Source organism: Manis javanica, chromosome 2 (assembly GCF_040802235.1).
Source record: "Manis javanica isolate MJ-LG chromosome 2, MJ_LKY, whole genome shotgun sequence".
Classification (NCBI taxonomy): Eukaryota; Metazoa; Chordata; class Mammalia; order Pholidota; family Manidae; genus Manis; species Manis javanica.
The window spans coordinates 12,330,334-12,451,211 of NC_133157.1; the positions used below are offsets into that span (position 1 = coordinate 12,330,334).

A 120,878-nucleotide genomic window follows, 5' to 3' on the forward strand; every position below is an offset into this window, starting at 1 on the left:
TAGCCTGTGTCCACATCTTCCACATACCCAGCATGTGTCACTCAAGTACGTGTTCCCCTTTCTGCCCCGCACAGGCAGCCTGGGAGGCCCAAGTCGGCCCCTCTGGGTGGGTCTGGGGGAGTTGGGGGTCAGAAAGAGGGCCTGGACCCCCATTGCAGGAGAGAGAAGGTGGCCCCTAGCTTCACAGCTGGCGGCCAGGAAATTATAGTCGACACCAAACCAAAGCGGCCCCTTCGCAGGCCAGGTAATCAGGCCTCTCCCGGATTCAGCCTGACAGCTTAAATGTTCTAATTCCGTTGCCAGGGGCCCAGCTCCCCGACTCCGGCCGGGCCCAAGCCTCAGCCCTCTGTGGTAATTAGACCCACGTTTTCATTACCTTGAGATTAGACAGGTTCCTTCTGGCCAGGAGGTACACCCCCAGCTGCACGGGAACCATCCCCCACATGAATGCATCTACCTGATTATGGAGTTTATTTTATAGCAATTGCTTCAGAGTGCTGGAGGCCCCTTTACCCCACCCCCTGCTCCCCAGGCCCCAGAGGCCTCTACAACCCTGGACAAGTGGTTTCTGCCTTATGTACTGAAGCCACCTCCCTCAGGCCCTGCAATCCTAGAGCCCACCCCCAAATAGCCCCCTGCATAGACTGGGTTCCTTTAAAAAAAAAACACTTTAGGAATTTGGAGAGAGAGGACGAAAGAGAGTGAACAGCATTTCAAGAATCTTCTCCTGGGTGTAAATGTGGGTAGGATCTTCCTTTCCAAAACTGTGTTACATTTATTCATTCAACAAACATGTATTCAGTCCCTGATTGAATGGCAACGCCATTGATGGGGATGGGTGAGGACGTTCATTCATTCCACACCAACTGCACGTCAGAGAATAATGTGTGTGTGGCCGCTGCCTTCCCAGGAATCAAGTCTATCAGGAGAGCCTGGCAGTTTTCCTAGTGCATGAGTTATGCTTAGGTGGGGGCTGTGAGTCAAGAAAGCAGTTTGGGGAAGGGAGCATCTCAGGCCAAAGACAGAGCAAGTGCAGACAACCAGCCTGCAGACAGCAAGCCTGGTGAGTCTGCAGAGCAAAACAAAGATTAATAAGGCTGAAGTTTCAGGTGTGCAGGGCAAAGGGAAGACCTGAGGAATTGTGGGCACTTCCCCCTGAGGACCTGGGAGACACTGGAGGGCTTTGAGTAGGGGGGATCCATCGCATAACATTTGCATTTTAAGCACCACGTGCCACATGGCTCTTAAGGTCCTGTAAGTAGTAACTCATCCACATGTCATCCTCCTAACGCCAGTACTTCAAGCCCACATCCCAAAACCTTAAAAGCTTCAGCAACCAAAAGGTTTGGTGCCAAATTATTTGGGGCTGAAACTGGTCTTCATTTCATTACCTGGTTTGAATATTCATATGTTTCATTGAAGAAACTAGGAATGAGTTTGATTTTAAGAACTATCCCAGGCCCCACCAGGAAGTTGGAGAGCATATGGGATATGTTCTGTGTTGGAATTTAGAATCAGAAAATCTCTGAAACCATCTGAATTCACAGGTTGTAGATAAGGGACTCTGAGCTTATATGAAACCCTTGTTTGCCAGAAGAGGGAACTGTGGAGAGCTAGGTGAAGTGATTTGCTCCAAATCACACAGCCAGATAGAATCAGGCAGGCTGGCTTCAGATTCTGACCACAGCACCACACATTCTGCTTTTTGGCTTTTGATGCTCTGGAATGGGAGTCTGGACCCCAAGGGCAAGGGGATCCTGGGGAAGGGAGAAAAAGCCAACATTGCTCAGCACTTGCTCTGAACCTGGCCCTGTACTAGCTCTGGTGGCCCCTGACCTTCAGCTGCACCTAGCTTATGGGCATTGTTAGCCCCATTTCACAGGTGGGAAAGTAAAGGGGAGTCAGAAAAGTCAGTCATCTTAGCCAACAATAGGGCAGCAGAGCTGAGAACAGGGCGCAGGTCTGTAGTCACCAGAATCCTGCCCTTTCCGTGTTTATGGGGACTGTCAGAAAGACAAAACAAGCTGGGCCAGGAGGGGCAAGGAAATGAACCCCCATAAAAAAGCAGATTCAGGTCAAGAGCCCCAGCCTCATGCTGTCAAGCAGCAGAGCCATGGCACTCCAGTGTCACCCCAGATGACAGTCCCCAGCCCACCTTCCCCTCGACCAGGGCTGCCTCAGCTTCACTTCTGGGCTGTTTCCACCTGCATGCCAAGCCCCTTCCAGGAAACCTTCCCCAATTCAACTGAGCCAAGCTTCTATCTTGATATTAGGGCCCTGTGATCTTGCCTCTATTTTCCTTCACTAATCAAAAGTGTTTTTCAGCCATTTATTCACACGGCCTTACCTGCCAGGAGATTGGGGGCAGGAGGGTTTCCTCCCTTTGGAAGGGGACTGAGGACTGGCTTTGGAGCCAGAACAGACCAGGCTTCAGATCAGGGCTGGGACAATTATTAACTGTGTGACCCAGGAAAACCACTTCACTTCCCAGGTCTCCAGCTCCACGTCTGTAAAGTGGGACTAATAAGGGCATCATCTCTCTCCCAGGCTGTTGTGAAGATGAGATGAGATCATGCTCCGAAAGATCTGCACAGGGCCTGTACTCCTGGTACACCTACTCTTTCTGCCTGGTGCATTGCAGACACACAGTAAGTTTCTTATCCTGTGATCATTCCTTTCCTTGCTACAAGGAATGCTCAATCTAAAACAAAAATGAAAACAAAACAGAACAATAAACAGCCCTGAGCCTGGCCCTGAGCCTGTCAGGGCTCTCTTGCCTCATCTCCTAAGTCTTCCCTCTGGATTTTGCATTTGTACAGAGCTCTCACGGCTCCCTGCGCCTTCTCCAGTATTTCGTACTGCCATGCCCTTGCCTGTGCCATTCTTTCTCCATGCTATCCAGCCCCTATTTCTCATTCACTTTGTCATCACAAATGCTTTATTGCGTGTCTGCTTTGTGCCCAGCTCCGTACCAGGTACTTTCACGTGAGCTATCTTGCTCAGTCCTCGTGCCAGCCTTGTAAGGCGGGAGTGCTATCTGCATTTTACAGAGGTGGACACTGGACTCTGGCTGAGTTGCTTGCCTGAGATGACTCAGTCAGCAAGCGGCTCGGACCTGCCAGCCTCTGGAGCCCCACTCTTTCCTCTCTACCCTGCATGTGCCAGGGCATAGGATTGAAGAAAAGGTGAGTCACAGGCACTCTGTGCCTGCATGAAAGAGGTGTGTAGGGAAAGGAGAGCAGGCGGTGAAGTGGGTGGGAACTGTATTTTGTCCGGGCTGGGAAGCGGTTCATTCTCCCAGGAGGAGCTGGAGGGAGGGTGGGCAGGAGGGGAGATTCCGTGGCAGGTGCCCACCACAGACAGCAGCAGGTTTCAGCCCGGCTTGAGGACAGTGGCCTATGGGATGATCCCACTCAGCTTGACGAGTCAATGGGAGCTCCCTTCAACCCTGCCCAGCCCCGTTTCCCAAGCTGTTGGGAGAATATGTCTGTAATGAAAGAGAGATGGCTGCTTTCCTGGTGTCCTTGACTGGGACAGAAAATGAATGGCCCAGTGCTGGCCACTGCAGGAAGGCTCTTCAGAGCTCAGAAACCAACCCGTGCTCCAACCTCCTCCTTCCAGAGGCCACAGCTCTAAGGGGAGCAGCCTTGCAGTCTCAGATTGGCAATCCCAGACAGCAGCCAGCTGTGCGCAAAGGGGCAGATGTGGCCTGGCAAAGAGAGTAGGCAGTCAGGCACAGGGAGATGGAGAGAGGCCTGGGGAAGAGCAAGGCTCAGAGACAGAGAACGGAGAGGAAGGGACACAGAGACAGACACAGACTCAAGGGCAGAGACAGGGAGAGACGGGGGACAGAAATGCGCCCAGAGATGCACATAGAAAGAGGAGCCTGGGGAAGCCGAGCAGCAGCAGCAGGCAGCCACACAGCACTGAGGGGTGCGTCCATTCAGCTGGGAAGAAGGACCTTCTTACTGTGCTCAGGACAGAGTGATAAGGGAATGGTCCCCAGGGCAGCCAGAGTGCATGGGTAGGCCCTGGCTTCAAAGCTGTGTAGCTCTTTGTCCAACTTTCTTCTCTCTGGATCTCAGTGGTCCCACTAGCAATGTGGGAGCAACATGAGGCATCTCTGTTTCAGTTCTGATTCCTGGACTCATTAACCCCAATCTAGTGAGCTGATGGCAGTGACAGGCAGGGTCCTAAGCCTGGGGCTGTGGCAGTACAGATGCGTCTCATTCGTACCTATGGCGGTGGCTTTGGCTCTGTCCACTTCAGAGTTTCATTGTGCCCCTGATGACGATGGTAGCTTGGGTCCCACCCCAGATGGGTCCCTGACTGCTTGTGATCCACATCTCTCCCTAGGTCCCTGATTCTACACATCTCTGTCATGTCTGTGCTACATGGGGAGGTTTTATAAATGACTGACCTGAAAGAAGTGAAGTTTGGATGCGTAGACCCTGTCTGGCAGCCCCTAGGGTCCCTGTCCCCGTCCTCCCATCCCCGCTGCCTACCCCTGTGAGGTGCACAGCTGTCAGCCCTGGGTCCTCTGACCACACACAGCTGACTCCCCACATTACCCGCCACCCCATGTCTGCTGCTGTGTCCAGGCCTGCACTACAAACCATGTCAGCCACTGGGAGCATCTGCAAGACAGCCCTGAGTGGGAGGCAGGAGGCTGCCTCCTGGGAGGAGAAGCTGCAGGAACTGAGAAAACTCAGGCCTAGGAAAGGTGACTCAGCAGAGCACCATCTCCACGGCTGACCTCTGGGGTGCCCCAGGGCCAAGGGAGCAGAGGTTGCTGTGTGCCCAGGGCACAGGGGCAGGGGTCGGGAGGGCTCAGGTCAGGGCCTGGGCAGCAAGGAGCAGAGCGGGAGGCTTGCTGCAGGGAGGGGCTCCTCACACCCTCACACTCCTTACCTCCCAGGTAAAGGGGGGACTTAAGAGCCTTCTGAGGCTCAATTCTGAGAATATCCTGCCCCTCAACCGAAAAAGATGGTGAGCAACCAAGGAGGCGATGCAAGGGCAGCTGCCCGGACTCCAAACTTCCCATCTGCCTTGGGCTGGCTTTTGACTTCTGCTGATGGCCCTCATGGCCGTAGCTCAAACCTTCCAGAAGAAAGAACGATGATGATCATGATGGAAATAGTAGGAACAACAGCATTCACGGGGCCAGAGCTCACATTCAGCAGGAACCTACTGCTCAGGCTCTACCAGTTGTTAAAGTACTGAAAGGCGTTTAAACGCATTAAAATAGCCACTGTCCCCAGCAGCCGGAGCACCGCTATACCGCCCAGCTGCCAGGACTGTGCCTCTGCACCCCCTTCCCTGCCCTGGGAGCCTGCCCGACTCTGAGCATTCACCTGCAGGAACGCCATCCCGAACTGGAGGTGCCTCCTGAGTGGCACCCCTCCTCCAAGGCCCCTCTCCCAAGCTGAGCCCTCAGGCTCACTCCCTCCCCAGGCTGGTGCAAGTGCCCGCCTCCACCCGGCCCCTCTCCGCTGCTTCAAACCCAGCTCATTTGCATGTGGATCGAGCCTGCCACCATGGGTGCTGGGGTCAATTGAAACTCAAGAAAAGAGAAGAAATTTATGCAAAACTGTTGATTGCATTTGTATGTAATGAAATCATCCAATATTCATCTGACTATAGAATCTAATCTGAGAAGAGAACTGAAGGACATGAGTGTCACTGCAAAACCGTAATGAGCCACTGTAGTGATTAAAAAAGCTCTTGAGCCTTCTGAAAATCCAGGCAGAAATAGCGTCTAATCAACTCTGAATATAGGAGGCGAGATTGGGCTGGCGCGTTGCGCACGGCCCGCCAAGGCACTGGGGGTGCGCGGTAAACCCTGGCGGCCGCGGTCTGTGGGTGCCAATCGCCCGGCCACAATCATGTGCATCCTTCGCGCACAAAGCAATCGCTGCCTCTCGCCGCGCAGAAAGAGCCCAATCACGGCTGCTGTGAAGAGCGGCTTCGGGCTTTCACGCCTGCCTCGAAAGCCTCACCAAAGGCCTCTTCTGGGTTCCCTGCTGCCTCCCACAGTGGGCCATAGGGAGGGCTTGGGGATCTGAGGCTGTCATACCTGGAGGGCCCAGCCAGCCCCAGGGCGGGAGGGGGTCTGTGTACCTCAGGAGCCCTGGCTTTTCACTGAAATGTCACCTCCTCCATGATGCATTCCTGACACCCCATCTAAATCGGCACTCCTCACCACAGACAGGCGCGCATACACACACACAGTGCTCTGACTTATGCCAGTTTCGTTTTCATTCACAGCACTTAGTTATGCCCCACATTGTGTTATTTCTTTATCTGTTTAGTGTCTGTGTCTTCCAAGTAGACCAAGAGTTCCTTAAGGGCAGGGACTACCTTGCGGTTTGTGTACCACCGAGCAGTATGAACAAGCAGATACTTAGTAGATGCTCAGTAAATATTTGTTGAATGAATAAATCCATTTCAATGAGCAGCCAAATATACTTACTCAGTCAGCAGTGAGCCTGTGGTGGTGAGTAAGACAGGCCCTGTCCTCCTGGGGCTCAGTCTGGGCAGGAGTCAGACACTAAAGATATTGCATATAACCAAGTGGGACAGTGTGGTGCTGGGGGTGGTCCAGAGGCTGCAGGAGCAGCTGACAGAGGTCAGAGCCCAATCTGGGGAGATCAGGGAAGGCTTCCCAGAAGCAGTGACATTAGGTTGAGATCTACGGGATGCACTGGAATTAGCAAGGCAGGGGAGGGTCTGGAGTGCCCCAGGTAGAGGGAATGACAAGTGAAGTCCCTGAAGTGACAGGCGTGTGTGGGGACCTGAGAGATAAGAGCCAGAAGCAGATGGACCCAGAGCAAGGCAGAGCCTGGTGCGAGACGGGGTTGGAAAGATGGCTCTAGCCAAACCTTGCTGTTAAGACCAGTGGTAAGAATTCAGAACTTTTTCCTGGGGTGACAGGGAGCCTCTGAGGGGAGCAGCATGCTTTGCATTTTGAAAGGTTCACAGTGAGTAAGAGAGCCAGCTATGGAGGAACAAAGATAGTAGGAGATTAGGTTATCCAGGCAATGGGGAGCTCATAGGGGCTTTCAAGCGGGGCCATGTCATGGCAAAGGCTATTTTAAGATGATTAATCTGACAGCAAGAGATGGAGCAGAGGAAGAGAAACCAGTGGGAGGCAGTGGGAAGAGAAATCAGCCTGGCAGCCATTCATTCATTTATTCATTCAGCATTTAACAGACATCTCTGTGTATCACATTTTCTGCATATCTTCTCCACATTCTAATCTACAGTTTCCAATCTACTCTGGGATGAACTACCAAGTTACCTGTTACTAAAATGGATTGTCAAGCTGGAGTCAATAGATTCTGAGAATCCAAGGGGCTCTGTAGATGAGGCTGCTTTATTTGGCCTGGACTTCCTGACACTGAGGAGGCCTTATGAGTCATTGGCCCTTATTCCTCATCACTACCAAAAAGGAGCCAAATGACATGATCTCTGAGGTCCTTCCCTGCTCCCCAACTCTCCGGTTTATGTCCAGTGAAGGCATAATGACACTGCAAACCCAGTGGATTAAGAATCCCAAGGTGAAGTCAGCCCTCCTATGTGGGTGACCCCCCTGGGCAGCCAGGGGAGCCAGAAGCAGTCAGGAAACGTGGGTTCAAGTCCCAGCTCTGCCACTCACTCGTTAGGCTGTTAATGGATGAGTCCTTCCCTTTCTATGCCTCAGGATCTGCTTTTGTACAACAGATTTGCCTGTAAGTGGGGAAAACTATGTAACCCACCACCCAGACCCAAGATAGGCCTTCCACCTAACAGGTCAGACCTGAGTCCCAGTTCCAACATTAACTGCCATTCTGTGATGTTGAGCAAGTGGTTTAGCCCTTCTGAGTCATTATCTGTAAAGCAGGGGCTACTGTGGGAAATAAACCAGGTAATGGAGCTCAGAGGCAGAGCGCTGGGTACACACTCAGGAAATGGCAGCTGCTGCTGTGGGTGAGCACGCCTCTGCTTGCAGGGTGGGGGTCAGGACTGATGTGCTGCTTCCTTCCACCTCTACAAGGGCTTCGTTACACCAGCAACTGGGATTCCCTGGGGGCTGGTAGGGTTCAGGAGTTTTTTTAATGTGGGTGGAAGGAGCCAAATAAATGCCTCTCTGCCCACTGGGGGAGGACGGCTCTGCTTGGACTCCAGCTTGAGGCTTTGTTAGCCACGATGCCCCGGACCACCAGCTAACTAGGATGGGTGACTTCCCAGTCACGGCACACAAGCCCTCCTCCTTCCTCCCTGAACGTTTTTGAATAGCAGGTGCCCCCCTTCCTAGATCCTCATTCTAGAAGCTATGCTTGGAATTTCAGGAGCCCACTCCCTGTTGTGTTGGATCTAAGATGTGATCACAGCCTTGGTGGTCTGCCTCCTGCACTGGTGGGAGGAGAGATCTGGGTTCAGTCTCAGAGCCCCTGGGCACCACCTCTGTGCTGGCCTTTGCTGGGAGCCCCTGTCCAGCAGGGAAGACTGTCCATGAACATGACAAAGGAAAACATGAGCAGTGAAGTGCCTGGAGCCCTGATAATTGGGTACCAGGGAAAGGGGGACCACATCTGATTGGCAGATGGGGTAGTGGAAGGCTTCCTGCAGGAGGTGGTGTTGAGCTGGGTCTGGAGGATAGCTAGACTCTCCCTGGAAAATAACCTTAAAGTACAGGAAAAAAACCCAAACTGAAAACAAGGTAACAACCACTCCTACTTTCACAGCCCCATATTAATATTTTCTCTCATCTGTATCTGCATGAGTGACTTTGGGACATCCTTTAAGGCTCCTCCCACTCACCATGGCAATCACCATTATAAATTTGGTAAGTATTCCTTCACAACCTTCCTTTAAAATAATTTATAATGCAAAATAGTCAGGAATAATTAGAATTGCTTTGTGTCTGTCATTCTAACTTACATACGTGGGATCACACCGCATGTAGGGCTCTGCTTGCATTTTCCACTGCCCATCGTGTTTCTGGGGCACTGTTCTTATTGAAACAGACTCCCCGGTCCACCATTGACTCCTATGGCTGCAACATATTTATTTACCCCGGAATGGGTGGGGTTTCCATGGATGGAGAGAGTGACCCGGAGGCCATTCCAGGATGAGTGAGCTGCAGCAGCTATGGCGCCGACATGGGGACGGACTGGGGGCTGCAAGGCTCCAGGCGGGAGGGCACACAGGGCATGGGAGCGCGGAGGGAGGAGGCCCCAAGCCCCAGGCCAGGCTCCCCCTCTTGGAACCACAGCGGCCCTCCACAATAATTCCACTTAACCACTCCGCAAGGCCTCCCCAGGGAGGCCTCTGTTACTCTTTCCATTAATTGTCCCATTAATGACACACTGAAGTCAAGTACCCATTGTTCTCTCTGGCGTGGGGCAGCCTCCCTGGCCTCCTCCCCCAGGGGATTTGTAAAGGTCTTTCCTTCCCCGGCTTTCTTCTGCAGGCCTCCTTATCAGGCCCCCGCAGCCCGGCCCTCCGCCCACGCCCTTCTGCACGCGCACAGCCGCCCCGCCAGGCTCCCTCCCTCCACAGCCTGGCTCGTGTGCCTCACGCAGTCTCGGTCTACATGTGTGTGTTTCTTCACATTTTTCTTTTCCTTCTTTCTTTTTTTTCCCGTAAATGTCCCTGTGTGTTTCTCCCCCTGGACTTACGTCGCTTATTTCTCTCCCTGTGTCTCTTGTCTCAGTGTCTCTCTTCAGAATAACTGTCTCGGTCACCATCTGTTTCTGCCTCTGTGACCGTTTCCACCTCTCCTCGGGTCTCTCCCCATTCTGCCCCTCCCCGCCTCCCTCCCTCCGTGGCCCGGTGTGTACCTCTGTCTCCCCGTCTCCCTCTGTGTCTGTCTCTCTCTCCTCTCTCTGACTCGCCTCTCCTTAGCTGTCCCTCCTCCTCTGTGGGTCTCCGAACCCTCCTGATTGACGATTGTCCTGTTTGCAGCCCGTCTCACCGCCACCGCTTGCTCACCCACTGGGTCTCTGACACCCACACAGGTCAAAGCGCTTCCCTCCGCTGCTCCTCCCCATGGTTACAGCCCCAGATTCCCTTGGATGACAGTCTTGGGGACGTCAGCACTAGGAGTAGGCGCCAGGCCCCATAGTTCCCAGACTTGGGATTCAAGCATCTATTAAGTTAACATAAAATGGAAGGGACCAACAGAAAGATGCCAAATTTTTTATCTTTCTAAATGAGAATGTTTTTTTAGAATCACCACCTTCCTGTCATTTCAGAACAGAGTATTTTAACACCGAACACAAAAGTAGGGAGAGTAAGAGCTAGGAATATAAAATAGTCCTTTAAATTAATTTAATTTTATGAAAACATCTGCTACATTGATGCCCCCCACTGATGCCCACATGGGAATGGAGTGACTGTTACTGAAGGCAGAAAGGGCCAGTGAGGGTCACTGGCCCCTTCAGCACCTCCCAAGGCCCTTTTGCAGCCCCTTTGGTCTCTTAAAATAACACTGAGGCTGTCTCACTGAGGGGTCAGACACAGCCTCCTACATTTCAAGCCGTCCTCTGGCCTTGTGTGTCTTTGAACAAGTAATTTAACCTCCCCTATGCTTTGGTTTCCTCATTTGTAAAATCAGCAGAATAATCACAAGCTTCTAGAATTGCCTATTGCATAGCAAAGGTCCAGGACTTGTTAGCATTATTTATCAGCAAGGAGGGTGCAGTTCTGGCCGAACGAAGCTGGACCCTTCAGGGAAGAGTCGAAAGCACATGTGCCCTGTGCCATGGGGCAGGTCAGCAGTTGGTCTATGGAGGAGCCGCTGTGCTGGGAGACTTGGGGGCTTGGACCAGTGAGTCTGCTTTGGAGCACAGGTGGCCAAGGGTGGCATGGGACTAGGGAAGAGACCTTTCCTCTGCCTTTTTAGGGCCCCACCAAGCAGGCTCTAGCATCCCAAGCGCAGGAACCAGGACACAGACACTCCCAGTAGAACAAAGGCGAAACTCCATCAAGTGGCATTCATGGCCACAGACACCTGCGAGCAGGAGGGAGCCTGGCAGGAGACTGTGAACACCCTGGGGGCAGCAGCCTTTAGATGCCCAGAAAGTCCTGAGGCCAGCTTAGCAGATGCGGTTGGAGGTCTGAGCAAGCAGGTGAGTGCAGTTAGAGAATCTTTGGGTTACTGATGTAAATTGACTTCATTTGTACTCAAGGCCTGGAAGGCCTGCTACTGGTAGACAAGCAAGCACTGTGCTGGTCAAGGGATGCACCACTGAAAAGAGCAGGGAACATTCTTTCCAGGGACTCACCCAAGGCTTATCTGGTGATAGTGGGGTTCTGCCTCTGAGGTGGGGCCAGAGACACCAGTGAGGCCAGCCTGAACATTTGACATTCCGCTGCCTGGTCCACACCACTCAAGGGTATGCCCAGAAAGGAAGGTAGACCACTTCAAAGGTGGAACTGACAGGACTTGGTGACAGATGAGGGCATGAGGGAGAGGGAGGCACAGGCAGCTTCCAATGTCATGGCTCAGCAGCTGAGTGGATGGTGATGCCATTCCAAAGGAGGAAATGCAGGAGGGCGAGCAGGCCTGGGGGGCACATGTGTTCCAGGTGGGCCTTGCTGAGCTCGGGGTGCTTGAGGAGTATGCAAGGCAATAGGCACATGCAGGTCTAGGAATCAGAAGAAACGCCAAATAAAGAGATGAATGAGTCAGTGCAAGGTAGGCCATAGGATGGAGAAGAGCTCTGAAGGCTAGGCACATTTTGCCTGTTGGGTGGGGTGGGGATTTAAGAAAGCACATACCAGGCAAAGAAGATAGCTAAGAAAAGACACAGAGGCGGAAGAAAGCACAAAATTGCAGAAAAGGTAATGAATCCATTTAGCTTCAGCACCAGTTGCATTAAGGTAGCTGTGGAGATGTATCACAACTAAGGAACCGCATCAGGCCTGGGCCACAGAAGTTACTGAACGCCAGGGCGCAGTCTGCACATAATTCAGCAGGTGATGGGGAGCCAGTGAAGGTTTTTCAGCAGAAAAGTAACATGAGAAAGGCTATGTTCCAGGTTGTCTGACAGCACAGAATGGATTAACGCAAAGACCAGAAGAAAGGGGTGTAAGATACAGGGAGTACTGACTGATTTGTTCATCCCACTGTCAACTTCCTCTCTGCAAAAGCAGCCCTTCTCAATCTAGTCTCCAGGCCCTAAGCTGTTAAGAGTTTAGACACCAAATTACTTAGTGTTAATGTTGCATGTGAAAAAAGAGTGAATGGGTTTTACTAAACATTATCAGTATTATCAATAAATATAAGAGTTTAAGGCACCTATTAAAGAAAAGGAGTTTCATATATATACACAATGGAACATTAGTCAGCTTTAAAAAGGAAGGAAATTCTGACATCTACCAGAATATCGAAGAACCTCTAGGACACTAGGCTAAGTGGAAGAGGCCAGACACAAAACGACAAATACTGTATGATTCCACTTGATGAGATACTGAGGCAAATTCAGAGAGACAGGAAGTAGAATTGTGGTTGCCATGGGCTGGGGAGAAAGGGGAATATGAAGTTGTTTAGTGGGTAGAGTTTCAGTTCTGCAAGGATAAGATTTTGAAGATTGGTTGTATACAATGTGAATGTCCATAAACTACTGAACTGTGTACTTAAAAATGGTTAAGATGGCAAATTTTATGTCTATTTTACCACAGTTAAAAATAAAGTTAGTTTTAAAAAAGAGTTTCAGAATGGTTAACAGGACAAAATCCAGCTCTCAAAAAGAAACACACCTAAAACATAATGACTGGAAAAGCTAAAAAAAAGGAAAAGGAAAGATACACCAAGCAAATATCCACAAAAAAAGAAGGCAAGGGCTGTGAGCTTCATATCTGACCAGATGGAGTTCAGACTCCAAGTCCTGAATGAGATGAAGACAATATAAGAGTCAGGTTATATGCATTAAACAACACAGAGCAGTGTCATAAAGGAGAAATTGCAGGAAATGCAAAAAGGAAAAGAAATGCTAGTAACAGGAGACTGAAACATACCACTTCCAACCCAAGACTCATCAGAGGGTCAAAAAAATAAGCAAGAATACAGAAAATCTAAACAACATAATCCATTAACTATATTTCCTACATACATAACAAAATTTGTACCTCCATAATAGAGAATATGCCTTTTTGTGCACATTATGACAACTGACTATGTTAGGACAAAAGAAACCGCAAAGCTTGCTCAAATGTTTCACTGGGATAAAGGATGTAGAGGTGCTTTGAAAACTAAAAAGTACCAAGCCTGTACGAGTTTCTGATGCTATCAATACCATTACTGTTGTTACCATCATTATCCAACTGCTGAGTGGCGTTTCTGCTTACTCATTAGCTCTGACAAGTTCTAGAGGACTCTGCCGAACAGGTGAGACACGAAGATGTCATCTTTACTGTCTCCCTAAGAGCTGCCATCTCTTCACTGTTTACTGTGTGCCACCTACTGAGCCATTTTACACACAGTCCTTTATTAGAAACAGCTAATTATTTTATGAAAATGAGCTTTCTGCTTCTCTTCTATCACCTTTTGGGCCCGGAACAGCGCTAAGTGCATCTTGAGGAAGGGTTCACTGAAGACTTACCCACTGAAGCATACCAATTAAGGACCCACTTCAAAGTCAGATCCAGGTTTCAAACTTCACTCTGGCACTTAGAGCTGTATGGACTTAGCCACTAAGTTAGTCTCTGAACCTGTTTTCTCATCTAAGTATGGACAGGAGTGATACCCATACCAGCTAGGATTGTTGAGAAGTTTAAGTGTAGCAGCACATGTGAAGTGTCCAGCATGGTGCCTGGTTCCCAGTAGGATTCAGTAAGTGTTAGTCTGAGGTTGAGGAAGAAGAGAACTTACCAAAAACAGACAGTGTAGAGGTAATTTTCCCCAAAAGAAGAAAAAAAAAATCACCTTTAAAAAGAAACATCTTCCAATGCTTTTGAAATGAGTTTCAAAAGTATCATAGGGATAGTTGTAAGTTATACATCCATTCAATGGAATACTACATTACAATGAAAAAGAGTGAATTCTATCTATAGATGGTCATGGATGGATGGTCATGATGTGTTGCCAGTTTAAAAAAAGAAGAGCAAGCTTCAGAATATGAACAGAACAGTTCCCTTCTCTGCTTTTTAAAACTACATATGAGAGAAAGGTCTGGAAGGATATACGTCTAATCATTAAAGGAGAGTAAGCCTGGGGTACTTGTGAGAAGTTTCTCTTCTAACTTTTAATGTTCCAGTTTCTTTTGTAATTTCCAACACACACATGTGCATGAAGAAGAAAAAATAAACATAAAGGGAAGTTCTCGAATTCTCTTCAGCCTGTTTTTTCATGGGACTTTGAAAGCTGTTGAACCGAATAGAGGAGGTGGTTAATTTTTCTAGCAAGGGTAAGAATTTCCATACCCAGCTTTTCTTTTTGAAAGAGCTTGAAGGAGGACGAGAGGGAGAATGAATTGCTCCAGCATTACTCATTACTCAGCACATCCAAACAGGTAGTCTCATTCCATCCCTGCCACCACTGTAGCCGACACAAGAGTAACAGAGAAACTCTTTGATAAATGTCAACTGAAATAGAGCCATCAGCTGAAAGCCATTTGCTGAGCTGTCTGACTGCCCTGGGCTCGAGGTTTTCCTTTATTCATTTATCATGATATACGGCTTTGGCCAACATACACACAGGAGAAAAATTGTTGACATGTGGAACCCAAGTACAGAAAATCTTTCATTTTCCACCCCCTCCCCACCCAAGTCTGTTCACCAAATAAGTTTTTGTTTATTTAAAGACTACAGAGGATTTGGCTGTTAAGAACCAAATGCCTTTGGAGTGGAGTTACAACATAATTTATCATTTCCTCTGTTTATTAAAAAAACCCTGCATCTTTGAGAAGCACATTTGTAGTGAGTGGGGGATTTCGGCCACTCAGGAAGGACTGTTGCAAAGCCCCCACCATGTGGCTTATCCCAAAAAAGCCTGCTTGATTGTTATTTCTAGCCCTGTTCTCTCCCCAGCTGACTTCTGATCATGCGATGGCTACCCAGGGCTGGTGAGGGGGGTTTGACTGAGGACAGGTAAACGGGGCAGGAGACTCCATTAGCTTCTTTTATCTCTGACCTAATTTCGACCTTGAACACCAACCACCACACGGCCCACCACCGCTGGCTGTGCACTGTGCTCCACCGGTACAATCAGAGAGGTAAGTGCAACCCTCTCAGTGCAGGACAGAATCGGAAAGGAGTCAAACAGCAAAAGGAAGTTGGATGCTGCTTTGAAGGAACGCAGCGAGGCCCCGCTGCTGCCAACATGGGCTCCATTCTAAAGGCAGACATTTCGCAGAACGGGAATTAATTTCCTAGCTTCCACCAAAACATTACAGCTGGTGACTCAGGTCAGTGCACCAGGCACCCTCAAAGACAGAGTCACATCCTCCCCATTTGTGTTCCCGCATGTAGCACAGCACGGGACACACAGCTGGTGCTGACTGGGCGTTCACAAAGGCAGCAGGACGCAGCAGAGCACGTGCGTTAGATCAGGGCTCAGTTTGAATTCCAACTCTGCCACTTGCTAGCTGTTTAACCCTGGGCAAGAAACTTAACCTCCCTGAGCTCTTCCCTTTCTGGAAAATGAGGCTGACCATGAATAATGAAACCCACCCTATCACTTTATAACTTTGTTACTTTGGGCAAAGTTATCTCATATTGTCAAGTCTCAGTTTTGCTATTTGTAAACTGGGGATAATACACATTCCACAAGTTTACTGCAAAGATTAAAACTTTTGCCTACAACTGTATCTAGCTCATGATGGCTGTGTTATGAGTGAATGAGTAAGTTACTTAATTTTTAAAAAACTTGACCCAGTATCCAAAACGAGCCATGACAAACCACTTAGTCTGTCAACAACAGGCAGGCACTGGGGGTTCAGTGTATCCTTACCGAGTAAATGTTGAAAACAAAGGCAAGAGTGAAAAATGACAGGATGACAGTGTTAAGACTGGAAAGAAAGGAAAAGAAGCTAGCATTTGTTGAGTAGTTACTATGTACAATTCATTCACAACACACCTGAACGCCTACTATGTTCCAGGTATTGTATCAAGTTCTGAGCAAAATGAAGATATACTGATTATCAAAAAGAACAATTAAGAGTCATATAAAAGCAGTAAACAGAGCTATGAGAGCCTCTTACAGGGGTCCTAGGTTGAGGGAAATGGAAGAGTTCCCAGAACAAGTGATATGTAAGCCGTGAGCCCCAAAGGATGAACAGGACTGGACAGGTGAACAGTGGAAGAATGGTCCAGGCAGAGAAAAGAGCATATATGAAGACTGGCTCAGAGGCAGAAATATTGTTTTGGTTGCTTTACATAGAGGTCCTCAGAGAACATCAGTCCAGACTGACTCCATCCATTCCTTTGTGCTTGTTTTCTTTCCACTTTATTTAAATTTTACTGTTCGGGCCTCTAGTAAAGGTAACCAGCCACAGGTGAAGGCCTACATCATGCTAAACAGTTCAAAGTTGGAGACAGGGTGGATTGAAAAGAAAGCTCCCGAGATGAGATGTAGGCAGTGCTAAGCCTGCTGATCGTTCTGGTTACTTAGCAACGTCACAGTCAGGGCAACTGACCCAAGTAAAGGCCCTCAGTTAGCAATAGATGCTCTCTGAGGGCCACCTGTGGCAGAGCAGAATGGGGTGACCAGGGGACAGGAGAAAGAGAATGAGCAATTCTGGTGTCTCACTGGATGGCTGGGCCTCACAAGGACTGACAACTGCACCATGCCAGCCTTCCATGTGGACAGGGGGGAGAGCTGCCAATCTGCCACCCACAGGGTCCACCAGAAGCTGGCTCTGGAGTTCCGCTGGCCTGGGGGCCTCTCACCCAAGGAGTTCTTTGGTCTTCACTGCCAAGTGCCTGTCCAGCTCTGCAGCTGTATCGTCGGCCATTTGACTGATCTGCAGAAATACAAAATAAGACAGCCTGATAACTGGGGCTGGAGAAGGGGACAGATATTTCAGAACTATGAAAAAGTTATCTGGAAAATAATAATGGTGACCAAAGCTCAAATTGATTGAGTCCCAGACAGGAATGGTACTAAGAACTTTATATATACACTCTTACTGATTCCTAACAGCAAACCATTAAGATAAATACTATTACTACTCCCATTTCACAGATGAGGCCACTAAGGCAGTTAGATCACTTGCACAGGATATACCACTAGAAAGTAGAAATGACAAAATTTAATCCTGGCTAGTCTGATTCTACAGCCCCAAATTCTTAACTATTATTATAGAATATAGCAAAACCAGCCTTATCTGTAAGTCCCTTAATTAACCTCAGAATTTCCTACATGTCAGACGTGTTGCTATATAAAGCCCTCATACTAACTGACAAGGATACTAAGATCTCAATAGCTAAGCAGAGAAAAAAAATCTTGAAAAAAGATGAAGTACATCTGGTTAACAAACATGGGAAATTCAATAGACACAACAAATGCAAATTAAAACAAGGTATAATTCAGTTATCATGGTTAACAAAATTTGATATTGTAGCTTTTAATTACAATATTCAATGCCAGAAAGCTATGGTGAAATGGGTAAGCTCATATACCATCAATAGCAATTCAAACTGATGTGAACGTTCACACCATTCTTTAGCCCCAAATCTCTCAAGTGGGAAATTACCATGTGAATAAAACCTGGAAAATTTTTCTTAAGTTCTGTATGCAAAGATATTTATCTAGGCTTTATTTTTAATAATAAAAAATCAAAAAATCTGAAGTGGTAGAATGAGGAAGTAGATGAATACATATAACCATTAAAAATGCTTTAGATTGTCTATTTCTCATGGAAAGGATATAAATATGAATAACATTCTAGTATATATTTCTGAAATCTTGGAATGTTTTATAACAAGCACAGATTGCTTCTGTAATCAGAAAAAAGTGTTTCAAGATACTAGTTGTAATATGGAAAAAATGCTTATGTTACCCTGAACTAAAGAAAAAGTAGGATAAAAAATTGTGTATATATGTAAAAATTATCTTAAATGTGTAAAAAATGCATTTTTTTAAACTGGAAGGAAATCTGTCAAAATATTAATAGTGACTATCTTTTAGTGATGGGAAGATGGGTAATGTATCATTCATGTCTGTATCTGTCACACCCAGCATAAGACTTAGTGCATAGGAAGTGTATTTACTAAATGAATAATTATTAAAGTTTTCTGTGCTGTCCTAATTTTCCAAATTTTCTACAATAAACATGTACTCCCTCTAAGAATGAAAAACAGAATGCAGTATAATTAGTACATGTTGCAGTTTCCCTCCCATATCTAAAAGGGACCTAAGGCAGGAAGCCTTAGGCAGGAAGCTTTGAAGGGGGCAGCACAGAACTCAGAATCTGTATTCAGCAGCACAGTGGCTGTTTGACATCTTCATTTGCAGACCACAGACCTTGGCCAAGAACTGGGAACTAAATGCACTGGGAAGGGTAGAAACCAAAAAGGATTTGGAGCAATTGGTCCCAGGCAGGGAGACAGCCAGGCTCTGGCCATAGCAACAGCTGCGCATTCTTTAGCTGGGAAAGCCAAGCCTCTCAGGCTGCTGGGCACTGGGAAGAGCTACTGGGCTCAGAACGGCTGCTTGGTTCCTCCTGCTCAGCCTTCCACAAACTCCTGAGATGCTTCTTTGCCCCGACCCCCGAGCAGCTGCCTGCATGGGGGGGGTGGCATGGTACCCTGCAGTACTCCAGCACCTGCAGCCTAGCAACCCCCAGAGGCAGCCGTGAACAAGGGCTGTAAGCCGCCTCTGGAAAAACAGCTTTGAGGGTAGTTTAGGGACAAGGATGGGGACAGGGGAAGAAGAGTACCTAGGGTAACAATTGGATAATGTGGGTTCTGGATTAAATTCTCAGTGGGGTGACCAGGTGCAAGTCACTTCTCCAATCAGAATTTTGGCTTTCTCATCTATCAAAAGGGGATGCTCTCCCTTCCTCAGTGGGTTAAACAGTTCATGAATACGCAAGCACATTTTAACGGGTGTTTGGTATGCAAACATGGCTTGTGATATTCTGATTTTTACTATCATTTCCTGACTTCTCAAATTAATCAATTAGTGAAAATATTTACTAACTTTCTACCACATTATAGACACAAAGTGCCCTTGGGCAGTCTGCCTCCAAATTTGTCTTTTCCACCTTTATCAGGCTTCTTAAAATACTGATGATGACGATGACAAGGATACCGGCAAGGGCTCCCGCTTCCTGAGTATCCCTACACGCCGGACACTGAGCTACTAATTTGGCGTTCATTAGTTCACATAACCCTCAAAACATACGAAATCCTATTATCGCCTCTCTTTAATACATTATGAATATGTAGCTATTTCACCTGACAGTTGCACAGTAGTTCATACTATGCAGAAGTGTTTTGTTCTCTGTTAACTCACTCAAATCCAACAAACTCACATAATCTCTATAAGGAGGGTGGGACAGCTATTCCCATTTTACAGAGGAAAAAATCAAGGCATAAAATGTTAATCAATCTGCCCAAGGTCACATAAGAAGTCCGTGGGGTGATGGGGGCAGAGCTTGCCCACCTGACTGCCAGTTTGGTGCCTCCACGCCCCTTCAGGAGTCCACAGCACCTGGCCTCGTCTTTCCTCATTCCAGGCAGGCTGAGTGAGGGTCATCCAATAGTCCACTCCTGTCCATATTCAAAAATCAAGGCTGGGGAGAGGGATGGGATGGATAAATGGGGCAAACAATTATTGAGGACCTGCAACCATACTTGTAAGTATATTGTGCCATTTGGTCCTCTTACCAATCCCCAATCCTGAGAGAGAGACACTACTGCTCCCACTTTACAGATCAGGAAACAGGTTCAGAAGGTGAAGCCATCTGCTGAACTTAACAGCTGAAAAGTGAAAGAGCTAGGATTTGAATCAGGCCTGTGTGACTCCAAGCAAGAGCCCCTTCCTTATAATATGCTGCCTCATAAATATTATAGCATCACTACCAATATTATCACCATCGTCATCATTATATTTATTCCTTACAAGTTTGGAAAATGAAAGGCAGAGACAGGAGAGGAGGATGGCAGGGGCACACAGTGCACCCAAGGCAAGCCTGGGTAGCAGGTCGTCCTTCCTGGGGCCTGGCTCACACCGTCTCCCTCAGTCCAGTCTTGCAGCCCGCCTGCCCTGTCTGCTAGGAGCCCTTCCCTCCTTCAGCCCCACCAGCACCCAGCTTCGCTTCAGAGCAGCTCTGTTTCTCAGAAAAAGGCAGCAGTGAAAGGATCTTGGCTAGATTTACTGGTGTTTCTGCCAAGCTTTAACGTTCAGCAGGCCCATTTATAGCAAACTAAAGCAAAGGTGAAACAGCAGGCTGGCAGATGTCAGAGTCCCAAGTGGGAAGGCCCTTGGGCCTTCACAGAGCTGGCCTGGGTTTGGGGGTGGGGAGCTGGGGGGGCAGCATGGGGGTCAGACATGACTGCAGGAATAGAACCTAAAACTGAATCATTTCATTCTTATACACCAAAGGTGAAAGATCTTTATAATACAGTTTCTTAAAAAATTTGACCTCAAAAGAACTTTAGAAAATTTTCTAGAAAAATAAAAAAGAAAATCTCACAAAGAATAACATTAAAATTGTTCATAATCCCATTACCTGAAAGGACCATCATTAACAATCTGAAATGGATAAGCTGCCAATCTTTTAGGTACTTGAAACTTTTCATTATGAAAATAGAATCATTATAATACTGTTATGTAACCTACCTTAAAAATAAATTCCAAAATGAATTTACCATGTCTGTAAAATATTTTTATGACTCTCTATATATACATGATTAAATGTAAAAAAAATGTTTTCCAAATGTAAAAAAAAGTTTCCCAATGTCAAAAATTTATACAGTTTCCAGTTTTCTACTATTATACATAATACATCAACAGATATCTCTTTAGGTTAGATTCTTGAGAATTTATTTCTCAAGTTCCTGTCAGAAATGTATGGATTTTAGTATATACTGCCATACTATTCGCTAGAACAGTTGTATAGATTTATACAAAGAATAACTTAATCTTTTCTGTGGAGTGTGGAGGTAAAAGCAATACTTCCAAGATGAGCAACATTTTAGGCTCACATTAAAAATTCAAGGTTCAATATTATGGATTAGGAAAGGCAATAAAAAATAGACATATTCCTAAAATCCTGAGTAATTTAGGCAGTACATATGAAGAACCTTAAAAATATGCATTCTGTTTGTGCAGTAATTCCACATTTGGGACTCTATCTGAAGAAAATCCATCTCAACAAAGATTTAATATATAAAAATATTCACTTAATAATAAAAACAAAAAGGTTTAAACAAACTAAATGTCCAACAAAAAGGCTTAGGAAAGTGAAATTACAGTATAACCACAAAACAGACTATTTTGCAACCAGTAGAAAAGGCTGTTACAAAGAGTTTTTAAGACACAGGAAATGCTAATGGCTTTAACACTAAACAGAAAATAAAAAGCTGGATACAAAAATGTCTGCATACTACATGTTTGAAGTCGTTTTAAAAATTCTATCGTTTAAAAAAGGGCGGGGAGGGGTCAGGTGGAAGGGGAAATATTCCAAAATGTTAAAAGGAGTCGCCTCTGCAATGTGGAATTATGGTGTGGAATTTCTCCCCATTTTTAAAACAATCTTCTGAACTCTACATTTTTTACAATGAGCATACATTATTTTGATAATTAGGAACAAAGTAAACAAATAACTTTTTAAAAGCTGTTTGACAAAGCAACAATTAGCCCCCAACTTGCTTATTTAAAAAAACAAAAACAAAAAGCATACAACAAAACTCTACGTCAGGGCCTTCTGTTGGAGAAAAAGAACAAAATAAAGTGTACGCAGGGCTGCTTCCTGAATATTTTCTTACTCAAACTTTTAACCATATGATAGTAAGAAAATGAAATTATTAACAATAATGGTTAAGAACTAATATTTATGTGATAACATCTCAAATAATAAGGATTTTTGCACCGGATATGTTTTATAAATATAGCATTTTTTTCTTGCAGTAGTATGTATATGCTTACAAATAACTTGAAGGTCTATAAATGTTAACAATGGTCATCTTTGGATGATGAGATTTCAATTACTTTTTTCTTAGTTGTTGAAAAAATTTACACTAAACATGTACAGCTTAGTATCAGAAAAACTACTAAAGTTATTTTGATTTGGAAAACTAATAATCAACAGTAAAAAGCACTGAAAAAAAATCTAATTAGAAAAGGAGGGTGAAAGCCAGGTGCACTTGAGTAAAGGCATCCAGCAAGGTCTTTGTCAAGCAGGTTTTATCACAAGTGCTGGCTGGCTGATGGTTCTTCCTTTCTCAAGGAGTGTGGGCACTGGTCCCTGAGGCAGACGCCCAGACTTGCTGACTGAGGAGTGCCTGGCAGTTAGTTCCAAAGGCCCACAGGTTTACCGCCGGAAAGCAACAAAGTGTTGGCTGCAGAGACAGATGCCCTGGAAGACAGATGGACAAGGAGCTGGCCTGGCTGGGGCCATGGACAGACTCTTACAAGGCCTGATCAGTTCTCAGAATAGGCCTGCTGAGTCTATGAACCTCTTTTAGCTGATGCAGGGACAGAGGAAGGCACAAAGAAGGCAAGAGAGCTTTAAGGATCCAGGTGTCAGATGCTCTAATGGTGCTTCCAACACCCCTGGGCAACCCTTCAAAGGTAGGAATGACAAATCCCTTTTTACAGAAGATACAGACTCAAAGTTAGTCAAGTAACTTCCCCAAGATTACAGGACATAAGTGCAGAATAACTTCAGTGACTCTTGTGCCATTACAAGGATACACTTAAGGCTTCTGGGTTATTACCTTCCACATCTGTTTTTGCAGAATTCACTGGCGGGCTTTGTAAAAATGCACATTCCTAGACTGACTGACTGAATCAGAAAATGGAGAAGCAGAGCCCAAGCATCCATCTAAAACTCCCCCATGGGTGACTTTAGGGCCGGTCTAAGGCTGGCATTCCAACTGCTTGTCCAGGAGAAGGAGAGCAGGTAGTCAACCTACGGCCTCCTCCAGATGTTCCCTAAAGACTCTCCTTGCCTCCTGCTTTTCCCTCTTTACTCCCCATCCTGCCCATGCTCCTGTTGTCTTCCTAAAATAATACTTTTATTGTGGACAAGGAGGCTTTGGTCAAGTCCTTTATATTACACTAAGCATAAGTTCTATCTCTTAAATACTGAGAAATTCACCTTCTTATCTTTATTCTACTAGTACCACTCAGGCTCAGGCCACTGTCATTTCCTGGTTGGTTTTCTGCAACAGCCTCCTGGTCCCCTAGTCTCTAGTCTTGACCCCTATAATCTGTTTTCTACCCAGCCACCGTAGTCATCTTTCATAAACACAGATGTGATCTCCCACTGTGGGGAAAGACTCTTTCACAGGAGTTCCTGTATTTTTATACATTCTTCAAGCAATTATGATGCTGTGGTAGATTAGACTGTTCAACAAATAATCACTCCCTGCCCCAGGCCTCCAGGAACATATGTATTTTCCTGCCCTAGTAATAGAGGGCTTGGCCCACGTGATTTACTTGGCCAATGGGATGTGACAAGAGTAGGTGCTTAAAATGTACTTGAGTGATTGGGCTTATGTGCTTAGCATCTACTACTGCCATGAAAAGATGCCCGGGGAAGCTCACTGACTCCAAAAGACTGAGAGATATGTAAAGCAGACTTGAACCCAAATCCAAGATCTGGAACCAAGCCCGCTGGGCCCAATCTAAAACAGCTACATCCCAGCTGACCTACAGAAATGAGAATGTAAAAAATGCTTGATATTATAAATCACTGTTTTTTTTTGGAAATCACTGAGTTTTGAGGCAGTTTATTATGCAGCAGTGCTGTGGCCACAGATGACTGATCAAGATGCACAGCCAATACGGACATGTTGAAGTTCAAGCTCCTCAACCTGGCTCCCCAGACCTATGAACAGGCCACTCTGTGTTCTCCATTCTTTCCTAGCCTCAGCCCAGTCAAGCCACAACTGCCTACCGAAACAATGTTCTTTACATCATCACACCGCTGCACATGTCCTGCCTCTTCCACTTGCCTCTCACCTCCTTACTCAGTAGCTCCTTTAGGGTTTGTTCAAGTGCCACCACTCAGTACACTGAGAACATTGTAAGTCCTCACTTCTCAGCACCCAGAAAACTAAGCACAGAAGAGCGCTAGGGTATGTACAGTCTGCCTGGGTTGGGATCCCATTTCTCCCATTTACCAGCAGTAGGACTCTGGGCAGGTTATTTAGCTTCTTTGAACCTCAGTCTTCTAACTACCTACTTCATAGCTGTGCAGTGATGAGGACAAATGGAGTGACGAAAAGTGCTCACCAGAGAGCCTGGAACGTATCACTAGGTCAGTGCCAGCTTCCCCTCTTTCACGTTCCCAGGCCAGGCACAGAGCGAGGCCCAGCACAGAGACTCAGTCAATGCCAATCGCATCAGTGAACTGAAGGGGGTTCTCCTCTAGTTTTCCTCACTACAGACATGAACAAGTGATTTCCTGCGTCAGGCACATAAACAATACATATGTTGCAACAGCACCTGTTTTTCTATGAGCCGAATGGTGTCCTCTGAGGCCGTATCCTTTGATTTCTTCAGCTTATTCATTGCGTTGGTACGAACCTTCCGTAAGGTCTCTTTGGCCTTGTTGGTGTTCTGTTTGGCCAGTTTCACCAGCATTTCCCTGTGCTCCCTGGTTACTCTGATAAAAGACAAAGGAACATTCACACAACCATCCTATACATTAATGGTCAGCTAGGAGTCACCACTCTGTCCACTCTGTCCACCACTCCATGAGACAGGGAGTCTAAGCAGACCTGGGGCCAAATCCTGGCCATGCCACTTACTAGTTGAGTAACTGACCTCCTCTCCTCGGAGTTCCCATCTGTACAATGGGGACTGTCAGCACCTGTCTTAAGGGAGTGATGTGAAGATTATGAGATGACATATGTAAATTGTTTAGCAGTGACTCTGGCACATTTTAAGTGCTCAATAAAAGGAAGCAATTATGAGTGGTAACTCCACCCCTTTCTCCCCCTAAAGAAAGTGATGCAAATGGGTGATGGTACTACAGAAATATAGAAATAGCATCATTTCTAATAAATCTCTAAATCACCCAAATAGAAGCAAACTTCAGAATCTTGATTATTTATCAAATTATCTGTGAATCAAGATACAACATAAGTCCCAGCAAAACATGTGAGAACCACTGCACCAGTTAAACTCCACAAGAAGCCACAAGGGTGTCCAGCACATTATAAATGCCTAAGAAATGTCACTTATTAACATCCTCATCATAACAACAATGAGCACATTGAGGACCTACTACAAACCACTGGGATAGGTACTTTATAAGCAGATCATTACAACAACTATGTGAGGCAGTATTATTATTCCTTTTTTACATTAATCATCGTAACAACCAGCTACCAATGCCAGTCGGTGTTGGGTCCTGAGATTACTACTGACAGGCCTTTGGCCCCACAGGGAGCTTAGCTAGAGAGAGAGACCAGAGAAGAGATATTTACAATGGAGGGTGGGGAATGCTGCAGTCAGGGAAGAGGGGAAGGTCAGGTGCCAGAGGGGCACAAAAGCAGCTCGGCGAGCTCCCCAGTAACTGTCTGGGTTTGGGGATGGGCCACAAGGGGAGACTTTCCTGAACGAAGAGTATCTAAGTGTGGCAGTCATTAGATCTGTCCTAGTACTCTGGTTCTTATTCCTCCCAGTAGGAAGGCATCTCCCTATCTCCTCTGAAGTTTGGTGGGCCTGTAAAACTTGCTTCGGCCAGTGAAATGTGAGCAGACATGATGGGTGCCATCCCAGGGCAGAAGCTTTAAGAGCAGCGTGGGCTTCACCACATTGTCTACTGCCCACAGTACAGGGATGGAGCTTCCATCAGCACCGGTCCCGGAGCAACTATGACGAGCAGCGCCCATGGTGCAGCATGCGCAAGAAACAAAATTCTGTTAAACGCCATGGAGATTTGGGGGGTGCTTGTTACTACAGTGTAGCCCATCCTATCCTGTGATACACCTCGCTGGGATCTGCAGAATGAGTTCAAGTTGCCAGTACTGCATGGCATGGGGAGATTTCCAGGAGGAAGGAGGAGCATGTATAAAGGCTTAAGCTGCAAAGAGACCATGTTTCACTTAAGGAATTGACCAGAGCATGATAACAAGAGTGACAAGAAAAAACATTTGAAAGCCATATTGTGAAGGGTCTTGTAATATCATGATCCCCATGTTACAGATAATGAAAATGAGGCTCAAGAATTTTGGAGTCTCATACAAAGTCAAATCCAGGCTGGTCTGTCTCAAAAGCCAAAGGTCTTAGTACAATGAAATTCCTCTGCTCCCTGGGTCCTGAAATGGGCATCACTGGCATATATAGTTCCTGACCCACAAACCAATGTAGTTTCTGCTTGGTAAGGACAATCCCAAGTTCTGGGTATATGTTAAAGATGTTAAAGGGTTAGTGGCATCTGTCTTTCTTCCCTGATAGAATGAGAAAAAAACACTAAAGAATTTTGAGAAAAGATTAGCTCTGAAGACAAAGTGGACAGCTGTTACAAATAAATCCTTCTGGATTCAGCTATTTGAAGATATTCTCCAGATGAAAATGATCCTGACTGCTACATTATGAAGTCCCTCTAGGCCAGGGGAGTACTTTAACTATGTTACCTTACTAATGCTCACAACTCTTCAAACTAGTTTCCGGTACCCCCATTTTCCAATGAGGAACTCAAGGTACACAGATATTAAGTAACTTGCTCGTGGGCTCTGAGTGACAGAACTGGTTTCAAATCTGGGTCTTTCTGCCTTTCTGTATTCTTTCTACCACTCATTGCTGCCTACCCCTTATAATCTATTTCAAATAAATTATGTACTGCTCCCATTACTTCTGCTCCCAGGCAGAAAGCTTTTCAAAGTCAGTAATACAAATCTTGGGACTGCAAAGGACAAAACCACCATGTCAGAAGTTTAGGGATTTGGATCAGATCTCGTTACTTTTATGGTTTTTAATTCATTGAACAAAAATCATACTGACATGTTTAGGTCTCTTTTTTGTTCTGCCAAAGCATATGTCAGTGTAAGGAAGGAACAGGAAAATTAAAACTTGATCCACTGATTCAAAAAACTTAATCCTTATGAAATACTAGAAGGGTCAGAAAATAAATGAATCTTAAGTCTGTAAGCAACCGCTTAAGCTTCTCTAAAAAGAAGTATTTCAATCATATTCCGTATGTAACTTGCAAAAGGTATGCCACCGTTTAGACAATCTTGAAGAAAATTAAACATTTTATCTGACTTCTTTTCACTACATTGTTACTCTTTAATTTTACATGAAGAAAAAACCCATACATTTTATAAAATGTAAATTGGGACTCAAAAAATCTTAAGAGTAACAGGCTATATGAAGAAAATACAATCATAATGTACGTAATTTGTCCTTAATAAGATATATTATTTTGTATTTATTAATGTAAATGTGACATTAGTTTCAACACCAGACAGTCTCCACACATAACAGTACCGGGTTATTGATAATGACAAACTATTTTGGTTTTGGGATGCAAATACCGAGGCAGTTCTCTAAGGAAATGGGGAAAGGAGTGCAGTGGGGAGGGGAAGGAGGGGAGAAGGGAGAGGCTGGCCTAGGAAGAGCTGAGAGGAAGAATATGCGTGCTGTTCTAGAAGCTGAACTGAAAGGCACCCAAAATTCAAGATCAGAAGCAGTTAGTGTGATGAAAAGGCACCGTGGTTCTGAAGTAGGACAGACCTGTTTCTTTCCCATACCCATCATTCAGAGGCTGACCACACACAGGCAAGCTACTTAATCTCTCTGAGCCTCGGTTTCCTCATCTCCAAAATAAAGATAATAAAAACACCTTACAGGGTGACTGGGAGAAGCAGACACAACATATTATCAAGTACCGATAAAGAAAGCAGCATATAGTAGCCTAGAATAAATGATACTGTTTATGAATGTTTTAATCAAACACACTTAATTACTTCCTCCTGAAACAATGAGGGCACATCTGTTTCAGAAAAGAAACACACTGTATTATGGAAATATTTTAATTCCTTTCCAAACCAGTGATTAATACATCCGATCATCTCCATCTCGCATTCGTGGAGTTCTGTGAGTACGTGCTAGTTTGTATTCCAGGCTTCTGGACTCGGCCGTCTGGTTCTGAGCACCAGCTTTGCACTTGGCGTGCATTCACTCATCAAGCACTGGCTGAGGCCCCCACGGGCAGCGACAGACCCTGGGCCAGGCTGAGGCGCTCCAGAGAGGGGCAGGCCAGGTCCAACTTCTCCAGAGGCTCAGTCCAGGAGTGGAGACAAACTCATTAGCCACCACTTAGAAAGAGTAAGACTGCTGCTCAGACACAGAGATGGACCTTCTGCAGGAGGAGCACACAGAAGGCACAACTCTTTCTGCCTCAAGAGTTGAAAAATGCCTTAGAAACATTTAGTCAGCTGCAGAAGAAAGGAAAGCAGCATAGTGGGAGAGAGAATGGCAGGAGGGCAGGAGGCTGAAAAGGGTACACTGGGGTCAAATTTGTTCTGCAGACCTGGATTGTTCAAATTTTTCTCTAGCCAGAAAACCCTGGCTTCAAAGAAAACCAAGGCAGAGGCCCCACTTCTAAAACACATAAAAAGAGATCTGTTCCAGGTAGTGGGGGAAAGGGCACCTCAGGAGGGAGGCACACAATCCCAGGCCTGTGAAGCTTTGCCCCACCCCAACTGTCCTCCACTTCTGGGCCTAGCCCTCACTGGCAGAGTGACCGTAAGCAAGTCATTAAAACTCTGAGTCTTGGTCTTCTCATCTGAAATAGAAATTAAAAATAAACAAGCAAAACCCCCTAGCACTTATCTACCCTGTAGAACTCTTAAGAGGATTAGATGAGATAGTGTGTGGAAATACACAGTACAAAGCCTGGTAGAGAATAAACCATCAAAAAATGTAAGCTGCTTTTGCTGCTTCTGTCATTTATGTTTTGGCAACCATTGAGGAATCCTCGAATAACAAAGAGTTTATTCATGGAAGTTTTTATCAGCAGAGAAATGACAGGGCAAACAATTTGGGCTTCAGCAAGATGACTTTTTGAGATCTGACCAATAATTGAACATCTCATGTACATTTTAAAATCCAGGGCAGTAGGGGAATGGGCAAAAATAAGTGAAGGGGATAATGAGGTATAAATTTCCCATTATAAAATAAATAAATTATGAGGATGAAAAGCACAGCATAGGGAACATAATCAATAATATTGTAATAACTTTGTATAGTGACAGATGGTAACTATACTTACTGTGGTGAGCATTTGGTAATGTATATAATTATCACACCACTACGCCTGAAACTAACACAATATTTTATGTCAGCTATTCAGCTATATGTCAACTATGTCAGCAACTTCAATTAAAAAAAAATCCAAATGCTCCTAGCATGTAGCCCTGAAATTTTCTCTTTTCAGTATTCATTTGTTCATGCAATTTAGAGTTTCATTCAACAGCTATTTACTGGGCACCTATTATGTGCCAGCAACTAAGCCAGACATGAGGAATACAGGCGTTTACAGTCTGGCAAGGAAGGCAGTCATTAAACACATGCACAATCAATCAGTAAGGTACTGTTGTAATAAGCACAATAAAGACATACAGAGTCAATGAAAATAATTAGTGGGGAGAAGGGAATCTGGTCAAGGTCTCCTTGTGGACTCTAGGAACAAAATGGAGATATTTAAGCTAAGACTAATAAGGGTGGGGGGGCTAAGGGAGATCACTCCCGGCAGAGGGCGTGGCCTGTGTAAAGTAAATTGTTGAGGGTGGGGAGGAGGGGACTGCTTTTGAGGGACTGAAAAAGGTAGTCTGGCTGGAGTACAGAGAGCAGAGGAGAAAGACTGACTCACAAAGGCAAGACTATGTATGTAGGCCCTTCAGAGTTACATTGAGTCTCAGTAGATCCATCAAAGGATAAACAGACACAAAGATGTGATATATACACAGTCAGCCTTAATAAGGAAGGACATTCTGGCACATGCTACGATGTGGATAGACCTTGAGAACATTATGAGAAGTCAAAGAAGCCAGATTCAAAAGGACAAATACTGTGTGATTCCCCTTATGTGAGACTCCTTGAGTTGTGATATTCAGAGACAGAAAGTGGGAGAGCAATTACTGGGAGCCTGGGGGACTGAAGAACAGGACACTGAAGTTTAATGGGCATAGAGTTTCAGCTTTGTAAATGAAGAGTTCTGGAGACTGGCTGCATAGTAATGTTAAGTGTACTTAGTATCACTGAACCATACATTTGAAAATGACTAAAATGGTAAATTTTTTACATATATCTTACCATAGTAAAAAAAGTTAGGGAAAAAAAAGGTCCTAGTAGATGTTCCTCAGGGCAACATGGAATTCCACAGACATTTGAGTGAGGCCAAGGAGATTGTGATCAGTTGCATTTTGTATAGACAACAACGTATAAATCAGATCTAAGCACATGGCAAAAGTCTGTCCAGAAGCCCCTAAGCAGGCAGATAGGAAGCTCTGGACTCACCCACAAGCAGCTTCTTAGCTGGGTAATGAAGACAGCAGCCTTTTCCGCTGGGGTCAGAGAGCCTCCTAGCATAAGGCAGGGGTTTTGGCTGAGCCGGCAGGGTCACACTTTGTCTGTACATACTCCACCAGGCAGGTCTTCCAGTAACATCCTGGACGGGGGCTTTCCTGCAAAATTCCTTGAGCATGTTCCCATGAACAATAAGCAGAGGGCATGCCCTGCTGGTAACTCACAAAGCAGAGAATCCCACTGACAGAAATGATACTTCCTATTGTTTCAGTGAAAATGGGACACACATACAGAGCTGTTCACCAGGTGTGTACCAGAGGAAGCTATGCTCATTGTGGGCAAATACATTGGAACTCAGTTATAACGTGTTAACATTCAATTCTGGAAGGATCATCAATCACTTAGGGGGCTTTATAAGGTGGAGAGGACACTCTTTAAAGCCAACAAGACATAAGCTGGAATTCCAGCTATGCCACTTGTTAGCTTCAGGACTATGAGTATGCTACTCAACTTCTCTAAACTCAGTTTCCTTGTGTATAAAATGGGAGTAAGAATATTACTAAGAGGGTGGAAGCAAGTGTTGAGTGAAACGATGGTGGCAAGGGCTTGGCACACCACCAGTGTGTATGTGCTACAGAAGCACAATACTGGGTGGTTGCCTTCTTACCACAGAATCCCAGGACTCACAGATATGTCACTTGGAGCTTGGGCTACTGAGTGGATGGTAACAGAGGGGGAAAGATTGGGAACAAAGGACAGCAGGCAGAGGGGGCCATGGGGGACCTGAGTTCTTCTCCAGCAGCCTCAAGGGACAGGTTGAGGGAGATGAAAGCTGCACTTCCAGGGAACGGCCTATCAGAACACATCTCTGACAGCCCCACTGAGGGAAACCCTGCCACCTCCTCACCAGGCTTCTGGGAGATGTCCCCCTACCAAGTACAATGACCTTCCATCAGAAGCAGACACATGCCTTGCTTTGTTGTTTGCTGGTGGCCGCTGCCCAATGCCTTGGGGCCAGTGGCCCTAAAGGAAATGTTTTTGTTTGTGTAGCCCAGCCAGACTTCCTATGCTTCTAAGTACACAATTTCCCCCTGCCCTTCTTCCTCACACCCCTCCATCCCCATCAGCTTACCAGCCTACCTTACATATACTGATGTCTCATAAAGACACCAGGTGTCCTTTTAGCCCAAAGAAAAGCACACACGTGCTCTGGAAGGACTTCTACCCCTAGCAGTAACTTAAGGGGACACAAAAGCCCACCTGCTTTCAAAGGACTGTCCTGTGGTAGAGGGCCGGCTAACCCTGGCATACCATCCTGAAATAGAGCCCAGCATGATAGAAGGAGGTTAAGGTCAGGGGTCACATCTCCACATTCTCAGCTGAGTGACCTTGATTAAGTCACTCTTCTTCAGTGTCACCGGAAGGATGGAAACCCAAGTGAAGGGATAAGTGGAGGTAACTCCTGCCTCAGCTCTAAGGTACAGGAGAAAGAGTACAGGTTTGGTGGTCAAGGCAGACTTGCTTCCAATCCCATCCCTGCCACTTACAAGCTGGGTAACTGTGGACAATTAACTCTTCCTCTATGTATCCTAAAGTCTATTAAGCAAAGCATTTAGGGGAATAGTCTCTGAAGCCAGACTGCCAGGGTTTGAGGCCCAGATCTATCACTTCTTAGCTATATGGCCCTGGGCAAGGACTTTTACCTCTTTGCCTCAGTTTTACCATCTGTCAAATGTGTACAATACTAATAACTGGATAGGGCTATTGTGAGGATTAATCGAGTTAATAAATGTGTGGTACATACTTGATGAACATTATCTGCTACTATTTCTTCAAGTGTCAAATGAGGCAGGGTTATAAAAATGTTACCTTTCTTCTGCAGAGAGTGTTAGGAGCAACTGGGAGAGGACAGAGAACTCTGCATACACAGGTGCTGACCCTTTAAGAGCTATCAGTGAGATCAGTAATAAAAGCAACGGTGATGTCTCCTGGGAGAGCACAGCATAGCGGCCACAAACACAGGCTCAGAGAAAGATGGCCTGGTTTTCCACTTAACTGTGTGACATTGGGCACAAAGAACCCCATTCCCCTGTGACTCAGTATTTTCATCTGTGAAAGAGGTGTAATAACATACATACCTCAAAATATTGTTATCAATATATTAGTTAATATACAAATTACACCTGGCACACCAGTGGCCACACAGTGAGCGCTCACATTCAGGTAATCCATAAACACTGATTGCACTACTGCATACTTATTACACACCCAAGGCCCTGTTCCAGGGGTTCGGGATACAGCACTGAACAAAACCAACAAAGCTCCTCTGTCCACATACTAGCAAAGGAGAGAGAGAAAACAAATAAGCCTATAAAATGACACAGAAGTGTTATGCGGAAAATAAAGCAAGATAGGGAGATAAGGAGGGACCTTATTATCACCACACTAAGGCCTATTTACATTTGCCTAGAAACCTAACTCCAGTGTTACCTGCTCCCTTCAATGATAACGATAACTAACATTTGCAGAGCTCTTTCCACATGCCAGGTTCTAGCTGATGCACTCTCAACGCAGCAGCTCAGTGAATCTTCATACAACACTCCTATGACATTAGTGGTATTATTATAGATTTTACAGATTAGAAAAAGGAGGCTCAGACAGTAATCTGCCCAGGGCCACACAATAAATTCTGGTAGATCTGGGATTTGAGCCCAGTGCAACCTAACCCTTGAATTCCAGACAGCCCTGTTGGCCCTTGAGAAATCTAAGCAGTTAGTCTTCCTAGTGGTAGTGATAAAAACAGTAACACTCTTACATTGAGGCCTGCTTAGGTATACGGTTCACTGCTACTCCTCCAGCTCCCTACAGGTCTAAGTGCAGGGGGGAGAAAGGAGAAAGAGAATCTACAGAGGACTGCAATGGCATAGCGATACGACCTGCAGCAGTCAGTGGCCAGGCTCGGTAGCCAGGTGCAGGAACAACGGGTGGAGAACAGAGGTAGGGCAGGGAGACGGGGAGTCTGTCCTTCTGGGTCTAGCTTTTGCATAAGTATTGGTGGCAACTCTTCCTCAGCCCATGCTCCACTCTTGATTACTGCTTGTATTTTCTTGGGTTGCAACTAGAAGATACACGCTGGGAAAGAGCCCCCATTCCACACATGCAGGGTCCTTAAATAGGAGGAAGCACTCCTAAACAGCCACGGGCTAGGTGGGAAGCAACACTGGAGAAGAAAAGGCATCCTAAAACTAAAGGCATGGGGGCTCACTCGGGCCTGGAAGATAAAAAGAAACAATGTCCGGGAACTCATCCAGCAGAACGAACTGTCCTGCAAAAGCAGCCACGGAAGCAGGCATTGGGAATGAACGGACTGGAAAAGCACCTGTAGTTGCTCAAATGCTGTTGTGGCTGCCCCAGCCCAAACTAGGTCATTAGGCATTCTTTGATTTTTTTTTTCCAAAGCCTATATGCGTGGGTTGTTTAAGAAAAGGGTATTTCCCGGAATATGCACATTATACACACTACCCCTGGTACAAGATCCACAAGGCAATATAGCATCTGGACAATGAGGCCACAGGGTTGGAAGGATAAAGGTTCCAGGGTCAGCAGCCCAAAGAGCAATGTGACAGTGTGGCAAGAACAGAGGCCTTGGGAAGCAGACAGATTTGATATGAATAATGACTCCTCTGCTTAGTAATCTGTGACCCTGAGCGATGCAATTACTTAAATTTCCTGATGTCCAGTTTCCTCATCTACATTAACCTGTCTCAAAAGGATATTTCTCTGCAGCTACAAAAACCATGAAATTACCATGAAAAATGCACACAAGATATGGTTAAGCAAAAAAAAAGTAAGTTGTGGTACTGCAAATATTTAACTTCATTTATGCAAACTAAATATGTGTGTGTACATTATGTTTGTATATACTAAACTTACCAGCAGCTACTTCTGGGAAGAATACATAGAAAACAGTCAAAGAAATTTTCTTTTAATTTTTCTGTAGGATTTCTATTTTTTCAATAGATGTGTATTATTTTTACAATTAAAAAAAAAGAGATGAAAATCTTGTATCTGATAAGAGTCTAGTATCCAGGACATATAAAGAACTGCTACAACTCAACAAAAGGACAAACAACCCAATTAAAAAATTGGCAAAGGATTTGAATAGACATTTTTTCTAAAGATACACAAGTGGTAAACAGGCACATGAAAAGATGCTTAATATCATTAATCATTAGGGAAATGCAAATCAAAACTATATGAGATATCACTTTATATCTACTAGGATGGTAATAATAATAATAATAATAATAGTAACTAAAATAACAAGCAAGGAGATTATTGGCAAGGAGATAGAGACATCAAAACCCTTACATATTACTGGTGGGAATGTAAATTGTATGGTCCCTGTGGAAAAGATCCTCAAAAAGTTAAATGTTAAATGCAGAGTTACCATATGACCTGGCAACTCCACTCTTAAGTATATACCCAAGAGAATTAAAGACATGTTTATACAAAGACTTGTGCAATAATGTTCATAGCAGCATTATTTATAATAGCCAAAAAGTAGAAACCCAAATGTTTATCAACCTATTAATGGATAAATAAAAAGTGATATATCCACATGATAAAATATTATTTGGCAATAAAAGAGAATAAAGTACTGATACTGATACATGCTACAATGTGGATGAACCTTGAAAACATGCTAAGTGAAAAAGGCCAGTCACAAAAGACCACATGCTGTGTAATTCCATTTACATGAAATGTTCAGAACAGGGAAATCTAGAGAGACAGGAAGCAGATAAGTGGTTGCTTAAAGCAATTCCAGTGGGGAGTCTGGGGGTAAAATGGGGAGTAACTGTTAGTGCAGACAGAGTATCTTCTTGGGATATAGGAAAAACTACTGACCTGTACACTTAAATGAGTGAATTAGATCTCCATAAAACTGTTAGAAAATGTCTTACACCTCTCTGGCTCTCATCACTGCCAAGTAGTTGTCTCCTAGATGGACGGCTGATACGGGCAGCAGTCCACTGCTTCCTCCCCTGCCGAATGGCAGTGATGACACTGCTCCCTGGTAACAGTTAACAGTCACCATGCAGAAAAGGTCACAGGAATTCTAATAACAATGGCTAACTCGGTAAGGACAATTTAAAAAACACCATTAATTCTCATTTATTGAATTTCTTTCCTTTCTTCCACGGTGTCAGACTTGCATCATGGTCCAAAAGCACTCCCTGTCTACTATGGCTCCCTCTCCCCTTTATCCGTCACACGAGTTTCCCCCAATAAATCTTCACAGACGAAATCATTGCTATTATCCCATTTTACAGATGAGGAATCAGAGACTCAATTGAAATAACTAGCCTAAGGTCACCTAACTCTTTTTATTGGTTTTCTTTTTAGTTTTCTGACTGTAGCCTGAACTCATCCCCTATCAATTCTGGCTCTCCCCGGCTATCGAGCAGCTACCCTCCTTGTTTAGCTCAGCCTGGGGACCACCCTACCCGGTCTTCCCCAGCTTGCCCTCCCTGGAAGAACCTGGGCATCCTCCATGAGAAACTGTACATCAGTATGTAGTGGGAAGAAAACACTTGAGGAAGGATTCAGGCTAGAACTATAGCTCAGGGCTTTTTGCCCTTACTGGTGAAACTCCCCAGTTCGATCCGCACTAGAATTCTCCTCCATACTGTCACCTTGGACAGTCTGGGGGATGGAGCCTAGTCTGTCATCCCCCAACGATGCCTGGAGGAAAATCAGGAGCTGACCATGGCAATCATCCAACCATTCTAAAGCCTTGGGGAGCAGTTCAGTAGGCTAAGGTGTCATGAAAAGCTGGGACCCTCAGCCTGTTACCAGAAACACAAAGCAAATCTCACACCACAGGCAGAACCAGTCATCAGATTTTCTTATTTGGGATATACCTTCTAGGAGGTCTTGTTCACTGTAATTCATATTCAAAGAATAAACCAAGTGCTCATTAACAATCAAACTACAGTGTTCCTGAGCAACTTAAATTCCACGATAATTACAACATAATGACTCAACTCCTCCCACCCCTAAAAATGGAGGGAAAAAAAAGTACATGGGGTTGGGGGGAGGAGGTAGTGAGGAAGGGAGGGAAAGAGAGCATTAAGGACTAAAAGAGCAATCAGCAAACAAAAATGAAATACCATTGGTTTTACTCCAAATCAACAAAGGAATGTTTCCAAGAATTCCTTAAGGAGGAGAATTAGACAATAATACTGTAAGATAAAATAATTAAAATTTATTTCACTAGGAGCATCTATATCCCATTACTCCTGAAAAACCATAGAAATTATTCCCATTTTATAGATAAGTAAGCTGTTGCTTCAAAAAATAAAGCAACCTGCTCAAGGTCACTGCAGCGGGCACATTCCCCAGGCTGCTGCCCCCTAGTGACCATACACAGCAGTGAGACTCCTTTAACAGGAAATCTTGCCCAGGAACGCCCAGAAGCCTGGGCCACTTTATCCGAGGTGCACTGCAGTGTCTCCTTCTACCCAACCCTCCTTGTTACCTCTCTGCACCGGCAGCAGACATGCACCCTGTCTCTTTCACAGGCATTTCCTCCAAGAAATCTCTTGCAGATCTAATTCTGTCCTGGGGTCTGCTTCTTGGAGGACCCAAGCTATATACCCAGAGAGGGACAGAACAGAGATTCCAACCTAGGTCTGTCTAGCCCCAAGGCCCTTGTGCTTTCTTTATACCTAGAGAATAACTGATCAACAAATCTGATTGCTAAATTCAGTGATCGATTCTCAGACCTTCTCTTCCTTGACCTATCAGCAATATCCAGTGTAGCTCCCTCCACTTTAAACCCCTCCAACCTGGTTTCTAGGACCTCCACCCTCCTAGTTCTCTGGCCCCTTAGTCTCAGTCTCTTTTGCTGGTTCCTCTTCATTGTTCTGACCCATAAACCTTGAAGAGGAGCGTTCAGGGCTCAGTTCCCAAACTCCTTCTCCTTATTGTCTATATTTACTGTCTAAAATAATTTCATCTAATTTCATGGCCTTCTCTACATAATCATGCCTCCCAGATTTCTCTCTCTAGACCACATCTGTCCTCTGAACTTTAAACATATATAAGTTTATATCTGTATCTATTTATAAGTTTATGTCTATATTACATCTCTATAAGACCACAGCTACTTGACCTCTCCACCTGGATGTCAGTAGTATCTCAAAATACATATGGATAAAACCTGCTCTTCCTCATGCCTGACCTGTCCTCCTACACTCTGCCCTATTCTCAGTAAATGGCAACTCCATCTTTCCAGTTGCTCAAGCCAAAAACCTTGGACTCATCTTTGTGTCCTCTCTAAATCCACAACCAATCTGTCAGCAAATCCTGGCAACTTTTCCTTTAAGACATATTCAGAACCCAACCACTCCTTACCAACTTCTACGATTCCCACACTAGTCCAGGCCATCATCATGCCTGGATTACTGCAATAGCCCCTAACAGATGCCCCACCTTGCACTTGCCTTCCTACACCTAAGATAGCAGCCAGAATCTTACTGCACTGATGGACAGTGACTGCAACGGGGTGTTGGGGGGACTTGATGATATGGGCGAATGTAGTAACCACATTGTTTTTCATGTGAAACCTTCCTAAGAGTGTATATCAATGATACCTTAATAAAAAATAAAAGATAGCAGCCAGAATGATCCTTTCAAAACCTAAATTAGATCATGTCATTTCCTAGCTCAAAACCCTCCAATGACTTCCCATTTCATTCCAAGTAGAAGCCAAAATCCTTATGATGGTCTATAAGGCTATGATGGTTCATTTTGTGTGTCGATTTGACTGGACCATACAGAGTGCCCAGATATTTGATCAAACATTATTCTGGGTGTTTCTAGATGAGTTTAACATTTAAATCAAATTAAATGTTATTAAGCAAATTGCCCTTCTTAATATGAGTGGCCCTCGTTTAATCAGTTGAAGGCCTACATAGAACCAACAGGCTGACCCATCCCTGAAGAAGAGGGACTCCTCCTGCCTGCCTGCCTGCCTGCCTTCATATTGGGACACTGTTTTTTTCTTGCCTTTAGACTCGAATGGAAACATTTTTTCTTCCTGAGGCTCAAGTCACCTGTCCTCTGGACTGGGATTAGGATCACACCATCAGTTCTCTCGGGCCTCCAATAAGTCAGCAACACACACACACACACATACACACAGCCTGTCGGTGCCCCCGCCCCCCCCCCCACACACCCTGTTGGTTCCATTTCTTCAGAGAACCCTAATACAAAGACCTTACATGATCTCAGCCTCCCTATGTCACTCTGACCTCACCTCCTATTTCTCCTCCCTCCATTGCTCTGCTATAGCCACTTGAGCACTCTTGCTACTCCTTGAACACCCCAGGCAGACACCCATCTCAGGGCCTTTGTACTTGCTGCTTCCTCCACCTTAGTGCTGGATATAGGCAGAGTTCTCTCATGTCCTCAGTCTCTGCTCAAGTATCACCTTCCCCTGGAAGCCTTCAGTGGACACACTACTTAAAATGACACCACCCTCTCTACCCCCTTCCATGACATCCTTTATTTCTTTCCAATGCCTTGTTTTCCTCCACAGCAAGAAAAATATGATCACCTGACACACATTCTGAATATATGTGTTACCATCCATCTCCCAAGCAGAAGTTCCATAAGGGCAGAGTCCTTGGTTTGTTCACTGCTATATCCTCCTCCATGTCTAAAAATATGCCTGACACATAGTAGGCGCTCCATAACTATCTGTTGAATATATTTATGAATGTCCTACAATTCACATTTCAGCATAAAAATTTTATATCCTCATAAAAGCAGTTAAATGACTATCTGGGGGCAAAGGGGAACTTGGGGTGACTAAATAGTTCTATATTTTGATTGAGGTAGTGGTTACAGGGACACACATTTGTCAAAATTCATCATTACACACACTTAAAATGGGTTCCTTTTTTTGTATGAAAGTTACACTCAATAAAGTTGATTTAAGAAAAAACAAACACCCTGCATTCCAGACTGCCCCTCACACCAAAAAATGGCACACAAAAAATTCCCTTTCAGATTATACACCTTGATTTGAGCTTTGTGTATTATGTTTCACATAGTTTGGATTGATAAATAGTTAAATTTTAAAATACCAATTGCTGCCCCCTTTTATAAAAACACACAACAAAACCAAAATGTGCTCTAAGAAGTCCACAGATGCAAGGATGGACTTTGAAGTAAAAAAGACCCATACTTAAATTCTGCACAACTCAATTTTAGTAGCTAACTGAACTTGAGCAAGTTATTTAACCTCTCTTAGGCTTACTCAGCTCATGTATAAAAAATAGGGAGTAGTAAAATGAGTTAAGTAATATAGCATAAGGCCTCACATACAGTTTACACTGAGTACAAAACTCACTTTGCTTTGTATTATGATTGCCATGCCGTGAGCCATTCACATATCAGTAGGGTTTCCTAGGAGATTCATGTCAAGTTTGGGTCTGCAGACCATTGAAGGAGTCGCTTGGCTGTGTTGAGGATGGTATTCTGGCCCTGAAATGCCCACATCTCTAGAAGCTCGGCAGTGTGCAGCACACCATTGCCAACAAGCACCGAGACAAGCAAACAGCAATAGCTATACTACAGACCCCCAAGTTCTGGCCCCTTATTCCCCAATTACAGTGCCTCCCCCGACCAACATTCCATCCCAGTGGAACAGGATAAAAAGCTTAGGAGATCACTATTACACTGTTAGTAAAAGGGAAAATTTGTAAATAACCAATATATTCAAGAATTGGGAACTAGTTAATGCTATATATAAAATGCAAGCACTATAATTTCTTTGAAAAGAATTCTCATCAGGAAGAGCAATGACATTATTTAGTTTTTTAAAAAGTACAGAACGGCATGTATAATATAATCCCATATCACAACAAGAAAAATGGATGAGGAAATGTACACATGCTTGAATTTGCAGAGAAAAAAATGTGAAAAATCAAGGTGCTAAAAGTGGCTCCCTACAGAGAATGGGATGGAGGTATTTTAATTCCTTATTTAGTTCTACTAAAAATAAAACCCATGCAGACATTGATGAAAAATAATGAAAGAGGAGGATTATCAAGAAATGCTGCAGCCTCAGTGGGGAATGAGTCAATTATATATGCTTTCATCTCTTTGGTGAATTCATTCCTTACAGGTTTACTTAAAGCCAGACATGAACTCAGGGTTCTCAAACCAAAGCAGCCTCATTCTGCTCTGTGTGGCTATCTCATCAGTATTTGGTAAACGATGGGTGCGGGAGTGTTCATTTGTTGGTTGGTTGGTTTGGGAGCCAACATATGAAGATGTGAGTGGTGGGGCAGAAATATGGCCTGATCAAGAGCAACTCTGGTTCAAAATGTCCAAGGTCCTTGATCTAGAAGCGAAAGACTACTATTCCAGTGAGACACGCTATCAGGAGACAAGAACAGGGACAAAGCCAGTGAAAAAGACCCGCACTCTAACTCTGCTTCTGCCACTTAACAGCTGTGAGACATTGGACATGAACTTCCGTGAGCTTCAGGTGTCCACTCAGTCAAATGGGCATCAGAACAGTCTCCTGACCTCATGTTGTGAGAAACTATAAAGCATTCAGCACAGCACCTCTTGGCACTATCCCTGTAGCACTGATGGTTAATAAACAGTACCCAAAATTTGATTATATAAATAGGAAAGAAAAGGAGAAGGAACCATTTCAGCAAATCTTGATTAACAGAAATACTCAGAGTCCATCCAGCTGATTGACTTCTCTAAATGAAAAAACACTGGCCAGAGAGGAAAACAAAAGCTATACACACTGTCAGTGGGGATGGATATGACACAGAGCCGCTGAGGCAGGACGGCGCTTCACTGCCAGTCCTGAGGCAGCCCCACACACAGCACGGCCACACAGCTGGTTTCTCCAAGGCTGTGAGGAGAGGCAACAGGGACCACGCGGGCTCCAAGTCTGACCTGTCACCGAGGTAGGATTTATCTCCCATGTGCTTCCCAAAAGGATCAGCGGCAGATATAGTAAGAGTCACATACTCAGCAGACTCATTTAAGTAAGACTGTAAGAATCAGAGGAGTGTAATGAGGCTGAGGTACTAGCTCAGATCTGCTGCCACTGAAAATAAAACTTAGCTCTGGGCACCCAGAGTTAAGGCAAGAAAGCAGACTTGCAGAGGAAGAATCATAACCAATCAGAGGTAAATTTTCCTAGAACTAAACTTAAAATTTTATAATCGGAAACTGTTCCTAGGAATTTATGCTTCTGATACCCTCCCACCTCCCAAACTTCTAACATAAGCTTTAGTTTGTTACTTCCCTTCCCACAGCTTTGCCAATTACCAGCCGTGTGACCCAGAACCAATGCCTCACCTCTCTGAATCTGTTTCTTCATCAAAAGGGAATGATGCTCCTACCTATTTATGACAGGGAATGAAGGACCATGTGGCAGCACTGACGAGGTGCTCGCTAAACATCAAATGCTTTGTGTACATTATCTCACTGAAAATGCCCAATAACCACACAAGGCAAGTCCTGTAAGTATTTTACAGATGAGTTCTTTGAGATTCAGAAAGGTGGAGGCAGTTGCCATTATCACACAGCAAAAAAGTGAAGAGCTAGAACTCAATTTCATGCCTTTGTGATACCAAGGCACACATTTAAGATCATACTTCATTTTCCCTGTATATGTCAAGCACCTAACAGTTCCTGGCACATAGTAGGTACTCAACATATTAGATCCCTTCCTTACTCCTTCCTTTTCTCCTTAAGTAAAATTACATATATCAAAAAAATAAAAAGTACTGAAAAAATATTAGTACTTTATATTTATACAGCTTCTTTCCTCTAAGGAGATCACAACTTAACCTATTTTCTCTACTAATCCCACCAAATCTCTACCTATTATTATAAAGTATTTCACTTATTTTACAAATAAGGAACTAGAAAGCAGCAAGCTGCTTGGGTGATGTGTCCAGAGTCATGTGCCATAACCAATAAAAACCTTGGTCCTCTTCACATCTAAATCAACCTTTATCCTTTCACATGACACAGCCTCCATAATGAGTAACAGATCATTCATTTTTTATCTGGAAAACTACCAAACGCACAGTTCAGTAAGGGGCCTCATGACCTTCCCACCTTGTCAAAAGGAAGAAAGTACATAAAAAATTAGGTTTGTAGGAGCAGACGGTTTTGGTCTGTCAACTTTCTCTTGGATTATGCCCATTAACCAACATAAAATAATTTAAAATATAATGAAACAGATCCCCAAGTCTTTGGAAATTTAAGTTAAACTCACTGATCCTTCAAACTTATATACAATGCACAAGGGCAATCATTAACTCCTGTAGGGCTGTGCACATTATGTCAACTAAGCCTTTGAAAGAAAAATATGATACATATTCAGGCCACTCCAAGAACAATCCAAGTTAACAATGAGCATTTAGCAGCATAAATTGATAGCATCACAGAATTCTGGAGCTCCAGAAGGGATGCGGCAGGCCATTGAGAACAACTCCCTCATCTGGTACATGAGAAACTGAGGCTCGGGCAGGCTAAGGGGCTTTTCCAACATTGCACAGACAGCTGGGAGAGCAGAAACTAAAAAATAAACCTACTGACAACTACGCATTCCAGTTACAAGTCTTGCCTCTAATGTCCGTAAGTACACATAGTACTTTCCAAAATTACCATCTACATGGACAGTAGAGGAGAAGGAGCCTGTACTCTTGTAACAAAAAAACTCAGGATTCAAATCCTGACTGCCTCTTTTAGACACATGAACTTGGGCAAGTCCCTTAATTTCTCTGAACTTCATTTTTTTTCACTTATAAACTGTGGGTAATAGTAAATTCCACAAGTAAGATGCAGATAACATAAACAAGGGGCTTGGCACAGCCTGTGAGCTCCATGAAGGCACATCCCCAGCAGTCAGTGCAGAGCCTGGCACATGATACATATACAGAAAATTTGCTGAGTAAATCAATGAACTAACCAAGCAAACTAGTACTGGCCTTGAACCAAGCAAACTTCCTATAACCAAGCAAACTATAACTGGCCTAGGTTATTATATTGCTCCCAATTCATGTGATTTTAAAGCAGTGTTAATTCTGGCTTAAAGAGCAACAATAGAATAAGATGGCCATTTTCTGGCTATAAAGCAGAAAAAAGTTCAGTGAGGAAAGTTCCTGGACTTATTCTTGTTGCTAGCATGACTACACATTAGGCTCTGGAATCAACTAAAACTGGCTTTAGGTCCCAGCTTCAGCATAAGCTGTGTGACCACAGATATATTACTTTACCTCTCTGAGCCTAAATTTCTATACATGGAAAAAATCTACATCACAGGGATTATATGACAAATGAGACAATATATGTAAAGGAATATATAGGAATATACACATGTGGCACAAAAAGACTGTCAACTGGTGTTACACTTCATTTCCCTTCTAGTTACTTGGAAGCTTTACTCAGTCATTTCACTGAGGTCTCTGCTCAAATGTCATTCATTTCCTTCCTGAACCTTCCTATCTACAAGAAAACCCCCTTATCCTGCTTATTGTTCTTCATAGTCCTTATCATCACTTGACATTACATCATGTATTTATCTGTTTTCTGTTTACTGTGCCTACTTAACTACAGTGTAAACCCAGGAGGACAGGGGCTTTTTGTTGCTTGTTTTGATTACTGCTGTATCTCAACAGCTTAGGAAGGTGCCTGACACATAGTCAGGGCTTCATAAATATTTGTTGCATGACTGAGTGAATTAATTGAGCACTTACTTGAGACTTGCTATATGTGAGACACTATAGGCATATGGCCTTAAAGATAATTAGAGATGAGATTATGGAAGGAGAAACTAATTCTGCATGGAATCTACAAAGATTGTTTCTCTCCCAGACTACTGCAGCTGCCTCCCAACTATTCTCCTTGTGTCTACTTTATCCCCCTACATTCCATTTGTTAATCAGTACGCCACAAAGTCAACATCAGATAAGGTCACTCCTTTGCTTAAATTCCTCCAATGACTTCCCTTTATTATTAGAATAAAGCCCAAACTCCTCACTATGGCCTACAGAGCCTAAACCGCCACCTTCTACCCACCAGTCCAACCCGCTCCCACCACTCTCTCTCCGTCCCTCCCTGAGGTTTGTACATAACAGCTTTCTCTTTCTCAAACATGCCAAGGTCTTGTCATTTCTTTTCTTTTCTAATTTAAAAATAAACATTCATTTTTATTCATTTAAAACTCTAAGTTTTATGTATTTATATAATTAACAATATTCCATTTTTATGCCTAAAACTTCAACAAGCAAGGAAAAATGCAAAAAATAACTCTTCAAGGAACATGGGTTAGAGATTACAACTGCTGAGGTCTTTTGTAACTCAGGGCCTTTGTGCTGGCTGTTCACTCTGCCTTGAAAGCTCTTCCCCTAGGCCGGCTCTTTCTCCTTCAACTCAGCAAAACTGTTTTACCTCCTTAAAGAGTCCTCCTGGGCTAAAGCTGTCCCTGCCACCACCACCCTTATCAAGTCACTCTCTAATGGATCTCCATTGCCTTTTCTTTCCTTGTATCATTTTACTATCTGGAATGACTTTCTCTATTGAAGGGTCTATCTTCCCCACCAATAGTAAACTACACGAGGGCAAGGACTTTTGTCAGGTTTACTGCTGCGCCCCTCACTCCAAGAAGGCACTCAAATATTTCTGAATCAGTAAACTGTATCTCAAAAGATGATGGAGATTGCCAGGATATGAGGTGCAGGTAAAATATGGTATCAGCCCAGCAGTATCATGGTGGGGTTGGTTTCATTCCAAAGACAACTGCCCCACTGCATCAAAATATGTGGATTTCAGTCAAACTTACTTGGGAATGGGTACCCGAATTAGTGTCCCTTCCACTTCTGGGTTCAGATTCATTCCACTTTCTCTTATAGCCTTGATAGCTGCAGCTGTACACTGAAAACCAGATCAAAAGGTAAACAGAATTAGTAAATAATTATTACCAGATGCAAGTCTTCTGTCGATAACTGGCAACCCATCTTGGCAGAACATGGAAACATTTAGTTCTGTTACCAGTAAGATCAGGAGTTACATTGGTGTAGAGTGCTTTGATCAAGCTGAACAGCAAACTATGTCCACTCCTCATACCAGTGTACTGCAGGAGGGAAAAAAGCAAAGAGAAGGAAAAAATAAAAAGAAAACAGCTCTGCTTCTTTGAAAAGATTTCAATGGTTTGAGGCAACACAGATCAAAACCACAACAAATCCTCAAGGGAGTGGGGCTGGTCTGTGCGAAAACTAGTGTAAAGACAGATGAAAGATTTTATACTTAAAAATTCCAGTTGACATTTTACACTCAAAATATACCAGTGCCGATTTAGAATGAGTAAATAAATTTAACTCATTCACATCTACACTCACACCAGCCTCCTCATGTTTCAGAATGAGCAACCAATCTCCACTGGTGTGTGCTCCAGCAACGGCAGATTGGTATACTAGTGAAAAGCACGGGCTTTGGAGTCAGAAAGAGCTCCATTCAAATCCCAGCTCTGCTAACTGTGTGACCCTGGGCCACAAACTTAAGCCTCCGGGTCCTAATCTGAGACCACGTGGTAACTATACTTCAGAGAGGATTAAATGAGACAACATGAGCAATGAATCTTGCACCATGCCTGGCACACAGTAACACCAGACAAAGGGCATTATTATATACTCTACTGTATGAAGGTAAGAATGCACAAAACTTTCATATAAGGCTGAGTAGATGTCATCACTTAGCTGATGCACTATTGTCCTGCCTGACCTCCTCCAGGGTCTTCTCTGACACATCTTGCTCTCAAATGTGCCAGGTGACACAGCGATACACTCTTTTCCCAGAGGACGTCGCCTCACCCCATTCTAACTACATTATACTACAACTGTAACGTAAGTACACCCAGCATGCAACTCTAAAAGATAAAAGAAAGCCATGTGGGACAGAGATATGGCATGGGCACAACAATGTGGAATTCTTGAAAATAAGGCCTCTGACATTTTCAAAAGAACTTTAGGTTTGACCAGAACCACAACACTTGAATTCACAGGGCCAATTCTCAGCCTTGAGTTCCTCCCTAGACTTTCTGGCTTAAATGAATGGGGTTACTGGTACACCTAGTTTACTTTTCCAGGTTTACTTTTTTTTTTTGACGGGAGTGCTGAAAAAGCTCATCCATTTCATTTTGAAATGACTTTCATTCTACAGGGATGTGAGGTGTTATCATAAGGTCAAAAAAACAAACCAGAATTCCACATGTAGACAAATCATCCCTTTTGGAAGCTGTACACAGAAAAAACAGTGTGGCCATTGCTTAAAATAGTAACTTCCTAAAATGGTTCCACTGACTATGACCACAGAGTATGGAGCTGGAAAGCATCTCTGACATAACCAAGTACTGTCCCTTGCTTATGTATGCAGGGACCTGTTGGATAAGGTCACATCCCTAGGCACAGATACAGTCTTCCTTGAGAGCCAAGAGCAATAAAGTGAGGACCTTACCCATCATGCCTCTGGTTACCGGCCAAGAGAGGAGGAGCTTCTGGACTCCTCCACTCTCCATATTATGATGTTACTTGGTATTTCTTCCAGATCCCCTACCTCAATGTATGTAGTAGTTGTGGCACAGGGAACCTGATTTTTTTTTAAAATAGAGTAAAAAATAATTTGGAATTAGGTCTACTGCATAAAGGGGATGGCCAAGGTAAATGAAACCTCCAGGTACAGAAATTAAGGTTTCCCCTGCAAGACAGCTACCATCTTGAGAAAATGAAACCCAGACTTCTCAAGTTAACGATATAGGCAGAATCTTAACTCGGAAGGAGTGGCCTGGTCTCAATCTCCCAATCCTCCTCTTCTAAAGCTGCTCACTGAACTACTGACAAGTCAGCTGTTAACATTTTACCACCACCACCTCCTTTTCACCACCTGACCCAAATGTTTCCACACAACCTTCCCCTATAGGCACCAGAGCACCCGCTGCTGCTCCTCGGCTGGGTAAGAACTATGTCTCAATATCTGCATCTTCCCAGTACAAGGCTTGTACCAGGTACATGGTAAGTGCTCAGTAAAAGTTTATTGAATGAATATAGTAATGAATTGGCTCAGATCTGTTAGGAAAAACTCATCTCCTTCCTTTGATTTCATGAATATAATCCCCACAAAATTTTAATTTAAATCCCCTTATTTTATACTTTACTGGTTCTGTGTCTTGCATATGCAGAAAAACCATGAATCAAGAGAGGTTTCACTTGCAAAGAAACCTACTAAAAGAGACAGTTCTTCAGTATTTGAAATATGCATATTTCAGTTTGATATGGTAGGAAGAGACACTTAGGGAATTACAGTCATTTTCCCAACATGATTTCTGAACTATTTGTGGTTCAGACAAAAAGGCATATATTTCTATCACATTTCCATCTCTTAGGCCTTACCCCCTCACTGAAGAGATGCTCACCAGTACCCCAAGGCAAACAAACTGTTCTCAAATGGCAACAATGACTGACTAGTTATGGCTGCTTGGCGTACTATGTTGAGAAAGACAGACTTCATGTGGGGTCAGGCAGGCAAGAATGCTATGGTCAATTAACTGCTCTCACTATTCTTAAACTAATCCTTATGGTAAAGGACAAAAGATGATAAACTTTTGTAGATAGATGAACATGACCTTGCCAATTTGGGTTCAAGTCAACTTTATTGGTGCCATTTCAATTACTGGCCTTCTGCTTGCTTTATATCCCAATGGGCCCCTAGAATATCAGGTCTGTGAAAGCACAGAATTTGTCTGTCTTTACCATCATGAATTCTCAGTACCTCAGACAGAACCTAGTAACTTGCAGGGACTCAAAAAATACTTGTTGAATTAATGAGTAAATGGTGAAAGGAGCACAGGCTTTAGTGTCAAACAGCCCTATGTTCAAATCTTGGCTCTATCACAACAGTATGAACGTGGGGAAGATAGTTTACTTCTTTGAGTCTCAGTGTCCTCATCTATATACTGGAATAAATAATGCTTTTAGAGAGTACCTGTGCTGACCACCTGAAACAAAACTTGAGAACATAGTGTCCAGTAACACAGTAGACACTCAATTCACATTAGTTTTCTTCCTTCTACAAGAGCAGTAATGGAGCCTGCAGAATTTTTTTTTCATTTGCCTTGTTCAAATAATCTGTGCTTTTTCACTTGTTTCTTTTCTTTCCCATCATTAACTCTAGCTGCAGGCAAGTTTATGAAAGGCAGCAACTGCATGTATCATTTATCAAGCAGGACACATGTTAAACAAATGCAACAGTTTTCTGTCTTCAATGCATTTGAAAAGATTATGCATGTAAATCTGCATTGTGTCACTACAGCATGACACAGAAATGCTCAGGTTTGTAAAGAAAGCTAACCGCATGTGAAACAGAAAGGAATTACATAAACACAGAGAGGATTAGCTCAGCATTTTGAAGCTATGAACCTGGGTACTCTATGGACAGCTTCTAAACTGGAGGAAGGAAATGTTTAGTTAGAATGATTTGTTTAGTATATATACCAGATGAGATAAAGGAATTCAAAAGACAATGTAACTCACACTTCCTCACTCTGTCCTTGTAAAGAACCTGTCTACTGAGATGACTGTAAAGGTTTTTTTCCAAAACCCACAGAATTTCAACTTGTAGAAATGGCCAAGATGCACTGGTTGAAAAATGAATATACACTCCAACTTCCTAAGAAAAAATTAAGTGGTTACTACCTTCTTCTGCCTCATAAGATGCTCTGGTGGCCAATCAGGTGCTTCTTCTGTGAATGCCATTTGCTATTTAATAACAGAAGTGGTTGGCTCTAAAAAGAAATCTGCCTGATGAGGTCTTCAAGCTGTGTAATTAGGAGGCTATTCCCCACTTGGCCCGCAGTGCCTATGGGATTAGATAAACAAGGTGGAGAAGCCTCAGCAGTTCAGAGGGAGCCAGAAAGAGAAGAAGATGAGACAGTTCCCTTTCACCCATTTCTCTGCTCCTCAGTAACACCAAGAATGAGTGCCTTCCTTCCATCAACATAATGACAAGTATGCATCCATTTGAGGAAAATCTACTGAGTTCCCAGTCACCAAGTACTGTGTTAGGTGCAGGACACAATGAATAGGTTAGATATGATTTCTACATTCCAAGCTTACGATCTAGTGAAAGTGAAATGGAAAATAGAATATGTAAATAAATGTGAACTATTAATGATAAGTGGAATGAAGAAAAAGAATTGTGTGTACAAGAGAGGTTAATGTGGAGGAATAATTTAGATTGAGTAGTTAGGGGAGGCTTCCCTGAAAAGAGCTATGTAAGTTGTAATCTAAAATACAAGTAGCAATTAGCCAAGCAAGGGTGTCCCAGGCAAAGGGAAGAGCATATGCAAAGACCCTGAGAAGGCAAAGGGTAAGTGGGTCTGAGGAACTGAAAGAGCAGTGTGCAAGGATGGCGATGCACAGGACTGGAGAGACTAGGAGACAGGCATGGCCAGACCATGCAAAGCCTTTTAGGCCACAACAATCTTTTTCTTAAAGGTTACTTGAAGCCACTGATCAGCTTAAAGCATGTGCATAACATAATCCCCTACATATTTTTAAAGTTCATTCTAACTCCAGTATGGAGAGTGGAATTAGGGAGTGGTAATAGCCTCCCCAAGTGTGCCTGGCACATCAGCTACAAGAGCCCTCTGATTTGAAAGCTTGTTCATAGCAAGGGCTTTCCCTTACTCACAGCTCTAACCCAGTTTGTTAAATCCAGGTTCAACTTTGATCTATGTCTTTGGGGTTTAAGTACCAAAAAAGACAATCAGAACAGGGGGAAACTTCAGATTCCTTTACCTCACAGCAACAGATCAGCCAACTGGCAGTAGAGACAGGACCAGATTCCAGGCCCTCTAGGACTCTCAATCAGGTCAATTCTTACTGGACAAACCAGGAAAAACCCATTTATCTTCTTCAACTAGACTTAAAATCATAGCCCCAAGGTTGCAATGATTTAATGCAACCCACCTTCCAGCCTTGGTGCTTTGTGCGATATTCTAGAGTGGTCAGTCCAGTTTGAATGGAAGGCGAATTTCTGGAAGGTCTGCTCCAAATACTAAAGCAGATCACAAACTGGTGGCCCACAGGCCAAATATGACCCATTAATATATTTTGTCTCATAGTCTTTAAAAAAAGTGTATTAGTCGCCAATATTTAACAAAGATCTTTCATAAAAATTTGGGTTACTGGCTTCTTTCGGAAATAAACATCTTCCTATCTAGTAACGTGGACTGCCAGGCCTACATTTCTGCCTGGCAACAACCAGAAGTTGCTGGGTACAAGCTGCTCCCTTCAGAGGGCACAATCTCTCCAGTTTCCCACAGCCCCCTCCACGCTGGCTCAGTGCCAATCCCTACAGCAACACTATTGTTTTTCTTATGTTTTTCTTAGACAGGGCCCGTTTCAGTATTCAATTACTTGCCTGGCCTCTACTGTGTTTAAAGTTAACTGAAAAGGAATTTAGAAACAGGAAGAGTGCTTTCCTTATCCTTAAGTTTCCTTTATTACGCCTTCGCTCTTGTTTCATCCAGAGATAGAGAGAATACTTCCCCCTGACTTGATCTAGCCTCCATTTCAAAAGAAACCATGGGGAAGGACCCTCTGGCAAGGCCACCTTACCTCTGGGAAGCTGGCCATATTCACCAGTATCAGCTGTGGTGACTTCATGGAGATCTGGCCAATCTGGTTTAAAGCAAGCTTCCCATCAGCAGTTACCACAGTGATATGATCAAATGATCCTAAAAGAAAAATAATGGGTCTTAGAATTAGGAAGGACTTTAGTAGCCCCATAACTAAGTTCCTATCTGATTCAGATCCAACCAATATTTAGGGATCCCTTATCAATGTGGAAGACCGTTGAAGGGGCTTTCTAGGAGCAGCAGGATCATGTGATGGAAAAAGCTTTGAAATGTTGACAGAACTAGGTTGGAATTCCTTACCAGCAACCAGGGTGGCCAGCCATCCTGGTTTGTCTGGGCCTGAGAGGTTTCTGTGACCTAGGGTTTTTAGAGCTGAAACTGGAAAGAACTGGTCACCCCTCCAGCAACTTGGCCATTTACTTGAAAACATCAACCATGTTACTTTTCTTTCTCTGTCTTGGTTTCCAACTCAGTCAAAAAATAACTAGCTTACAGGATTAAAGTGATGATTATAGCTAAGTATAAACCAAATATATAATAAGCGCCAACAAAATAAGCATAAAAAAGTACCTCTTATTAATGCTTTTAGTTATTACAACTACTCTGTCACACTGTATTACTATCTTCACTTTACATATGAGAAAAGGAGTTGGGGAGGTTGAAGAAGCCAAGATCACAGAGCTAATAAAAGGGAAAACAATCAAGAACCAAGCCCCAAATTCAGATGTGCTTACTTCTGATTCCAATCAAGGGTCTTTCCCTTATACCAGTGAAACTCAAATTTAGCTGTGCATCATAATCTCCAGGGAGCATTCAATTTTGATTCCTGGGCTCCATCCCAAGAGATCTCCATTCGGTAGGGGTTCAAGGAAACTGTGATCTTAGAGGAGCCTGTAGTTTTTTTTAAGATCACCACACGAATCTGATATGCAGCCAGGTTTGGAACCACTGCCTTATCCCACCTTGAGTTTAGAATTCGGCTCCCCTTTAAGAAAAAAAATGAAGACACAACAACTATAACATTTAATTGCCATCTGGGATCCGAAGTTCATCCATATCTAAATTCTGGAAAACTCTAGACAAAATTTTCAGAAACCCAAGAAGGCAAGCAAATAAAGCCATAGTTACAGATGGAAAAGGGGCATTATTCAAACTTCCTGGCTGTGCATACAAATAAGAAGTAGAAGAAAAATCTTATCATTCACAGTAGGAACCACTCATGGATGGCTCATTCTGAGACACAAAGAGAAAGTGGGAGGAGGAAGGTAGTTTAAAGAAATTGGGAGTTATCCCAGCAAACTGTTGCTAGAATAATGCAGTACCACACTGTGGCCCAAAGATCTGACGTGCAGTATTCAAACAAATTCAATGTCATCACAAGACAGAAGATAGTTGACACCACTGGCTTCCATCTGAAAAAGCCTGGAGGTATAACAATAAAAGTAGCCTCCATGATTCTGAAGGATTTGACCTGGGCTCAAACACCAACTCTGCCACCTCCTGATTGTGTGACCCTGGGCAGACTCCTTCAACCTTTTGGGTGACTGTTTCCTGATCTCTAAATGGGGTATAAAAATTGTACTTATCTCACAGGGTTGTTATGAGTATTAAATCAGAATTTATGAAAAGCCCTTATAACTGAGTCCTGGTATATACCAATGCCCAATAAATGTTAACTTATTAATTCTTGATTTTTTTGTTTTAACCAAACTAACCTACTTAAAATTTCTCTAATACAGTCTGTTCTTGCCTCAGGAATTTCAGCATGTATTTTTCCTTCCGAGAATCCCCTTGTCTGCTCAGCTACCTCCTGTTGATTCTTTAACACTCAGCTGCAACAGCATCTTGTCTCAGAAATCTGCTCTGACCTCCTCGGCTGGATTACAAACCACCTTTTGAGCTCCTGAGAATCCTACACACACCTCCATAATAATGACAATGATAACCAACATTTGCTGAACACTTTCACGAGCAAGAAACTGTGTTAATGCATCCTGTAGTTCATTCGCTTTCATTATCACAGGAACTCTCTGAGATAGTTTCACTATTTTCAGCTGAAGAAACTGAGGCACAGAAAGGAACTTGCCCAAAGTCACAACAGCTCTTAATAGATCCCGAATTCAAACCCAGGTCTGACCAATTCTAAAGCCATGGTCTTCAGCACTCAATTATGCTGTATGATTCTACACACGTTGGTTTACCGGGCTGTCCCTTCACATAAATTAAGCTCTAGGCTCTTGGAAGGCAGGGACAAGGTCTTTTCTCTCTGTTATCTACAACACCTATTCATCAGCAAAGAATACGTGCTCCATAATGTTCTGATGAATAAATTAGTGTACATATGGATGGATGAACGGGAGAGCAAAAACAAACAGATGAATAAACCCAAATTACACAACTACTAAAAGCAATCAACTGTCTTGGAGATAGAAAATGTGGGTAGACAGAAGGAGGTGCAAGAGGAAAAGTGGCTGCTGATTCAGATAGTAATGAGAGATGATGTAGAAGAATCTGGTGCAAAAAAAAAAGGCTGGCTAAGCTCAGCCTGTTTCACCCAGTCTCTTCTTCACCCCAAGTTCTACACAGAACAGTACACAAACATAACCTTGAGGAGAAAGAGGTAAAGAGGAAATACCAATGGGAGGCCTTCTGGAAATGGATCTTAACTCAGCCTTCCTCAATTGCCATTAAGATCCTTTGGTGCAGAAGTCCCAACATGGGCTTTTCAGTACGCAGCTGTGGTGGTGCCCATTCCCTAAATCCATATCAACATAATGCATCAAATCTTTTCCCCTCAATCTGTCCCCAGTGAGAATCTCCCTCAGCCTCCTGCCTGCCCCTCATTTTCTCAAGGTTAACATTTAACAAATTATACTCCCAACCTCCTTCCAGGCCCATCATCTTTTAAGTTCAACAAGAGTGGAGCTTGCTGGCTAATTTTAAGTATTACATTTCTCCCTGAGCTCCTCTCAAACTGCTCTCTGGTTTCGGCTGCAGAATGTTAACAGGCCAGAAAGCACAGGGGAGACAAAGCACTTTATCAGTTTCATACCTAAAATAATAAGCAAGTTTAAAATAAACAGTTGGGAGAGATTGAATGGCATGCTCTGCTGTCAGCAAAGGCAGAAATGCCCTAGTCCAAAGGTTGACAAATGACGGAACAGTCCTCTGGTTTCACACTGGATCTCATCTCTGAACTCAGTATGTTTCTGCTGGTGTTTATAAATGGAGCTGTCTGTTTTTCACTTGGTTTTCTTATGAATTAAATTCATGAAATATTTTAGTTTCTTGAGAACTATCCTAACAAAAATGTGAGTGGGAACAGCTCAAGCTTCCACAGACACCTTTAGAGGAGGTCCCAGGTTTGACTCTGGGATGATGACAACTTCCAAAAGGCCAATTTAACAGCAATTGGATTTTTCCTGCTTGCCTGCACCATTAGCTGACAACTCACTTCTTCCATCACATCTGCAAACAGTTCCCCTCGACAGTTCTGACATTTCCCACTTAGAAAAGCCATTTTCAGGAAGTTATTAACCCAAACAGATCTTCCTGGTCAAACTCAGGGGTACAGAAATGCCTCAGGTGAGTAGGTTTGCAGCCACTTGGTTCCCAGTAAGGGATAAGAATGGCCAAAGAGGACAAAGTGGAATATCAGAATAAAGATGTCAGTTACTATAAAACTAAATACCTAGATGTGCTTATAGTAGAGTCATAATAAAACTCCCATTTTTTGAGAGTGTAATTCCATGAGAGTTAAGACCATGTGTATTTTTGCTCATCACTGTATACTAGCACAATGCATAGTTCACAGTAGACAAATATTTGCTGAATGCATAAATAAATACAGTGTCAACTATGTACCAAACGATTACATGTTACCTCATTTATTTTAATACTCACCCCAAAGCTATAAGATAGGAATTAGACAAGGAAACTGAGGTCCAGAAAAGTAACTACCCATGGTTATCAGTTGTAAAGTGACAAAGCTGGGCCTAAAACCTAGCTCTGCCAAGCCATGCTATTTGCACTACACCTTCTCCAAAACACCAGTTCAGTCACTAACCTGGTGAGGTCCTTATATTGACAGTCTTATTGAGATTATCCTTTAGTGCTTCCATCACAGACTTCATTTCTTCATCTACCTCTTCCAAGCTGATTATGTCTTCAACCAAGGCAGTGTTAAGATTCACTCTGGTTTGTGACTGTGCTTTCCCTTTGGCTAGAACATCAACATTAAATGAATAAAAGAACAGCAGCATAAACAGAGACAATAAATAATTAGTGAAGAAGTACCTACTGTGTGCAGGGCAAAATGCCAACTGTCATAAAATTATAGAACATCATCACTGCCCTAAAAAAGAGCCTACGTTTACTGAGTGTCAACTAGGTGCCCAGCATTGGAAACCTCCACAGACTCCAGTGAAGGCATTTACAATGAGGCACCCTCGGTGAAAATCCTGGCTGCGATGTATACCAGGTGTATGGCCTTGGGCAAGCTACTCTACTTTTCTAAGTATCAGGTTCTTTACCTATAAAACAGGGATATCTGGTTTGCTACAAGGATATATGTAATTCGAATACCTAAAAGAACACTGTATGGCAGGCAGTCCATAAGTGAATCAATTTTTTATATTTCAGAAAAATAAACAGTAGACAAGAAAGGTAAAGTGACTTGCCTCATGTCACAAGGTCAGAAAACAGTACAGCCAACATTTGGTCCTAAATCTGCTTAATTTTAAACCCATGAACTTTCCATTAGATTGTCCTCATAAAATCTAATTGGAAATGTAGGAAATATATTAATTTGTTTTAAATGAAATAGTATACAGCCATGAGACAGAAAGACCTACAATTACCCAGAATTTAAATGACTCTGACAAATGCAATGTAGAGAAGAGGCTAGGCACAAGCAAACAGACTGTACAGTACAAAAGCCAGATACAAGAATATATACTGAACAGTATGACAGAAAAAACTAAGCCAAGCCATTAGAAATCAGAATAATAGTTATGTACAAGAAGTAAAAGGTAGTTAAGTTAATAAAAGGAAGACTAAAGGGGAACTTTTGATGTGTTGAAAATGTTCTAGTTGTTTATCAGGGTACTGATTACATGTTCTCACTTTTTAAAATTATCAAGCATTTTCTGCTTATAGCTTTATGTTTCAATGGTGCTTTTTTATTTCTATAAAAAAGTAAAAAATAAATTAAGGGTAAACATCAAAACAGTAAGAAATAGAATATGTAACTTCCAAAGCAGCAGACATGAAAAAATAAAGAAACTTGATTAATCCAATAGAAAGGAGGAAAGAAGAAAAAGAAACAAAGAAAACTATGATAAAGTAAAAATTAAAACTTTAAGAGGTACAAATAAATACTCAATAATCACAATAAATATAAACTGACCAAAAGATCAGTCAAAGGGAACAATTCTCGGTAAGATATTTAAAAATCTAGTCATAAACAATATATCCAAGAGGTTCTACAAAAACACACCAGAGCAAGTTTAATGTATAAGAATGGAAATATTATAACCCTCGCAAGGATTAACCAAAAGGCTAGTGTAGTTTTATTAATATCAAACAAAATAAGAGTTTAAGGCAGAAAGCATTATTAGAAATAATGAGGACCACTTCATAATGATAATAAAAACAATTTACCAAAAAGATATTACAATTCTGAGCTTAAATATACCCAGTAGCATGACCTCAGAATTAACAGAATTAAAAGGAGAAACTGATGACTATACAAGCATATTAGGACATTTTAATATACCTTATTTGATAATTGATAAATTGCACAAATAAAAGAAAAATAGAAAATTTGATCAACACAATTAGCCGACTTGACCTAATGATTATATAAGCATCATGCACCCTAGAAAAGAATATACTTTCTTCTCAAGCACACTTGGACCTTTATACATAATGACCATGTTCTATTCCATAAAGCAAATCTCAGTAAATATTAAGGAATCTATATCATATAGAACACCTTCTCTGATCACAGTGGGATTAAGCTAACTTTCCAGAAAAGATACGTTTGAAGAAAAAACATGTAATGGGAATTTCAAATGATGATAGAAATACTATATATATCAAAAACTTGCAGAAGGTACCTAAAGTTTTATTTGGACAGAAATTTACAGCCTTAAATGCTTTTAAGAAAAGGACATGGTTGAAAAGTAATGAACTAATTGTCCAACTCAAAGGATAGAAAAAGAATAAGGACATAGGAGAAAGTATAAAATAAAGAGCAGAAATCAATAAAATCAAAAAAGTGGAGATCAAATTTAAAAGCTCATTTTTAAAAGGCTTATAAAACTGATGAACTATTGTCAAGAATAATTGAGAAAAAAGAAAGTAGACAAATAAATAGTAAGAAAGAAAAAAGGAAAACAGTTATTAAAACAGTAGAGATTTTAATAATCTTAAAAGACTCTTATGGACAACTTTATGCCAACAACTTTGAAAGCTTTGAAAAAAATAAAAAATTTCCTAAAAACAACTAACTTAAACTAACTCAGAAGAAAGAGGAAAAAGAGGAAATTTAAGCAGCCTCATAATCACTAAAGAATTGAACCTATAATTTGAATTCTACCCACATACAATGCACACACACAAATACCAGGTCCAGATGACTTTATAAGCAAATTCTACCAATCATGCAAGGAGCTGATAATCCTGATCTTATAAACACCACCCATTAAGAGGGCGAGAGAGAGAGATGAACTCCTTAACTTAACTTTATGAGACTACTAGGCTTGATATCAAAACCAGACAAGGATAATACTACATTACGTTTTGCAATATCAAAAAGTTACATTAAGGTTAATCTCACACACAAATATAGACTAAAAAATCCTAAATTAATATTAACAAACCAGATCCAGCAATGTATATACTTATTATGTATTAAGCAATGTATATACAGATATATCAAGAGCAGATAGGGCTTATACCAAGAATGCAAAAGTGGTTTATCAGAAAAAACTATTGATGTTGAGTGGTCACGTTAACAAATTAAAATAAAAAAATGATTATTTCAATAAATGCAGTAACATTTGATTAAAATTTAATACCCATTCAAAACAAAACCTCTCAGCACAATAGGGATAGAAGATATTTTCTTAAAAGAGAAAACTACTGAAAAATAAAGCAGACATAATTCTTGATGTTAACATATGAGAAGTGTTCCCCACAAAGTCAGAAGCATAACAAGGACACCTGCTATCATCAATCACACTTATTCAACTTCCATGAGAGTTCCTAGCCATGAAGGAAGGAAGGAAGGAGGGAAGAAGGGGGGAAAAAGGAAAAAAGGTATACAGATTGGAAAGGGAAAAACAATGCTATCATTATTTACAGGTGTTATAATTATCTACCTAGAAAATACAAAAGAATATACAAACAATAGATCTAATAAAAGAATTCAGCAGAGTCCAAGATACAAAATCAATGTGTAATAATAAAAAATGTTCCTGTTCACCAGCAACCACAAAGAATACACACTTTTTAAAAAGGTATAAATTTAAAACAACAAACCTTCTAAAGATACAGTAAAATATATTCATAACCTTAAGGTGGGGAAAAATTTCTTAAATAAGAAAAAAAATCAGGACTTCCATAAAGGATATGATTAATAAATTGGACTACAGGATATGACTGACTAAAGGATAAATTGGATTACATTAAAATTAAGAACTTCTGTTCATCAAAAAACACTCATTAAAGAATGAAAAGGCAAGCATATTAACAATTCATATATAAGACTTAAGTCCTGTCTATAGAATATATTAAAACTCCTACAAAGCAGTTTTTTTAATGGGCAAGAAGATATCTAAATAGCAAATAAATGAAGAAGTGCTGACCATCATTATTCATCAAGGAAATACAAATGAAAACCACAAAGAGGTATTACTGCATACCCATCAGAATGGCTAGAATTAAAAAGACTGACTATACAGTGATTTTATTACATCTTTCTACATTGATAGGTAGTAACCACAGTAGAGGAGGTGAGGATTTGATAATGTGGGTAACTGTTGGACTACTGTGTTGTACATCTGAAACCAACATAAGATTGTGTATCAACTATATTTCAATAAAAAAAAAGATTGAGTATACCAAGTGTTCATGAGTATGTGGTATAAACAGAAAGCTAACATATCTGGTGGGAGTGTAAACTGGCATGACTGTTTTGGAGAACTGTATGTATTGAAGTTGAATATATGGATACCCAAACACTCAGTAAATCCCTCTCTGTATATACTCAACAAAACCGCGGGCCGGGACACATATGGGCACCAAAATACATGTACAGGAACGTTCACAGCAGCATTATTTCAGCTCAAAACTGGAAGCAACCCAAATGTCCACACATAAATTGTGGCATATGTCTTCACCAGAATACCATAAAGAAATAAAAATGCACAAACAACTACTACATGCAACAGCATGAACAAATCTCACAACTAGATTGTTATCAAAAGAAGTCAGGCACAAAAGAAGCTATACTAGTTCAAAAATTGCAAAACTAATCTTTGGTGTTAAAGTCAATATAATGGTTACCCTTTGAAGGGTGATAACTGAAAGGGACAAGAGGGAAGCTTCTGGAATACAATTCATGTTCTGTATCTTGAGCTGGGTGACGGTCACATGTTATGTGTTATGTTCAGTTTGTGAAAATTCACTGAACTGTATGTACACTTAGAATTTATGTAGGTACTTTCCTTTATGTATGTTATAACTCAAAAAATTTACTTTAAAAAATATATGAAAAGTGACAAAAATGATGACACACCAGAAATAAACCTGACTAAAGAACTGTGCAAGATCTTCATGGCAAAAACCTGGTAATATGATTATAAATTTCATACAGAAGAGCAAAAGGCAAGAAGCAAAAGTGTGTGTGTGTTAATAGAAATATTTGCACCCCTAGATTCAAGACTTTATGACAGTGATTCAGGCAGAAGGGAATTTACTGCAGGGAGAGATAAACACTTCAACAAAATCAAGAGCTCAGAAGCAAAATCACACATACAAAGAAACTTGACATATGACAGAGGAGACAGAACAAATCTGGGATTAAAGAATGAGCTAATTAATAAGTGGTGTTCACACAGCTTATTACCCATATAAAAAAAGAAACTTAAAATTAGATTCCCTACCTCACATCATATTCAGAAATAAATTCCACATGGATTAAAAAAGCAAATACGAAAAGTAAAAACCTTTAAAATATTTAGAAGAAAATTCAGAAGAAAAGTTTTATGACCTAGGGATAGGTAAGGATTTCCCATATAAGACACAAAAGAGCACAAATGATAAAGGACTGAAAAATATGACTACGTTGAAACTTATGTTCAACCAAAGATACCGTTAAGTAGGAAGCAGGTACCTGTAACACAATCAACAAAGGATTAACATTCCTAGTATAGAAAGAATCCAATAAATCTAAAAGAAAAAGTCAACTGACCTTTTTAGAGGTAATCAAAGAAGACAAAAACTGAACAGCCAATTAAATATGAAAAGATGCTGCTTACATGCTGTCGCTAATGGCTAGTGTACTAGAAGACTGCAATGCTGTGGGCATTAGGAGCCCCCATTTCCAGTTCTGCTAACTAACCAGGTATGACCATGAGCAAACCTCAGTTTCTTTACTTGCAAAATGGTGAGATCTGTGTTTCACAAGGTAACTAAGAATTTCTTCACTGGATAATTGTAATTCCTTCAAGAGATAACTATAAGGATCAAATTATGAAGTGAATGTGAATTTTTTAAAAAATGTAATGCAATATATAGATCTACAGTTGTTACTATTATCACTATTAACAGAATATAAATCTTCTTAGTATTAATGCTCTTTCAGCAACCTGCTAATTTTCCTTTTAATAGAAAAGGGATGTTCTGCATGAAACCATAAAAAGAAAGTCAGTAGAAAAAACATTTAGCAGCATATTTCTAGCACCATCCTTAGGAATGGACTCCCTGCCTCACCACCACAAATAGCAGGTCTGTTTAACTCATTAAGCCACTCAACAAAATTTTCTGTTACTCATTCAGTCACTCAACAAAATTTTTTGATACATACTATGTGTTAGGCCTGTTAGGTGCTAAACAAGAAAGACACGGACCCTATCCTCATGGAAGTCATATAACAATAAATCCTACAGTTAATTAATTAATGAGTGCTGTGCTAAGTACGTCAAAGGTAAAATAACAGTGCACAGGAGTGCATGTAACAAGGGACCTGACCAGTCTAAGAGGTCAGAGAAGGCCTCCCTGAGGAAACGACATTTAAGCTGAGACCTGCGGTGTATCAAAGTCTCATTCTTGGATGACACAAACCATTAAGATCATCCATCTAACTCCATGGCTCTAATACCTCCTCATCCAACAACCTGGTTTCAATTTTGCTTCCAACATAGATCTTGCTGGATCTATGAGGAGAAAATACGTTGATTCCTGCCACAAGCATTCTGGTTTACTTGGCACTTACAGCTCTAATTCTAAATCTAAAAGAAGGAAATTAAGCATTTTCTGAGCCATAGTAACACATGAGACAGCATGGTAATGAGAAAAACACACTCCAGGTTTTAAAACCACCTCTGTCACTGTGATCTTTTAAGCTAATCAAGTGAACAATCTGAAACACCATTTCCTCATGTGGCAAGGGAAGAAATTCAGTACCTCTCTGAGTTCTCTTCCAGCGATGATGACTCAAGGGCTAAAGTGAAGAAAGAAGTGAGAAGGTCATGTCTTTACCTTTGGCTTTCTTGGTAGCAAAATGACGGACTGGTACAGCTGGATAGGCCATGTACTGCCCACGGCCATTCTGTCTCCCACTCTCTGCCCTCAGCGTAACTTCTGAAATAGGTCTGGTCAAGGCAGCAAGGGAGTTGCAAAAGGCAGGGTGGACCAAGCGGAAGCACCTTAAACCCAAGGCCATGACTGAAGACAATCCTTGTGAACATCCACTAAAGAGAATAAGACAAAAAGGAGATCTACATAAGACGGACTCTATTACAACTTCAGAACATAATTTGTACCAATTAACAAGTAATTCCTACAAACTGACCTATGTGCTAGACAATTTAAATACATTATTTCTAATCCTCCTTCAAAAGCAGTACAAAGAAATGTGATTAGCCCCATTTTACAGGATGAAGAAACTGGGGCTCACAGAGATTTAAGTAACTTGCCCACAGTCTGTAGGACTCCAAATTGCCGTGCTCTTTCCACTGCACCAAATGCCTTTGGTACACAGGGAACACAGAGTTAAGTAAATATGCACCAGCCAAAATCTTTAACAATGCTAATTAAAACCTTATATGAGAAAAGGCATAAAATCTTGATGAAGTTATACTATAAAGAAGGGGCAGAGCAATGGAAGAGGACTTGAAACCATTTCAACCAAGTAAGAAAACCATTTCAACAGGCATAAAATGACTGGAAAATTCACAAGACAGCATTTAATTAAAATTTTCTTTGGTTCCTCATACACTGATTACCAATTAGAATGCACTTTAATGTGAGTTTGAAGCATGGTTGAGGTTTGAGGTCTTCCATGTTATAGAACTAAAGCTCTGGAAAATGCCACCCTCCTCTGTGTTAATAGTTTACACACTATACTTCTGAAATCTTTGACCATGGAAAGATGCTACTAGAACCTAAAGTTACCTCTGGGATAGAATGCAGTCCTAGCTTACTGACAAATGCAGCATTAACAGCTTCTGCCAGAAATCTGGCTATCACTCAGTTGAAATTAAGAACAACTAGCATCAAATACCTGGAAGTTACTACCTTTGAAAATCAACCCCATACCTCATTTCTAAAAAAATCTCATCCTAAAATGTTGATGCAGTATAATAGGCTGACTAAGAGCATGGGCTTTCCAGTCAGGAAGACTTGGAATCCAATCCCAGCTCCTTCACTGACTAAATGCCACTGAGTATCTCTGTACCTTGATTTTCTCAACTGTAAAATGGGGATACTTGTATTTCTTAGGGTTGGGAAAATCAATGAGTTTATGCAAGTAAAATACTTGGCATAACATCTAGCACACAGCTGGAGCCTCCAAATGGGGCTCCACTTATAGCTATCACCTTTCCTTCTAAAGACTTTCAGTAAAGTGCCAGGATCAGACACAGTAAAGAACTCTTGCATGTCATTACTGATGTACAAGATAGCCTAGAGTCAGTCACATCAATTTTGAGCAATTAAATTCACTCCACCTTTCCGGGCATCACTTTCCTTATCTGCAAAATGAGAAAATCCTCATCTTAACATAAAATGAGATAGTGAATGCATATAAAACAACTAGCACAGGTCCAGGAATACAGTACCTGCTTCACACTGCTGGCTATCACTATCATTATTTCTTGAAAGAAAAGCAAATTTCTCTTGATGGAATTTTTAATAGTAAGTGATGCTAGATGCCAGAAATCAGCGTCTCAAGTCAGTAAAAACAGATCTGGATTTTTAAAAAATGAAGTAATAGTTTTTCCTCTTTTTAAATTATTATCAATAGCTATTATTAATTGAGATCAAGCCTGGGACTGCTTGCTTTATCCATATTACTTTATTTAATCTTATCAATAATGCCACAAAGAAAATACAATAATCTCTATTTTACAGATACAGAAACTGAGGCTCAATGAGGCTGTCACTGTCCAAGGCCATGGAGTTAATAGCTCTGCCCTGTTTCAGCAAAACTGTTCATGAAAGTTTGGCTCTAAGTGAGGTTTCTATATCTAGGCTTTTCTAATATAGCTAATGCTTAACCCACACTTCAGTCCAAATATGGCTGTAGAATAATGTGTGGTTTACTTTTTTTTTAATCTACAGGGCCTCAATCTGGCTGCTCCATTCAAGACAGGTTTCCTGGTGTTCCTGTTGCAGTTCATAATACCAATCCACAAAGCAACAGGAAATCAAAATGGGTTAGAAATAAACAACCTTTGACAGAAAACGCAGCACCCAAAAGCAGACCCAGTACACGTGAACAGGAAGACAACTCTATAAATAAACCACATTGCTGAAATGTTTAAAGCATAGATTTTAATTGCAAGTAAGTCAGGAAATTGCAAAGTGGAATTTCAATAAAAGCAGTTGCTTGGACCCTTTACCTTAAGGACATGCATATTAATACTCAGTTCAGCAGAGAAGTCAAGAAAAGGAACTGTGATGGAAGCCCAAGTATTATCCAACAAAATTAATCTGTACTCAAAACAAAAACGTGTCAGGAAGTATTTGAGCTTTGGATGCAGACTTGAACTGGAATCTCAATTCCCACACTAGCTGTGTAACCTTGGGAAGATCACTTAGCCTCTCTGAGCTAGTTTCCACCACATCTTTATCATGGTGTTATTAATGAGCCTTTAAAAAGATAATTATAAAAATAATAATGAAACAATTACTAACACTTATAGAAATAACGATGTGCCAAAAATAATTCTAAGAGCTATACTGCATACATTAAGTTATTTGAGCCTCGTGATACAACTGTGAGACAAAGTACCATCATTATATCCATTTTACAGACGAAGAAACAAAAATGCAGATAATTTGCCCAAGATTTGATTTTAGGCAATCTAGCTCCACAGTCTGTGCTCTTAACACTATATTAACTGTACTGTGCACATAAAACACAGTACAATTACTGGCATTGTTATTCAAATTTTTTAAAAACTACTTGAAGCACACATTCTTTTTCCAAAGTAGAGTTTCTCAAAACTTGTATTTCTCTGCTTTTCATAGAAGGTGCATTTTAATTTTGGAAAAAACTAGATGAGGAACACAAAGTCCTAGCTTATCTACTGTCCCAGCAATCCCTCCCAATCCAGCTGCATATTAGCTTATAATATATACATTTTCATAAATGTGGATGTACACACACACAGGCCCTTGGATATAAAATACTTGAGCACATTTGATTCTCACAATAAACGCTGGAATTAGCACCCACATTTTACAAATAAGCAAACTGATCTTTCATTTCCTTGGGTACTCCTGCTCCAGGGTCTTCAAAAATACTGTTGAATCTACTTGGAATCATCTTCCCCCATCTTCTTAGTGAACTGTCTCCCATTTTTCTGTCAGATTTCAGCTTAAGCATCACTTCCTCAGAGGACGCCTTCCTTGGCCATCTCTTCTAGCCCCAACTAGGTCAAATGGCCTGTAGCCCACTTTCTTAACACCCTGTACCTTTTTCATAGCAGTGACTTTAACAATATCAGTTAATATGTGTGTAGCTATCCAATCATTGTTCAGTTCCCTTCATAAGACTATAAGCAGTACAAGGACTGGTCTGTTGTTGTCTGGTTCACTGTAGTGCCCAGAACACACCAAATAAAGGTGATGAACACACGAATGAAAGTCCAAAATGATTAAATCCTTACCCAAGGTCACAATGCTGGCACCAGAATTGGAATCTAAGCCTCAGACAGAAGGCCCTGGGCTCTATTGCCCAACACTGCTTCCATAATCCCTTGGCTGGCCAGATTTTCACTTATAGATAGTAGGGCATGTTCTTCTCTTAATTCAGTGCCATGTAAATCATGTCCCTGGAATAGCCAGAGGATGAGACACTTTAACAGGTGTGGTTTTCACCTGAGAGCCAGGTCTGGATTCCAATATCCTCTCACATCATTCCCTACCTTCACCCTCTTTAGATTTGCAACCACTCTGTACTCAAAAGGCATTTGTGGCAGCTCTGCCACTGACTTGTGACTTGTTATCAAGTCATTTCTCCTACGTAGGTTGTGTACCTCAACTATAAAATGAAGGGTCAGACCAGGTTTTCATTCTTTCCAACTATAAAGCTCCCCAAGATTCTGGGAAATGCAATAGAGTGTGGTGAAAGGAAAAAAGGCACCAGACTTAAAGATGGGAAAGTCCTGGTTCCAGCACTTCCCAGGTACGCGACCTTGGACAGATTAAACTCTCTGGACCTCAATCTCACCTGTAAAATGTCAGAGCTACCAGGATGACCTAATGAGATAAGGTCTGCAGAAATAAAGAGGGTTTTGGTAAACAGTGAACTAATGAAACGGCAACTGTTCGCCACTGGGCGGCACAAAGTAATGGTCGGAGCTGAAGCTTTGGAATTTAAGTTCCATCACCTTACTAGCCGCGTGACCCTGGTAGCAATTTCCCTGAGCTTCCATTTCTTCATCATGGGGGAAAATAACACCTACTCCAGAGTCGAACTGTTCTGAAAAGTAAATATTCCTGCCAGGTACTGGGCTAACAGCGCCTACTATTCAGTAAGCCCCACGCCCTCCCCTAAATTCCTAGCTGATGAGCGAGGCCCTTAAAACCTTGTGAGACCTTCCCAGATGGGACTGGTCTCACCCCCGGCCTTAAAGGTCAAGCCGGACTCAAACGGAACGGGTCGGAGGACAGTGGTCAGACTCCCCAAGGTCCCCCAGAGGTCCTCGAGTAGAGGTCTCTGGCACCCGGAGCCCACGCGCGCCTCCAGGCCACGCCAAGGCCACTCACCAGCTAACGCCCAGGTTACTGGGAAAAGATTCGTGCGACCGCATCGACGGCGGCGGCGCAGGCGTCATGACGTTACGGGGCGGTGCTGCGGCGCACGGGTAGCGCGTCACCGGCGGCCTGGGAGCAGGCGGTGTTGGGGTGGTGGCGTCTGCAGCGCCGTGGGGTCGGGGAGTTGCGACCTGCTGTGGGGGCATGAGCCGAGGGGACGACGCCGAGCCCACGAGGTGAGTCCGGCCGCGACGTGCCCTGCACGTCGGCGCCCCGCGAGGGGGTGAGAGGATGCTGCCCTAGCTCGACTGTGTCTCCGGCCCCGCCCCGGATTGTCCCGCCGCTAGCCCGGAAATAGCAATCCAGGAATGACCCCCTCGCATCTGGGAATTCGCGGCCCGGAATCGGGAAGCCGGGGGTCCAGGCTTGACCCTGCCGTTACCGTTAGCTTTAAGGAACAAAGTGCCTTTGCTTCTCTGGATATTAGTTTTCCGAAACGACTATTCATGGCTTCCAAGGTGGCTGCAGATCAGCTGGGAGGATAGACGTAGAAAGCGTTTTGTAAACTCTTAATCTGAGGGGTTGTCGCCATTGCAAACCCAAAGGATTTTGATAGTCTCGTGCCATATTGATCCTTAAACATACCGTTCCTCAAAAAGCCCTGTTTTGAGCTGTCACAGATACTGTCTCATTTAAGCCTCACAGCGATGCATGAGACAGGAATGATTGTGCCCATTCTAGGAAGGAAGAAGAAACTGAAGCTTCAAGTGGATAAGTGCCTTACTTCATTCATTCATTCATTCAGTAAACACTGAGCACATAAGCCATAAGCCAGGCAGTGTACTGAGTGCTGGAGATAGAATCCTGATCAAGATAGTCAAGGCCCTGCCCTCTAGGAGCTTACACTGTAATGAGTGAAACAGTAAGATAAGATACTAAATAACATTGAATTAACATTGTATGGAAAGAAAAGGTGGCTGTGGTAGAGACCAGCAAAGAGTTCTGCACTATGAAATAAAGCTTTCTGGAGGAGAGGACTGTTAAGAGGGGGATCATGACTTGCTTAAGCTACACAGTAACTGCATGCAAAAGCTAGGATTTGAATACAGATCTTTTGTCCCCATATCCCACACTCTTGCCACTGAAACATGGTACCCTCCTGTGATATTAAGTAGCTATTGATGTTACTGCTGTCTTTAGACATGAGAAAACCAGGAGTTCCCATCATTCCAGTCTGTTTCAAATGCCATCTTCTTTAGAGAGGCCTTCCCTTTCCACTAATTCTAAAGTAGTACAACCCCAGTCTCCAGGCCAAAACACCTTGCCCAATTGTGTTTGTAGCACTTGTCACTGATTATATCTTGTTTGTTTATTTTGCTTTTGTTTTGACCCCCCCTTCTTCCACTTCCAAATATAAGCATCCTGAAGGTAGAGACCTTGCTTGTTCACTTTTCTGTCCCCAGTACCTAGATGATTCCTAGAAAATGGAAGCTCTAGTAATTTTTGTTGTTATTTGAATGAACGATTAATCTGTAGAAAAGGAGGGAAGGAAAGAGGGGAGAAGACTCAGTGTTTCTCCTCCTCTGTTTCCACTCTCAGGATTCTGTTTATGTCTGTTTCTCCTCTTTCTCAGGAGGTAAGAGCAAGGACTATGGCTTATTCATTTCTCTGTTTTCAGCATATAGTCCCTAGTTTGGCAGTTATTAGTTGCTTGTCATCCATTGCTGGACAGATTGAACACTCAAGTTGGAAAGGAAGATGAATACAGTTGTGTGCAGGGGGATATAAACATGTTCACCAAACAATTAGCTAGGATCTACCGTGTGCCAGACTTTATAGGCTGTGTTGAGATGGTGGCCTAAAATTTCCTGTACTTTTTCATGAGGAAGGGATGTGCTGCTGCTATTAAGACTCTTTTCTAGTGGTTTCTAAGACTTATTTTGGGTCACAGTTTTTGAACTGGGGTATCATGTAATAACAGAGACTTGGGCCTCCTGCCCAGTCAGCCTCTGGCTTCAGAAGAGGAAAACTTCTAGTTTCTACACACAGACCAATGCCCCTTTCACCTTAAATGGAGGCTTTTATGCGCACTGCCAGAGGTGCTGTCCCCAGGGAACTGGTGCTGGGGCCCTGGGTGTGAAGTAACTCAGGCTATGAAGGACATCCCAGGTCATGCCTTGAATAAATGTTGAGTTGAATATAAAGTTTCATGTTCACACAGTATTGCTCCTTTCCTGCCTGAATGTTCACATTTCCTGTAGTATTTCATAAAGATTGATGGAAGGAGAAACCAAAACTCTTCCCCTGGAGAACGCATCCATCCTTTCAGAGGGTTCCCTACAAGAAGGGCACCGGTTATGGATTGGCAACCTGGACCCCAAGATCACAGAGTAAGTCTAAGCCATCTTAATTCATTACCTACAGAATTGAGATGTTTCCAGTGATGTGTTCACAAGAGTTTTTTTAAAGGATGTAGGATATATTTTGTCCCTTTTATTATGTTTTAATTGTGTTTGAAGGGTATGTGATGTTATTAAATTGTTACCTTGACATTTTTCTTAAGTTTGAACTCTTCTGCAAGGCCACAGACATGGGTATCCTTTAAACTCATATACTTCTCTTTTCCACTTGCCAAAGATGTTCTCCTGTTTTCAACTATTTGAAACCTTGTACCAGGGACTGTAGGAAATTATTTTCTGTAATCAGACTTGGGCATACTGTGGTCCTATAAAAGAAGGAACAAGCAGAATATTCAGTACCTTCACAAACAGTAAGGGGATGGGTAAAATAGGTGAAGAGGGAAAGAATTAGTGAGAATGTTTGTTATCCACTATGGGCAATGGTTAACATGAGTGTATGCACATGTCAGAATTCATCAAGCTGTATGCTAAAATATGTGCATTGTATGTACCTCAATATAAAAAAACAATAATAATAATAAAAGTGAAAAAACAGAGAGGTTACCACTTGACTATAATTCATGTTAAGCCACCGTGGAACTGTAGGTCAGAGCTGGAAGGGGTCTTAGAGATTGATCACCGCAGTCCCTGTAGTTTTCATTCATTCATTAAATGATTAGAGTGCCCACTGTCTACCAAGTGTCATGCTAAGCACTGTTCAAACTTTTTAAATCTGAGGAACCTTGTCATAAGATCGTCAAAACCTATATATAAAATAAAAACTCAGAAGTGTTCTATTTAAAGTGATTCATGGGGCACCCAGAGCCTTTTGGCAATCAATTACGGGGCTTCACACATGAAAACTTACATGATCCAGCTCTCTTATCCTACAGTAGAGGAAACTGAGGCCTAAGAGGCAGAAATTAGCTTGCCCATGGTCGTGAAATCTGACTAATTGAATTGTCCTGACTCCCCACTTTTTCTATTATGGCCACTGTAGTGGAAAGCAGTTTTTTAGCAGTGAATTAAGAGGTTTTTCCTTTTCCCAGGTGTTTATTAGGAGCAGGGTGAGTATTTGTGGCAGGATAATAAGGAGTGAGCAGAGTGGGCTCTACAGATCAGTGCTTGACAAGCATGGAGTGTATCATCAGTCCTAGAAATTAACTCTCTTTGGAATAGTGTTAAAGGTAAAAGTAGAGGAGGCAAGGGAAGCCTTGTTTGAGTCTGGGATGAGAGGAGCTGTGTATACGGGCTGGGATTACAAGAGAGGAAAGAGACGTAAACTAATGGATTCCCATCATGACAGAAAGTTCAGTTCCTTAACCTGCTCAAGCTCAGATCAGGTAAATATAGATACCTTTGGGTCCCTCTAGATAGGATGGTGGTATTTAAGATGTGTTGCCCCTATGTTCAGTCACCTTGGTCATGGGGGCCCTGGAATATAGGCTGTGCCTTTGTTTTAGCTGTCTTTACTCATGGGTTTGGGGTTAAATGTGAGAGTCTGCCCAACCTTTCACTAATGTCTGTTGATCATTGTTTTGGATGCACTTCACTGTAATGAAACCCTTGTTTTAATTGTGTCCTGCTGCTTGACAGAAGGTTCAAGTGGGCTTCTGCCACCTCAGCTTGTCATAAGTGGGAGCGTCTGAATGTTTTCTTCAGTTAGAGCATTAATAGGAACATTGAATCAAAATTTTCCCGCTGGTGTATATGCTCTTTTTACATCAGGCCAGAGGCGGGCATCAAGTACTAACCAGCCAATCAGGGCCTTGCTGGCTCTACCTGTGACCTACCACTGTATAACTAGAGATCATTTGTACTGTTTTTTCTTTTATGGATTCCTTATCTTAAAACATTTTCTCCACCAAACAACCTGATCTATTAAATAATAAATTTTTTAAAGATACAATTGCTGATCATAGCTTATAGTTAGCATTAAATGCCTCATATTGCCTTTCATTTACTTAATTACAGCAAAGACACCTATCATTTCAGTAAGGTAGGTCTTATCTTGTGGAAATAAGTGATTTCCTTCCAAGTTTTTTCCAGTACATAAACATCTGGATCCTTTTCCCTCAAGGTAGGTAACAATGGGCCTAGACTAATGATTAAAATACATTCATTTCATTTCCAAACATTGTAGGATTACATGTTGTTACTTGTGTGAACATGTGGTACCCAGCTTGTAGTCCAGTCTCAGAAAGCATCCTTTAAATCCGAATCTCTCAACTTCTAGCGACTCTTGACAAAAGTCTGCAGACCACTCTCCAGCTTTCGTAATTAAGCTGACCCCCCCCACCCACATATTGCTGTTGGTTCCTACTGTTTCCCCCTTTAATGCACCTTTCTTTTCTCTCCAGTACATTTCCCTACTTTTTACCACCCCCCTTCCTGATGTGTCTCATAAACTGATTTGAATGCCTCTTGTATGCAATGCTCTCTCACCTCTTGTTAAAAGTCAGTTTATAGTAATTTACTGTTATGAATGATTACAAAGGTATGTAAAACAGCAGTACTTTTCCACTCAATTTTTCAGAGTTTATCTTGTAATTAATTCTAGTCATTCCATGTTGTGTCCTTTTTAGTTACTAGCCTTAGTCCTGCTCAAGTTATAGGAGGAAGCCCTTTTATCAGCCTCCTCTGCACAGAGTATGTATTGCTAACTGACAGTCTAGCATGCTGATATTGTTTCTTGTTTATTTATGTTCACTTTGTGGTTACAATAATGACCATTTTGTGGCTTTACTAGGTGCCAGGAATATCTATACCACCAAATATGAGGTCATAGAGATTTATATTTAAGGGAATGATGGCATACTCTTATTTACAGAGGTAGCAGATTCCAAACCCATGCTCTTTCTACTATATTCTGATTTCTCCCAAGTATGTTGTACCTCATATTTCTTACCTCTCAAGTAAGAATGTTCATCTGAGTGATCTGAAGGTTTCTTCTAGCTCTGTTGCATTAGTTCCTTTTATTTAAACTCATAATAACCTGAGGCAAGTGAAACAGATAATACTTCCCTGTTTTATAGGAAAAGAATTAAGTGAGTTCACTCCCTTTACTGAAGTAGTTAATGATAAGACTAATTTCTCACCACCTAATTTAGTGCTCTTTGCACAAATATTCTGAGTTCACATAATTGAGCAATCGTAAATTAAAGTATCTTATTCTAAACTGTAAAATGTTAGGACTTCTTTTACATTATTTTGGGACCCAATCCAACTGACAGGGTAAAAACAATACCTCTAAATAACATCAATAGTGCTTCTAACAGAGAAACTGAAAAAATTAATGTCCTTAGACGTTATCTATTTTCCACACTGTAGTTTCCTCTAAAAGGGTTAATACTGGCTTTCCTTTTCAAATATTAAATGTGCTCCTTTTCACATATTAAGTGAGCTGTTTAGGAAGCTGAACTAATAGCCAACGCATTATGCTTAGGGAGAAGTATGAGAGGAAACAAAACCAGTGAAAATTCTAAAAGAAGAAGCATTCTAAGTGGAGGGTGACTCACAGGTAAAGTATATATAAGTAGGTAAAATTGTTAACATGTGAACAGAAGAATATCAGGAAGACCTTTTTGACTGAAAGAGGAGTTGAATACTAAGTGATAATGAAAACAGTAGTTGGATAGAGAGAATACTATCAGATTAATACAGGGTCTTTAAGACTCACTCAGGCAAGAGGTTTGAATTTCTTGTAGAAGAGACTCAGTGTGGTGTTTCACAGGAGACTGACATCATGACGGTGGTGTTTCAGTGGGGAAATTAGACACCAGTACGTAGGGTGAATTGGAAGGGCACAGGTGGAAGGTGAACATTAGCTAGCAGAGACTGCCATAAACCAGACCTGCCGTTCATATCACCTAGACAGAGGCCATGAACTTGGAAACTAGTAGGTGAGTCTGAGAGATGGAGAAAGTGCCTGACAAGGAGTGGAGAGCTGAAGATGATCCTAACATTCCTTGCCCTAAGAAACGTAAAACGATCATGTCCGTGCCGACTGGTGGGCCAGCTGGAAGGGGGCAGCAGTTTATGGAGGGGAGGTGGTCAGTATTAAGTAAAGTTAAAAGCAGTTGGAGAACTGTCTGGGTGGAAATGTCCTGATGCAGACTTTCAGGGATAAATTAGAGTTCAAGGACAATGAAATGCATGAGCACGTGAGAACAATGTGCACCCCTGGTGAGACCCCAGTTTCTCTCTCAGCCAATTCCTTATTTTTCCTTTGTGGCCCATGCTTCTTTCTTTTAAGGCCTTGGTTTGTGTGAAACAGCCTTGACTGTTAGCTTAGCTGTTAAATTAGAAACACAGTAAGGCCATTTAATAACATACAAAACAGAACATAAGGGCTCACCACATAATTTTTATAGGCTTATAAAGAAACTTTTTCTCTAAAACAAATTGTGCACTGTAAACAATCTTTAAAGTCATTTCTTAGGCTTCCCATTATCTACAGCATCAGAGTACAGTCCCCTCACTAAACACGCCAACATCCTTCACAACCTAAGCCCTCATCCTCAGCTCTGCTGCCCACCCCCACTCACTTCCAATGGGTCAGACTCTTCACCTAGTGTTTATTAAGCACCACCTACCTGCACAGTTGGCCTCTGCATCTGGGCACTCGTGTACATACCTCTGCACAAGTATAGTGTTTTGTAATGTATTGATTACTTATCTTCTGTAAGCAGAATGTGAGGTCCTTGAAGGCAGGACCTAATTGTATTCATCTGGGAAGTCCAATGGCCTACTATAGTTCTTGACACCTACTAGGGGTTTCTTTAATGTTTGTATGGATTAATTCTGTCTGTGCCATTAGGCAGGAAGGACATTTTAAAGACCCATTGCAGAAAACAGTGATTAAGTTGCAGAAATATGTATGGGATGGGGATGCTTATTCTCTAGCTCCTGAAGGCTTGTGGGGCCCACATTTCATTAAGTGAAGCAAGGCTCTGATGAGTAGTGAGCGCTCTCCTACTTCAGCAGCAGATGAAAGTGCTTGCAGATGTGAAAGCAAGATTCTTCAGGCGGCTTTCACTATCAGAGCTTACAGTCCCCATCTCCAGGAAGCAAAATAGTAAACATTTCATTCCTTTTGTTGCGGTGTTCCGATAATTTCAAGAAATTATCAAACAAGAAAAGAAATCCTGGAGAAGTTGAAAGACACAGACCTAAGCAGATGTTCCTGGAATCTTAAGGTCACACTTCTCTGGCAGAATGTCTTTGTTAGCTTTTCAAAGAATAATCTGTCGGCAATTTTTTTTCCTGAGTAAATTAAAATTCATTTCCTAGGAAATGCCAATCGCCTTACCTTCCTGCTATTAAGCAGAATGGAGCTAATGAAAAGATGACCAGCCCAAAGTAGCACTTAGATAATGAAAAGATGACCAGCCCAAAGTAGCACTTAGATTGTTTTTTAAAAAATGGATTTGACCCACCATTCATGGCAACTGGCACAATATTAAGGTTTGAATGGGTATAGTAAGTGGAAGATGCAGCTGTGAATTAAAGACCCTTGGGAGACTTCTAGCCCATCTGTCTGTGCATTTGCGAGACTCGCCCTTGCTGTAAGCCTAAGTAAAATATCAAATAAAACCAGGAATTTTCACTTGAGGTATCTCCCTCTCCCCTGAAGAATCACCTCGTGCTTTCCCACCAGCAGTCAGGGTTTCCTGATGGTAGTTGAGAATTTGGAAACCAGGACTTGTTGTTTTCCCTTTCAGAACAGGTCTGAAGACCAGATTAACATCCACAGTATGCCTGGGAGCCTTGCATCCTGCCCGGGTACAGCCCTGCGTTATGTCTTCCTGGCTCCACTCTTGTCAGGCACCTGATCCAGGATAATGGGCTTGCTTGTTGGTGTGCATTAGTATCAAATTTAGTGTATATAGCTTATGATCCATTTCATATCTTTCTGCCTCCCAAAGGAGGTTCTTACTCAAGAATAAAATCTTGATGAGTTTCTGCTAGAAAACAATGTCAATATAAATGTGGCTATAACGACAGCTTTACTGACTCCCTGTGGGATAGAATTCCGAGTAATAACAGATTTAGCATGTGAGCTGATACCTTTTTAGTATCACAGGGACAGCATTGTTTAGAGAAAGCCTTGACTCCATCTGAATAGTGCAGAGGATGCCAGGAGGAAGGCCAGAGGAAAAGGAAGCAGGAGAGTTGTTGGTTCGTCTCACCCTTACATCAGATGACAGGAAGTCGGAACTGAGATTGGTCACAGCAACCTGTTCAAGCCACATCTGTTTGAATAACTTAAAAGCTCTACAGAAACCAAATAAGTTTTAGAGAAAGGAATCTGAGAAGAGGATAAGAGGCAGAGTGGCAAGCAAGAGCTTGGGGGGAACCTCCTGCCAGGAATAAATTTCTTCCTTGGCCATCTATATTCTTTATCTGGAGTCATGCTCCAGAGTACTAACTGTGTTACAGCCACTGAGGTTGGTTCGTTACCCACAACTGGATGATTTCTAAGACCTGCTACATCCCCCTGCCCTGCCTGAGACCAGCCTCCATCACATCGCCGTCCTCATGTTCAGTCCCATCAGGGACTGGAGGTCTCTAGCATCTGTGGAAGTGCCACGAGCTGTGGTTTTGGTTTTTGGCAGAGTTTCTCACAAGTGCAATTTGGGGCTAATGAATCAACTCTGAAACCTACCAGGGAAGCCTGCCAGGGTTGTTTTATTTGTGCGACTATGTATGTCTCTGTTACTTTTATTTTTGAGAGGGCGTGGGCTTCGGCTTTTGGAGCGTGGGTGTGTGTTGCTGATGGAGTTGTAGTTATTCACAAATACTGTTTCATTGCCAGGAAATTAAAAATAAACAAATCGACACTATTTTTGAGCTTTTCTCCAAAGAAAAAAACAAATGGTGCTTGTGGGCCAGACAGCTGTTTGTTAGGTGTGGTTTTTTTGTTTGGTGGTGTTGTGCTGGACAGATGCATAGCCATGACAATTCTAGTTCCCATTCCAAATAGATGCAAACAACTCTGTTTGCCAAATAAACGAATGCAGCAATTTGGAGGAAGGCAGGGGGCAGGGGCATAAGACTTTATCCCTGGGGTAAATTATCTCCTGCTTTTATCTCACACTTGAGGCCGAGTGGCCAGCAGAATTCCCAGGGCATGCTCATGGGCTGTTCTTTCTCTACAGATACCACCTCCTCAAGCTCCTCCAGAAGTTTGGCACCGTAAAGCAGTTTGACTTCCTCTTCCACAAGTCAGGTGCTTTGGAAGGACAGCCTCGAGGGTACTGTTTTGTTAACTTTGAAACTAAGCAGGTAATCAAGTGTCTCCCCTTCCATGGTGCTTACCACACTCTCCGAATTATTTGCATCTCTCTCCACTACTAGAACGGCAGGTCCTTGTGGGCAGGAGCCATGTCTGATTCATCTCTGTGTACCTAAAGGAGGGCCTCAGTAAACAAATGAATTCACGAACAGCTTTCAAAATCTACCCTCCCTCGGATTATGGTCTAAGGCAGCTCACCTAGTTTTCTGATCAGATGCTTTGGTGCCCACATGAAGCTTGTGGACATTCTCCTCCCTGTTCCATTTTGTTGTTCCATCAGAGCCTGGCCAACAAAGCCTCCTTTTCTTTCAGTAGCTTTACCCGTGGTGCAGAAGCCCTCCCTGTCTGTGGTGAGCCACCCACAAACTCTCTTTTATTTTGACTTCTTGAAAATGTACCCTTCTCAATGTCTCAGAATAAATGCATACAAATTTCAACATATATAGAGGAAGAGAATGGTTAGCTTAAATGGTGATATATACATGTATCTTCTTATATTAAAATTAGTCCTTGGAGTGGACATGCCTTTATAAAGAAATTGCATTTGATTGGTATTAAATATAGAGATGCCGCTTAGTACTCTATAGCTTTATTAGTCACATGTGAGAACATTGCCTGGTTTTTGTTTCACTTATAATAATATGAATGCTTTTTCTTATTACAGAAGTTACATGTTAATTATAGATGAAAATGTAAATAAGTGACTTCACTTATCAGCCTAGTCCCCAGAAATAATCACTATTAATATTTAGTTGTATATCTGTCCCATCTCTTCTTTCTTCACATTCCTGCACACATACACACACAAACACATGTACAGCTTACAACAGATGATTAAGATCTTACTAACCTGTTTACCACTCGAAGTATATTAAAATTTTTCTGTCATCAAATACACGTGAAGATAACATTTTGTATCATGATATTGTGGTTTCACCTGTGTAGATATATAAACATGTAAAACTATTTATTTATTTCATACTTACCCATTTTATTATATGTAACTTAGCTCTCAGTTTAAAAACTAATCAACATCATTTTTGATGACCACACAATATTCCATGATCTGCACCGGTAGGTTATTTGACTAATCCCCAATCATTAGCTATTTAGGTTGTCCGCAGTTATTCACAAGTGTGAACAGTGCACTGTGAATATCTAGTTCTAACTCTGTGTGTATTTACTACATTTATGGAAATGGAGTGGTGTCATCAAAGGTCACGCATATTTTTTGTTTTGTTTTTTTCATTGAGGTATGTACAGTACAGTGTGCAAATCTTAGTGTACAGCTCAATGCATTTAACATGTATGTGCGGTCACGTAACCACTGTCTAGAAAAATAATATCAAACATTCTCACTTTTTTTTCCCCTTCATCTGTTTTACCAGCCCTCCCCTGCCCCCAAAGTTTTCTTTAAATAATACAACTCCTAAATTGCCTTCAAGAAATGATGTTATCAGTATATTCTGAGCCAGTATTAGAGTGTTATTTGTCCTTACTAATGCTGGGACTTTTTTTTTTTCCTCTTTTGCAAATGTGATAGACAAAAAGTGATACATTGCTGTTCTGATTGGTCAAGTTTTTTTGAGGGAACTGAAAGAATGTCCTATATAGTTAGCATTTTTGAAAGCTTTACTCTTCCTTAATGATAGGGTGTGATAAGGATTCTTATAGACAGTTAAAATCAATGATCATGTTGATGATAGATGTTGGTTTAAAAATACCAGGCTTAAAGTCACAAAGGCTTGCTTCGCTTTCTGGTTCTTGTATGTATTTACTTTAAGCAAGTCTCTTAACTTCTTTTGGCCTCAGTTGTCATCTAAAAATGGGGACTAAAAATACCCTCCCTAACTTACAGGAAGTTGAGAGAACAGATGAGGGTATGGATGCAAACACAGCTGGCATTTAATAATATTGTTGAATACATGAACTTTGAAACAATGTACAGGGATAGGAAATTATATTTTAAAACATTTATCTCCTGCTGGCATCTTATTACTGCTGATGCTACAGAATCAACAGAGTGCCATGCAAATGCCAGTTCACTAAATGACACTTAGAAGGAGAATAAAGTGTCGCTTATCTATCCTTCCTGGTGCACAATAGTGAGGCAAGGATGTCAGTGACTATCTAATGCCTAACACACCGTGGGTACATTGTTGAATGTCTGCTGGCAAGCTCCAGAGGAATGAGAGACTCACCAGTAAAACCACCCTGGAATGCCTGCTGGTATTACGCTGCAGTCTCAGATAGACTCTCCTTGTTCCTTTTCCTGTTTCTTAGGGCTTCTTCAACCCCAGTAAACGTGGGTTACGCTTGGCTGAGTGCCTCACGGATACAAATGGAGCAGAGAAGGTTTGGCAGGATGGAAAAGTACGGCCAGGCTTCCTGGGAATGTCCTAGAGTGACTATTATCAAGCTTCAGGAATTCCTTTCAACCTTGTTGCTCCTATATCTGATGGGGAAAGAGTCAGGGAACTTTTGGCTCTGAAAACCAGGTGCATAGATGGGCTCACACAAATGCTTTGCTCACAGTCTCTTTGACTCCTGCCAGCTTTTTCCAGCCTAGTTTCCTTCACTCCCATATCCTTTGAGGCCATGACTGTTTCTCACTTGGGATCCAGAGAGTGAGCCCTAGACCAGGATATAGCTCCGGGGCTTTTCTTGGCATAGGGGGAGCACAGGGAGTTTCTCGGCTAGCAGGGACTCTCCTAACCAACAGAGGCGTGTAGAAAGGCAGCACCTGCGAACAGTTAGCTGGTGTTGGCTGAGTGCTTACCAAGCCCTCCACACCTTACATGGCCTCTTTGACTCCTCCGAACAACCAGCGAGGAACAGGTAGTTTTAATCCATATTTTACAGGTGAAAAAGCTAACATTCAGAGGGATTGAGTGACCTGCCAAACATTCCTCTGCCAGTAAGTGACAGAGCCATGATTTGAGTTGTTGTTTGACCGACTTTACAAAACGCATACTCTGTTTGTTATTCTGCCTTTTTTGTTTTTGTAAACGCTTTGCCAATTATTTATCAAAAGCAGTTTGATTATAAATGCAGCCATCAAAGCTAGTGAAGCCCTACGAGAGTACATGTAACTAGTTAGGCATTTGAATTTTTGACTAACGTTAGTCCCTTTCCTGGACAGGAAGCAGAACGAGCCATCCAGTGTCTCAATGGCAAGCTTGCTCTGTCTAAAAAGCTGGTGGTACGATGGGCACATGCTCAAGTAAAGGTAAGTGTCATGGGCTGGAGACACAGCACTGAGCCCACCCTAAGTGAGGTGCCTGAAAGACATTGCCAACTTACCCGCTTGCGTCCCAGCCTCCTCACATCTGGAACAGCCATACTATGGTCTCCTACTTGTATTTACCATGTGTGTTGCCAGCTTTTCTTTTGAGAAACATCTCAGGAGGGTTTAAGTTCCTTCATTGTTTCTCTCCACATACCCACACATTCTGTTTTTGATTGATTTTTCCATGTGGCTGATGTGTATGCTCAGACCTTTATTTATCTTTTTTTTGGTGGGGGTTGTTCTTTGGAGGAAAAATGTATTTATTTTTTAAATTAGTTGCTTTAGGCATTAGTAGACTCCTCAGCCTCTCAGTTCTGTGGTGAGTTTGAACACGTTTATTCTTAAAGCTTGAGAAATGGGTAATTTGTAGGAGTGCTCACAGCACTGGTATCTCATGACTCCAGAGATTTTGAGAGTTATTTGTGGGACTTTGCAATGTCTGTATTGTCTCCAAGGCCTGAGAAGTGGCAAAGTGCCTTGTTCATCTCTTAGTTTGTCTCTTGGTAGAATGTACTGGAAAAGCTAAGACCATTAAAAAAAAAAGAATGGCATCCTGTTATAGCCAGCACAGAAATGGTAAAGTATGTGGCCTGCAGCAGTCCAAAGAGATGATTCGTTTCCTTCTGCCGTGGGGTCTTGACAGATCTGCCTGCAAAAAGATTTGTGACAGTTAAATTGGAACTCCAATCTTTAGCTGATGGAGCATGGCTTTTGACCAGAGACTCTCTACCCAACAATCTTCCCGGTAGAGAGTCACAGAAATTAGACATTTGAATTCAGTGTCCCAGCTGAAAAAACAGTTCAGACACGTTGGATCCGAATGGGTATCTCAGCTGGCGACATAGCCTTCTCAATTTCTAGGATGCATTGTCTTAAAAACAGAAACAAAAAGGGGAATTACCAAATGCTTTTTTACTCAAAATCAAGTCTAATTTGCCAAACTGGCTGTCATTTTCTTGTTCTGCATCTCATCACAAAGATAGGGAAGATAAGTTGTTCTTCATTCCTGCCTTCCATTTGTGAGTCTCTATGCCTCGTGGTTCTCTTCCCTTTAAATCTTTTTAGCCAGAGGCTCCTGATTGCTTTTTAATATTATATTAACTTTTTACAAGAAGTATATAATTATCTGACAGCAAATTAAACTATTCTTTTACTGTAGATGTCTCCTGTATCAGTGGCTGAAAGTCTGTTACTACCTTTCTTCTCTACTCAGGCCTGTTAAGAGTTGACTGTTATGCTTGATACTTGCAAAAATCTAACAAAATTTTAAAGTATTTTGGATACAGTGAAGTAAGTATTGTGAGAGGTGGTATGTGACAGTTAAAATAAGAATGTAAGAGGGCAGTTCTGCTGTGTGATTGTACCATTTATGAATTTGAAAGTTGAAATTCTTTCCCTGTCCAATAAGGAGGACTAATGACTAGATGGGAAGCTTCTTCTCAACTTCTTTTTCTAAATTTATAGCTTTTAGGCCAAAGCTATGTAGAGTTTTGCATTAATTCTAAATGTAAAGCAGTCCTAAAGTTGCCTGGAAATATGCTGATGATACGTTGTGGGGTTTGGAATTTCAGAAGCCAGACACTACAGTATAGAGCTGGGGTTTTCTTAGGTGAAATAATTTCCCTTTTTCTTCCTTCCAGAGATATGATCATAACAAGAATGATAAGATCCTTCCAATCAGCCTTGAGCCATCCTCAAGCACTGAGCCCACTCAGTCTAACCTAAGGTAAGATGGTCTATTGAAGGACTCAGAAACAGTGTTCATTTCTTCATCCCAAGCCTTCATTCATACTCTCGTAAATCTGTGCACACTTAATTTGAACTAGAATCTAACAGGTTGAGACATGTGTTCAGTTAATTTCCAGAATGTATACATTTCCTCTCTTCCCACATCCCAAGATGATATACGACCCATTTTTAGAATCCACTCACTAAAAAAGCCTGGGTGCACTTAGCACATACTAGCCATTGTGTTTGCCACTGGGATACCGAGGTAAATCAGACAGAACCCTTGCCCTAGAAACAAATGCTTTAATAAGGCCCTGAGTCTTGTCAGTCTTGTGGCATTTGTCATAGTACACTAATTTCTTTCCATCTATGGTTCCTTTATACAAAATTGTAGTTTGTAGTGCTTTAATTCTGTGTACCATTTCAGCAACTGTAACAGTTTTCGTTCTAGTATGTACAAATTGTCAGTTACTTTGGAGTTAATTCAAAACAGAAGGAATGAAGGGTTTCATGGAGTAAGGGGAAATTAAGTGGATGGTTGAGCAGAAGTAGAGTATCTTCTTTTTTATTTTTTTTGCATTGTAGCCCAGGGAGAAATTTTAACAATAACTACAACCAGGATTTATTGAGCTTACTATGAAGCAGGCACTGTGCTAAACACTTCACATGCCATATATCATTTAATTATCTTTGAAATGCTGGTAAAAGTGCTGTTACACTCATTTACATTTGAGGAAACTGAAGCTCAGCGAGGTAAATAAAATACCTTGACCAAGATCATGCAACTGAGAAAATAGCAGGTCCATATGCAAAGCCAGACCTGCTGGACTTCAAAATTCAACTTTCAGTCAATACTTCAAGGAAACTCCATGCTGTGAATGCAGGAATACAGTTCTAAAGCCTGTTGCAGGGGCGGGGAAGAGGATTCATAAAGGAACCTCAGAGGTTTGTAAGAATTGGAGATCAGCACACAATCATAAAGTCAGGAAAGTGATGCCCATTTGGATGGAAGGCCAAGGAGAAAACAAAACAGCCTTTTCTCATGTATTATGTACACCAAAGAAAACATGTATAAGCATCTCATTAAACTGCAGGGGGAAGGTCATCCTGAAATGTTTTCAGGAGTGATAAAAGTGGTAAGTCAAAATTTATATTATTCTAAGTTTAATATCACTGATACTTCTTAATTTTGTGCTGCTTTATTGTTTTGTACTCCAAAAACATTTTATGATTATAATGACTTCTATAGATGCACTGTGCTATTTTCTGCATAAGGTTTTGAACCTCTGTGATCAGATTGGTTTCCACAGAGGTTTTCCTAAATCTAACTCCTGCCGGGAAGAGTTGACTGAATTTGTGCATGGTGATCTCCATGCTACAGCACACATGTCTTCAGTTTCTTATTTTCATTGTTGGCATTTTTTACTAGATAACCTAGTGCTTTCCATTTGTGTTTTAATCCAGAGAACCTCGCTTACATCTTCTAGTAACATCTGCGGCTAACTAGAGAAGGTTGTTTTCCCTGTGACTCACACAGAAGGAACAGCAGACCGTCCCATTAATGGCAGAGGTGCTGGAATGCATCTTGATAATACCTGGTGTTCTTTCTCTTCTAACGTAAATTTAAAACTTTACGTTGTTTGTGTAAGGTTATGAGTATGTACAGCAGATGTGTACATTCCCTTCCACCTTTCTCTCCTTGACTTTAAGACCATCGACAGCATCAAGAATGGAAAAATAAAGAGTATCTTATCACTTCTCTGACATGCATAAGAGGCATAAAGAAAATGACATACCCAAGTGTTTTCTGATCTTCTGTGATTCTTTTCCCAGTGTCACTGCCAAGATAAAAGCCATTGAAGCAAAGCTGAAAATGATGGCAGAAAATCCTGATGCAGAGTATCCAGCAGCTCCTGTTTACTCCTACTTTAAGCCACCAGATAAAAAAAGGACTACTCCTTATTCTAGAACAGCTTGGAAATCTCGAAGATGATGGTTATGAATTACCGTAGCAGCAAAAACAAATTGGTCTCCACACCTGAAATCCTCTGCCTTTGTCCTCTGTATATGTGAATGATACTATCCAGCAGAGCACAATCATGTTAGAGTTTTGCTAACATAACATTTTTGGATGTTCTTATGGATGTTTCTTCCCTGAAGTATGTGTGGGATTGAGCATCATCCAGAACAAATAGGATAGTATCCAAAATTGTGATTTGAACACTGGGATGCTCTAGCTGGCTGGTTTGTTTGGATTTATAACTCCGGAAACATTTTGTGTGCCAGAGAGAAAGGCAAACATAGAAAATGTTATTATTTAAATCAGGAAAAGAAATTTATCAAACGTCTGTCTGAAAGAAAAAAAAGAACGTTTGTCATTGCTCAAGTGTCTTTACAACATAAAGAAAAAGTAAGAGACAGGGAGGGGAGTGGGAGATTTTGAATCATGTTCAGAACTCTTGTTCCAGAATTTACTACAGAAATCCCTCCAAGTGGACTAAAAAGAAAAGTTCTTGGCCAAAGGGAGCTGATTCTATCAAATGTGTGGTAATATGTTTTTAGAGTTACGCTTATTGTTTCAAAGTCCCAATTAAGAAAACATGGTGTATATCTTAAAATTGTTTGCATCAACAAAACTGTAGAATCAAATTTAGCATTTTGTACCACAATGGAAGTTCTGTTTGGAATTCCAGCTTTTATTCTATAGTGGTCATTTTTTTTCAATCTGAATAATCCTGCCTTCTATAATGCCAAATGTTGTTATTAATGTGGGACTTTTAAAATTGCATTTATTGCATGAGATTGTTTTTATAGCATGAGAATGTTCTATTTGGAATTGTATCATGGTCAGTCTAAATAGAAAAGCAAAATTTCCTTGAAAACCTAAACATTGCTATATTGATATCTATCAGACATTTATTAATCATTGTGTAGGGGTCTGAGTAGAAGAAATTGAATTGTCTTGTATCGGGCGAGAAGAGGACAAGCAATGGCCACAAAGCCAGTGGAGCAGGCACCTGTCTGGCAGCAGGACTGTAATGACATCGTGTTGTATGTAGTTTCCAAAGGCTTGAAAGACCGCATGACTTTAAAGTGATTTTTCATTTGCAGAACATACGTCTCCCCGGACATTTCTGCTACTTTGAGCATTCTAAATATAACAGTAGAGAGGAAGAAAGCAGCAGATTGGCCGGGGTGGGGTGGGAGTGTTTCTGTCAGCAGTTTTGGTCTTTTGGTGCCAGGCTGACAGTCCTGTTGGGCAGCGCTGTTGCCTCTTTACTAGATGAATCGTCCTGATGCCCTAGGTGTCATTCGTAGTGATTACAGACTGTTTACCGTTACCGTTCCTAGCAAGAGGAAGCTTTCATTATAGGACTTAAGTCTTCCTGGGAGAATAAGTGAATTAAGATATTTGAACCAAAACTTCAACATAGTGAGGTTTCAGAATTCACAGAACTGGTTCAGAGAAATTCTTAGCACCTTTCTTAAGGTAAGTCTTTTTAGATATTAAATACTTTCTGCATTTACTGGCTCTGTCTATGATGCAAGCAACTCCTTCCATTTGAGGGATAATTCAGGGAAGTGGGAGCATTATCTCCCATTTTTCTGGTAACTTTAACTTAGAGGATAGGATTCACCATTTTTTCCTTAAGTCCTCAAAGGGTTGTGGTAGAGTAGGATTTAGTTAATGCGAAATAATCTTCTATTTTTAATAGGAACTTAGAAAAAAATTTGAATGATCTAGAGTTGTTTCCTTTAGAAATCAGAGCTATTTATTTGTATTTAAAGCAATGTTTATTATTTGTACCAATTCTTATTCCTCGGTGTGAATAAAAGCAAGACAGTGTCCGTGTGGTTGTGTTTTCTCTCATCCATTTCCTGGAATAACGGTGATAAAGACTGCCGTGAGTTCTCTGTAGGCTTGTTCCCCGAACTTGGGCTGGCATGTCCAGGTGCGATGCTCTCTCTGAGTGCCTGCTCTGCAGAAGCGGAGCCTCTTTCGCTAGAGGCAACCTCAGAGGCAATTCTCTCCACCCTTTATGCCTGCCTGTCGCTACTAACTGTTCTCACTGCAAATCTATTTGAAAAGTTGTTAGTGGAAGTTCCTGAAAGTATCATACTGTGTTTAGCCCCTGTCTCAGAGGTTTCAGAAGAATAAAGGTATGTGTCATAAACATGCTGAAAGCAGTCTGATGAAACGTTTCTGAGATTAAAGTGTAAACCTGGTCGACTCTTTGTTATGAGATTATCTGTAGTTGAAAACTTATTTTTGGTTTGCCATTTTGCCAAAATTATGTCACTTACAATTTTGATTTATGTAAGAGGGAAGGACTGAAGGGGATATATTCAAGAGAAAGGTATGAACTATCTTCTTAATCCAACTCCTATTTTATCAAATACAGAGTGTAACCCTAACCAGTTGATGTTCTGGAATTGGCACCTCATAATGGGGAGGAAAGATTTTTCAACAACAAAACATTTTTAAAAACAAAACATTGTAGAGCCCTATCCCTTGTTGTCCAGTCCTTTGACAAATCCTGTCAACTCCACCTACAAAATACATCTTAAATCCAACCACCTTACCACCTCCAATACTGTCATTTCTGCTGAAGCCATTGCCATCTCTTGCTTGGAATGTTGCAGTACCTTCCAGATTATCTCCCTGCCTCCACTAGTGCCTCCTTTGAGTCAGTTTTCTACACAGTAGCCAAAGCAATCCTCTTAAAGTCAGAGTACATCGTCCTCTTTTGAATGGCTTTGTATCACACCTAGAGTAAAATCCAAAGGCCTGCAAGGCCCTCAGTGCCCTGTCCTGGGCTGACCTATAGCCTACTGTTACTGCCTTTGTCACTGTGTTCCTGTCACACTGGCCTCCCTGCTATTCCCTGAAGCAAGGGAGCTCCCACCACAAGGTCTTTACATTGGCTGTTCCACCCAGCCCGCTCCCTACTTTGTTCATGTCAATATCAATGTCAGTGATCAAGGAGTCACCAGGCCTCCCTTTCTAAAACTACAGCCCTGTCATTCCCCAACCCCTTTCCTCTTCATTTTCTAAATAGCATTTAGCACTACCCAACATATATTTTATCTTTTTTCATTAGAATGTAAGCTCCATGTGAGCAGGAACTTGCTATGTCCCCAGCATTTGAAGTGATGCCTGGTATGTAGCAGATGCTGAATAAATCTTTGATGAGAAATCAGCATTGTGGTACTTGAGGGCTGATGGGCCTTGAGAGGCTGTATCCCACATAGCCCCCTCATTGTCCAGATGGAAAAAATACCACCTCAGACAAAGGGACGTGGTCAGATTCAGAGAGTTAATGGGAGGGCATTAGGTAGAACCCAGGCCTGCAAACACTCCACTGTTCACCAAGTCAACAGGGCCTGTGCAGACCACAAAGCTCAGGTGGGTTTTTCCATGTTTAAGTGGTTGAGGGAAAAGTCAAAAGAAGAATGCTGTTTTGTGACACATGAAAATTATATGAATTTCAGATTTCAGTGTCCATAAATACATGTTTATTGGAACACTGCCTTGTCCATTCATTTACATACTGTCTGGCTATTTTCACAACACAATAACAGAGCTGAGTAGTGCAACAAAGACTGGCTCACAAAGCCTCAAATATTTACCATCTGGCCCCTTACAGAAGAAGTTTGCCAACCCCTGCTCTATATTCCATTAGTGGAAATATCTTTCTAAACTTCAGTGGTGTCACAAGTTCTAGAATTAGCAACAGAGAATAAAAACACCATCAAAACAGTGGAATAGTGTGCAATGAGTATTGTCAGCCTCTTATCTCATTTCTGACTCTTAGATGTCTTTTAGGTTAGGGACTGGCCATCTGAGCCTGCAGCACAACTTTTGAAAAAAACTACACAAGAGCAGGCTAAATCCCCTCGCTGTATGTGTGAGGAAACCGAGACCCGGAGAGTTTTGGCCTCCTATGTGCCCGAGTTAGACTTATAACCCCTGCCATACAATCTAGATGTCAGGACTCAGTTCAAGAGACAGAAAACCTAAACTACCTTATGGTGGGAAATTTATTGGCTCATGTAACTGAAAAGCCCAGGTGTTCAAATTATATGGTCAGGAATCCTTGATTGTGTTTTCCCCTGGGTTGGTTTCATTCCCAGGCAGGCTCTTCTTAGCGATCTCTGGAGAGAGACTCGAATCCCAGGTTAAAAACCAGATCTGTCAGAACGTATCCCAGGACATGAGACAGTATCTTCCTTCCCCTGCATTCAGTCTTACTTGGCTAGGATTACTAATTACACAGAATGACATTTTATTTTCGATATGCCTTGTGACCTTTCTAAGCTCGAAATAGAATTAAAAACTTAGCCTTAAAAATAAACTGCTTTCCTCTTCTGAAAACTTCTCCCCTTTGAGGAGCTTTCCTATGGGAGACCTCATCAAAAGGAAAGTTTTCATTCCTCAAACATACGCTGTCTGCTGTGTGCCAGGCACAGAGGGTGTGAGACTGGTACGGCATGGTCCCCGGGCACCGTCACGTGCCGTGATGAAGGAAAGTCTCAGGAGCTGCTGAGTGCAGACGATGGAAGTGGAGGTGAAGGCATGGGTGATTTCCCAGAGGACGCAACACCTGAACTGAGTGCTGAAGGATGTTTAAACACAAGCTAGGAAAAAGATATAGGAAAAGTGTTGGAGGAAGAACAAAGCCATTTGACATGAGAGAGCTAATCATAGGTGTTAAGACGCTTGAGTACCTGTATCTGTAGGATAAGCCAGGTGTATGAGGCCTTCTCCAATCTGCCCCAATATGTTCTCCCCCTTACCAAATTAAACTGCACACCCCAAATTTGATGTGATCCACCAGGTCCCCATGTCCCTGTACAAGATAAGATGTTCCTTCTATTTGGAAGGTCCCTTCTGCACACACACCCCCACCCATTTGCCTAACAGACCTCTTCCTCCCCATCCTCATTACCCCCAAGGCAGTTAATTGCCTTTCTGCTTCTTAAATGCCAGACTCTGTTTTGGCTTATATCACTTTATTATATATATACACACACATAGATATATATATACACATACTTTATACATAGATGTCTGATATACATATATCACTGTTTTTATATATGCATTATACATATATACATGATATACTTATATCACTGTTTATATATATTATATTTATACACATACACACACTTTATAATTTAAATATAAGATTGAAAATAAGATTAGCTTCAAGGACAAGTTGCTTCCCCCTGAAGTGGGAAAGTAAACAAGTCAACTCTCTTCTATATGTGAAGTTAATCTTGGATCCTGTAAAAATCTCAACTCTCATGGTTTCAACTGCCACCCCTGCCCTGATCTCTCTGAGATTTCTTTCTCCAGTTCCAGCCTGTCTTCTGAGCTATAGACCCAGATATGCAGTTCATTCCTGGGCACCTGCATATTCCCCTGGTCCACTGAACCAAACATCCCAGTGTTCCACATTGCCCCTCCCCAGTCACTCCTATGTCTCATGTCTTTGGGAACAACATACAGAAGAAAAATAAATAATTAGAAACCTGAGCATTATCTTTGACATCTTCTGTTCCCCACTGTCCACATCCAGTCTCCTACATAATCAAGTTTACATATTAAGTTACATATATATATGTATTATATATTAGTGTTATGCATTATATATAATATGCTCTATATAACATCATATGTAGTTTTAATATGTAAATATTATTTTATGTATTTATATTTTGAAGTTGAAATTCCTTAGCATGCTGTATAAGACTTAGAGTCTATTTTTAAGCCTTATCTATCTTCTGCTGGGAAAAAAGTATCAGAGAGATTTACTTCCAGCAGCAGGGGCAGAATTCTCTGAGGAGGGGACATCTAGCCCCTTGAGGACTCTCCACTTAGCAAGTGCTTTCTGTGTCCCCATGACACCCTCTTCTTAGCAATGACAGTGGCACTGGGTGTCTCAGTGCTTGCCGGATGCCAGACCAGTGCCAGACTCTTGGAGATGTAGCTTGGTCTCCTGAAATCATCACAGTCCTTGTAAATGGGCTGTTAATGCTTGTTTTATGGTTAAAGAAACTAAAACTCATCGAGTTTGTCATTTGCCTTAGGTACAACCAGTATGTAACAGTCAGGTACCAAGTTGGGCTACCTGATTCCCAGAATCCCTGATGCTGCCTCTGCAGAGACAGGTTGCTGCTTCCTGCAGAACTTGGCTTATAGACAAATCATGTTCAAGATGAATCCAAATTCCTCAGCTCGGCCCTCAGCCCTCACCACCTGGCTCCTATGTACCTCCCCAGCCTCATTTCCCTACATTGCCCTAGCAAACTACTAACTGGGCACCCATTCTCCATTCTGATCCAAGTCCCCTCTGGCCTGGCCTGCCTCACAGTCACTCACCCTTTCATCACTGACAGGTCACTTCCTCTAGGACACCTTTCCTGATACCTACTCTGTAAGCCTGTAGCCTGACACCAACCCCGTAACATGCCCCACCTCCTGCGCCACCCCTTGTGTAGCACCTGCCACGCTGCACTGCAAATTCTGGCTCTCTTCACTCTCAAAGGACTGGGCTCCTCAAGAGCAGGGACTAGGATGGATCGCTCTGTGTTTCTGGAGCCTTAGCATGGAGTCTGGCTTGATAGATGCCTGCTGATCTGAATTTACACAGTGATGTCAGAACTGGAAAGGGACTTTGGGTCACTGTAGTTGCTCACATTTGAAATATCCATGCAGGTTTAAAAAGCCCTCTCACACGGATTATCTCACTTACTCCTCTGAGATTGATATTATCACCATAGCTGAGAAAGCCAAGGTTCAGATGAGTGAAGTGACTTTTCCAGGTTCACTCAGCCAAGAAGTGGCTAGGCTGAGATTTGACCTCAGGTCTGTCTAACTCCAAGGACAGTGCTCTCTCCATCACTCCCCCAATGATCCGATTCACACACACACACACACACACACACACACAGACACTTTCCCCATGAGGGCACTAAGGCCAGGCGAGGTACATTGCTTGCCTAGGGGTCATACAGTCTGCATCCCCTTCTGTGCTCTTTCGTCTGCTCAAGCAGGAAATGCCCAGGAAGGTGACAAGGTGAGGGGGATAGGTCCCAAGCCAGGGAGGGGTGTGCTGCCCATGTCTCTTCCCATTGCCCACTCCCTATTTGTCACAACTTGAATGTTGAAATCTTGTATTCAGTATTTACCCTGAAATGGCTTTCATCTGATTTTCCCCCTTGCTCACCAATTTAGCTGTCAGAGTAAATAAATGTGAAGCTGGGTTTCCAGCTTCCCCCAGCTCACATTACCTTCCTAGAATTACTCCCCAGCGGGGCAGAACCGCTGCTGGGGGTGCTCCCACAGAATGATCCAGTTACTCATGAAGCCTCTTTTTAAACCCAGATCTCGGACCTAGACTTGGATGGAGGAGGATGGCAAAATTCACGGAGGATGCAATGACCGCATCCTGTTTAGTGACCAGGAGGACTAGATGACATTATACACGTCAGGTGCTGATGACATTGTATGTGTAGACTCCTTCTGATACTATACATGTAAAGTGCTTATATGGTGCCAGGAATAGAGGTAAGCCTTTAAAAATATTAGTTTTAATACTGAGAAGTATTGTTATCCCCACTCTGCAAACAAGGAAACTCGGACTCAAGGAAGCTAAATGACTTGCTCTTCAGTCTCCCATGAGAAGAAATGGAATGTCATGATGGAAGGCGCTGTATTTGTTAATCCCAATTTTGCCAAGGTCTCTCCTATCTGGTCTCCCTTTCCTGCTGGAGTCAGGGGATGTTGGAAGAGACATTTCTTCTCCAAAGTAATTTCACTTTTGTCATCTTTGAAGTCGGGCAAGCCCTGAGTTGGAATAATGGTTCTGCAACTTCCTTAGATTTTCTTGGTTGATTTATGCCCTGCCTTCCTCTATTAAAAAAAAAAAAAAAGATGTGGCACCTGGTAGAATAACAACTAGAAAAGCAGCCAGTCCATCTTGTCATGATGGCAAATACTTCCTGGTTGCCATCTGGCACACGGACAAGTTTCTGAGCCCTTTTACATGGATCATTTGCTTAATTTCTGCAAGCATAGGAAATGGACTCTGTTGTCACCCCTCGGTTGCAGATGAGGAAACTGAGGCTGAACAAGCTTGAATAGCTTGTCCCAGGTTACCCAGGCAATAAGGGGCAGGGCCAAGATTAGCACATTGGCAGTCTGGCTCCACAGACTTCATGCTTCCCTGCTGAGGTTAAAGCCTCTTATTCCAGTTTGGACTTCCTGAGCAACTAATCAGAATTCAGGAGCAGAACTGCATACTCAGTCAGAGTTTGGGTTCTGGAGTCTGAGTGCTAGAGCTTGAAAAGGAGCTCCTGGTAGCCTGTTCCCTTAATTACAAAATAAGTATTATAATATAACCTCCTCGTAGGGTTGCTGCAAGGGTTAAAGAGGATACGGTATATCAAACAGTGCTTGGCACATAAATGCTCAATAAACGGTATGTATGTTATGACTATTTTACCCAGGAGCACATGCTTCACATTCTTTCTCATGGGACTGCAGTGGTCTGTCCAGCCTCTGGATCTTTGGACTCATCTCTCTACCTGGAATGCTTTCTTCTCTCCCCCACATCCATCCAAATTTCACCTGCTCTTTAGTTTCAGTTCAAGCCTCCTCTACACGTCTTACCTGAGTACTTTTGTAAAACCAGTGCCGTCATTGCAGGCTCCTTTTCTGGAGTCCTTCTGTACTCACACAACTAACGTGTGCAGCATTGTGTAATGTCTTATGACCTCCCTCTCCCCCAGCCATCCAGAAGGGGAAAAGAAGGAGATGAAGGTCATCCACTTGTTATTTCCATTTTGTAGATGAGAAAACAAAGTTAGGTCATAGTGATGAGGCCAGGAGTCACATCCAGGTCTTTTGACCAATAATACGGAAAGAGTGTGTGTGTACAGAGAGTGGACATGGTCATTTGTGTAGCCTAGAAATCAAGAGTATGAGCTCTGATGTCAGATGAATCTGGCGGTGAGTTCTTGGCTCTGGCAATTATTAGCCATGTGGCACCATTTGGGGCATGTCACACGGTCTCTCTAAACCTCAGTTTCTTCATCAGTAAAATGGGTAAGAGGCATTACCTCAAGGGTTATTGTGAAAGGAAAATGAAGTAATGATTGTAAAACGCTAAGCCTGTCATGGATTAAAGTACCCAGTAACACTGGGTTTATTATGTGCACAAGAGGTTTTTGAAGGGAAGAAGGCCATTTGTCTGTGGTCGTGTGGATGTTTAAGGGTTCATGTGTGTGTGTGTGTGTGCACATGTGTATGCATATGCACACATCTCACCAGTTGTATTCTTTGTAGAAAAGATTAGAGTTCAGAGAGAAACTTTTCACTGAATTTCTGTATCTGCGATGGAATGTAAGGGGTGGAGATGCCGTTGGCTGTGGCTGGGACCATTTCTGTGTACCAATGTGTCTGCAAAAGAACAGATATTCATATCTTTCAGGGGTACAGGTGTGGGTCTTAAGTATTACATTGCTGTGCAGATACCCCCGTGTGCTGTGCCCATTTAGGGTGAGTCCATGTGTGTGCATGACTGAGGCTGTGACTATTAGGAATACTGTGTCTGCAGCAGTGTGAAGGTTATTTCTGCCTGGAAATGGTTCTTTCGCTGTCTGTAGGGATGTGTGTGCATGTCTGTGGGTATCTGGGTAGAGGACATGAGGTTTCACAGGGTTTTGGAGCTCTATGGGAGTCTATGCTCTCTTGAGTATGGATGAGTGTACAAGAGTAAGAACACTTGCATGTTTACATGTGTAGATGACAGCAATTAGGGAGGTGACGGTTTGTATGATGGCGTGGAGGCGGGGTGTTGTGGTGTCTGTAGGGCTGGATCTGAGTGTGCATATTTGTTTTTTGAAGATGATGTATGTTTACATGTGTCTCTCTAGTCTTGATTTCTGTGTGGAGACCTAGGCTGAGGCTGTGGGTGTCTAGTGGAGTATGTTGTAGGCTGTTAGTGTGTTTAAGGCACAATCTTTGAGTTTGAGGGCTTTGTGTCTGTGTGTTTGGGGGCTGTGTCTCCCGGCTACATGCTTGGGCCTCCCTAACTCTCTCTCTCTCACTAAGGTAGAACCCTAGAGAAGGTGAGATGGGCTTCAGAGGAGGATGGCTCAGCAAATCCTGAGGGGAAAGGGATTGTTCCAAGCAAATCCCTCCCAGGAGAATTCAGGGGAACAATGCTGACCCCAAGTAACTCTATTTCCTCAGCCAGCCCTGTGCGATTCATTCCTTAGGAGCTGTGGCACTCTCGGGTTGTTAGGGAGCAGAGGTATCCGTGCAGGTGCTCTGAAGAGGATGTGTGCATGCCATGTACTCGTGTAAATGATGTGAACAGGTAAATCGTTTGCATCAGTCTGTATGTACACAAATGTAGCAGACGTGGGATTGCATCATCAGAGTACAACGTGGGGCATTAAATGGAATCCATGTGGGCCCAGGGTGTGACGGTGGGTCCCTCTCGTACCTGCGACCCGGCTGTGCCTGTGGGCCGTGGTGCCCATGAGGGGAGGGCGGGTAGTGAGAGCTGTGTGTACTCGCGCCGCCAGTGCCTTTGTATGTCAGCGTGTCTCCGAGTCTGTCAGCAGCTCTGAGTTCTGTGTGTCTATACGTCTGTGCGTGCGCGTCTCTGGGTCGCTGCCGCGCTGTGTGTGTCTCGCCTTCCCTCGGCGGGGAGGGGATTGGTCACGCATGACTCATCTTGAACTGAGCGGGGCTCCAGCGGCAGGGCGGCCGCCGCCGCAGCTGGAGGGGGAGGAGGACCAGGAGGAGGGGGAGGCGGCGGCGGAGGAGGGGGCGGGGGCCTTCCCAAGTTTGTCGGGACCTTCTTCCGAGGCAGCCGCAGCGGCAGCCAGGGAGGCCGAGGCTGCGCGCGGGCCGGGGGCGGGGGCGGGGGCCGGGGCCGGGCCCGGGGCGGCGGGGCCGGCGCCTCCGCTCTCCTCCAGCTCCGGCCTAAGCCTGTGCTCGCGCTGCGGCCGTGGCGCCCCTCGGCGCGGCTCCCCGCGCTGCGCGCCCGCTGAGCCCGCTGCTCCCCGGCCCATGTACTGGAAGCATGAGAGCGCCGCCCCGGCGCTGCCCGAGGGCTGCCGGCTGCCGGCCGAGGGCGGCCCCGCCGCCGACCAGGTGAGAGAGCGGGCGTGCGAGCGGGGGAGCGGGCCGGGCCAGGGTCGGACAGGGGCCGGGCCGCAGCCGGGCCGGGCCGGGCGGCCGCAGGGAGGAGGGGTGCGGGGGTGCGCCCGGGAGTGTGGGTGAGTGTCTGAGCGCGCGCGAGCGCGAGGGGGGGTCGCAGAAAGCGGGAACACATTATGCAAATGTTGGAGGAATTTCTCAAAAAGCGATTTAGCAAAGACACAGGCGAATCAAGAGGAGGCGAGGCGGGTATTGTCCGTCTGAATAGGCGCTGATAGCGCCGAGGCGCCGGGGGCTGTGCGCCACAGCGCTGAGAATCCCGACGCGGGGCCGGTCCCGGGCGCGCCGAGCGGCTGGAGGCTGTGTTTGCCTCCTCGTGGACGCCTCTGTTTTCTCTTTTTGGCCCGCCCCCCTACCTAGCCCCCATTTTGCTCGGGTTTCCTTTCGACTGGCCCTCGAAAGGCGCCTGAATTCGTGTCAATATCGCCGCATCAATTTCGCCGAGCGCGCTGGGCCGGGCGGATGCCCCGTGCGCTTCGGGATTTATTTTCCTCAAACGCCACCCGCCTCCATCTCCTTTTTATTTTCTTTCTCTCTTTTCTCCGTTTTGCATTTTGTGTCGAGAGGAGGAGAAGGAAGCGAGGAAGGGGGGTGGGTGGAGGGAGAAAAAATTCGATTTTTAATTACTACCATTAAAAAATCAAATTTGCAATTCTTTGGGCGGCCTGATGGATCTCACTGATTGACAGTTGGAATTGACACTCTGGCTACCTCTTATCTTGGGCATTCACGACAATTTCTAATTGCAGGTAGTTTGTGTGTGTGCGCGTGTTTTTTTTCCCCCTCAGAGGCTTGGATTGCAAGGGAACTAAGCGATTACTTCAAGAGCCACGGGTTAAGTGCAGGGAGAGGGGGAGAGAGAGGGGAAAAAAAATCCAATCCAAATTCAAATTGCTTCATTAGAGAGACACCGCTTTTGTGGGGAAGGGCTTTAAATGCCCACTACAAAGTTAAGACTCATTGTTCCGCGCCGGTTTATATAACAGGCACGGGGAGGCGCTGGGCTCAGGCTGCGCGGAGCCAGTTCTGCAGCCGCCGCCGCCTGCGTTCCCTCCCCCCTCCCCCAGGTGATGGCCCAGCCCGGGTCCGGCTGCAAAGGGACCACCCGCTGCCTTGAAGGGACCGCGCCGCCCGCCATGGTGAGTTCGTTCGACCTTGCCTTCGGTCCCAGGCCCCCTGGTGGCCCGGCTTTGGGGACCTGGACCGGCTTTCCGGCCCGGAACCGCTGCCAATCCTCCGAGGTACTCCGTGACGTCGCCGCCCCTATCTGAGCCTTGGTTTTCTGTCCGGGAATATGGGCTTTGACTGCTCCGGGCACCCAGATGAGCGTGTTAAAAGTTGGGGCCGTCCCTTCCTCTCCTGTAGTCCCTTCTCTTCCTGTCCTGTAGTCCACGGAGCGGCGTCCCGCGGAAATTTCGTTGTCAGTTGGTGCGCTGGGGCCCCGAAATTGTCTCTCAGGCAGCGGCCACGCTGGGCACCCGCTCAGCCCTCTGCTCAGCGCGCGGCTCTCCCTCTCTCACCCACTGCAGGCTCAGTCGGACGTCGAGGTTCTGGCAGGCGCTCTGGACAAGGAGGAGGGTCGGGCCTCCCCCTGTACGCCCAGCACGCCATCTGTCTGCTCACCACCCTCTGCCGCCTCCTCCGTGCCGTCCGCCGGCAAGAACATCTGCTCCAGCTGCGGCCTCGAGATCCTGGACCGGTATCTGCTCAAGGTAAGACAGGGGTGGGTCGTTGCTTGTGTGTTGATGGGGTGTGGGGTGCGGCCCAGACGACTGCAGGGAAGCAACGCCGGCCCAGGGCCACTAAATTCTGAATCCTGGCTCAGCCGCTGCCTGACTGCGCTGCTTTGGAAAAATCTCTGTGCCCCGGGGTTCCCGTCTGAAAAATGGGAAGAGTTTATTTCTACCTCCTTGAGCCTCAGTGTTATGGAAGAAAAGTGGGGAAGTCACATGTACCATCAGAGCTCCAACCTCTCTACGAATGGGGCCGAGGAGGCCGGTGCCGGGCGTGAAAAGGGGCCCGCGCTGAGCCGCTCCCAACCTCCGCCTCCTCCCCAGGTCAACAACCTCATCTGGCACGTGCGGTGCCTCGAGTGCTCCGTGTGTCGCACGTCGCTGAGGCAGCAGAACAGCTGCTACATCAAGAACAAGGAAATCTTCTGCAAGATGGACTACTTCAGGTAGGCTGCGGCCGCTGGGCCAGCAGTGTCGCCGCAGGCAGGCCGCAGCGCTCGCGGAAGCCGCCTTTGCGGCGCGTGGTCGCCAGCTCCGGAGGCCCCATTCCGGGTGCACTCCTGGCACGCCGCGCGGGACCAGCCCGCCGGCTTTCAGCGCCACAAACTAGGAGCTCCAGGCCGCGCGCCTGTGCTGGCACAGGTCCCGGCCCGCAATCCGCCTCCGGTTCCTGCGGCCCGCTCTGTGTTGGTCGCGTCTCTGGCTGTCTCCTGGGTGCTGCCTGAGTCTCAGACTCCAGTTCGATCTCAAGAGTCTCGATGGAGCTCTGACGTCCTCGGCTGTGGCCCCGACCCGCTCGGATCCCAGCCGCGATTTGGCCACGTCTCCAGTGCGCTGGGGCTCTGGGTTCCAGCCCTACTCCGACTCCAGCCGTGCCGGCCTCTTTCCCGGGCCAGACGCTGAACTGGGCACCAGACTTTGCCCTGGCTCTCACCCTGGCTCTGCTCTTGGTTAGTCTGGTCTGGCCCCAAGTTCTAGCTGATCCCATATCCAAGTACCTCCTTCTACGCCCCAACTTCTGTTTCTGGCTTCACCTCAACTCAGACCCCGCGTCGCTCAAGTGTCGCATTACCAGTCTGGGGTCCTACGGGGGTCCCACGCGCCTGTTCCAGCCCCAGTTCCCTGGTAGTATAGGTCCTCGGCTTCAGCATCTCCTGGTTCTATGTTCTGGCTTTGGGCTGCAGGGACAGGAATGAGTAGAGCAGGGTGTCACCGCCAGAGCCCTGGTAAGATCACCCCTGGCTGCGCTCTCCGAGCGGCAGGGCAGCCTCTTGGCTGATGCCGGAATTATCCTCCCGCCCTGCCAGGGCTCCTGGAGCGCCTCACTCCCTAAACGGGGCTCAGGCACGACAGGTAATAGGGTCGAGGTCACTGCGAGGTCAGGGGTGCAACTGCTGCCCTCCTGATCATGGCGGGAAGCGTGGACCAGGCCTGAGGCCAGGCCACGGGCCTACGGAGTCTGAAGGGCAGAGTGGGATTGGTTCCTGGGAGGGATGTCTATTCCCAAGGGCTTTCTCAGGAAGTGGATACACCTACTCCCAGTAGCAAGCCTCAGACCTCCTTCCCATCCTTGCCTCCATTGAGGTCATGACTTCAGTTTCCCTAGAAAGATCCCTGCTCCAGAAAGATGGCCTGAGGGTCATGGAATGCGGTGGAAGGCAATGCCCTTCCTCCTACCTGGGCATTGAGTCTCCAGGGACTTGGGAAGAAAGAACCATGAGCCTAGGGGGAAGCACGCAGCATTTGGGACCAGGTTACTTTGGAGAAGTCATAGGAAGCATGGTTCAAGTCTTCTTTTGTGTATGGGTGTGAGAGTGTGCAGCTGGAGTGTACATGGGAAGAGGGGGCTCTGCCAGGTGGCCTAGGACTTAGGTGCAAGGTGTGTGTGTGTGTGTGTGTGTGTGTGTGTGTGTGTGTGTGTGTGTGTGTGGCCTAGATCTGTGCAGTGGCTCTGGGGGAACACATCACCAAGCAGGGTCTGGGGTATGTGACAGTGTGTGTGTTCCTGTATGACAAGCATTTGTGTTTTAGTTTATGTGTGAGCATCGAGTGTATCTACATGTGGATGTTGGGACTGTGTGTGTGTGTGTGCAAGGTGGTCAGGACAAAATTACATCCAGGAGGGATCTAGAGGTAATAGAGTAAGGATTCTGAAATCCTGACATTTTCCTCACCTCCCCCCACAACCACCTCAGGGTGTATTTCTGCTTAAGGCCTTCACTCAGACGCTGAGGAGTTCAAGGGTGTGATGTGAGTGCATTTGTGGGTTTGTGGATGTGGACTGCTGCATGTGTGTATGTCAGAGGGGTTTGTCATTGTGTGGTGTGTAGCCAGAGTGTGGTATCTGCTCTCACTGTCCCATCTGCCGATTGGCTGGCCAGGGCAGGAAATGGAGGTTAGAGACCTTGTCTACCAACCTCCCTGTTCTAGGCCTGACTCCAGTTGGTAAAAAAAAGAAAGAAAGAACAAAAGAAAACCTTGCCAGCTGTTGTTTCTGGGCTTCTTGGGCTCACCAGCAGCTGGCTAGGGACAGGCTCCAGTCTGGGGAATCCAGCAGGATATCTCAGCCTCCTCCTGCAGAGTAAGACAGGGCTGCACCCCACTCCCAGCCCTCCTTGTGACCACAGACCTGGCAGCCCCATGAGCCATTTGCCCAAATTCCTCACTGCTTCTCCAGCCCCACATCATGCCCAGGTTGGACTGAGCCTCCTTGAAGGTGGTTTTACTAGACCTGCAAGGATCAGTCAACACTTAGATCTTGTCCTCACTGTTCAGAGTCTGCACTGCACCCACAGACCTCTCCTCACTGCAGTGGGGTGGAGACGTAGCTCTTGTTGGGGAGAGGCAGAAACTGTGTGACCCTGAACAAGTCAATGTGTTCCTCTGCCCTCAGTGCCCTACTTCCAGGGTTGTCTCTCTGAGCTGCTCAGGAGGCCCGTGAACAGAGGAAGGCTCAGTAGAGGTTCCCTAAATTGCAGGTCCTGTGTGTGCCTCGTTATCACCATTGTCACCATTGGCATGGGGTTGCTGGGTACAATCCTCTGGTGGCGTTTTCTCAGGCAGTTTGAGGAGCAGGGCCTGCCTGGAGGCAAGGGGCTGGGCCATTTCTGGGCTGCAGGTCCTGAGCACCAATCCTTCCCCAGTGAGAAGAGTCCCAACAGCAAAACTAAAACAGATTTTCATTTAAGAAAATGGAGGGAATAAAAGTTCCCTTTCCCCAGGTGGTGGGAAGAACTGTGGCTCCTCTGATCACTCCTCCTGGAGTCAGGTCTCCCTGCAGGCACAGCCCATTCCTGGTAGCCCCACCTGTAACAAAAATAATAAAACCCACAAAAAGGGAAAGAACAAGCCGGCGGAGCGCCAGGCGGGGACTATTGTCTGTTCTGAGCAGCAGCCCAGAGCTCTGGGTGGCTGCTGGAAGGGCGACGTTCCTGGAGAAAAGCATGAGTAGTGAGTGGCGTGGGAGGCAGTGTTTCCGTCTCAAGAGCTGGGACTCAGAAAGGGCCATGTGCTGAGATTTTCTGGCCCTCTGTTTCCTGAATCCCAGGGTCAAGGGTCTGGTGGGACATGTACTGGAGCACTCTGCCCAAAGAGAGGCCAAGCTCTTACAACACTGAGGGAAGGTGGGACAAAGACCCCATGAAGAAGGGGGCTTGGGGGCTCCCACAGCCCTCTGGCCTCTGGTCTTATAGCTCAGGGATGGGTTTCCCTTGTTTCCATCTTCCATCTCGCCCCTCCTTGACACCATCCTATAGACCCTCCTTCTGTCCCCCTTGGTAGGTTCCAGAAGTTAGAGGTTAGGAAGGCCCTCGAAGCTCACTAGGCAGGTAGGCTGCAGAGCATGGGGGGAGTCCCAGGTCCCGTGCTGCCCCTAGCTCATTTGGGTGGTTGGGAGGGATGGCTTTTCCACTGGTTCTGTGCCCTGGGCAAGGTTACTGGCTGGACGTCTCTGCCTCAGTCTCTCCAACTCTCGCTCCAAACAGGGACCTCATCAGTCCCGTGGGTTTAGCCAGATTCCACCTTACCTCACTCCCTGACCTAGCTGGAAAAAATTACCGCCAGAAATATATTGTTTTAATATCTTCACCTTTTTTTGTTAAGACCATTCTTCTTTATATTTTCTTCTAAGAAGTGAAGAAAAATCCTGGGGAACAGAATAGTGTCCCTTTGTGGGGCATTCATATCTTCACTGTCCGCAGCAACCACAACTTCAGACAGCTTCCTTCCGCCCACCAGCCTGCAGCTGCCGCCCCCAGTCAGGGCATGGACCCATCTGCAGCATCCCTCTGGCTCCCTTGGCCTCCAGGAGCACCATGCTCATTGTATTGCTGGGGAGACTGGTGTCCTGGGATAATGGAAAGAGACCAACGCAGGTCACAGCCAGAGAGAAGAGAGTGGAAGAGGGGCTGGGCAGGGATGAGGACACTGGTCATCAGACTATAAGCCAGGAACTGTGTTAACCCTTTCCTTGCTTTATCTCATTGAATCCTCAGGTCCACCCTATGATTATGATACTCTCACAATCCCCACATGATAGGAGTGGGAAACTGGGGCCCTGAGAGGTGAGGTCACATGGCTAATAAGTGGTAGAAACTAGATAAGCCCCATGGCTACCTGACTCTGCTATCCTTCTGTCTAAACATTCAATACTCTTCTTCTGTAGGTGAGATACGTCAACAGCCCTTCTCTCAAGAAGGGGGCCTGTGAAGCAGCAAAGACCCCTCTCTGCTAGCACGAAGAATCCTGCCCAGTTTGAGTGTGTGCTCTGCTGTGTGACCCTCCTTGGGTGGGCCCTGGGATCAGTAGGGCAGGAGTGACCTCCTCAGATGCCTTGACTCAATCAACTTTGCCCTGATCAGGTCACTGTAGTCCCTGGCCCTCTTCCTCTTGACCATGGCCATGGGGAGTAAAGGGTTAACTAGTGCTCCTGGCCTTTATGGAGGTGGGGTTCAGAGAGTACCCTGGGCTGGGCTGCAGGGCTGCCAGCTGAAGTTCCAGTCCCCAGTTTGGGCCACGTGACTTCAGGCAAGCCCCCCAGCCTTCTCCAGCCTTGCTCCTAGAGCCCAAACTCCAACCACGGGCTCCAGCGGGAGAACCCCACCCCTCCCCCAGAGTGAGGGTCCCCAGGGAGACTCAGAGCTGGGAAGCGGCCCCCCACCGCGGCACGGAGCAGCCCAGCGGCTGCCAGCTGTTGGGGGACAGATGTTGCGGGAGCGGAGAGAGAAGATCGGAGGAGGGGCCTCGGGCCAAGACCTCCGAGGCGCGGGGCGTTTTAACCTCTTAATTGCTGGTTCTGTTTTTTTTCTGGCTTCTCCTAAGGGTTTGCCTAAAAGGGACAGCAGCAGAAGGGATAGGAAGGGCTCCACCACCGACTCCCTTGTTTGTCTCAAAGAATCTCTCTAAGGCCATCAAGTGAGCGTCCTGAACGCAAAACGAGTGAACTCTGGTCTGGTTTCAGCGCCGTGGTTCATTAGCTTCGCAGCCGACATTGGCCTTCCCACTCTGAGCTTCGGTTCTTTCATGCAGAACACGGGTAGCCTAATAATGGGAGAATGGATCACAGTGAAATTAGGATGGGCTCCTTCGTTGAGGCTCATTCATTCAAGAACGAATTACCGAGCGCCTATCGGTACCTAGGGGAAACTGACTTGGTCAAAGGCGCACAAGCTCCTTTCCCACAACCGCGAGTACCCAGATATCTCTGCTTCCTGCGCAGGGGATAGAGGGCAAGGAGGTGCAAGCTACCCACCCTACTCCTTTCAGCAGTTGCCAGGAAGCGCAGTATGTGTCGGACACCTCTCCATCCCCAAACCCCTTGTCCTTTGCGCCCTTGCCCCACGACGTGCGCGGGGCCCAGGGACCCGCGAGCCTGTGCTGAGGGTGGCAGGGTCACTAGCCGCGCCCCCCGATCCCTGTGACACTCCCTTCGCAATTGGCAAATACTCCTTTCTTGAAGTTTCGTTGTCTCCGCGGTCGATTTCGCTGCTTCCGGAATCCGGTAGTTAGGGCCTCGCAGCCCGCCTGGAAAGGAGTTTGTCGGTTTGTCAGAGGCTTCAACTGTGAGCCTCCCTGTGCCCCTTGTTTGTGCCACCGGTTCCTGCCCTGGGTGGCGGACACGCTTCAGGACGGCCTGCAACGCATTCAAAACTGCATAAAGACTCCCCACTCCCACCCAGGAATCCAGCTCGTGAATGATTTCGTGAACTGGGCGTAGCCCCCGAGAGCACGGGAAGATCCTAGGGTTGGGGACAGTTCCTGGCATTTGGGGTGACATGCGGAGAGGAAGGAGGCTGTTGAGAGAGCCTTCGCGGCGCTAGCCGCGGAGCAAAGAGGATGGCGCCCTGCGAGCAGCCACTGTAGGCGCAGAGCGCGCCCGGGGATAGCAGATCGGGGAGCAGGAAGATAAGGGGCGCGCAGGGTGTCGTGCACGCGTACATGGCGGAGAACAAGGAATCCCGCACAGCCAAGCTGGAGGACCTGGGATCCTACACTCGGGCACAGCGCAGCGCCGACGGCGCACGGAGACCAAGAGCGGGAGACGCAGCGTCTCTTGCCTGGCCTCTGCTGCCGGGACCTTCCCTTGGCGGGCTCTCCCCACTCTCTGGGAAAGCACTCCCCGCCTGCCCAAATCCGCGGGACCCAGGTCCTACGCACGCGACTTTCCAGGACACGCGGCTTGGGGTGGGGACGCGACGGGGTCAGACCAGGTCCCTCCTATTCGTAGACAGGATCCAGCTCTTCTCATCTGCGGTCTGGCTGCTTCCGCAGGTTCTCTAGGTCCTTTTTGCATTCCGTAGCGGACCTCAACCCTGGCCCCACGCTCTTTGTGGTCTTGGGCAAGTCAGTTGCCCGTTCTTCTGAACCTCTGATTCCACGTGTGCAAAATGGGTGACACAGTGTCCACCTCACGCAGTTTCGGAGAAACTGAGGGGGTGCAATGAAGGTGTTGCACCCAGAGATCTGAGACCGCAGGCCTGACTTCACGCGGCTGGGCGCTCCCTTCTCTCGGAGGCTAGAAAGTGCTCCCAATCCTGCTACTTCCAGCGGATCAGCGGAACCCGGGGTTGGCCCCACAAAAGGAGTAGTCTGGGATAGGCAGTCCGGGCCGTACCGGACTCTCCCTCGGAGAAACCGAGTTTCCGAGGTCGGGAGCCGCCCCTGTTTAGCGGGCGGTTGACCCGGCAAAGGCGCATAACCTGGCCTGGGCCAACCTCGCCGCCAGCGACTGTGTCCCCTTGAGCTCCTGGTCCGAGACAGTGACTTGTGGGAGCCTGGACTGGCCTGGGGCTCAGCGCTCCCGCACTCAGTGCAACCCAAGACCGTTTATTCAACTGACAGTTGCCAAGGCAGGCGAGGCTGTGATCAGAGAGAATTTGCTGGGTTGGTTCCTCAACACACAGGCATTTCTGAATGTTCCTTTGGGTGGAAGTGTGCAGGCCCTAGGGACACAGAGGCGAATCTTCTGGGCCCTCTCCCAGGAGTGCCAGGGGTGGAAGGGAGAGCAGGGGATCTGGCATTTACACACCGGTGTGATTGCTGCAGAGAGGGAGGGCGTGTAGGAGGAGTGAATAGCCTGTGCAAAGGCCGGGACTGGAAAGTTCTCCCAAGGGGGCCATAAAGACCTGGGATGGACCTTTGTGGCTAACTGGGACTTACCTGTGGATGTGTGGTGGGGGATCTTGAGGATGATTAGGGGCAGATGAGCCTGAGATGATACGGTCTGCTGGGCCGTGTAAACTCTAAGGATTTGGACCAGATCCTGAGGGTAAATTGGAGACACCAAAGGATTCTCAGCAGAGCAGGACAGGATTCATCATGCATGTGGGAAGCTGTGCTGCGGTCACTATATGGAGAATCAGTTGGCAGGGGTGGCACTGGAGAGAGGCCAGGTCAGAGACTGGCAGTGAGGGGTGCAGGAGGGGAGCGTGGACAAGATGGGCAGCAGTGGCAATGGAGAGGGGCACACGGGGTCCCAGAGCTACTTAGGAGCCAACAGCACCTGATGGTTGGCTGGACGCAGGGTTGAGGAGAGTGAGGGGTGTAGCTTTAGGTTTCTCAGTCTGGGGGCCTAGATGAGTGGTCGCACCGTTCTCTGAAACAGACTGTGCACCAGAGGAAACTGAGTCTCAGAGGGTTGGGACAGGGTCACTGGGTGAGTGTCTTAAAGAACATCCACTTAAAGAACAAACCTTCCCTGGTGCTCAGGGGTAAGGCCTTGGGCTGACTTCTGGGACAGGCAAACGAGACTGCAGCTTCCTGGACGGGCTCCCAGGCTGGTGGAGAAGGCAGCCACATGCAAAGGGCTGGACTATAATGTGGGAGGGAGAGGGGGAAGCAGCAGAATCTAGGAGGGTTTATAGAGAGGGGGCTTTTAAAAAATCTTTTTTAGATTGACTTTCAGAATTTCACGGAGCTCCAGAGTCTGAGACTAGTAGATACTTAAGAGACTGCAAAGCACGTTTTAAGCAAATAAGAGTGGTCATTCCTGTTGTCATCTCATTCAGCTCAGGGTGAGGAAACTGAGAACTCAGAGGGACTAAACAGTTTGCTCAGGGGCACAAAGCCAGTGAGTTCATATCTGTCTTTACTTCCAAGAAACTTGGAGCTTCTCTACAGCTGGGGTACAGTTCATTCATCCCGGTTTCTGTCCTTGCAAGCTGTGTGACCTTGTGCAAATTTCTTTACCTCTTTGGTCTCCATTTTCCACATCTCCAAAATGAATAAATATAAAACATTTAGAATCTAGCTGCGCACGTGGTTAAGTGCTAAAAAATTCACCTAGTATTGTTACTATTATTGTATTTTCCCTAACACAATATATTTTAATGAGCAGATTAATGTTATTTACAAATGTAAGTGATCATTGTAGAAAATTAGAAAAACTCAGAAAAGCACCCAGAATAAAATAAAAACCACCCACCAGCTCACCTTCTAGGTGGGACTTGTCTGCAGGGAGGTGAGAGTGGGTGGATCCAGGCGATGGGAAATTCGTGGGCTAGGAAAAGTCCTGAGGCCAGGAGCCTGGGCACTGGCTGGCCACTGGGATTTGGAGGGGAGGAGTGGCCTGTCTGAACCTCGCCACCCCCTTTTTGTCGTGATGTCCCACAGCCGATTTGGGACCAAGTGTGCGCGGTGTGGCCGGCAGATCTACGCCAGTGACTGGGTGCGGCGGGCACGCGGCAACGCCTACCATCTGGCCTGTTTCGCCTGCTTTTCATGTAAACGCCAGCTGTCCACGGGTGAGGAGTTTGGCTTGGTGGAAGAGAAGGTGCTTTGCCGCATCCACTACGACACCATGATTGAGAACCTCAAGCGGGCCGCCGAGAACGGTACCCAACCACCCCACCCCGCAACTTGCCATACCTCTGCCCCCAGCCCTCTCCCACGTCCACCCACCAGACCCCCATCCCCTGCCACCACAAACCCAGCACTCCAGGAAGGGATAGGTGTTGCCTTTATCATCTGGACGCAGAGCAGTGGGGGCTGTGCACAGAGCACGCACTTCTGGCTCCACCAGTGGCTTGGGAGTCAGAAGTCACTGCCCCTCTCTGCAGCTATACCTGTAAGATGGAGCTGTGATAGGACACCTTCTCAAAGATAGATGAGTCCATGTGTTATAAGGCCAGGAGGCACTCAGTGAGCTCTAGAGATGCTTCTCATACTGGGGTAGCCCGCCCCCCCTTCAGACTGCTCTGGTTGGCCTGAGGGCCCATCCACTGTAGCTGCCTGGAACCAAGCATGGGCCAATCCTGAAGAGATGACAGGACCCTATTCTCCCAACTCCCATCACAGCAGCTCCAAGCCAAAGGTTTGGGGTTGGGGGTTTCATCCTGGCCTGCAGGGAGAAAGGCATTTGAGTCTGGAGACCTGAGCTCCAGTTTTCCTTCTGGCATGTGTGGGGACATAGGAAGTTTCCTTTCTTCTTTGGGCCTCACTCTCCCTATCTGTGCAAGACGGATGGTGGACTAAAATGGTCCCTAAATCTCTTCTGGCTCTGATACTGTGATTCCCCAAGACACAGAGGCCCAGGGACAGGGTCCAGGTCTTCCAGGGATTGTGAGGGCCAAGTCACAGGTGGGTTGGGGGCTGGAAGGGGGCGTGGAGGCTGGAATGTGGGAAGCCGCAGGGATCCTTTCTGTAATTCCCCTTTTTGGGTCTGTGGAAGCTAACTTCTCCGTAGGGTAGATTGTTTTATGTAATCCTTAGAAGAGCCCTAGGAAGTAGCTGGTGTATCCCCATTTTACAGGTGAGGAAGCAGGCAGTTATTTGCAGTATGTGACTTGCCAAAGGTTACATACTAGTAGGTCTGTCTGACTCCAAAACCCAGGCTCTTAACCATGATACCATACCACCCCATTCCCTAGTTCCAGGGCCTCCTAATCAGACCTCACTAAGCAGGGGAGGCTGCTTGGATGTGGCTGCCTGCCTATACGAGAGTTTCATTTCCCATTGAAAAAAAAAAGGCACAAATCCTTGTCCTGCCAGCTCTCCCAGGGGACATTAATACACAAGGTGTCTGTCTCATTCTGGACAGGATGTATGAACCACCGTGCCTCATTTCCAGCCTGGAGACTAGTCAGGAATCTCCACGGTGTTCCTGGCCATGGCCATACCAAGGCCATCACTTTTTCCTGCTAGGGTGGGGGCTAAGCGGGCCTAGGTGGGGAGCAAGTGAAGCTAGGGTGCTAGTTAGTTAACTGTAGTGGTGGGTGAGCCAGCAGTGGAGCTGGGATGGAATCCCAGGAATCAGAGCTTCCCTTTACCCATGGCTCATCAGTGACCCCAGGCTCCTTCTGCACCAGGACTAATCAGGACCACCCCCAGCCACAGCCTTGACATTTACACTCCAGCTCTCAGAGCCAGGCCTGACCCCAGACTCCTATCATGCAGGGAACCTTGAAGGCTTGGGGCTTCATATCTCCTTTACTGACCAGCCCTAAGTTTTGACTACTGTTTTACTTTCTAAACTTAAAAACACACATCCCTTATGAAAATTAAGCAAAGATGGTTAAGCAAAAAGAAGAAAATAAAGATAACCCTAAAGGCCGCCACCTCTCATATTTTAGTGTATATATCTTAGCAGATTTTTTCTGTACTTTGGAGTGTTTTTTTTCCCCTCAACTTTATTTTCTAATTAAAGAAAAATCAACACATTGTGAATAGCGGTGGAATTATGAGTGATTTTATTTTCTTCTTTGTGCTTATCTGAATATTCTGAGTTTTTGATAAGGAGCATGTATTACTTTTGTATTTAGATAAACGAGATATTAAAGAATAAAATGGGAACATATTTAGTGTAATTGTAAAAGTAATATAAGTGGAAAGAGAGTAGCTAACATATACTCCAGCTAACAAAATTAAACTTTGGAGAAATAAGGTGACATGTGATTGTTGTAAAAGCCTCAAAAGTTACAGAAATATTGAAAGTAGAGCCCCCATAATCACATTCCTTGGAAGTAACCACTGCTAACACCTTGGTGTAACATCCTCCCAACCTTTATGTTTCCATTGTTTTTACAAAATGAGGATCACTTCCGTAATCACCTGCTTGCACCCTATGCCCACCAGCCTTTGATTTCCCCAGTTTAGCCAGGAGGGAGCTCAATTTGGGGCGCTAGTTAGCCAGCTGTCAGACTACTAAGTGCAGGGGCTTCTCTCTGAGCCTCAGTTTCCTCCTATAAAACGAGGATAATGTGGCGTGTTCTTTGGGCTCTGAGACATTAAGGACATACCGAAAGAGGAGCATCTGGTACAAGCAGATGCTCTAAAGTGAAAGCCCCTTCCCCAAAGACCCAGCTCAGGGACTAGGACCCTGGGATCCCTGCTCCCAGCCAGCTCCGTTCCTGACCCTTACAGGGACCAGCTCCCCCCACCCCCAACCTTTCCAGGATGCTACTAGAAGAGATGGGGATGCGTGGTCAGCCACTTCTGTCGCCCCCAGGGAACGGCCTCACGCTAGAGGGTGCAGTGCCCTCCGAACAGGACAGTCAGCCCAAGCCGGCCAAGCGCGCGCGGACGTCCTTCACCGCAGAGCAGTTGCAGGTACCCGGGCAGGCCGCGAAAGGCCGGGTTTGGGCGTGGCCTAGGAGTGGGCGTGGCCTAGAGGGCCTTCTGGCCCTGCCCCCTCGCCCGGACCCGCGGGGGGCCGGGCGGGGCTGTAGCCGCTTGGGGCGTGGTTTCCGGACCGGAGCCTCTGATTGGGCCGGGACCTCGGAGACCCGCGCGCCCCTGCTTCACCGCCCTGCGGCGCCCGGCAGGTTATGCAGGCGCAATTCGCGCAGGACAACAACCCCGACGCGCAGACGCTGCAGAAGCTTGCGGACATGACGGGCCTCAGCCGGAGGGTCATCCAGGTGGGGCCGCGGGAGGGCGGGGCCTTCTGGTCTGGGGCGGGGCCCGGGGGTCTGGGGGCGGGCCCTAGACTGAGCAGCCGGCTGCAGAGCTGCTGGTCCGGGCGCACGTGGCGTCCCTTCTCCCGGCGGCTACGAGGCAGTCGCGCTTGGGGTACCCCGGCGGCGCGTCCGATCTTATGCGCGAGGCTGAAGCTGCTGAAGCTGTCGTTTCAGGTGTGGTTTCAAAACTGCCGGGCGCGACATAAAAAGCACACACCGCAACATCCCGTGCCGCCCTCCGGGGCGCCGCCGTCCCGCCTCCCTTCCGCCCTGTCCGACGACATCCACTACTCCCCGTTCAGCAGCCCCGAGCGGGCGCGTATGGTCACTCTGCACGGCTACATTGAGAGTAAGTGGTCCCTCGGGCTTAGGGCTGGGGAGAGGGGTTAAGTTCCCCGTCTCTGCCTCAGCGGAGGCGGGACTCTTAGTAGACTCAAGCCATTCAGCTATTCAAAAAATATTTTCCAAGCACCCACTCTGTACCAGGGCCCCTGGCGACTACGAAAGAACAAGGTGGCTAAAGTTGTTGCCCTGGTGGAGCCAGCATTCTGGTTGGAGGCACAACTTGGAACAACAATCAGATAAATGAGCATGTGGTTTTAATTGCTATGCTTTAAGAAAGGTGCCCTGTGGGAGTGCCTGGAGATGTCCTCTCCCAGCAAGCTGAGCCTGGGAGGACGGATAGGAGACACAAGGAGTGGGTAGACAAGTGCGCAGCAGCAGACGAACTGAATGTAGGCAGGCCTTAGCCCAGAAAGTATTGTGGCATGGGTGTGTTCGGGTTGCAGAAGATGGCAGATAGATATGGCAGGTGTCCCCAGGGCTGTAAGGCCATGGGCAAATCAACTAACTTCCTTGAATCCCAGTTTCCTCCCCTGTCTGGGATCTTAATAATACCTACCTCACAGGGTTGTGAGAATCCACTCATGTATTCAGTAAATAATTTTTGAGTGCCTCCTGTGTGTCTTCAGCACTTGGATACAAATGGAGAACACAATAGACCAAAGGCTTTGTGCTCCTGGGGCTCACATTCCAGTGTGGGACGTGGGTGGAGAGACGATAAACTACTAGAGGAGAGAGGGAAGTATGCCAGCGGGGTCTTGGTGGAGTGACCTTTGAGCAGGAACCTGGAGGAGAGAAGGCAGAGCCTTGTAGATTTCTGGGGGATGAACATTCAGCGAATCTGCCACTGAATAGATGATTATCACAGATTTCCTTTCCCCTTTGAGATTGTTTCCATTGATTGTTTCCTAAAGCTGGGTGTGACCAGAAAAATAGAAGTGGTCATAACATACCCACAAACACAAATCTTTCCTTCTCTGGCTCCAAGTGAAAGAGAAAGAGAAGGGAGGTTAGGGAGAGCACTGCTGTTTTTGAGTCCCTGCAACATGCCAGACATTTTACTAACCATGTTTCTAAACCTCAGAGATCAAGATCCCATTGTACAGGTGAGGAAACCAAGAGTCCACAGTATGTTAGTGGGAGCCAGTTTTCCTTAACAAATGAGTGTGGGCTTTGGTGTCACACTGTTGGGCTTCAGATCCCGTTCCTGCCACTTACTAGCTGTGTGACATTGGGCAAGCCTCTTAGCTTCCCTGACTACCAGTCTCCTCATCTGTAAAAATGAGGACAGTAAGAAAATCTTATCTCAAAGCAGTGTCATGAGCAGCAGATGAGGTTGTGGACTTGAAGTCTCCAGCATTAGTAAGTGCTGGGTAGTATTAGCCACTCTTGTGCTGGTGGTTCTGGTCAGCCCAGCAGGGAGTCCTGCCCACCATCCCAGGCTGCCAGTGGGAAACTGTGTCTCTTTGTACTGTTCTGTTTCTGAACCATCTGCTCAGTAGGAGGGACTTTTTTCTCTCTTTCTTTTCTAAACAATTACTTATGTTCAGGCTGCACAGATCCTGTGGAACAGCTAGTTCATGTTAGAGGCACCAAGGATGAAGACACTCTGGCCACGAGGAGTCTGAGCTACCAGCAGGCTCTTGATGTGGAGTTGCTAAGGGCTCTAGGTGACCCCCTTGGGAGTGGGGCCATGGCCTTCAGAGTCCTGCCAGGACTCTTCCCACCTACTCTGTTGACCAAGCCTGATCTGTCTTTGTTGCCTAGAAAGGAGTTGAGGTGCCTTTTCCTCTTCCTCTTGAGTGGAACCCAGCTTGGGGCAAGAGATGTTAAGGTTATTTGGACTTGCTGCCTTTTGCTGCACAACTAACTGAAGGCCAGCTCAGCAGTTTGTTTTGCAGTTGACTAAAGTCAGAGGACCCTTGAGTTTCCTGAATCTTTAGAGCTTGAAACCAGACCCCAGAAAAATGCACAGACACACATGGTTTGCCATGTAATCTCAGGCTATCCGTGGACTCCTAGAACATCCCAGGTGAAGAATTCCCAACCTTAACCACTTTATTCTACAGATGAGGGAACTGTAGCTCAGAAAGACAATGACTTGTCCCAAGTTGCATATTAATGGTAAGTCTTTGTACAGGGCTTTTTCCCCTGTGACTAAAGAGGATGATGTACAGGGGAGAGAGAGGAGTTCTCCACAGGAGTGGTAAGAGGATAAAGCATGAGAATTGGGTCAGATATAAGAATGGACTTTCCCCACAGTTTTGGAATAGGGTACAGAGATCCATTCAACAAATATTTAAAGAGTACCTACGAGATGCCATGCCTTGTTCGAGGTACTAGAAATCCAAAAAGATTAGAATCTAGGAAACAGACAAAAATTCCTGCCCAAATTGGAGATTGCATTCTAGTTGGCAGAGACAGATAATATCAAATAAAAGAAAGTATACAGTAAGTCAGATGATGGTAAGTGCTAAGGAGGAAAAATAAAACTGGGAAGGAGGACAGGGAGGGTGGGGGTAGGGTTCTGGTGTTGGCTGCAATTTGAAATAGAGTGGTCAGGGAGAGCACTGTGAAGACGGGGACATGAGTGCAGATCCTCTAGGAGGTACTGGGTAAAGCCTTGGTGATAACCTGGGAGATCAGAAAGTACAAGGCACTGAGGGAGGATCCTAATAGATGGGGTACAGCCTTGCATGTAGGAGATGGTCAGTACATATTCATTTATGAACATTTATTTATCAGTAATCTGGACAGTTACCATATGACACCTTATAGACTATAAGTACTTTTGCACAGAGCATTGCAACCAACCCTATTGAAATTCGATCAAAGCCACTCAGCCTTTAGGTGGCAGATGTGAAAGTGGTCCTGGGGCTCCAGCCTATGGAGCATGGGGCCTGTGGGATCCTGCATGCAGTCTGGGGGATGGGCTCCAAGGCAAACTCTTGTCCACAGGTCAGGTACAGTGCGGGCAGGTGCACTGCCGGCTGCCTTACACCGCGCCCCCCGTCCACCTCAAAGCCGATATGGATGGGCCACTCTCCAACCGGGGTGAGAAGGTAAATGGAGGCGGATTGGGTGTGGCAGGTCAGAACCATCTGCCAGGAATGGGGTCCTGGCAGCATTCCTTGTCACTGAGTGGGTCTCATGTCCCTGTGTGGCAGACCCTCTCTGTTCAGCATACACAGGCCCTCATTGTGCCCCCAAGGAGTCACTTGAGCCAGTGCATTCTATGTGCCTGGCCACTCCAAAGGCCTCTTTGCAGCCCCCTACCAACGAGTGGCCTTCTCTTTTTCAATTTGTGAATTTAGTTACTTTGCTCAAACTGTGCCATGCCAGGGAAGGCTTATATCACACACCCTGCCTTCTGCTGTCTCACTGGTTCCTCCCACATCCTCCTTTTATTCCTGGCTGTTGGGAGTGAATATGCTGAGCTGGTGAGGCTCTGGGATAGCAGGTCAGCAGGTGACCTTGGCCAACTGGCAGGGCCTCCTTTGTGGAATCCTCAAGCATTAGAACTGAACATGCTTTGACTTCACCCAGTCTAGCACTTGAATGCTTTGTTTTTAAGCACTGGAACCCTTTCTCTATTTTTTTCCATAACCCATAATGCAGATGAATGATGATGGAGCTGCTCTGGGGGAAAGTGCAGAGGGACTAGGGCCCCCACCTCCCTTTCAGCTCTGTGACATCTCTCAGTTAGCCTTGAGAGCCACAACCCTAGGTCAACACCTCATTTTAGAAGGGGAGAAACTGAGGCACAGGCAGCTCCAGGTCTCAGAGCTTGTAGAGAACCTGTGCATTTGTTCATTCACTTACTCGGCTGACATTTGCTATGTCCTGACTGTGTCCCTCGGCCCCGAGTCAATTGCCAGGAGCACAGCGATAAGGAAAGCATGGTTCTTGGCCTGAGGAGGCCGCTATCTGGAGGGGGAGACACACCCGAACAGTTACAACACAGTGTGATCAAACTGTGATGGGCAGCCAAGGGAACTGGGAGTGGGGGGTGCAGCAGCTCAGGAGAAGTATGAAGAGACTTCCTGGAGGAAGGCATCGTCTGAGCACAGGCCTGGATGCTGAATCAGCACCTGTGAGGAAGGCAGGAGCCACCGCAGCTCTAGGGAACCCTGAACAATTCAGTGATGCTGGCACGCAGGCTTGGAGGCTTGGGAAGAACAGTGCAGGGTGTGGCGGGGCAGCAGGGTAGGGTGAGACCTTGGGGCTGCCAGGAGGAGGAGTATGGACTTTGCCTTGAGGTGGTGGGGGGCCTGGAGAACTCTTTTATTTTATATTTTCCAGTTCTATTGAATGGAGGCCTCTTTTAGAAATACCACTGTTGCAGTTCTCAGAGATGCAGGGAGCCCCAGGAGTCAGCAGGTGTGCTGGGCCAGGGAGAGGGGGCCAGGGCCTTCCAGCTGGAAGGGCCCCTCTAATCCAGCAGAATTCAGTATTAATGTGTCCCAGAAGCACCTGGGAAACTTGTAGAGATGCTGATTCCCTAGCCTCGCCCCTAGAGTCTGCCAGGGAGATGTGTTGTGGGGACCTGGGAGTGTACTTCCCAGCCATGTGATTCTCATGGGCACTCGAGTGGGGCCACTCCTCTAGGAAAGCCCCTCTTATTCTGCCTCTTGATTGAGCACCTACTGTGTGCTAGGCTCTGTTCTGAGCACCATGGGGGAAGGTATATAGTGTGGACAGCCCCATTGGACAGGTACATGTTTAAGTAAATGGTAGCACTCAATGCAAAATCCCACCAATCCCAGTGGCGGCTGAGCACGGCCCAGAAAGTCCCCTCTGAGATTGTCATTCTCACAGTAAAAGCTGCTGTTGTCTGAGCAACTCCACTGTTCACAGCAGGCACTTTACCCTCCTTGTCTGATCGATGCCTTCCAGCCACTTTGTAGGTGTGGGAGTGGCCGTCCTCATGGTAAAGATAAGGAAGCCGAGGCTCAGAGAGGGGTCACGCTTGTCCAGGATGCTGCATGGCTGTCAGCCTCTGATGTCCAGACAGGTCTGTGATCATGGCCTTTTGTGCAGCACTTCACAGTTTACACGGTGCTCTCTCTGACCTCACCCCTCACATCTTCCCTGGGAAGGGGGATTATGATTGCTCTATTTCGTACCTGCAGAAACTGGGGCTCAGGTGAGCAGTCCCTGACCTGGGCTCACAGAGTGAGTGTGCAGACGGCTGGCCTCAGTCCTAGGGCTTCCTGCCCTGGAGCTGCACTCTCTGGGGGGAGAGCATTCGTCCTGTCAGACCCCGCACAGGGACTGCAGAGGCGAGCTTGGTATGGTCCCTGTCCTGCAGGCGCATGGAGCTTAGAGCAGGAGGCGGCGGCTCCACCACAGGGTGATGGGGAAGTTGAAGTGAGGAGTGAATGTGGCCTTCGGGGACCCAGAAGAGAGAGTACGAGCTCTCATGGAGAAGAGGGATGAGAAGGAGGGCATTCCTTGTGGAGGGAAGAGCACAGAGGCATGGAGGAGCCTGGGTGTGAAGGACCATGGGTGAGGCCCAAGGGAGGTGAGGGACGCTGACAGTGGTCGTGTAATGAAAGGCCTGGACCTTTGAGCCAGGGGCTTGGGAATCATATGGAGGGTGGTGGAGGGGTAGTGCGTGGAAGTGCTTAGGGCTGGGCTCAGCGCCTGGAGACAATCCCTTGTCTCTTGGGTGTTCAGCTAAACTTGTGGTTATGTCTGCTTCAGTCTGAAGGGTGAGCCAGTCTGGGGTCTGGCAGCTTTGGCTGTAGGTTTCCTGGGTTTGGCTTCTGAGCCAGAGTTTTTTCTTGCTGGGCCACGTCCCCAATTTCACATCCAGCAGCTCTGCAGAGACATGTCTCCTCACTCCTTCATGGCCTTCTGCCTTCTTACTGCCAGGCCTTCCTGCCAGCTCCTTTCTGGGGACCTTCTCTGTCCACGTCTTGCCAAAGCTATCAGGCCTGGTGGGCTGTGTATGGTCGGTGCAAGACTGTATGGGCTTTCTGCCAAGCTCCTCCAGGCTCCAGTAACCCAGCTATGCAGAGGCTCAGTGCCGCCTGGGGCAGGCCCCTGAACCCACCCATCAAGACCAGCGCTCTGGGCATTCGTGGCTAGCACCCTCTGCCTCTGCCACATGATCATTTGGCCACACAGGCCTGGAAGTTTCCAGAACCACATTTCTCACTGGTCACATCCCCTGCCTCCACAATTTCAGAGCTTGGAAGTCTTCTGAGAAATCAGGGCCAAGCTGTCACTGAGGCCCACAGGGGAAGGGTCTTACCAGAGTCATCCCTCTTGAGAGAGTTTCTCTTAGTAAGAGCCCCAAACCAGACATCGCAGAGGCCAGAGGAGCATTGCCCAAGGGTGCAGCATGAACTGGAGTGAGGCAGACTGTGCATCCCCACCCTGTCCCCTTCTCACTGTGAGACCTGGGAATACAGTGAGCCTCTCTGGGCCTCGATTCCTGCACCCACAAAGTGGGGACAATAATAGTTCCACCACCTAAGGTCGTTGCTGGGAGTACAAGTGATAATGTATGTAAACACCCTAGCACAGTGCTGGGGACACAGGAAGTGCTCCGCAGATGTTGGTTATGGTTATGATTACTCCTATGGACATCACCACCATTGGCTCCTCCATCTCCTCCTCATGGGACCCAATCTGGGCAACTAACATTCCTGATCATAAAATGGACGGGTCCTATGGCCATGGCCAGTTGATGTCTCTGGGCCACTTGACATCTCCTGACATTTGTTATGAAGTCACATCCCGTTGCCCAGCCATAGTAATCCCTGACCTGAGCTTCAGGGAACTAGCTGTGTCGGGAGCCATGAGCAGCCAGCCAGGTGCTTCAGGTGGAAGAGGGAGGGGGAAAGGGGCGTATAGTCCCTTACGGCTCACCCACTGTGTGCAGGCTCCTGGTCTGTCCGGGCCATGTGCCTCTGGGTTTTGTGAGGTGTAAGTGCCCATTACCTGGTGTGTAGTAAGCATCGAGGACTACTGTCACAGTGGCCTTGAAGAGGCAGAGGCGATGTGTTAACAATGAGGAGAGTTTGCCCAGGGGCCAGGCCCACGTGCTGGGGGCACCTCTTCCTGGATGTGTGATTTCAGCCACTGATTTTCCTCTGTGAGCCCAACCCTGTGAGGTGGAGATGATGGTGGGCCCTTGTGGGGTTGAGGTGAGGCTTCCATGAAATCGTGCATGTGGGCTTTCACTGAATATTCCCCATTCTGAGAGAGAGGTTTTGTCATCCCCATTTTACAGATGAGGAAACAGGCTCAGAGAGGTGAAGTGAGTTGCCCCAGGTCTCACAGCAAGTAAGTGACAGAGCCAGGATTTGAACCCAGATCTGGGCCCTGAGCCACCCTCATTCTCCATGCCTTTGAGGACCTCTGGGGGGCTGCCGGGTGGGGCAGGCCCCCACTCAGCCACCTCCCCGCTTTCCTCTTGCAGGTCATCCTTTTCCAGTATTAACGCTGCCATCACTTCCGCATCTGTCCATGGGCACCCCCCAGCTGCCCCTCAGCCGCTGACATCCAGTGTCCGAGCTGTTGCCAGGGACCCATCTGCTCTGCATCTGCCCCTCGTCTGCCATCCTACCTGCCACCACCAGCTGGGTCCCTGGGCCTGGCTGTCCCCCCTCCTGCAGAGAACCAGAACCCACCAGGAGCACCATGTAGTGCTCCTCTTGGAAGGCAGAGCTCCCTGAAATTTGGAATCAGGGCGAAAACAACAGCCCGTTTTTCCGTTTAAACAGGAGTCATCTTCGACTTAAGCCAATTACAATAGCAAAAGGCCAAATTGAATTGGTGCGACGCCAACAGCCTTCTAATTTACAGGTTTTCTGTCCTCCCATATTGGCCTTTATTTACTACTTCCTGAACCATCTCTGAATTCTGAATAGCTGACAACCCCCAATGTTATCCACTCTGTTGCTTTTGTCTGGAAAACTCTACAGTGTTTGTGGGATGTCCCCAAAGGAAAGCTATGTTCTAATTTTATCATTTCCATCTGTCTGGCTATGTCATGTTAATTCAGAGAGAGACGCTGACCAACTCTGAGAGGCCCAATAGGGCAGAGATGGAGGCCTGCCCAGACCAAGAGGTAGAGGGATGGGCAGGGGCTGTGGGGGAGGACAAAGACCCCCTTTGGTTTGGAGATCAAGGAGAAGAACGTGGCACTTTGAATTGGGAGAGGCATTTGCCATTTTAAGGAGAGGAAAGAGAAAACTTGGTATGTTGAGGGACTCCCTATGCCTACCTATCCAGCACATATACAGGAGACATAGCAGAGATGGAGTTTGATCTGTGTGGTGACATTTCTGAATGTTTGGGCATGTGGAATTGGGAGATCTCAATTTTCTGCTTATTGACTCCTGATGGGGTGCTTGGGCCCTGTCCTCTTTGGTGTGGACCACGCATGGGCAGCTGGGGAACCGAGCCCAGGGAAGTGGCAGTCAGATTTTTCATTCAGGACCCATCTCTGCATAGAGAGAGTGCCCACTGCCTAGGTGAGTGTGCCATGCCCAGGATTCCAGCTGGGACTTCTGGGCTTCCCCACCAGCCCTGCCCAGAGCCAGCCCCACCCACTCCTGAGAATGAGGGCCAGACACAGCTGTGCTCACATCCACCCTATCCTGCTGCAACTCTTCACCCCAAACAAAAGGGCTCGGGCTATACAAGACCATGATTTATGTTTTCAGGGGACACCCATTTGTCCCAAGCTTATCCTGTAATTTTAGAGTTACTTGGTGTCCTGATGAATTTCCCACTAGAGGCTGCTCATAGGCATGTTTAGCCCAAGTCCTCCTTCCAGCTTCTGTTAACCTGATATGTTGCTTTTGGAAGGAGACTCTAGGCCTGGGAAGCAAGTTCATGGTACATATGTATCTGCTGCCCCTTCTTATACCCATGGTAGGCATCACTAGTCGATTGTAGCACTCTCTATCTCACTGAGTCTGAATAAGGTTTCAGAATCCCAATGCTTGAAGTTGGCACTTAAAATGAAAATCTATCTGCCATTCTTGTTCTGGGACCTGGAGGAGGGCTAGGCACAGGAGCAGCACAAGAAAGGAAACTGCTCACTGTCCCTTCCAAAGATGGTTCCAGCTGACTCAGGGCAAAGAGAAGGCACCACTCCAAACATGGTGAGTGCAGCTCGGTTCAGAACTCATCCAGTGAATAAGGTGCACCGGCCCTCTTCCGGTGCTTGGGCCTGATCCCTGGTGATTGGGAGCTCTAATCTTTTCTTTCATTTTGCTCCTGTTGATTGGAGCCTCAAGCACAACCATGTGGTAAAATGGCCAGCTGAACTCTACCCAGGGCCACCCAGTACCCACTCTGCCTTGAATCTCCCCTGCCTGGGGTCTGTTCCTTGCGTGGATCATGTGGTCATAGCATGTTGCAGTTCAGACATGTCTCCACTAGCCTGTTAGAGCAGCCTGGGAAAGCACAGGCCATCATGACTATTTATTTAAATACAAAAGGGGAAAACACATGGAAAAAAAAATTGTAAGCACTTTTTTGTAAAACCAATGTCTGTTTTGTTACATACCTTTCATGTTGTGCTTTGTAAATGTCCTATTTGTGTAATAAATAAAGTTAATGCAAGTGGAAGTGCTGGCACTTAAATCCAGAACTCGATGGGATTCCATTTCTTTCCTGCTCTCTGGTTAAGGGATCGGGCGCACCCAGAGCATCCAAGATGCTAGACAGTGCCATGTCCCTTCCTGGAAAATTGGTACTGCTTCCCAGGGAATCAGGCAGGCTGCTGTCCTCTGCTGTCTGCGGGGCCCTGTCTGGCTCTGCAGGCTCAGGGAAGGGCCCAGCTGATAACTCTGCACTCCAGGAGCTCTCAGCCTGGTAAATGCTGCAGCAGATGGATCCGTCCAGCATGCTGTGGGGATTAAAGGGAACGTGGAGTGGGTGGCAGGGAGACGGCTCCAGCTTCTGCTCGAGCCTGGGTTTCATACTGGCCTTGGAGGTTCCAGAGCCGCCATATAATTGAGGAGAGTGAGAGAGCACCTTTCTGCTGGTTGCTAAATTTTCTTTCAGCTGCCGAACTGTCTGTTCAAGCCAAAGCTGGTGAGGAAAAGAGTGAAGTGGCCCCGTGCAGTGCTGAGGCATCCCCAGCAGGCCACCCCCATGGCCTGGCAGTGAACCTCAGTGCAGGGTGTGCATGGCCAGCGGCCCTGCAGGGCCCCTCTCTTTCAGTTGTTTCATCCCCCATCTCTGCCCCTTCCCACTCTACTCTACCAATCCTTTGATCAGATGTTGATATAGGTATATGTGTAGCTTTGAAAAACAGTTTTAATTTTGCGTGTGTGTTTCTTTACATGGCTGTACCTTCTGTTTTCAAAACAGTTTGGTAACCCCCCATTTGCTCAACCCCATCATTCTACCGAGGCGAGGGGTGGGGAGGTGGCCCCTGGGACCTCTCCGTGGTGCAGCTGAATGGGCCCAGACCTCCCTCTGACTCCCCGTTTGCCTCAGCTTGCCAACTCTGGGTCCCCAGTTTGAGGGCTGGTGTCCTGCCCCTGCCGACCTTGGCAAAGCCCTCCCAGGCCTGACTTCTCCTGGACAGCTTTGTGAGCCAGAGATAAATAAGAGGGTTAAGCATCCAGCAGCCTCTAAGGAGGGACAATTATGCAAAAATCCAGGATGCTTGTGGCTCCAGTGTAGCCCTGAAACATGTCACTGCTTCCTTTTCTGGTTGTCAGCTTACACATGTAGTCTTGGGGGGTGACTTTGGGGAATGATTACTCTGTAGGCACAGCTAACAAATTATTCCTTAAAGCAAGCACATACTGAGTACCTGCTAAGTGCAGCTCCTGTATTTCTATTACATCATTTGATCCATACAGCTACCCTATTGTTTTAAACACCATTAAACCCATTTTACAGATAAGGAATCTGAGGCTCAGAGAAGTGAAGCGACTTGCCCAAGGTTACATCCCACCAGTGGTTGAGATGGGATTTGAACCCAGGTGTGTGTGATTGTCTTGCCAGTGGGTTTTAGCCCAGGCAAGTTCACTATGGACTCAATGTGACCAGAGAAATTGACAGCAAAACATTCTTGGGGTGAAAGGGTCATACCTACCTTTATTTCCAGGTGGCAGGTCAGTCACTAAAATCCCGTTCACTCAGAGTGAGTCTGCATGCAGCAAGCCAGTGTCTGCCTCTGGGCCTCTCTGCACAGTCATCCCACACAGCTGTCCTCTGGGCCTCTGTTCTCAGTGCTGCCACCACTCCAGCCTCTGCTCTGCTCTCCTGCAGTCTTGCAGCCATGCCACCGTGTTGTGCCCAGAGCACTGGGTGGAGCTCTTTATATAGAGTCAACGGCCATATATTGCCCACAGGTGTGCAGTGAGCTAGCCAACAGGGCCAGGTGAGAATCCTGGCCATAGGAACTCTCATTTTATCAACAGTGATGCAAAGTCATGCTCTTTCTATGGCTCCACACTGATTCTGTGCTTAGGGTATGAGGCTCAAATGGGAGAACTGCCAGGAGGGAGAGGCAGTCCTGACTAATCACTCCTGGTCCTATAGGAAGATACTAGCTGTGTGTCCAGGCACATCCCACCCTACTGTCTGTGAGAC

General features: G+C 45.0%; 3 protein-coding genes across 20 annotated transcripts; 2 read left to right on the plus strand and 1 right to left on the minus strand.

The window, feature by feature from the left end:
• Positions 1-16,405: 16,405 nt before the first annotated feature.
• MRRF (mitochondrial ribosome recycling factor) lies at positions 16,406-67,103 on the minus strand. Of its 7 annotated transcripts, XR_012126384.1 has the most exons (8): positions 66,891-67,100; positions 62,154-62,365; positions 55,453-55,608; positions 51,367-51,485; positions 45,537-45,628; positions 24,608-24,767; positions 19,595-19,701; positions 16,406-16,949 (listed from the first exon to the last, which is right to left on the minus strand). XR_012126384.1 is itself a non-coding variant. In XM_017673292.3 (7 exons), the coding sequence occupies exons 1-7, from the start codon at positions 67,082-67,084 to the stop codon at positions 16,872-16,874; spliced, it is 1,011 nt and encodes a 336-aa protein (XP_017528781.2). In that variant the 5' UTR covers positions 67,085-67,096; the 3' UTR covers positions 16,406-16,871. The 7 variants fall into 7 exon arrangements, 6 of the variants coding, with proteins under 6 accessions (XP_017528781.2, XP_036878123.2, XP_017528802.2 ...); XM_017673292.3 differs by lacking the exon at positions 19,595-19,701 and having other exon boundaries at positions 66,891-67,096; XM_037022228.2 differs by lacking the exons at positions 19,595-19,701; positions 66,891-67,100 and adding an exon at positions 65,789-65,935.
• On the plus strand, positions 66,982-85,440 carry RBM18 (RNA binding motif protein 18). 2 transcript variants are annotated; one of them, XM_017673341.3, is made up of 6 exons: positions 66,982-67,114; positions 69,140-69,268; positions 76,438-76,564; positions 79,717-79,803; positions 81,504-81,589; positions 83,425-85,440. In XM_017673341.3, the coding sequence occupies exons 2-6, from the start codon at positions 69,156-69,158 to the stop codon at positions 83,582-83,584; spliced, it is 573 nt and encodes a 190-aa protein (XP_017528830.1). In that variant the 5' UTR covers positions 66,982-67,114; positions 69,140-69,155; the 3' UTR covers positions 83,585-85,440. The 2 variants fall into 2 exon arrangements, with proteins under 2 accessions (XP_017528830.1, XP_073081195.1); XM_073225094.1 differs by lacking the exon at positions 83,425-85,440 and adding an exon at positions 82,177-83,049.
• Positions 85,441-94,495: 9,055 nt separating this feature from the next.
• LHX6 (LIM homeobox 6) lies at positions 94,496-118,934 on the plus strand. Of its 11 annotated transcripts, none has more exons than XM_037022261.2 (11): positions 94,496-94,768; positions 95,821-95,973; positions 96,364-96,546; positions 96,892-97,013; positions 105,676-105,896; positions 108,509-108,609; positions 108,825-108,920; positions 109,134-109,308; positions 112,260-112,363; positions 116,545-116,597; positions 116,734-118,934. In XM_037022261.2, exons 1-11 carry the CDS (start codon positions 94,685-94,687, stop codon positions 116,987-116,989), a joined length of 1,548 nt encoding a protein of 515 aa, XP_036878156.2. In that variant the 5' UTR covers positions 94,496-94,684; the 3' UTR covers positions 116,990-118,934. The 11 variants fall into 11 exon arrangements, with proteins under 11 accessions (XP_036878156.2, XP_036878157.2, XP_073081232.1 ...); XM_037022262.2 differs by having other exon boundaries at positions 95,902-95,973; XM_073225131.1 differs by having other exon boundaries at positions 112,260-112,355; positions 116,734-116,871.
• The last annotated feature ends 1,944 nt before the right edge of the window (positions 118,935-120,878 follow it).

What these genes read in the sequence shown, in the direction of transcription:
- LHX6 (XM_037022261.2), top strand. Translation starts at nt 94,685, where the DNA reads ATGTACTGGAAGCATGAGAGCGCCGCCCCGGCGCTGCCCGAGGGCTGC. An exon ending in GGACCGCGCCGCCCGCCATG is followed by an intron (nt 95,974 to 96,363) that starts GTGAGTTCGTTC and finishes CACCCACTGCAG; the next exon opens with GCTCAGTCGGACGTCGAGGT. An exon ending in CAAGCGGGCCGCCGAGAACG is followed by an intron (nt 105,897 to 108,508) that starts GTACCCAACCAC and finishes TGTCGCCCCCAG; the next exon opens with GGAACGGCCTCACGCTAGAG.
- RBM18 (XM_017673341.3), top strand. Translation starts at nt 69,156, where the DNA reads ATGGAAGGAGAAACCAAAACTCTTCCCCTGGAGAACGCATCCATCCTT. An exon ending in TTAACTTTGAAACTAAGCAG is followed by an intron (nt 76,565 to 79,716) that starts GTAATCAAGTGT and finishes TTTCCTGGACAG; the next exon opens with GAAGCAGAACGAGCCATCCA. An exon ending in CCCACTCAGTCTAACCTAAG is followed by an intron (nt 81,590 to 83,424) that starts GTAAGATGGTCT and finishes TTCTTTTCCCAG; the next exon opens with TGTCACTGCCAAGATAAAAG.
- MRRF (XM_017673292.3), bottom strand. Translation starts at nt 67,084, where the DNA reads ATGCCCCCACAGCAGGTCGCAACTCCCCGACCCCACGGCGCTGCAGAC. An exon ending in AGTAACCTGGGCGTTAGCTG is followed by an intron (nt 62,366 to 66,890) that starts GTGAGTGGCCTT and finishes TATTCTCTTTAG; the next exon opens with TGGATGTTCACAAGGATTGT. An exon ending in ATATGGCCAGCTTCCCAGAG is followed by an intron (nt 45,629 to 51,366) that starts GTAAGGTGGCCT and finishes TCTGGTTTTCAG; the next exon opens with TGTACAGCTGCAGCTATCAA.